Source organism: Enhydra lutris, unplaced genomic scaffold, assembly GCF_002288905.1.
Source record: "Enhydra lutris kenyoni isolate GAN:26980312 unplaced genomic scaffold, ASM228890v2 scaffoldscaffold1, whole genome shotgun sequence".
Taxonomy (NCBI): Eukaryota; Metazoa; Chordata; class Mammalia; order Carnivora; family Mustelidae; genus Enhydra; species Enhydra lutris.
The window spans coordinates 57,493,140-57,617,440 of record NW_019154085.1 but is presented as its reverse complement, the minus strand read 5'-3'; the positions used below and the strand labels follow the sequence as shown (position 1 = coordinate 57,617,440).

At 38.0% G+C, this 124,301-nt stretch overlaps 1 protein-coding gene across 1 annotated transcript; it reads left to right on the top strand.

Moving 5' to 3' along the window:
* The first annotated feature begins 13,860 nt into the window (after positions 1 to 13,860).
* On the top strand, positions 13,861 to 120,442 carry LOC111142165 (phospholipase A2 receptor 1). The gene is made up of 30 exons (XM_022495168.1): positions 13,861 to 13,966; positions 29,631 to 30,014; positions 32,604 to 32,777; positions 43,280 to 43,453; positions 47,593 to 47,706; positions 48,236 to 48,379; positions 50,924 to 51,118; positions 52,392 to 52,549; positions 55,796 to 55,894; positions 60,806 to 60,918; positions 69,909 to 70,081; positions 82,198 to 82,400; positions 84,124 to 84,269; positions 87,506 to 87,590; positions 89,829 to 89,961; positions 90,538 to 90,573; positions 91,071 to 91,228; positions 96,509 to 96,573; positions 96,827 to 96,930; positions 98,486 to 98,625; positions 107,103 to 107,220; positions 107,896 to 108,026; positions 108,380 to 108,527; positions 112,217 to 112,455; positions 114,035 to 114,203; positions 115,607 to 115,747; positions 116,277 to 116,393; positions 117,521 to 117,697; positions 119,996 to 120,028; positions 120,153 to 120,442. The coding sequence occupies exons 1-30, from the start codon at positions 13,861 to 13,863 to the stop codon at positions 120,365 to 120,367; spliced, it is 4,392 nt and encodes a 1,463-aa protein (XP_022350876.1). The 3' UTR covers positions 120,368 to 120,442.
* Positions 120,443 to 124,301: the final 3,859 nt, after the last annotated feature.

Here is a 124,301-nt window from a genome sequence, read left to right as displayed (position 1 = left end):
TATGAATAACTTTATGCCTATAAATTTGAAAACCTGTATGAAATGAACAAAAAAAATGAAAAGACAAAAAAAATTTTCAAAATTTCAAAAATTTTCAAAAAATTTAAAGACCAAAAAAAAAATGGTTAAAAAAAGAGATCATCTGAATTTCCCTATATCTGCTATAGAAATTGAAAGCATAATTAAAAACCTTTCTACAATGAGGAGTGCCTGGGTGGCTCAGTTGGTTGAGCATCTGACTCTTGATTTCAGGTCAGGTGATGATCTCAGGGTCATGAGATCGAGCCTGACTTCAGGCTCCACACTGGGCCTGGAGACTGCCTGAGATTTTCTCTTCCCCTTTCCCTCTGCCACTGCCCCCTTAAAAACAAAACAAAACAAAAAACCTTCCCACAAAGAGAAACCCAAGCCCAGATGGCTCCAGAGATAAATTCTATCAAATGCTTAATGAAAAAATTATTCTTTGAGGCCAGCATTAAGCTAATATCAAAACAAAAGACACTACAAGAAAACTAAAGACCAATATTCCTCATGAACATAGATGGAAAAGTTTTTAAACAAAATATTAGCAAATCAAATCCAATGCATAAAAGGAAAATATATCATAGCTAAATGGGGTTTATATTCCAGTAATGCAGAGTTCATCTAACATACAAAAATCAGTGAAATAATTCACCATATAAACAAACTACAAAGAAAATCATGACCATCTCATAAATGCAGAAAAAGTGTTTGACCAAATGCAACAACTATTTTTGATAAAACCTCTCATCAAATTAAAAATAGAAGAGAACCTCTTTAAGCTGATAAGAGACATCTATGAAAACCCTATAGTTAAGATCATACTTAATGGCATAAGACTGAATGTTTTTCACTCATACCATTTCTATTCAACATATACTTCTAGTACTGGAGGTTCTAGCTAGTGCAATCAGCCAAGAAATAAAATAAAAAGCATTCAGATTAAAAAGGAAGAAGTAAAACTGTCTTTATTCATAAACAACACCATTGTCTATGCAGAAATATTTATGGAACCTATGAATAGCTAGTAGAACTAGTAAGTGGGTTTAGTAAAGTTGCAGGATACAAGATCAATATATTAAAAAATGAAATGTATTTCTATATCTGGCAAAAAATTACAGATTGAAAAATAATTAAATGCTATTTACAATAGCATCGGGGTGCCTGGGTGGCTCAGATGGTTAAGTGTCTGCCTTCAGCTCCGGTCATGATCTCAGGGTACTGGGATCGAGTCCCACATTGGACTCCCTGCTCAGTGGGGAGTCTGCTTCTCCCTCTCCTCTCTGCTTGTGCTCTCTCTCCAATGAATAAATAAACATTTTTAAAAAAACAATAGCATAAAAAATATGAAACACTTAGGGATAAATGCAATGAAAGATGTAAAAGAACTATACATTATAAACTATAAAACATTGCTGAGAAAAATTAAAGATCTAAATAAATGAATAAGTATTTCTTATTCATAGATCAGAAGACTCAACATTGTTACAATGTCCATTCTCCCCAAACTGATCTACATATAGAATGCAATCTCAATTTAAATCCTAGCAGGATTTTTGTAGAGGTTAACAAACTATTTTCAGAATTCAAATGAGAATGCAAAAGACCTAGAATAGCCAAAATAACTTTGAAAATGAAGAACAAAATTGGAAGGCTAATAATACTTAATTTCAATACTTATAACACTACCATAATTAAAGCAATATGGAGGTACTAGTACAAATATAAATAAATAATTAACACATGGAACAAAAAAGTCTAGAAATAGACCTATACAGATAACTCATTTTTTATTAAGGTGAAAAGGCAATTTAGTAGAGAAAGGATAGTCTGTTCAAAAATGTACTGGAAAGATTGAATATTCATGCATAAAAAAATAAACCTCACAGTATAAACAAATGTTAATTCAAAATGAACCACAGACCTAAAAGTAAAATCTTAAAATATGAAGCATTTAGAAGAAAACCTAGAATATCACTGTGACCTTAGGTTAGGCAAAGATTTCTAGATTTCAAAAGCATGATCCATAAAAAGAGCAAATTGATAAAGTGTACTTTACCAAAATCCAAAACTTCTGCTCTTCAAAAGACAATGTTAAGAGAAGGAAAAAATAAGCTACAGACTCGAAAAGTAAATTTGCAAATTAGATCTGATAAGAAATTTGTATCCAGAATATATAAAGAACTCACAAAACTCAGTTATAATAAAACATCAATTTTTTTAAATGGACATAAGATTTAAACAGATACTTCACCAAAAAAGATATATGGATGTTAAAAATAAGCACATGAAAAGATTTTCAACATCTTTAGTCATTAGAGAAAAGTAAATTTATTTCTTTTTCTTTTTTATTGAAGTATAATTGACAAAATTATATGTATTTAAAGTGCACATGATGTTTTGATATACATATACATTGTGAAATGACTAGCATAATCAAATTAATTAACATAACCATCACCTCACTATTAGATTTTTTCTTTTCATTTTTTTCCTTTGACAAAAACATTTAAGATCTACTCTTAGCAAATTTCAAATATATAATACATACATTTGTTAACTATAGCCGCCATGCTGTGTGAGAAATGCAAATTTAAACTACAATGAAATACTACTATACTCTACTAGAATGGCTAAAGATTAAAAGACTGCCATACCAAGTGTTGGCCAGGACATTAGTTTCCTAGGGTTCCTAGAAAAAAGTATCACAAATTAGGTGGCTTACACAACAGTAATTTAATGTCTCACAGTTGTGAAGGCTAGAAGTCCAAAATCAGTGTTGGAAGAGTTGGTTGGCTCCTTCTGAGGTTATAAGGGAGAAACTGTTCCATGCCTCTCTCCTGGGTTGTGGTGGTTTGCTGGCAATCTTTGCCATTTTTTTAAAGCTTTTGCTTATTTATTTGACAGAGAGAGAGCACAAACAGGGGGAGCAGCAGTCAGACACACGGGAGAACAGACTCCCTGCTGAGGAGGGATGCAGGGCTCCATCCCAGAATCCTGGGATCAAGACCCACACTGAAGGTAGATGCTTAACCTACTGAGCCACCTGGGCACCCCAATCTTTGGCATTCTTTGGCTTGTAGATGCATCACCTCAGTCTCTGCTTTCTTCTTCATATAATGTTTTCCCTGTGTGCATGTTCTTTCTCTGTACCCTAATGTCCACTTTTCATAAAGACACCAGTCATATTGTCCTCATCTTAACTTGATTGTCTGCAAACACCTTATTTTCAAATAAGGTCACATTAACAAGTACTGAGGGTTAGCCTTTCAAGATCTTTGGGAGAGAATACAATTCAACCCATAAGAAGATATGGAAGGAGGCACCTTCATGGCTAGGTGGTTAAGCGTACTTCATCTCAGGTCATTATCCTAGGGTCCCGCGATCAAGCCCCACATTGGGCTCCCTGTCCCAATGTGGGGCTTGATCCCAGGACCTTATATTAATAAATTGCTTTTTTCTAGTAACAAAATGCCAATAAATCCATTATGCTGGGAAAAAAAACTATATATTGATTTATAATCATAATGCAGAAAAAAATTAAGCTATATTCATGGGTTCCTTGTCATTTAGCCACCTATTCCTTCCCCCTTTATAGAAATCCATACATTTAACAATACTGTGATTCCTGTTTCAACCCAGAAAAATAGGTAAGCTATGGAAAAGCCAAGTAGCATGGCTTGGATGACTCCCAGGAGAACTAGCAATATCAAACAGGTTTGCCAATTTCCTACCATTCTGTTCACTGAACTTTACAGAGTTCCTTCTCAGAAAGCTGCACTGAAGTCTAATATTTAAACCAGTTAAACCTAAGAAAGGTCGAGGAAGCCCTCTATCTACAAGTTTCTTTTCATAGCCCCATGACTATCTCCTCTCTAATCCTCCTTTTCTATTCTGAGGTTTAGCATTTTAAATTGGCTTAGAAATAAAACTTAATGGCAGGGCCTCTGGGTGGCTCAGTTGGTTAAGCATCTGACTTGATTCCAGCTCAGGTCATGATCTCAGGGTTGTGAGATTGAGCCTGGTATCAGCACAGAGACTGCTTAAGATCTCCCTCTCCCTTTGCCCCTCCTCACCCCGACTCTCCCATTCTCTTTCAAATAATTAATTAATTAATTAATTAATCTTAACAATCTCTAACCCTGTGAGTGTACATGATAAGATTACCATGAACATACCAGAAACTTCTTTGTCCCTGATTCATTAGGATCATTTTCCCTACCTCAGAATGCCTGTGGCTATATTTCTGCAGGCCCAGTTGTGCTGGCCTTTGGCTCACATTATTTCTCATCTTACAATAATCCTGTAAGGTAGGTTTTTATTGTCCCACGTATAGAGACGAAACTCAGCAAGATTATGTAATTTGACCAAAGTAACACAGCTAAGAAATAATAGAAGAAGGATTTTTCAACCCATCAGTTCTACCCTGCTCTCTATCTGCCTCCTTCTCAGACCCTTACATACTCCTTCAAGAGGAGAACATGCTCACAGATTCTGTCTAGATTTTTCTGGGGAATCCTTAGATGAAATTAAAAGGTGCAGCAACCTTCTATTTTGTTATTGTTTTTATTTAAAAGGAATGTTGGTGATTACAAAAACTATTTTATATACATTTCAGAACATTAAATGGAATAGAATATCTAAATTACCAGAAAATGATTAATAGATGTTAAATAAATATAGATCACTCCCCAGCCTTTCCATTCAAGTTCTAGGAAAGGTAGAGCCCAAAGGTTGTCTTTGGTAGACAAACAGAGATACAAGGCTTTGAGAAAGCTCTTCGGTGAACTTTCCCTCTGGAGGGTTCTCCTCCTTTGTTTACGGATGTGTGCCCTTTTGCCTGCTTCCTCTGCACATCCTTTCCAAGGTTACAGGCAGAAGAAGGCAGAAGGAAGCATGAGCATGCAGAAACTAGGCTCTGCACTGACAGGGCAGATTTCAGACATCCTGTACACACCCAATGGAGACAGAGACTCAGCTGAAACATTCACGTGACTGGAACTTTCTTTCTGGCTAAAGACCACACACTGGGAAAGCCGTTAATTGAATTAAATTGATATAAATTGCTGCCTGGATTAAGGTGAAAAACTAGTTCATTAACTCACTCTGAAACTGGCCCTTAGCCCAATGGGTTTTCCCTTGTTTTCTCCCCTTAGTACTCCAGCCCCTGCATGTGTTATTAAAATACCATGGTGTTGCTAAATCACAACATACAGTGATATTTCTAACACATCCAGAAGATGTTAATAAATGGCTGGGGGAAGGCTGCTAAAAATAGATGAAATGGGTTAGAAAACTTCTGTCTTCGACAAATCAACATTCCTTTTTATCCACAGTACAGTTTCCTCTTAATGAGATAGCTTATCACATGAGGTTAACAGGCAGCTCAAGGTAGGGTTTTGCAGTAAGTCACTTGAACTCCCTCAGGTGCTCATCCGTATATAATGACGACAGTAACATCTACCCCATGATGTAAGTGTTGTGGGTATTATCTAACAATTGTAATTACATTTCATGAGGATTCACTATTTGCCAGATTATGAGTGTTTTCCATATGTTATGGAAAATGCCTGTGGCTCCATTTCTGGAGGCTCAGTTGTGCCTGGCACCTAAAATCTAACATAATGATAACAATAACAACCGCATTTGCTCTCATCCCCAAGCACGTTCCCACAGCCTATGAATGGAGTGGATACTCATATTGTTCCATTTGACAGAAAGGAAACAGAGGCTGGGTGAGGTGCAATGACTTGGCATAGTCACAGAGCAGATTCCCACACAGGCAGGGTGACCTTTTAACTACTACACCACGAGCAAAGCCTGGCACCCAACAAACACCCCATAAAAGACAGCTACTAAGAAGAAAAAAGGATGAGGGTATGGCTTTTCTCTCAATCCAGCAAGAAACCAAATTAATACTCATTCTTTTTTGCCCAAAAATATTTTTTATTTGTTTTAAGTAACAATAATTAATGATAAAAACCACTTTGCTGAGTATTTACTATGTGTTGGTCATTGTTCTTTTTCAGTTTTAACTCATGTAATCTCTGAAGAAGCTAATGACTAGTTTTATGCTAATTGTGCAGACGAGGCAACTAAGGCACGTAGAGGTCATGCAAGTGACCCATCACACAAGTAGTGAGTGACAAAACCAGAATCTGAAACTAAGAGTCTGACCCCAGATTCCCCACTCCATACTTCCACTTGCCCCTCTGTGATCTGACACCGAGTCCTGTGTGACCCCACCACCATCATCAACCTTTCTCCTGTCAGTATCTTCAACTCCCTTGTACGTAACATCTCGATTGGGTAACACCATTTAAGATGAAGCCCAGTGGGCCCCTTCTCCCTGCATGTACCTTGAGCATTATTAATAAATACATGATCCAGTATAAATTCATGGTCCTTGACCACATCTGTGTCCCTGGTAATGCTCAGATTTCCCACTACATAGCCGCAGCAGCTCTCTCTGTGGGCATCAGAACTAGCCTCACCTCCTTTCTTTGACTCCAGTCCTCATTCCCAGTATATGAATTTCCCTGATACTTCACAGAGAAACTAGAACCTAGTTTGAGAGGACTCTCTACCCTCAGTGTTCAGACTTAACCTGGGTCTACAACCATTATTTCCTTCATTCCTGCTGTAAAGGGAGGCATTGCTTTCCCTTCTAAAGTGAATCCTTTTACTTTTTGCTCCAGAAACTTCTGCCTGCTCAGGGACCTCACTCTGACATTTCCAGCAGTAAATACCTTTGACTTCTCTCTCTCTATTGGATCCTTCCCATCAGCATTCAGACATGCTCAAGTCTCTGACCTAAAAACTAACAAAATGGTAATAATAACAACTGCATATGTTCTCATCCCCAAGCATGTACCCACAGCCCATACAGCTATTTCTCCTTCTCCTAATAACCATGAACTGCTTGAAAAAACTGTTTACAAAGATGGGATCGGGAGGGAGACAAACCATAAGAGACTCTTAATCTCACGAAACAAAATGAGGGTTTTGGGGGGTGGGTAGGGATGGGGGAGGGTATGTGCTATGGTGAGTGCTATGAAATGTGTAAGCCTGATGATTCACAGACCCATACCCCTGGGGCAAATAACACATTATATGTTAATTTTAAAAATAAATAAAAAATTTTAAATTAATTAATTAACATTTTAAAAAGAAAGAAAGAAAGAACTATTTACACTGGGTGGCTCTGCTCCAAGCCACTCCCAACCACTAAGGCATCTTGTGGCATCAATCACTAGAAGCACTCTCCTTAAGGTCCTAACTTAACTCCCTGTCCCTAAATCCAGTGCACATTTCTGTCCTGAATCCTTTGACCTCTCCAGAGTATATGAAACTGTTGATGGCTCTCTCCTTGAAACACTCCTCCCCAGCTTCTAGACACCTAAGCCCTTATCAGTCTGCTTCTGTAGCTGTCCTTTAAATGTTCTTGTTCCCTCTGATTCTTTTCAGGCATCTTCTCTTCTCTCTCAATCTACAACAGTCACATCTATTCCCATGGCTTTAATTATCAATAACAGATAACCTCCAAATTTATGTTCCCATTCTGTTCCTGATTTTAAAACACATATATGAAACTGTCCCATGGATATTTCCACCTGGATGTCCCATAAGTCTCTCCACATACCACATACTGAAATCCTACTCCTTCCCCAAAATTGTTTTTCAGTGGGTGAGGCCACCAGATTGGCCATGCCACAAAAGAGATCCATTCTTGTCAATTCCTCTCTCTATCTAATATACCTGATCTTGTTGATTCTTCCTCTTAAACATCTTGCAACATGTGTTCACTTCTCCCAGTCTGCTGCGTCTCCTTTCTAGTCCAATCATGAGCCATCTCTTTGTCCAGACTCCTGCAGCAGTCTCCTCAGCCTCATAAAACACTCATGTCTAATCCATTCTCCATTCTACAGCAGGTATATTCTCTCTAAAATGTAACACATAAATCTGGTTATAGTGAAACCCCATAATGGTTTCCTACTGGCTTTAGCATGAATGTTTTCAACATGATTTTGGACCTAGCCCCAGCTTTCCTATTTAGCTTCAGTATTTCCAGAACCTCCCATCTCAATACCCAATCTCTGCTACAAAATTTTCTCAGGTACTTTATGTCAACTCTCACCTCTATTCCTTCTGTCTAGAACATAGTCAGCTAATTCTCTCACATTTCCATTCCCATTTCTAGGCAACTGCTATTCTGCTTTTGGTCACCATGGATTGGTTTTACATTTTCCAGAATTTTAATGACTGATGTCCTTATCAGAAGTCCCTATGAAGACACAGAGAGATATACAGGGAAGGAGGCAATGGGATAATGGAGGTAGATTTTTCAGTGATGCAGCTACAAGCCAGGTAAGACAAGGATTACCAGCAGCCACCAGAAAGAAGGATGGAAGATATTCTCCTTCAGAGCCTCAAGAAACAACCAATCTTGCCAACACCTTGATTTTGGACTTCCAGTCTAAAAAACTCTGAAAGAGGGGTGCGTGCGTAGCTCAGTCGGTTGAGTGCCCAACTCTTGATTCCAGCTCCTGTCCTGATCTCAGGATTCAGCTGGGAGTCTGCTGGAGATACTCTCTCTTCCTCTCCCTCTGTCTCTCCTCCACCTCTCTCTCTCTCTGTCTCTCAACTAAATAAATCTTTAAAAAATAACAATTTAAAAAATTTAAAAATGTGAGAGAATAATTCTGTTGTTTTTTTTTTGTTTTTTTTTGTTTTTTTTTTAAGATTTTTTTTTATTTATTTGACAGACAGATCACAAGTAGGCAGAGAGGCAGGCAGAGAGAGAGAGGAGGAGGAGGCAGGCTCCCTGCTGAGCAGAGAGCCCGACGTGAGGCTCGATCCCAGGACCCTGGGATCATGACCTGAGCCGAAGGCAGAGGCTTTAACCACTGAGCCACCCAGGCGCCCCTAATTCTGTTGTTTTAAGCCACCCAGTTTTACTTATTACAGCAGCTCTAGGAAACTAAGTACTTACATTTTTTTTAACTTTTCAAGACTGACAGAGTGTTTTCCAAAGTGATCACACCATTGTACACTCCTATCAGCAGTGTGTAAGAGTTCCAATTTCTCCTCAACCTTGCTGACACTTAGTATAGTCAGCCTTTTCAATTTTAACCACTCAGGAGGTGTGTAGTAGTATACATTTGTGGTATAATTTGCATTTCCTTAATGCCTAATGGTCTTGAAAATAATTTCATACATTTATTTCCCATCTGAATATCTTCTTGGGTGAAGTGTCTGTTCTAATCTTTTGCCTATTTGTTACTTGGATTATTTTCTTATTATTGAGTTTGAAGATTCTTTACATGGTCTAGATACAATTTCTTTATATGATTTGCAAATATTTTGTCCTAGTTGGTGGTTTTCATTTTCATTTTCTCAACTGTACCTTTTGAGGTCAGCTAAGTATTCGAGGAGGCAGTTCAGATGCCTCTCTTTCTTAGAAACCTTCTCAGAGCTTTAAGCCTTGATGAGTGGCCCTTCTAAGTACTTGTCAAGTTTCAGGTACATCCTTATATCATGATATGCATTGTATCCTATTATAATTGTTTGGCTACCAATTTGTTTTTTCTCCTAGAATCTAAGGTTTGTGATCATGGGCAAGGACTCATTATGCCCTATTCTTTGTTGTAGCCTCCATACGAGGACAAAGATTGATAGAAGGTGCTTGCATTGGATAATTTTTCTCAACTCTCCAGAATCACTGTCCATAGTTCTCTACCTTGCTCTGTGCTCTGCGAAGCTGACCTCTGTTGGCCCCTTGTCCACTGACTTCTGGCTGGGTTTATCTGATGGGAAAAGAACAGAGTGTAGGGGAGAAGATAGAGCAGACTAGTCTCTGAGCGTCCTCTCTGACAAACCTGAGCTTGGTAGTAGTTGCTGTCCTGTGCCATTGGGTGTTCCCTGTCTCACAGGTATAGCTCTCACAAGGATCCTGTGAATGCTCCCTGCCCTTGTTCTTTTAATCCCAGGTGTAGCAATAACAACTTCCAGAACTTGCTAGAAACTAGGTCTTCACCATCCTGTTTTGGTCCCTTTCACACTGCCCACACTTCATAGTTCTTTCATTAGATCTTCCCTATAAATCCGAGCCTCCCCATTTCTTGCTGAGACCCCGATTCCCTGATTTCCTGCTCAAAAAATATTGGTTAATTTTGACCCTCACCATAACCTATACCTCAAGTGAATTTTAAATCCCTGAATTTTCTCCACTGTTTTCATTCAACATAATTCAGGTTCTAATTTTTTTTTTGAGTTTCAAATGACTCCAAACACTATATTCCTTTGAACCTCATTCCCACCTCCCTTCATTCACTCATTCATTCAGCAGAAACTTTTTGACAACTCACTAAGGACCAGGAATTGTGCTGCCCTGCAGTCACAGAGAAGGAAAATATAGTCAGTCCCCCAAGGAACTCACATTCAAGTGAGAGATATAATCAAATAACTAAGTCTAATTCAAAGTGATACTTTGAGCAATGGAGAGATATGCAAAGGCCTGAAGGCACAAAGCTCTAGCCACCCCACTCCTGGCTGGGGTCAGAAGACAACAATACAACAGGACCCACCTTCCCACAAATGAACCCTTTCAGAATGCCAGACTCTGTGCTAAGCACTGCACATACTTATTTAATACTGCAACACTATAAAGCAAAAGCAAATGTTACCATATGCATTTTACACAGAAGGAAACTGAGGCCAAAGGAGGCTAAGTAACCTGCTGGTAGGTGACAGAATCCCTCTTTTAACCATTATGTATCCTGTATCGTAAATGTAACACACACACACACACACACACACACACACACACAAGACTGAGGTGTGGGGGAAAATAATTTTCTCCAAGGCTAAAAGAGCTCTTTGCCACGGATGTTCACCTCAAAGCCACAATACTTCAGGAAGAGATGAAAAACTAGCTCTTTTCTGAGTCTTCTAATTGTTGAATAGGAAATGTGGTGTCGGGAGGCCAGGAAGCTGTCATCACCATTCTTCATTACACTAATTGCTCTTAGATGAAATATGGTTTGTTTCCCCTTTTATTCCTGCTCATATCATAGCTCTGCTACTTTGGAATATTCTCTCTTTGGGTCAAGGAAGGCTTTCTCCTTTTTTCATTATACAGAGGGTACAACTGAAGCCCAGGGCAGGTGACGTCTCACCTGGATCCCACAGCCAGTGGGTAACCCAGTGTCCCAGTGACTAACTTCTTTGGCCAGGATACCCCAATAGCTGCCCTTTGCCCCAGCCAGGCCCATCTACTCACAGTTGCTTATACAAGCATTTCTCACTAAAACTGCTGTATTTTTTTTTCACAGCTTCTTCCCGTCCCAACACAGGCTCTTCCTCTCACCTTTCTGAATACATCTAACCCTGTACAATCACTCTAGCTCCTCCTGACCTCTCTCCCTTTTTACTCACCCTGCACTGTCCTTCACCAAAGATTGGCAACACTATTACGCTTTGCTACCTGGTTATGCATGTGGATTGCACTTGACAGCTGTAGCAGATGCCAGCCCACTCAGACCTGAATCACCTACTTTGAATATATTCCCACAGCACACAATGTACTTCTGAGGCCACAGGAGAAATATTTCATAATTAAAGTCTCTACAGTCAGTATGCTAAAGGCATCCCTTTTCTGCATGTTTTCAGGCAGAGATGCTAACTTCTATGTCTAATGATATGCTATTGACTCAGTACCCACACTGGAAAGTCTCACATTCTCTCAGCCTCACCTCTTATTCCAGCTGCCTCTGTAGCAGCCAGCCCTGCACAGGCTGCCCCAGCTTCCTTCTGGGGCAATCTGACAGCACCTCACCTCTAGTCATGCCATACTTCCCGTTGCTGTCTTCCCCTGGGGCTCTGAGATGCCAAGGCATAGGACCATGCTTAAAACTCATCATTGCCAAAGAAATGTGCAGAGGAGTTAATAAGCCTAGAATCAGCTTGCCCAGCAGGAATGGTAAGCCTATAGGTAAATGCTTTCCTCTTTTCCTCAGGACAGACAGTTCTGAGGCCTTCGGAGGCTCCTGAAGGACTGACCACATGTTGCTACTGCAGTGGCCAAGGCAGTGGCTTTCCCTTCTTCCCTATTTCACTCTGGTCTTCAATCCCATTTCCTGCCAGGGATCTCATCCTAGGTTATGCTTTCTGGGGAACCAGGCTAAAATAGTGCATTCATCTGGTTGAGCTGCCATGAGAATATACCATACCTTGGGTGGTTTAAACAAGAGAAATTTATTTCTCACAGTTCTGGAGGCCATAAAGTCCAAGATCAAGGTGCAAAGTTTCAAGTTTCTGATGAGGGTTCTCTTCTTGGCCCTCATATGGTCTGTCACCTTCGTGCTGTGTCCTCATGTGGCCACTGATCCTATCTAGGACCCTACCTTTAAGACTCCATTAAATGTAATTAACTCTTCAAAGCCCTATCTCTGAATACAATCATGAAATTTAGAGGTTTGGGGCTTCAACATGTGAACTGGGGGAGAAGGATGCAATTCAGTCTAGGGTAGACACTGTTAACTCAGAAATGTTGGTTTGATCTTAGCCAATAAGCATCCGAGAAAGGTCCTTCAAGATCCCTTCTTTTTCTTCTTCTTCTTCTTCTTCTTCTTCTTCTTCTTCTTCTTCTTCTTTTTTAAGCTCCCCTCCCCCCTCTCATGTCTTAATGACTATTTAGGAAAGGTCTTATGTTAGCTTGTTCTCATGAATATTAAATGTTTCTAGTGTTCTGCTGGTAATTTGGGGGAAATTGGAGGGGAGACAAACCATGAAAGACTGTGGACTCTGAGAAACAAACTGAGGGTTTTGGAGGGGAGTGGGGGGGTGAGCCTGGTGATGGGTATTATGGAGGGCACATATTACATGGAACGCTGGGTGTGGTGCATAAACAATGAATGCTGGAACACTGAAAACGTATAAAATAAAATAAAAAGCGGGGGGAAAGACTACAGTTAGAAGAACTACATTCTAGTCTTTTCCTACTTAACTTGTTTAGGGAGTAAGTTTTACTAGACCTAAAGCAAATGATTTTGCCTTTACCCAACGCTTTTCTCAGTTATTAAGTGGGATAACAGCTGTAATGTAGGTTAACCCAGCTATTTTGCTGGGTTAGGGGGATCCCAGGAGATGGAAAGTGGGGAGACGGCATTTAAAAAAGAAAAGGAGCTCAACTAATGGAAGAACGTTCCGGTACTTTGAGGGAGGATTCTGGTGCACCCCACGAATCTCCATGGTCCACATTCCAGAGGAGGGGAGGTCCAGAGTACTCCCAAAGCGCCTGGGTTCAGAGAGTAGCTTGGTTTGCTCTAAACTGCTTTGGGCCAACCCTGCAGTGTTTACCAGAATCCGGGTGGTTTGCGAACCCGGATGTCAGACTTCTGTCCCAGAGATTCTCAACTTGCTCACCCCCAACTCTTCTCGGCCTCCCCCAGGAAGGAGAGAGGGGACAGGAAGCGGGAGGAGCTTGCAACGGGCAACTCCTCTCACCCCTCCTCTCTCCCCACCCCAAAGGCAGGAGTTTCTGGGACGGGCTGATGGTCCACCGCCTCTTCCTCCTCCTTCTCCAAGCTGGAGTGAGTAGGGCGGGGAAAAAACTCCGCAACTTAACGGTCTCCAGCCCAGAGCCCCGAGTGTCCGCACACTGTGGCGACAGGGACGACAGAGTGGGCCTCCAGGAGGCTGGGGTGGCGAGTTCCCGGGAGGCGTGGATCGCCGAGCGGGCTGCGGTCCCGCCTCCAGTGCCGCGGCCCCGCGCTCGGGCTTTGGCGTTGGCTCCCTGCGACCATCACCCTGGGCGCCCGGCGTGCCCAGTGGTTAGCGATGCTGTTGCTGCGGTCGCTACCTCTGCTGCTTCTGCTGGGGGCGCCACGGAGCTTCGCCGAGGGCGCGGTGACCGCGCTTACCCGCGAGTCGGTCCCATGGCAGGGTGAGTGTCCCCTGGGCCAAAGAGATCAGACCCGCACAGCGGGGACGGGGGTGGTTACGGCAGAGAAGGAAGGGGCCAAACTGGGGGCAGGAAGGGGTGAGCAGCTAAGGCGACCGTATTTATATGGTGGCTGCGTTTCGTTAGTCCCGAGAAGGCCGGCGGATGGGCCAGTCCTGCACCCGGAATGGCATTACATCCCACTCTTCCTGGCCCGCATCCCCCTCCTGCAGCCCCGCATCCTCCAGGCATCCGCGGGCAGCGCGGCAACCGGCCGGGCCTGGGCTTGAAGGCAAAACTTGACTAAGCTCTGGCCCGGGACCATTTCAAAATGACATTTCAAAATGATCGTTTCTCAGATAAATAATGGCAAAAAAGATGTCCCATTTTGTCCACTCCTAAAGCAAACCTGGATGTGTGCCGCTACTTGCCCAGTGGCCCTGAGCCAGGCTTCCATCCCTCTGCTCCTTCAGGAAAGAACACCTAATCTTTTCTGTTAATACTTTGCAGACCAAATGGGGGCGTGGAGCCTCTGTAGGCCATGAACTGTGCAAACTGAAGCCAATCACCTTCTGCCTCTCACTTTCTCTCATAAGACAAGTGGGGTGTGGGATATCCAGAGGCCCACCGAGGAGTAAACGAGATCATTCCATGCCATCCATCTGTGGCATGCCTGTGAGCCAGAGTTCCTGCAAAGTCACCCCCACAGCCCACATGCACACCTGGATCAAGTCACCAAACAGTTATTCAGCACCCAGTACCCAGAAGACTCATGAAAGCTCTGTAGTCATGAGGGGAGGGTATCCTGCAGGGGCCCACAGCCGAGAATAACTACCTGCATGGTTGCCTCCAAGGCAGAGAGGCCAGTGTCCCAAACTGGAAGCCTCTCTGCGAAAGGAGGAGGGAGGCAGGGGTAAATAAACCAGCAGGAGTCTCCAGGCAGCCTCTGTCCTCCTCCACCTTTGGGAATGAGTTTCGAAAGAACAGCTAAAACAAGGTGTGATCCATGCCTGAGTTCATTGTTCTTTCTTTTTTCTTTCTTTCTTTCTTTTTTTTTTTTCTTTTCAACATACTCTGCCTACAATTTTGAGGTGATCTTTTCTGGACTGTATTCCCTAGCAGGTTGAGTAATTCCCACTCTAAAATGGCCAAAGATCAAAGACCTCTTAACCTTAGCACTAATGAGCTAATCCTTAATATATGTAGCAGCAGACCCAAATCCTGGCCTGAGATAGTTTCTAATCAGTGCCTTCATCTTAGTGGTCAAGGACAAACCATCTGCTACCTCCTGTACATTCCAAGTGACAGTTTGCAAATCTGAAAATCTGACATAGTTGGCAGAGAGATTAGTCAGGTATGAAAATGGTGTTACTGGTATTCCCTGAAAGTGTGGCATTGGAGACTGTGTGACATTGAATGTGCCAGTTCTTGCACAGGCTCCCCTCCCTGACTTCGATCACCCACATCAGTAAAAATTTTAAGTATAATCTAGATGGGTTTCTAGTATAATCTAGAAATTGGGTTTTTCCTGTCTATACCAAGATGGAAAAAACAAATCTTAGCATTGGAAGGGACCTGAGACAGCCATCATCTGAGTTGTTTCATCTGTATTATTGATTGAATTGATATGAATTATAAGCATCCCAGTCTTGGGAGGCAGCTGATAGATGCTATTGTGCTGACTTTTCATTTACCAATAATTTTTGTGTCCAAAAGTCTATATGTGTCATATAGTGTCATATAATAGTGTGTCATATAATAGTCAAGTTCATGGTCTCTGAGCCAGACTGTATGGGTCCAAATCCTGTCTCTACCATGTACCAGCAATGTCACCTTGGACAAGTTACTTCACCTCTCTGTGCCTCAGTTTCTTCATATATAAAAATGGGGGGAATAATAGTACTTCCTCAAGTGTTGTCCTTTCATTTCAGTATCCCCACAGCACCATCTTTCTCTGGCCCGTCCAGACCATTCTGACAGGTTGACAGTCCTTTACCAATCATATACTGTCCTGTGCACAGCACTGTACTTGGCACGTCTTCAGCTTGTATCCCACCTCTAGTGGGCTATCACACAGGCCTCACTGTGATTCTGGAAACTGAGCTCTTCTAGCAAATGCTGCAACTTGGTAACTTCACTCACTTAAGGATGCCAACACTGGGAGGGCAAGTGAGAGAATGAAGATGGGAGTGGACACTCTGGGGAAAGGTGGACATAGTCTCAGTAGAAGTTGCTAAAGGAAATGATTGGGGACAATAAAAGAATTTTAAAGCTGTACTGAGAGCTGAAAATGATGTGAAATGGCCTCAACCAGCCAATAACAGGAGACTTTCCTCAGGAGTACTTATCTCCCCAGGAGCAGGACTGGAGGGAGACTGGGGCTGTCTTAGTCCTTCAAGACAGTCAAGGTAGGCTTTTCTGAATGACCAGTGACCAAGGAGGTTGGGGTGCTGATAAGCTGATAAGGTAAAGGTGCATGACCATGGAGACTGTCTAGAAGAAGACTGAACTGGGGTAAAGGGGTAGAGTCATCTCTTGAAATACTGTGCCAACAGGAAGAGAGGTGAGGAGCTGAAGCCTTCAGCTGTTCATTCACTATCTGTTGAGTAATGTGTGCCTTGTCTCCCTTCTTGGATTGGATTCACCCACAAGTAATCCCTGAGACATGTATTTATTTCGATGCAAGTAGTTTGTGTGGGAGATGATTGTAGAAGACACAATGAAGGAGTGAGGAAATGAGACAGGGAAGGGGCTCAGTTTCACAGGAGCCCTTCTCAGTGACTGTGGAGAACACAGTGGACCCACTGAGGGCAGGAAACAGAGGTATTCACCCACCAACTCCCATTCCTCCCTAATGCAGGGTCCCTCCTGGGGCACTAATCTTCTGGTCTCTGGCCTGCATGGAGCACTGTCAGGCAAGAAGACACAGAGAATCAGTCAGAAAATATGAGAACTCTCTCAGGTAAATGACCTCCAGGGTAGACGGTATGGATAACCAATGGAATCTGCTACTCACTCCCAGATTAGGGAGATAAAAATATGAGCAGGATATGTCCTCAAGAGGCTGAGAGTCCAGAAACAGATACAGAAACACAAAAAATTACAAAACAGTGCAGAAGATGTTACGATAACAGGGAATGAGCAAAGTTCTTAAGTAGGGACTTAAGTACGGACTGGCCTGAGGGGCTGCGGACTACAAAAGGGCATTTATTTTCCCAAAAGATAAGTAGGTAGTTGCCACACAGGCAACTTTCCTCCAGAAAGCACAGAATGTTTGCAAAGGCACAGAATCACGTATTGGGTAGTCTGAAAGTTCTAGTCTAAGCTCTTTTGGATGGAAGAAAGAGGTCCCATGGAAGGTCACTCAGGCAAGCACTAGACTGGGTATAAGGGCACTAAGATCTGAAGGGGGACCCAAGGACAGGCTCTCCTGTGCGGCCACGCCTCCTGGGAACTGAGAACTGGCCACTGGGACTGCTTGCTGGTCCCTATTTGGTTCTCCTTCTGTGGACTGGTTTCTTTTGCTTCAACTTGCAGGATCTTTCATGTGTAGCTCCCACAACTTCTTTGGAGGAGTTGCCTAATTTCCTAAGAGAGGAATCTGGCCACATTTGTCATAGCATGCTGGCCACTCCCTGCACTCTGCCCTTGAATTAGAGGCCTTCCCGTGGCTGGTAGGCTGTGATTGTGGTGTGAGATACATACATGGATCTGCTCCATCAGAGGCTGTGATGGAGTAGATCCCCAGAATAGGGTTGTGGCAGGACAAGAAGTTGTGACAGATCTATATTTGGATGCATGCAAGAGATGAGGAAACGAAGAGTTTGGTTAGAGGAAATCTGCTTAAGGAAAGTAAATTCATGTGGTATGAATTGAGTATTGCTGAGAAGAACCTCATGAGTTCAGACAAAAGGGAACCAGAACACACTTTTAAGTTTGGGACTTGAAGTCGGTTTGGGACTTGAAGAGGGTAGTTATGGAAGGCAGCAAAGAGCCCATGTGAGAGGTTAAATTAACTGCTCATGAAGAAAGACACTGATGCCCTGAGCTAAGTCAGTCATAGCAGGAATACTGAGAAGCAGAAGGTTTGGACTCAAGAAATATGGGTTAAAAAAGAAGAAAATTAAAAATAATAAACAGTGAGAGACATGGGAGAAATGGCAGAACAGAAGGGGCAGTGGTTATACAATAGAAATAATAATAGAAATAGAAAATATAGAAATATTAGAAAATAATAGAAAATAGAAATAGTTTTGGAGGTGGATCCTTTCTTGGCAGTGATCAGGTAGAAGGTATGGTTGTGGGCATGGTCACTGAAGTGGGGCAACAGGTGGAAGAAGGTCCTTGGAGCAGAGGAAGTTGAGGAACCCAGCATCCACAGCAATACAGACATAACTTGTGTGAAACAAAAGTTTCATTTTAAAAATACCATTACCTCATGCAATGTGCTGCTACTCATCTACTCTGTTCCATTCTACTTCCTTTGATAATTGATACATTGATGATCATGACCCATTCATGAACCATAACCCATGGTGGGCCAGAGTGTTAGGGCATCCATGCAGAAGTTAAAGGCTTTGAGGTAGAGAGGAGAACGGGGAGCCTGCTGGCATCAAAGTCACAACGAATGTAAGGAAGAGGTCAGGATGGGACACCCCAGTGTTGAGGAAGGGAAGACTGTGTGTCATGGTGGAGAGGTTTCTGACAGAGGGTGATGAGAGCCACCATCTAGAGGCAGCAGTGGGGAGACGTGGTGACCCTGAGATTTTCCCTTAGCTTCCATTTCTGATACAACAGTAACGATGGCTCCCTTGACTGTTCCTCATAGTACATAACGTTTGAAGAATGATTACTATGTGCTATTTCACATACATTAACACACTAAACCTTCACCACAATGAGGTAGGTACTATTACTACATACCCTTCTTTATGGGTGAAAGAGGTTAAAGAGCTTGCACCAATAGGAACTTGAAAAATGGGAATTTGAATCAGGCACTCAAGCACTAATGCAAAAGACACCCCCCACCATAGCCTTGTGAGCTCATTAAATAGTTCATTCTGTATCCTGTTGTTTGATGGGAGCACATGATTTGATTCTGTGACAGGAGGAACAGAAAGCCAGCCTCTTGTTTTTTGCAGTTCCTCCTTTTCCAAACCAGTATATCTACATGTAAGAGTGAATATTTTCATAAAGCAGAAAAGCTATTGATTTTTTAAAAAACATTGTAGGCAATTCCTACACTCCTGGGCAATGAGCCATTCTCCTAATCTAGAGATGTGGAATTTAAGTAAAAGCCTGATCAGATACTGGTTTGGCTGTCCTGCTCAGCCATCAATCACTCCCATCACCTGATTCTGTTTCTCCTGACTTCATCATCACCTCTCAGAATCTCTTCCACTTCAAACTTTTCTCATTCCAGCTTCTCTGGCTGGCTCTTCTCCTCACGAGCCTTTAAGAGTCATCATAGACTTCCAGTTTTCCTGGTGCTATACTTTTTCTCATTAAGCTTCTAACTCTTCCTATTGTTGGTTGGTAGAGTAACTGATACCACACAGTGCAGGTTCCAAGCCAATGCAGAACAGTGGAGTCAAACTGAGGGCTCAGATGTCCCCTCATTTCCCTTTTCTTGACCTAAGAATTTGCTTATTTATATCCGGTTTTCTGAAGAAATGATTCCTTTGTTTTGCCTCCTCTAAACTCATCCCTGTGTGATGAATCCTCATATGATCTATCAAAGTAATATAGTTGAGACATTCATAGACCCTTGCCTCCACTTTCTTTTAGAAATTATCCTTGAAAGCCTTTTAGGAGATGTTCCAATACAAAGCTAGGAACATAAATTATACATTTTTAATTATTCATAGTTAAAGGAAATACAGTTCATAAAAGAAACAAAAGAATGCCTTATAAACACTGTATTAAGTCATTCAGGGGAAAAAATTTAATAAAACCACTCAAGAAAAAGGGAGGAATATTATTACAATTTCTGTAAATTGGTTCTGTGATAAAGAGCTAAACAAAACAAATAAGAGGTTTCTGCTTTCATGTGTGGCCACATGATTTTTTAATTTATAAAATTCTCAGAATACTACGGTTCCAAAGAAATATGCTACCACGCTAAGTGAAAAAAGTCAGTCAGGGAAAGACAAATAACGTATGATTTCATTCATATGTGGAATTTAGGAAACAAAACGAATGAATAAAGGGCGGGGGGAGGGGGAAGAACAAGACAAACAAAGAAACAGACTCTTAACTGTAGAGAAGAAACTGATGGTTACCAGGGGGAGGTAGGTGGGAAGTGGGTGAAGTAGGTGACGGGGATTAAGGAGCGCTCTGCTTGTGATGAGCACTGGGTGATGTATGGAAATGTTGAATCACTGAATTGTACATCTGAATCTAATAGTACACTGTATGTTAACTAACTGGAATTTAAATGAAACCTTGATTTAAAAAAAGTAAATGGCTAACCTAAAAATATATTCAGCCTCCCAGATAATAAAATAAATGCAAAAAAAAAAAAAAAGCAGCTTGTTAGCATAAAAAATATGCTTGTAAAAAGTTTTACTATTTCTGGCTTTTGGCATTCTGCTCTTGAGAATTTTCCTTTTCACTTATGAAAATATAAGGGGAAATTCAAAGTGGTTGTCCAACTAAAAGCATTTTTGTCTTATTTGGCACTATCCGTGTTCAACATTAAGATCTGCTTTTCTTTTATTAAAATTTATGGAGTGATCATAGTGACTGAGGTCATCCTTTTCGTGATCCTATGAAGCCAGTGCTATTACTATACCCGTTGTGCAGATGGAGAAACCAAGGCAGTTACTGTTCAGCTTCAAGCAGTTCTGCCATAAAAGAAGTGCTCTGTCATTTGCCAAAGTTCTTCTTCTGTAGTGGTAGATTTGTTCAGGTAAGAACAGGGTGGGCTCGTGGGCATGTGGCCAATGAAGACACACAGAGTGCTGTCCTCAGCAGGGCATTGCACTTGGTGTTTAATGTTCTGTGGTTTGGGGTCTTGTAATTCTTAATAATTTTAATCTCTGAATTTGTGCTTTGGGCATGAAAGCTCATGGGACAACAGAACATGAGCCAGAAGCTAGAAGCCTCAGCTCAAGCTCAGTCCCACTTTTGTCACATCCACTGACACACCCCCCGCCAGATCCCCTGGATGGGTTCTAAGCTGCTGCCTCCCCACTCCTACCCTCCATCCACTGTGCCAACAGGCTGTGTTCAGGTTGGGAGACAGGAGGACTGGGGTCTGCTAGTGGAAGGCCAGTGGCATCTCAGGGAGGAGCAAGGCCCTGGCTATCCCCACTAGCCTGACAGCACCAGGCGTATTTGGTGAGGACTGAGTGGGGAGCCTGTCACCTATCCCCAATCCAGGTACTGAGTTTGAGTCCAGCACTTCCTGGCACAGAGGCTGCAATCCCTTGTGGGCTCACAGGAAGTGGAGATTGACTTGACTTCCCTGCCCCAAGCAGGACACCACATTTTTATCTTACTTTGGGTAGCCAGCAAAGAAGGTAGCCAGCCTGAATTGGAAGCATGAGGACTCAAAATTTATAGGCTGAATTCCTAACCCCCATTACTTCAGAATGAGACCTTATTTAGAAATAGGGCCTTTATGGAGGTAATTAAGTTAAAATTAGGTGATCAGGGTAGACTATTTATATGACTGGTGTCCTTATAAGAAGGGGAAATTGGGACACGGAAATAAGCATCTAGAGTAGATGAAATGAAGGGGCACAGGGAGAAGACACCCATCTATAAGCCAAGGAAGGAGACTGGAACAGAGCCTTCTCTCACAGGCTCAGATGGGGCCAGTCCTGCTGACACCTTGATTATTTACTTCTAGTTTCCAAATCGGGGGGCCAATAAATTTCTATGAAGTCATTCAGTTCGTGGTACTTTGTTATTGCAGCAAACAATTATTATAGCAAACTAGTCAGGGTCTAACACTATATCTACCATTGGAAGTTGTTTTTGTGTTTGTGTTAGTGTTAATTTCTATCTTTCAGTTAAGTAAATGTAGATTTTTCTGAAGTGGGTATATTCTTTTTTTTTTTTTAAGATTTTATGTATTTATTTGACAGATAGAGATCACAAGTAGACAGAGAGGCGGGGGGAGAGGGGGGGAGGGCGGGAAGGAAGTAGGCTCCCTGCTGAGCAGAGAGCATGATTCGGGGCTCCATCCCAGGACCCTGGGATCATGACCCAAGCCGAGAGGCAGAGGCTTTAACCCACTGAGCCACCCAGGTGCCCCAAATGGGTATATTCTTAAAGTAACTAAGGTAGATGAGCTCGAGTAAATACTTTTGCATTCAATAATGTCACATCCTTTCCTGGGTTGTTTTAGTTGTTGGTGGAGTTGTCTTCCGTTTCTGTTTGTTTTGGTGACCCAGTCTCTGAATCATATCCCCAGGGCTTCAACAGGCATGCATTTGTGAGGGAAGTTTAAGTATGTTCTGTCTTACTGTGTCTTGCTGTAACTTGCTCTTTGTAGCGAGGCTTCCTGGGGACTGAGATGGCATATTTTCAACAGTCTATAAGACGATAACAGAGCTGCTATGAATAATGATTGTTATACCAACAATGTCTACTAGGTACTTTCAAGTTAAAGGCAAAATGATGGAGGGACAGACTAAAAGCTAAAAGGAAGAGGAAGGTTTTCAACTCAGTTTAAGAATTCACTGGTAAGATACAGAGAGATAAAGTGAAGACCTTCAGAAGAGATGAGATTTTCTGCAAGGGTCAGGCACTGCTAAATGAGGATGGGGGAGAGGAAGGGATGGGAGGGGATGTGAGTAAGCAGAGAGTGGCAAGGACAGTCTAAAAGGGTTAACCTACTTCACACAGGGGTTGGTAACAGGCAATTTGAATCCCCACAAAATTGGGGCCAGTGGAGCTGATTAGCTGGGTTTCATGTTTCCCTCATGTGAGAAAGAGTATTGTATGCCCCTGTGGAACTGGGAGTGGCGATTTGGGAAGATTAGAGAGAAAAGGGGAGAGAACACATAAAAAGATTAAGCAAGAGGGATCCCATGGGCCTGTGGAGGTGATGATTATCCAGGTTCAGAAGCTGTAGGAAAATAAAGCAAGCTCAAAATCAAGGACAGTGCCAGGGCAGATGAAGAAACGGAAGTTCTGCGGAAGGATAAGGGGATATTTTAGAATGTAATTTACCTTTAGTTGATTAATAGAAGGCAATTGAGAGGCAGCCACAGACTCTGTTAGGTGCTGTCAGATTAAGAGACAAACACTGAATCTCAGATGCATTTGAGGTAAAATGCAAATATTCATGCAGAGAGGGCCAGGAGGGACAGGCACACTTTCCATTTTGTTCTGCGGGACTGTTCTTTCACGTACAATGCACATGCTGCAAGCATCAGAAATTCCTTGCTTATTGGTTTGGAAAGTCATATTAAGAATCCAGATTTTCTGCATCATTCAGCCATGAACAGAACTCAATTCAGCAGCTTACAACATCCTTTCCTGCTACAGAGTAATCTAAGTAAGTAACACAATCAGATCTGAATCCACTGTTCACTGGATAGGACAAACCCAAATTTGTGTAGCTAGAAAAGGTCAATACATCTTAAGAGAGATGCTGCTCACCTTCAGATTGGTTGCACCTTCTGGAAACTTGCAATGCCCAACTGAGATACAGGAGTCTCCCTTTTTTCACAGGGTATACATTCCGAGACCCCCAGTGGATGCTTGAAACCACAGATGGTACCAAACCCCAATACATACTGTGGCTTTTCCTATACATACATATTTATGATAAAGTTTAATTTATAAATTAGAGACAGTAAGAGATCAACCACAGTAACTAATAATGAAATAAAATAATTACAGTATACTGTAATAAAAATTATGTGAATGTGGGCGGTCTTTCAAAATACCTCATTGTACTATACTCAACTTTCTTTTGCTAATGTGAGATAATAAATATCTATGTGATGAGATGAAGTGAGGTGAAAGCCATAGGTATTATAACATAGTATTAGGATACCTGTGACCTTCTGGTGACACATCAGAAGAAAGATCTCTGCATGACCATGGTTGACCTCGGGTAAACTGAAACAGCTGAAAGCAAAATGGAAGCTAAGGGTGGGGGAGGGACTACTGTACTGTCAGAACAGAAAGGAACCTAACCGATTCAAGAGATGCTACAGGGCAAAGAGTGTCTGAGCACCAGCTGTGTGGGTGGGTAGAGGAGAAGAGCTTTAAATCCCGGGAAATGGGGTGGGAGATTGAAACAGGATTGTATTTGGCAAGCTGTGGCTTCCTAATAGCTTTCTTCAGCATTGCACTTGGTGTGAACTGTGTATGTGAACTTTTCCTTCCACTTCCCTTAACATGGAGGAGCGCAGAGGCTGACTTTTTATGTGTCGTTGGATTAGGTGGCCACCATCATAATGGCATTCACTGAATATCAGAAAGCCCTTTGCTTGCCTAAAATCCACCATAAAAAGAGCATTTCTTTAGGAATTGTTTTTTATTGCTTGTTTCAAGTGTTTTTTGTGTAAAGTACAGAAACCTCAACAAAGTCTTAGTGCTTCAAACCTTACCTTATTCACTCACCACTTTAAACCTCCATCCATTTCTAAGAGAAGAACTGTTTAAAGCAGAAGGAGGCACCCAAGGCAGGTGGGGGTGATCCGAAGGGGTGCTGAAAGTGAAATGTCCTACAGGTACCTCCAATCAGTACCCTTCAAACAGATGGATCAGACTGTAATAGTAGCCCCAGCCTTTAGACTCCAACCTCTTGGTATCATAGGAATTGGCAGGCATTTGCCAGCCAAATGAATGCTGAAACTAGAGAACAAGTCATTGCAACTACCTTTTCCAGAAGCCTTGTATTCCGTATACCACTAAATCTTATCTCATTTTCCCCCTTTGAATTCTCTTTCCAGTGATTGGAGTCTCACCATTCCCTGCTTTCCTTTCTCACCACAACCAGCTGAATTGAGGCCTTCTGTCCCCTTGCTGAATCGTAGCAATAGTCCCCAGACTGTGCTCCAGCTCCAATGGTGGACTGTCTCATCCCATCTAAAGGAGAACTCCTCCAGGCCAGGAACTTGGACGTTTGTCTCACACTTATATTCTTAGCACCTAAAACATTGCTGGGCACACAGTAAGTGCTCAATAAAGGCTTTTGTTGAGTGATTCACCATGCCAATTCATCTACACCATGACCTCAGTCATACTTTCTCTTATTCTCTCTCATCGGAAGAACAGAATTTTTGAATAAAAATTCAACTTCTTCATAAAATGACCCCAAACCATCTCTTTCTAACTTTATATTCTATAACCACCAAAGTCTTTTATATAGGTGGGCTCTCATCACCCTGGAGCTGATTATTTTTGTCACTTCTTAGCTTTGGTGATACTCGCTCTGTCCAAAATGCCCCCTTGCCCACCTCCCCAACTGTGCACCTATAGACCTCCTCCACTATTCTGAACTCTCTCTTTCTCTCTCTCTGGAATGAAAACAGACATCTTGCTTGGCTAGGTCATCAGTGTACCTCTGTGTGTGACAAAAGTTAGGTCCCTAATAAATGACTGTTGAATGAAAATGTGTGTGCATGTGGCATGTGAGAGAGAGATTGAAAGAAAGAGAGAGATTTCTCTGATAAGCCAAATTATCCCTCCTAGCCCTGGCTTCTACCTCATTGTGCTTATTTATACCTCTGACATCAAAATATACTTCAACATTAAGTTATAATTCTTTCTATACATTTCATGATATACTCCCAGGGTTAACATTAATTCCTTAAGGGCAAACACTATGACATACATATCCTTCTTTCTGCAGGGTTCCTAACATATACCATATTAGGGACTGAAAAAAATCTGTTTGGAATTTTAAGTCACCTACTTCAAATTGTTTAGCAACAAACTGCAGCAGTTTATTTTCTTCTTTATAGGTTATAAATTAATGTATGTAAATAAAGCTAGAACTAGACCTATATAGTCCTTACTGAGCATGTGGATACTAAACTTTGGAGACAAAATAGATTTAAAGAGATGTAAAAGAATGATTCAATGAAATAACCTTTATGGTCCCACCAGCTCTAAAGTCCATGGTTCGGGTTTGTGGGCAAAATTATTCTCCTCCAAATGGCATCATTCCTTCCAGTGATGTTCTCTGTCTCCTCCTTGGAAAGCGGGCAAAGTGAATGCATGTGCACACACTGTCCCCACTCAGAAGTAGAAAGTAGAACCGCTGTCTTCCGTGGATTCTCCCCGCCCCCACCAAAAGCATAAAAGTTAGCTTATAAGTTACTTCTAGTAAATCAATCCTTTCTTTCCTCTTAAACTTATAATTATGAAGGGAAGTATAATAACATTTTACTGCAAGGAGATTTAGTAATTCTGGCAGTACTTTATTAATCACTTAATCAGTGTTCAAGCAGAACTGATGTCCTTGACATATATAATCAATCTTGATTCCTCCCACATTTGATTTTCATCCTTTCTGAAACCTGACCATAGACACTAAGGATTGGTGGCTTTTTTTCACATTATGTTTTTGTTACAGACAACCCATATATGCATATAATAATAATCAGAGTATTGATACCTACATTGGGCCTCCTCATAGTCTATTTGAAAGCAATTGCTTTCTCTTCAGTGAATTTATAGAGATTAATGGTGCCAGGACCAGATTCTATTATAGTTTAATGGGAAAATGGGATTGGATCATTTTTTAGCTTCCTATGGCATAGTATTCTTTTGGAGATGGCATATTTATTGTTATTGTTAAGCCAGAGCTACTTGTTTATGATACATTCTGAGGAACTTTTCCAAAGCTACATTCTGAAGGCAGCTGGGCATGAAAACATATTAACACTCCAAAAGGGAGCAGCGTGGGATTAAGTTTGTCAAATATCTTCTGCTTCAGAAGGGTATTTTTATGATCACTGGTGTAACTATGGAAGCTCCGATTCTAGCACTCCTTTTCTCATAACATTTAATAATTTGAACATTTAAAAACTTTATTTATTCACCCAAAATTTTAGTGACATATAATTTCCATGTTGACTGACAGACCATCCATTCACTCATCCATACACTGCTTGTCAACATCACGCGTTTTTCTCTGTCTTTTAACAGAACTGCAAGATAGACTTCACAGGTAGATACTAGTGTAGAAGATGAACAGATGAAGACTCTTAACTCATGACTGCACATATATTTGAACAAACAGACAAAAATTTTGTTATCTGGCTTTTGAAGCATATTTATCCTCCATAAAAGGTGACTTCATATTAAGTCTACACACACTGTATGCTGCAAAAGCTAGAGTAAAAATGAATTTTTCTGGTAATGATAGAAGTCTTTGGAGATGTTCAACTTAGCACTCTTCAGGTGTTCAATCAGATCTACAGTTGCCTCTGCAGATCAAGAATTGGGAAGCCAAAGGGATGATGGTAACAATAATAACAACATCGACTTGCTGAAGTCTTCCTATGCCAAAGTGGTGTGTGATGTGCTTTCCATGGGTTAATTTAATGGAATGCTTTTAGTATCCCTGTGAGATCAGTATCACACATGCTCCCAGTTCAAAAAGGAAAGGGGAGTCTCACTGAGATTAAAAATTTGCCCAAAGTTCCAGACTAGTCTGCCTGATTGAGAGCCCTCAACCACTCATCTGTCTACCCATCTTAGGTGTATAAACTGAGGCCCTGGGGGCTGAGATCCAGCCATTAAGTAGGTGGCTATATTTGAACATGTATTTGAGATAGAAGCTAACCTACCGAACAATTACAGTAAAATAATTATCCTTTAGTGAAAAATTAATGAAACACTGGACTAGCTAGAAAGTAATTAGTAGATTACAAAAGAAATTAAGCTGAACCCTCTACTCAGGCATGAAAAAGAGAGTTGGAGAAAAGGTTAATTATCAAAATCCACATCGTATTGGCAAGGGATAGATTTGATCTTGAATGACTATTACTAATAGCCATATAGACATGGTCTTCATTAGGAAAACAAATTTCCTGATCTAAATGAAATCTCCCTAAAACCATTCATTCTCTTCCCTTGCCCAAGCACACACTCGCCTCTCTTTTGCTCTGATATATGATGATCAAAGCAATTTTCTGACAACTAATTCAACTCCTCAAATTATGGTTGTAAGTGAGGTTATCAATTATTAAATGAGGTATAGCTTTAATTAATACATTGACAATCTTTTTTTAAACAACGTCATAAGTGATTTTGGGTTCTGTAAATCAGTTGTTGGCCTGAGTAACTTTGAAGAAAAATAAAAGAACTTTTACCAAAACAAAACACAGTCCCCATGAACCGATGCACGAGGAAGCTTATTCTGCACTGTCCCAAATCTCTATAAGGCCTCTTCCTGTCACACAACACAAGTTGCCCTAAGCCACAGCCATTTTAAGGAAAGCTGATAAGTTCCCTTCAGATATTTAAAGAACGGACAAGAGGTAAAATATAAGAAGGGACCCTATCTAATGAGAGAACAAAAGAGCTCTTGAACCCGACCAGACATTCTGAGCTGAGGGCCTCAGGAAACCAAGTCCTGCCAGCCTCTGCAGGTGCAACTATGTAACTGCCAGCACACTTAATCAATATCAAGCATTTATTGAACTTCTATAATGTACTCACTACATTCTGTGCTTAGACTGAAGAAATTAGACATGATTTCTACCTCCAAAACCCTGTGAGAGGACAAGTTCATAATTGTATAACAGGCGTTTTCCAGACCAGTGACTTGAGGTATAGTCCGATAGCAGACAGGTAGCTAACACCCATTCCTGGCTGGGCACCACCAGCTCCTCCACAGGAAATTCACCCAGATCTCTTCTTCTGGCTCCACGGGGTTAGAGGCTCAGAGAAGTGTCACAAAATCCTACTTTCTCTGTATCTCCCTGTGGCCTATGTGGCTTGGCCACTGCCATATTGCTCTGTCATCCCCCAGGTATCTACACATGGTGCCAGGTCTGAGGTCATGTCCTGGGCATCCATCTATTGCTGGTCCCACCCACGAAGGCTGCTCTTGTGAAGAGGCCATCCCACAGCAAATGTCCCCACTTTTTTACTCCACATGGATCCAGCACAGAGAACAAATGTGGAGAAGCTTTTTTCCCACCAGCATTGCATCTTGTATCAAGACACAAAACCACACTTCACTTAAACCCTTTTGTTTTTCTATAGGATTTGATGGTAGAACTTTTCATTTCAGTGACCGTTGATTCAGCTGGTAGGTTTCTAGTACTCATGCACTTGCCTGAAGAAAACCAAAGGGACACCATACCTCTGGGCACACAATGTCCCTCCCATTTAGCCCTGGGTATTATTATCAATCCCTGCTTTTTATCCAGTTGTGGTGAGCGCTTTCACCATAATACCACTCCCCCACGGATCAACCGGCAGCCTTTGCTACTGTACGGCCATGGAGGTCTTAGATCACTTTCTCATTAATTCCAACAAATCCATTTTGTTTCCCAAGGAACCCTTCTGTTTTGTGCAAAAAAAAAAGCTCTTCTGGTGGACCAGATCAACTCCAGATCTGTTCCAAATGGCTGTAAATTGTGACATATGGCAACATATAGACATGCACCCTGGGATCCTCATGACAGTAGTTAATGATATATGGATGTTGCATGCGATGTTTTCTCTTTTGTTTTTTCAGATAAAGGAATATTCGTTATCCAGAGTGAAAACCTCAAGAAATGCATTCAAGGAGGCAAATCTGTACTAACCCTGGAGAATTGCAAACCACTAAGCGAGCACATGCTGTGGAAATGGGTTTCAAACCACCGCCTCTTTAACTTAGGGGGCAGTAGCTGCCTAGGCCTGAATTTATCTAATCCAGAGCAGCCATTGAGCTTATACGAGTGTGATTCCACTCACGTTTCCTTGAGATGGCGCTGTAACAGGAACGTGATCACCAGCCCTCTCCAGTACACGGTGCAGGTGAACCACAACAACATGCTTGTGGCCTCAAGGAAATATCTTCAGAAGTGGACATCCTATATGTCAGATGGGGGAAGCATTTGTGAATATCTGCACAAAGGTGAAAAAAAATAAATAAAAGTACTCGTGAAATGTTATATTTAGAAAGTTTGCCCCTAAGTAAAGATTTGTAAATTATATTATATGACAGCACCCAGAGCCTGAAGGGATGTCTAAACACATTTTAGTTGCTTACTTCCTTATTATAAAGGGATTACCAGAGTCTTGGAATGGGCTTTCTATATGCTGCTAAAGAAGCAAAACTCAAAATTTAAAGATATTAGGGAAGAAACCACTTAAATAACTCTGGGTATCAATGAAAAGGAGGAGAAAGAAGGCTGGAAGAGGGAAAAATAAAGGTGGGAAGAATAGGTCTTTGAAGTAAAGACTTGTCAGGATAGATAGAAGAACCTCTCCTGCTCCCATTTCTCTTGTTGTAGAAACTCAGCACCATGTGTGAGTGTGTCCACAGAGCACCTCAAAGCCTCCTCACTGGCATCCACGTGATGGTTGTGGACAAGGCATTTAAAGATAAACCACAGACTACTGTCAGGAGCCATTGGCATGTGTCAAGGGGTGGGAAAGCATGGTTTCAGGAGTGGGGGTTTTCCTTCTCCATAGTTCTATAATTTGGGCATTTTGAGCAGAAAAAAAAGGCAAAGAAAATGGCATAAATTCTGAAACCTCAAACCAGTCTCAGATTTTGTTCTGTAGCTCTCTTCATTCATTCATCCATCCTTCTTTCACGTAGTTATTAAACACTGACTATTTCTTGGGTACAGTGCTGGCCATTTAATTTACACAAGCCAAAAGACAGATGTGGTCCCTGACCTCATGGTGCTCTGTAGAATTATGCCTTAACAAGAGCATATCCTTCTAAGAACTTTATACAAGTCCTGGGAAGCAGAGCAAGGGACTCCTAAGATCTAAAGCAGGACTTTCTTTTGTACCTACAATAAATGAATAAAAAGAGAGCCAAGAGCAAACCATTTTCAGGACTCCCTACAATAAGCAATTGCTGTAAGCTGGCACTCTGAATAGTCTTCAGTTCTAAGGAAAAACGTAATATTTTGCTATATGTTAATTTTTTAGCCATATACTCACATTCCTACACACTCAGGGGAAGACTGAATAGAAGTCAGGGGATCGAAACAAGAGGATGCGTCCTGAAATACCGGTAGTTCCTAAACAGCCCAAACCTCCAGGGCTGGCAACGTGGTGTGTGGTGTATGTCTAGCCCCTGTCAGCTGTTGCGAAGGAGGGAGAACCTCCGCAGCTGGACCTTCTGCTCCAAGACCCCCTTAACCGAGGGTGGCCCAGATGCCCCTCCCCACTGAAAGCCCTAGTTGAGTCATGCTCAAGGCCAAGGATACCTGATTATTGTAATACTCTGAGAAAGCAGCCAACAGGCCACCTCTTCATACTCCTCTCTCCTAGACTCTTGTAGAGGCCTCCTAGCTAGTCATCCCATTTTCCCCTCTCCCCGTGTCGGTTTGGTTTGCCACACTACACCCTGAGTTACTCTTTTTAAATGGCAATCTGATCGTGTCATTTTTCCATTCAAAACCCACTAGGGGCGCCTGGGTGGCTCAGTGGGTTAAAGCCTCTGCCTTTGGCTCAGGTCGTGATCTCAGGGTCCTGGGATCGAGCCCCATGTCGGGCTCTCTGCTCAGCAGGGAGCCTGCTTTCCTTCCTCTCTCTGTCTGCCTCTCTGCCTACTTGTGATCTCTGTTTCTGTCAAATAAATAAATAAAATCTTAAAAAAAAAAAAAACACCCACTATTGACAAAGGCCCAAATCCATAACGTGGCAGAGCTGGCCCTCTGTGAGCTGACGCTCCAGCTCATCCCCAGTGCCACTTCCTTTTACACCTTCTTGCTCTTCCCCATTCACCCCACACACACTCTTGTCACAGGCCCTCCATATTTGCTGTTCCACCCACCAGAACAACTCTTCTGCCAAGACTTGCATCTTGTCCAGTTCTTATTCAGAGAAGCCTTCATGGGCAGCCCTCTCGACAATAGTGCTCCTCCATCCTTCAAACACACACACACACACACAGCCGTTCCGTCTTCTGCCCGGCTTTGTTTTCCTTCGTGGCACTTATCACTATCTGAAATTATATGTTTACTTGTACACTTGTTTTCTCTTAGTCTCTCCCCTCTAGAACAGAAGTTCCATATGAAAGGGAACATGTGCAGGTTTGCTCTCTAGTACATCCTCAGTGCAGGGCACATTAAATGTCCAACGAATATCTGTTGAATGAATGAATCATAAATACCTATATAATTCTTGAGGTTCAGATGCTGATCCCTGATGTATTAGGGAACCAGAAGGTATTTTAAGTAAATCTTCATTTAATTTTCCTTCTCATCCACTGATAAATATGTGTGTTACTTTGTGGGGCACCATTGTAAATAAACAGGCAGGAAATAGGTAAACAAGCTGTTTATCAGCACGTGCTCTGAAGCCAGCACTTACCCTTGTACCTTCACATACACTAGACAGTGAGGCCCCAAGGATTCTCTGTGGAATAACAAGGGCCTTACCCATTGTAGGTTCTCAGTCGATAAAAAACACATTCACTAAATGACAGTTCCCAAAGATAAAGTTGACATAATGCTTATTTGACTTTGTCTTTTTTTTCTAGATTTGTACACAATCAAAGGGAATGCCCACGGGACACCATGCATGTTTCCCTTCCAGTATAACCAACAATGGCATCATGAATGCACCCGGGAAGGGCGGGAAGACAACTTACTGTGGTGTGCTACAACCAGTCGATATGAACGGGATGAGAAGTGGGGATTTTGCCCAGATTCCAGTAAGAATAAAATCTAGTTTTCCCCATATGTCATGAATGAATCAAGCATGATTAGAAAGTTATCTGTATTTAAAGAAAAGCACCAGGATTGGTAGATTGAAGTCTGAATAAGCACTCTGATTCCATTTATCCAGATTTTGATTTTATGTTTGTTTTGCCTTGAAAAGACAATTCTGATGTATACTCTTTTTTTCCGCTTATGTTCAAAAGATGTTAATTAGCCATTCTTCATTAAGCTCAGTGCATAAGTAAGGATGCTTTAACCAGAATGAAATTACAACACTCTGTGCACTCATTAATCCCAGCTTCCGGGCAAAATATGTCAAAACAAACCTAAATGCATATAAAACTTCTTCTTTATTTCTACTTTCACCCCACCCCCTCTTATAAGCTGTCTTAATTTCTCCATGTCCAGACTGCTTTTCTTGCCTATTGTCAGGTCCAGGGATCAGCTGGTCCCTGGGTGAACTTTCTAAAATCGCAATTGCCCACATTATTTCTCAACAATGAGTTCTCATCTTGAGTTCCCTCTTATTGCTCAATTTCTAGCTATAACCTCAAAATCTGACAACTGCAAAGTTCTAACTTTTTTTCAGTTAGTACTTTATTATTTTATTTTTATTTAGCTAAAAGTTTTCCAATAGCTGCTAAATATTGAAGAATATTTATATATACCTTCTACTTTATTTTTTTTTTAAGAGAAGAGAGAGAAGGGGGAGAGACAAAGGGGGAAGGAGAGAGGATCTTAAGCAGGTTCCATGCCCAGTGTGGAGCCCAACTCAGGGCTCAGTCTCACCACCTTGAGATCATGATCTAAGGTGAAGTTAAGAGTCAGATGTTCAACTGACTGACCACCCAGGCGTGCCTATACTTTCTACTTTCTATATTCAGTGTCCTTCACTTTGGTTCCTGCAAATCAGAGAGTATAGCTCCTACTATCTCCTCTTCCTTGCCTACCTCCCCTCCATATATATTGCCATATATATGACAAAATACAACAAATAAATGTGAAACAGAAGCAAATGGAAGAAACGAATTCCAAAGAATGTGATTTAGAAGTTATCTGTAGAATTGTTTTCTAATCTAAGAACAAATTTGGCTTAGTGAATAAGAGAGAGTACAGTCTTTGAAGTCAAACAGACCAAGCTTGGAGTCTGTTTCCCTTCAACGATGAGATCTTAAGTGTCTGTTTCTTTGTCATACAAATGGAGGTAATAACCTTTTAGGATTATTGAGATCCAATTTGACGATGCATCTAAGGTACATGTATTTCTGGTATACGGTAAGCTCTCACCAGGATTAGCCATTGCCATCAGCATCAACATATATCATCATCAAAGCTAACTTAGCCTTTCAGTATGCGCTTCTGAATCAATGATCCCTTCTCTTTGTTGTCTGTCAGCACCACTAAGTTAGCATAGTGGGGAATATCAAGAGTGCTAGGACTTAGGACCCTTCCTTCAAAGAACTTGGTCTCTAGATGTAATATAGACAGATTTTCTCTATGCCAGAAAATACAGACTATATTTGATATGATATTCTAGAATCACCAGGGGGTTAGTTAACAATACATATCCTGGCCCCTCTCTGACAGATGCAGCGTGTCCAGTGTGTGGGACCCAAGCATCTGCATTTTTGACAAGTAACCCAAATGATCCTGTTGCAAATCATTCTTTTTTTTTTTTTTTTTAAGATTTCATTTATTTGACAAAAGAGACACAGAGACAGAGGGAGCAGAGGCAGAGGGAGTGGGAGAGGGAGAAGCAAGCTTCCCGCCCAGCAGGGAGCCAGATGCGGGGGCTCAATCCCAGGACCCTGGGATCATGACCTGAGCTGATGGCAGACACTTAACAACTGAGCCACCCAGGTGCCCCTGCAGATAATTCTTCATCAGACAATTCACAGTATGCAGATAATTCTGTGCAACATACATCTATATGCTGATATTAAGACATTTAACAACTAATATGGTATGGACTATTGACCAATCCAAGTGAAGACTTTAACACAGAGGTTAGGGATCCTGAAGGCCCAGTGCTGGTTTTAACCCCTCAGATTTTGGAGTGTGAGATGTGATGAAGGAGAGATGCAGGAGAGACTGGGGAAGGGGCACCTGGGTGGCTCAGTGGGTTAAGCGTTTGCCTTTACTCAGGTCATGATCCCAGGGTCTTGGGATCCAGCCCCACATCAGGCTCCCCGCTCAGGAGGAAGTCTGCTTCTCCCTCTCTCTTTGCCCATCCTCCCCACTCATGCGCTCTCTCTCTCAAATAAATAAGTAAAATCTTTTAAAATAAATACAAAGTAAACCAATACCAATAACATTAACATGTATTTCACATGGCCCTAATACCAGGGACATTAAAAAAATTTTTTTATGTTATGTTAATCGCCATTCAGTACATCATTAGTTTTTGATGTAGTGTTCCATGATTCATTATTCGCGTATAACATCCAGTGCTCATTACAACATGTGACCTCCTTAATACCCATCACTGGGTTGCCCCATCCCCTTCTCCCACTCCCCTCTGAAACCCTCAGATTGTTTCCTGGAGTCCACAGCCTCTCATGATTCATCTCCCCCTCTGATTTCCCCCCTTCAGTTTTTCCTTCCTTCCCCTAATATTCTCTGTGCTATTCCTTATGTTCCACATACAAGTGAAACCATATGATAATTGTCTTTCTTTGCTTGACTTATTTCACTTAGCATAACACCCTCCAGTTCCTCCATGTCAATGCAAATGATGGGTATTCATCCTTTCTGATGGCTGAGTAATATCCCATTGTATATATGAACCACATCATCTTTATCCATTCATCTGTTGAAGGGCATCTTGACTCCTTCCACAGTTTGACTATTGTAGACATTGCTGCTATGAACATTAGTGTGCATGTGCCCCTTCTTTTCATTACATCTGTATCTTAGGGATAAATACCAAGTAGTGCAATTGCTGGGTCATAGGGTAGCTCTATTTTTAACTTCTTGAGGAACCTTCATATTGTTTTCCAGAGTGGCTGTACCAGCTTGCATTCCCACCAATAGTGGAAGAGGGTTCCCCTCTCTCCACATCCTCTCCAACGTTTGTTGTTTCCTGCCTTGTTAATTTTTTCCATTCTAACTGGTGTAAGGTGGTATCTCAATGTGGTTTTGATTTGAATTTCCCTGATGGCTGATGATGTTGAACATTTTTTTCATGTGTCTGTTAGCCATTTGTATGTCTTCTTTGGAGAAGTGTCTGTTCATGTCTTCTGTCCATTTTTTGACTTGACTTTTTGTTTTTTGGGTGTTGGGTTTGAGAAGTTCTTTATAAATCTTGGATACCAGCCCTTTCTTTATCTGTTATGTCATTTGCAAATATCTTCTCCCATTCCGTGGGTTGCCTCTTAGTTTTGTTAACTGTTTTCTTCACTGTGCAGAAGCTTTTTGTCTTGATGAAGTCCCAAAAGTTCATTTTTGTTTTTGTTTCCCTTGCCTTTGGAGACGTGTCATGAAAGAAGTTGCTGTGGCCGATGCTGCAGAGGTTACTGCCTATGTTCTCCTCTAGGACTTTGACATTTTTTAACCACAATATTCTCCCTGAGGTTCTGTGAAGAGCCCAGTTACCATCCTCTGTCTCTTGTATTCAGTTGTGGTTTCCCAGGTGGAAGCTTGGGTATAATAGTGCTTGGGGCTTTTCACCACCCCCCCCCATCTTCCTATAGCTCAGGAGCTTCTTCTGCTTGACAGCCTGCTAGCTTCCAACTCTCCTAACCTGAACCACAACCAGCAGTATTTGTGTAGTGCTAAATTACACTTCCAGTTTTCTTCCTTTCTTGTTGCTTTTGATCCCTGGTGGCCAACATAACTCAAAATGATGTGTTAGAGGCTGAAATCTAAGCAAGCTGATAGCTCTTTCCATGGGGCCAACAAGTGGATAGGACAGAAAGGAGTGAGTGGGATAAAGTAAAGATTTATACTTCTGTATCTCATCTTTATTAATGGAAGTTGTTAGTATCTCATTGTAAAATGAAGCTTCCTTTAAAAAAATTGATTGTAAGTGAGCAAAATATAAATTTAGTATTATTACATATATAAACACACTGGCAGTGAGAGATACAATAAAACCACTGTCACTATTGATTTTCAGGAACAAGGAGATATATAGGAATCTCTCTGGGTTTGTTTAGAGGCAATTCAGGGCCATGCTAAGTCTCTCTTAATTGTGTGTCTTATACAGCTGGACACTCATGTTTAGTTAGTTTGAGATATTTTTAAGATCTCAACCTCTGAAATGGTCTAATTGCCCTTGAACCTTATTCAGTTGATACAATTATTTTATTAGAAACTTCAGTGGTATAACAGAACAGATTGGTATCAACATAGATATATGACTGTGAACCTTACCTAAGCCTCCAACATTGGTTGCAATGCTGTTATTTCTCTTTTTTGATACTGCTCTCTTGCTCCCACAGTAACCATACCAACCTCCCTATCCTCCTCTAACTTCTTACCCTACCCCTCATTCTCCTTCCTGATTCTCACCAGATGACCTCAGTTCTTACTCATAATGAAAACAGAATCCATCAGAGGGAAGTTTTGACAATTTCTCTTCCGTAACCTCTAAGCCTACCTAGGTCTATACCGAACTTTTTCCCTCCCCACATACAATAGAGTTCCTCCTTCTACTTAGGGCACGTCTCCCCTCTTGGACTCCAGAGCCTCCCATTCAACCTTCTCTAACCTGTATTTCAGTGTTTCTCAAAGTGTGATTCCCATTATAGCATCAGCAGCAGCATTCCTTGCAAGTTTGCTAGAAATGAAAATTATCAGTAACACCCCCCAAACAACTATATCAGAAATGCTTGAAGTGCAGCCCTGCAATCTGTTTTAACAAGTGTTCTAGGTGATTTCAATGCCCACCATTCTACTGGATCCTTCTCCATTAGCAGTTAAACTTTCTTAAGTCTTTTTTTTTTTTTTAAGTTTTTATTGAAATTCTAGTTAGTTAACTCGTATGGTAACTTCGGTTTCAGGTGTATAATTTAGTGACTCATCACTTACATATAGCACCCAGTGCTCATCACAGGTGCCTCCTTAATACCCATCACCCATTTAGCCCATCCCCACCCACCTCCCTCCATCAACGCTGCTTGTTTTTTTGTAGTTAAAAGTCTCTTATGGTTTGCTTCCCTCTCTCTTTTTTTCCCCTTCCCTTATGTTCATCTGTTTTATTTCTTAAATTCTACATATAAGTGAAATCTTATGGTATTTGTCTTTGAATGACTTATTTTACTTAGCATAATACACTCTAGCTCCATTCACATCATTGCAAATGACAAGATTTCATTATTTTTGATGGCTGAGTAATATTGCATTATGTATGTATACCACATCTTTATCCATTCATCAGTCAATGGACATTTGAGCTCTTTCCATAATTTGGCTACTGTTGATAATGCTACTATAAATGTTGGGGTGAATGTACCCTTTGAATCAGCATTTTTCTATCCTTTGGATAAATTCCTAGTGATGCAATTGCTGGGTCATAGGGTAGTTCTGTTTTTAACTTTTTGAGGAACCTCTGTACTGTTTTCCAGAGTGTCTGCACCAATTTGCATTCCTACCAAAGGTGTAAGAGAAGCCTGCTCAAGTCTTAAAATAACATCTTTTAAAAATAATATATCACCTTCATAGCCACTTCTGTCTCCTGAAAACAGCCATGTCTTTTACTCTCCTCCCCCACCATAGATAGACTTCTCAAAAGAATTATCTATACTTCTTCACCTTGCTTTCATTCCTCACTCCACTGTCTCTCCTTGACTTTTATGACAATGCATGCCTGATCTCCATTTTCACAAACCATTCATTTATTCATTCTCACAAATCTGTATTGAACACCTACTATGTGCCAAGTTTGTGCTGGGATTGTAACCATGAACATGAAAAATGAAAGCCATAGTGCCTGTCCTAATGAAGTTCACACTCAAGTAAAATACCCAAATTAATATATAATGTTTGATAAGTGCCACTTTAAAAAAAAAAACAAAAATGGTGTTATCAGTAAGAAATCTAATTTAAATTTGTGAGTCAAGGAAGGTTTTTCTGAGTATGTTGTATTTAAATCTCTAGTCCAAGAGATGAATAACAGTTATCAAGATGGAAAGTGAGAGGATGAGATATCCACCTAGAGGTGCATGGTCAATGGGAATGGTCAGCACTAGGTTTATAGGCAATATAGGAAATATATTATTTGAATAGAACTAAAAAATAATAATAAAACCACCTACAGGTCAATCTGCTTTTGACTCACCATGCACATGCCCCGACAGTTCTATACAACATGCATGATAAAATACTCTCACCTGTCCAAGGGTGACTGCTTTCCTACCTTCGCCCCCAGTGTGCCACTAGCCAATTATCTGAAGACTTTGAGGAGGGAAAGAGGTTACTAGGAAAGACAATGTGGCAAGAGCACAGTAAGAGAAAGAGGAGCAAGATGTTTAGGAAAGGTTGGCAGAGGCCAATTCAACCAAAGGCATGATAACTCAAGGTGCTCTAAAGGTAAAGATTTACCTAATTCTGACTATAAATGGAAGCTATAACAGGATGTTAAGCAGTGATATGATAATGATTTAAATATTTTTTAAGGATCATTCTGAATTCTTTATGGCAAATGGGTTGGAGGAGAGCAAGAAGGAAATCCTAGAGACCAGTTATAAGGCCACAGAAGTAGACTCAAGGACAGTGGTGACTTGGGTTAGGTAGCAGAAAGTGGGTTGGAAAATAGATGTACTGAAGATCTAATCTGGAGATAGACTGAACAGGATGTGGTTCTCAGGAACACAGCTGAGCTGGAGAGAAGAAGCTGAGCTGTCAGGTGTCTGAGTAGCTGATTAAAGCAACAAGCCAAAAATGAAAGAGTGAAGCCTTTTATCACTTACTGTGGGATATAAGCAAGAGCCCAAAATGGGAGGAAACACCAACTTCTCTTGCTCCGTTTTTCCTTATGGAATGGCACACTGGTCAAGGGTCAGAAGGATCAGCACAGACTATTGAGAGAGCCCTCAACAAAAGCCTCTTCAGTTTTGTGGACTCTGGGGCCAAGGGTGAGTTGAAGGGGAAAAGCTGGGAGTGGAAAAGGACTGGGTACTGAGTCAGAGTACTTAAAAGTGTCTTCAGGTTTCCCCCTCCGACGCCCTCCAACCTCAGTAGAGGTAACCAAAGAGGATGTCATCCCAAGGCCTCAGAAAAAGAGGCTTAGAAATGAAGGAGCCAGAGCTAGGAATGTGAAGAGCATGATGGGCCAGGGGGCCCTGAATCTTTGACTGAAACTCCCTCCAGAGACTTTAGTGCACTGTCTATGAACCACGTCTGATATGGGAAGGGAGACTTCCCCCATGAGGTCTACCAGATAAATTCTTTGTAATTGGCTGTGATGAGGCCTGAAAAATCACATACAGATTTTTTTTTTAAGATTTTTATTTATTTATTTGGCAGACAGAGATCACAAGTAGGTAGAGCAGCAGGCAGAGAGAGAAGGGGAAGCAGGCTCCCTGCTGAGCAGAGAGCCCGATGTGGGGCTAGATCCCAGGACTCTGGGATCATGACCTGAGCCGAAGGCAGAGGCCTTAACCCACTGAGCCACCCAGGGACCCCTCACATACAGATTTTTAACCAGGAGTTGGATTTCTCACTGGTAAGGACAGACTTGAAAATTAAGTGTTAATTAAGACCCCAGTTTTCTGATATGCATAGCAGAGTTAATGGAGATACAGATTTGGAAGAAACAATCAAACATTCAGACTGGGACATGTTACATATCAGTCAATCATGTGAGATGTAGACTAGGCAGTTTAGACACAGAGGTCTCTATATACCTGAGAGTTGTAGTAAAGGGACTTAGAGGAATGGGTTAGATAGTCTAGAATTTGTGTAGAATAGAAAGAAAGGGGACTCAGAACCAAGCCTTAAAACCTCAATATTTAGTTTGAGCAGAGAAAAATGAACCAGCAAAGGAGATTGAGAATAGGCAGCCAAATTGGTAGAAGGGTAGCCAGGCATGTAAAGGCAAGAAAAGAGAGTACATCAGCCAACCCAGGGAGCTCAACTTGCCAAATGCTGCTGAAGGCTTGATTTAACAAGATCTGAAACTTAAGTGTTTGCTGGACTTGGCAACATGGAGATCACTGATGGCCTTACCAAGTATACTCTAGTTGCCAGATTGAGTGGGTTAAAGAGTAAATTAAAAAAAAAAAATAGAAGAGGAGGGAACATTTTCCAAATCATTCTATGAGGCCAATATTACCTTTATACTGAAACCAAACAAAAGCATCACAAGTAAAGAAAGCTATAGAATCACAAGTAAAGAAAACCACATTAGAATCAAGAATATGTTTAAAATGCAGGTTCCTGAGTCCTACCCCAGACTTACTAACTCAGAATCTCTGGGACTAAGAACAAGAAATCTGCATTTTCTTCACAAGATGACTAAATGATTTTTAGGCACACTGAAATTGTAAACACTCCCTGCCCCTTTCTTATGGCCTCAACTGTCTTGCCAGATGAACAGGGCTGAGCTGATGTCTGTCAACACTCACTGTGATGTCCGTCTCAGGGATGGCCAAGCATTTTAACTGAAAGACAATCTCTAAGGACTCATTCTCAGTGGGAAAATTTCAGACACCAAGGCAAGATGATTATTGAAATATTCCTTCCCCCTTTATTTTCCTTTTCTTCAGTTTTACTTGGTGATAGCTTTGTCTTCTGCCCTCCTTCAATCTTGGATCCTTTTATAAATACATGTATCAGTCAGAAAACTATATAGACAACTTTAGATTTATATGTGGTTTAATAACTTCTGGTTAACTAACTTAGTTCTGGGGAAAGCAGGTTGTGATCAGACATGAAAACAGACTTTCTACGTTCCCAAGGGAAATATCTAAGTATTAAGGGGGAAAAAAAACAAAAAAGATTTTATTGTCAAATAAGTTTGAAGTATAACCAAATAAAAATAGAGCTGTTTCTTTACTACAGACCTTCTCAGAGCCTTTACTATGCTATTGTACATTTTGAATTTACCAGGGGATGTTATTTATGCATTATGTCTCAGCTCCTCTTGAAGAGTTCATGAAGTTGTCTTACTCTGTAGATTACACTTTGGGAAATACTATTCTAGATTTTAGCAAATTGCCTGTCCATCAGTTACACTCAAGATGTAGCATGTTTTACATTTTCTACATTCTGCAATTTTTTGGCTGAGTTTGATTTCAGGTAATTACTTAGGTTGTTTATTTCACCTTGGGATTTGATTTAAAATTTTACCAAAATCTTTTATGCTAAGCAAAATAAGTCAATCAGAGAAAGACAATTATCATATGATCTCTCTGATATGAGGAATTTGAGAGGCAGGGCGGGGGCTGTAGGGGGTAGGGAGGGAAAAAAATGAAACAAGATGGGATCAGGGAGGAAGACAAACCATAAGAGACTCTTTATCTCAGGAAACAAACTGAGGGTTGCTGGGGGTGGGAGGGAGGGATAGGTGACTGGGTATGGTCACTGGGGAGAGTGTATGCTATGGTGAGTGCTGTGAATTGTGTAAGACTGAAGATTCACAGACCTGTACCCCTGAAGCAAATAATACATTATATGTTAATAATAAAAAATAAAAGAAGAAGAAGAAGACATGCAAGTAAATGAAATGCATTTTCCTGGATTGGATCCTCAACTAAAAAATTTCTTTAAAGGAGATTATTGGGAAAAGTGGCAAGTCGAAGTATAGATGTTGTATCAGATAAACTAATATCAACATTAAAAAAATAACAATAATAAAATTTTACCAAAATCACCCAAACTAGGTCTTTATTTTCTGTTATTTCAGTAAACTTCAAATTTCAGATCAATGTTTCCCACTGCATTCAATTTACTTTTAAGCATACTATGCAATGTTTTACAAGTACATTTTCCTTCTCTTCCTTTTGGTTGAAAGAACTTTATCTTTAACTGAATATCAGTGTTTCTGTTCTCAATGTTTATTTAAACACTTGTGTTCATTATAAACTCATATTTCACTTATATCCCTTTTATTCCACCTAGCATTTTGGTATTTATGGGGGGGAAGGCTTTTTGAAACAACATTTGCATGTGTCTCAAATAAACATTTAAATTCATACAGCTTTCAGTATAAAGTTCTAAACGACTGCTTTTTAGAGAACGCAGGTGCTATTTTCACAAATACTTCTTTTCTTTTCCTTCTTTTAAAAATGCCTTTTCTTATTTCCCAGAAAGGATGGGACCTTCTTTTTTGATAACTTCTTGAATTTCCTTTAAATCTTGAAAGAGTTGAACCATAAAGTGCCAGTGGGATAGCAATGTATATTTCATCATAAAGACCTAATCAAGAATCAATAAGGCACTGAAGTTTTAGAGGTTGAAGTTGGAATCATTCCATTCAAATTCATCTTAGAAATGCATTGTTGTATAGATAAAGTAAGATTATAGTTAATGTTTTAATGGGCTTTGTTTTCAGCATCCGCAGAGGTGGGTTGTGATGCCGTCTGGGAGAAGGAGCTCAATTCACACATTTGCTACCAATTCAACCTGCTTTCCTCTCTTTCCTGGAGTGAGGCACATACTTCATGCCAGATACAAGGAGGAGCTTTACTAAGTATTGCAGATGAGAATGAAGAAAATTTCATAAAGAGTAAGTAGGTGGATGATGTACCCTGATATTAATGCAATTAAAGTGACTGTTAATAGTTATGTCCAGGTATGCAAAAATACATCCTGAAAAAAAATCCCTTAGATAATGTTTTCTTTTATTAGTATGGTGCCAACTCACACCTAGAATTGTGACCTGTCCCCTGGGCCATTCCATTGGCACCCAGACAAATCTTCCTTATTTTCTCTCCGTGGGAGGAGAGAAGTTGAGGCCGCAGCAAGGAACCCAGGACAATTTGCAGCTCTAGTAGGTGGATCTGGGAGACTTCCAAACTTAAATGCAAATTTCTGCTCTGGGGAGATCTTAGCTATTCAGCTTCCATTAATAAATAACTAAGTCATTTATTAATGAAACAAAATCTCACCTGTCAGTGAATATGCACAGATACATAGGCCTTCTCACGGATGACGAAGAAATTAAAATTTGGTTGGAAAAGCAAAAGCACACAAATGTTAACTAACAGGATATGACAATAATATGTCAAAAGAGTTGTGCCAAGGGGTTGGGTCTTGGGTTTTACCCATCACCTAAACTCCCCTCTTACTTCTCCTTTATAGATTAAATGTGTTTGTAGGTATGTACACACAGCTTTCCAAAAATTTTTAGAAACATTTGAAAGTATCACAAAAATGAGTAACTCTTAACAAAGGTTTCTGACTTTTTTTTCAAATTTTATTGCACTTGTAGTACATATTTATTCTAGAATAATTTTTAAATTTCAAGTGTATAGAAAGAAAAATATTCCATAATTCCACAATCCAAACAGAACCATGTTTTTCTGAAAAAATATATAAAGGCATGCATACATATATAGTATGTATGAACAACAGTTTTGAATAAATGCATGAATGATAGGAGCAGGGACCACAGAACCATCTGGTTGGGTTGGACTCCTTCCTCTACCACTTCCCAGCAGAGTGGCCTAACCTGTCTGTGCATCAAATTCCCCCCCCATCAAATGGAAATAATAACAGTACTACTTGTTGGCAGTGTGGATTACATGTTATGATGCAGGCAAAGTCTTAGAAAAGTGCCTGGCACACATAAAAAACACTCATTTTGTGTTAACCATTTAACAACTACACACGCAGTTTGATAATATGCTTATTTCATGTACTAGCATATAATAAGCACCTGTCTATGTCTAAGAATAGAGACAAGCATCATAATCTTTAGTGATTACATAGTATTATAGGTTAGGAATAATATAGGTATCTAGCCTCCTACTATTAGATAGTGATAGATAAAATTATTTATTTTATTTTTGTTTATTTGTTGCTATCATAAATCATCCCTGCACTTACCTTTGAGCCTAGATCCCCGATTATTTCTCTATAAGTTTGTGGAAGTAGATTCACTGGGTGAAAGAGGAAGCATGTTTTAAAGTTTTGGAAGTCATTAATACTTTGCAGAAGAAATATAACAAATGCTTGAACAGCACAAGTTTTCCCCTTTCCCCACAGACATGCAAAAGTAGGAAATTACGGTCAAAACTGATTTGAGTGAGTCATACTTTAGGAAAACACCAATTTCCAATATCATTATTAGCCTGTAATAGTTTTTACAGAAAATTTTTCATAGCATGTATGAATTATCATTGTTATCTATCTTGACTGTCAGGATTTCTAATAAGAAGGTTTGGACTTACTCATCAAACTTGAATAACGATGAAAGAAATAAGATATGTCAGAGACTTTGATTTAAATACCACAATTCAGTGCTCGCTTCGGCAGCACATATACTAAATACCACAATTCTATAATTAGATTTCAGGTGTTGCTGAGGGAAACAGAAGTCTATTCATAAAGAGGGAACCCTGTTCTGACCAAGGTATTTTTTAATGATGATCAGTCTAGTTTCTTGCTAATCTCTGGTGAACATTAATTAACTGTGATATAAGAGATTATCTAAGCTGTCACAAATGCCAAGAAATATCCAAAGGAATTTAGGTTTGAGTTTATTACTACAAAATTGTGAGCCAATTTAGTTGAAAAGCTAAATAGCTGTTTTTGCATATTGCATGGAGCGCTGGGTGTGGTACATAAACAATGAATCTTGGAACACTGAAAAAATAAAATTAAATTTAAAAAATTAAAAAATAAAAAGCTGGTTTTGTAACCTTAAACACAATTTATAAATTACCCAGTGATTTTTATATGTCTTGTTAAGTGATATGTGTATTGTCAAAACAACTGCACAGAGGCCATTCAAAATAACTCTACGATAAGAATAATTGCTATTTAAGTATTTTCATTAGGTTATTTGAAAATATCGCTTGACACTGATACGAAATGCAAACATTTCTCTATCTTGTCACTCCATCTTCCCTGCCACCTCTTGTCATCATGATACCCTTTGTATGATTTAATCAGATAGTGTTACTGAAGGGACAAATCAAATCAACATCAGAAAGAGACTCTTGTGTAAATGCCACAGGAGTTTTTGGAAGGGTGGGACCTGTGAATGATCCGCTGTTTCTGTTCAGGGATTTCTGAGGTCTCAAAATTATAAAGCCCCTTTTTCTCTTTCCTAAGTGAAGTGGATTCTTTCAGTTTTCCACCATTGAACTGAAAGGCTCAATCACAGAGGATGCTTAGGCTTGTTATGTGAATACAATGATCTTTATAATCTGGGTGATCATATAAATTATGATACAAACTGAGAGTCTTCTGAGAGTAAAAGAGGCTGTGAGTTGTAATTATTCTGAAACTACCAGCTAAACTGTAAGTTTTCCTGGCAAACTGGGATAGTTTTGGACCCTATTCATAAGTCAACTATCAGGGCCTGAGTCTCAGGCAGGGCCCCTGCATCCGACTCAAAATATATTGGGTTCTGAAGCAGATGAACCATGAAAGGAAGAGAAAAATTCTCCCTTTTATAGATTAAAAGATTAAATGGCAACATTTGAAAGTGTCATGAAACTAGTCCCTTTAACTACTTTTCTGACACTGTTTTCCAAAATTCATTCTATAATAATTTGGGGGGTGTGGATTTTAAAGGCAGTGCTTTGATTTTTTTAAAAGCAAAATAATTGAAATATAATTGTAGACCATAATATACACCATGTAGATTCTTTTGTAATTATTGTGGCCTTCTTTTTGGCATTATATATAATCAGTTTTGGTGAATCCATTCTCTCTTTGGGGAGCCATAATCCCCAAATCCAGAAACACTATTAACACTTTAATTTAGTAGGTTGCATTTTACCCTCATGTTAATAAAACTCTCTAATTATTTTAAATACTTAAAAAGCATCATAGACAACTGTAAAATATTTTTTATCCAATCGGAAAAATAGCCATCCCTGAATTTACATTACATACTTCTCCCTGGTTGGCTTTCTACGTTTTGGGCTGACTTTTTTGTTGTTTTGTTTTCTTTTGTTTTCTTTTATGCTAGAATCATTTTTTAGAATTCAGACAAGCCCCCTCCCTGCTTGCTTTAGCATACTTTCTTAAGTTTGAGGACTTGCCTCCATTCACCAACAATACTTACCTGCTTTTCTCTTCCTTGCCAGGTCCCTAAAGAAAAGCTTCTTTACATTGTTCAATTTTTTAACTGTGAAATACTTCAAAAATATTGAAAAGTGCAGAAAATTTTACGTGCACACACATACACCCATTACTCAGATTTAACATTACTTCTTCCTGTTCCACCCTTGCTTGGAGCCTATGGTGGCCTCAGCAAGCTGGAGTCCTGGGCCTTCAAGCTAAGGCTGGAGTGGCTTTCCTGTACATGTCTTCCTCCCCCATCTAAAACTCTTAAGTGCAGGAGCTCACACAAATCAGATGGTCTCAGTCAAATTCACAACCATGTAGTCTTGGGGGATTGAGGATCATTGAGAGGCAGCACTTCCAGATGCTTCGATTAAGGCCTTCACAGCCAAAGAATTGCTGTTGGAGAGCCTTTAGGAAACTGCTGTGTTTCTCAAGATGGCAGAGGCTGACTTTGTTACGCTGAAGCTTCAGAGTGGGGTTTAGGAGCACTTGGAACCCTTTGTTATGGACTGGAGTTCACTTATGACTGCGTCCTTCAGGAATAGTAAAATGAGAAAGAAGTGTAACATGGTGGGGAGGAGGTTGTTTGCGTGTGTTGAAACTTGGTATTTCTCTTCATTTCAGAGCACTTGGGCAGTGAAGCAGTGGAAATGTGGATCGGTCTGAATCAGCTGGATGAAAACGCTGGCTGGCAGTGGTCTGATAGAACACCGCTCAGCTACCTGAACTGGAACCCAGGTACCTGCTTTGTTTCTTGTGCCTTCGGCGGGTGGCAATATCACACCCTTACGCAGCAGCTATTTCCCACGTATCTATAAGTCATGTTATTTCAAAAGTGGTTTATAAACATTTTTAAGCTTGCCTGAACTCCCGGAAGGCAAGCTTTTCCAGACAAGAAAATGGAGGTCAAGAAGGTAAGCTATTTAGCCAAGGTTGCAGGAGGATTGGGTTAGAGCCAAGACTCCTGTCAGCTGTTTTACAAATAGCAACAAATTGCCAAATATTTCTTTAAAACAATAAAATCAGCTCTTGCTATCTTTGGGAAATCATTTCATTGTCATGTATGGACTTCAACCTCAAAATCATAGATGTAATATAACATCTTACAGGATTTGCCATACATGCCAAAGAGAAAGGCTATCTCCTTGATGTTAAAAACTACATTTACATATATTGAATATATCATATTTGAATAAATAAGATGACACCAATATATATTAAACTAACTGATTTTGCCTCTGATATTAAACATACACTGTATTTTCAGAAATAAATTTTGAGCCATTTGTTGAACATCAATGTGGAACATTTAATTCATTTATGCCAAATGCCTGGAGGAGTCGGGATTGTGACTCCACCTTGCCTTATATATGTAAAAAATATCTAAACCACACTGATCAAGAAGGGATTGGTAAGTGTTTTCACTTTAAGTTGTTTTTATGAGTTGCTTATCTGTCCTCTGAATATATTAAAATTCCTTTACATTTTTGCTAATAATTCATAATTTAAGACTAGTTTTTATATTTATATAAATAACTATAGGCAAATAGATAATATCTATTATTCCAAAGGCACCATGAATTTAAAAAATATATTTTTTAGTTTTCCTAAATTTTTTACTAAAAATCAAAACAAAATAACCTAGACATTGAAAACATTGTCTGCTTCTTTTTTTAAAAAAACTTTCCATTCTGGGGTGCCTGGGTGGCTCAGTGGGTTAAAGCCTCTGCCTTCGGCTCAGGTCATGATCTCAGCGTCCTGGGATTGAGCCCCAGATCGGGCTCTCTGCTCAGCAGGAAGTCTGCTTCCTCTTCTCTCTCTCTCTGCCTGCTTCTCTGCCTACTTGTGATCTCTGTCTGTCAAATAAATAAACAAAATCTTTAAAAAAAAAAACAAAAAACATTCCATTCTTAGTTGTTCTGCGTGAGATAAACAAGATATGCTTTCTTTTCTATTCTAGCTTTGAGTTTTATTTATGGGTACCTTGGAATTAAATATAAATTAGAACATGGTTTTATAAAATTCTTTTACTTCATTGATCCCTTAGTACACTCTGAATCTCTTATTACCCTCCTCCTTGAACTGACATACAAACTTTTATATGCAACAAAGACGTAAATACCACCTAATTACAATCTAATACCTGAAGCCCAATTATTTGTTTTTAAGGTCTATTGGCTCTTTTTTAGTTTCTGTGGGAATTAATGTCTTCACTCAGAATGTAGAAATAAAAATATAACCATATTTAAAAGAATCATTACCAGAATAATTAGAAACAACTCCAGATTTCAAATAATGAGCTGAATTATTCTTTTTAAATATTATTCCTTACAATCAGACTTTAACTTTCATTTTCCTTTAAGTGGCTAAGCCCAAGGGTGTGGTAGAATAAGGGAGTGTAGGGGAAAGAAGAAGCATTGTGCCATTTTTTTATGTGGAGTTTTTTTCATTATGTCAAAAACATGCTGAAATTGCTATCGCTCTTCCTTTCCATCCCTTCCTTCTTCTCTTGTCCATTTCTTCCTTCTTCACTGTTTCTTTCTTATGCCTTCCTGCCATCCTCTTTTTTTTTTTTTTCCTGTTTTATTTACTCTGGATCTACTCATTGAGATCCAAAGACCACAAATGAGGATAAGGAAGCTGTTAGTTTGGATTATTTTCTGTTCCTCCAGGTTTAACAGGTTCTTTTGATAAACTATGTTTTCAGGATCTCTAGGTTCTTTGCTTGTCTCCACCCCTGCTTTAATCAGAGAAGCTCCTCTTTTACTTTTTATCTTACCCATAGAGTGAAGTTTAAAAGTTCCATTTTTAAAAGGGGCTCCATGACTATATTACTTAGGGTTAAAACCTACTGGAGTAGATGACACCTAAATGTTCTAACATTCTTGGACTGTAATTCTAATTGCTGTCAGCATCCCAGAGCAATTTTTAAACAATGTCTCATTTCCCAAATAGCCCTGGAGTTACGTCTAACTAAATTAGTGCTTGGGGGAGGCACTCAGTTGTGGTTAATAAAATAAAGTAAAAATGCTAATCACCAGGTTGAGGACAAGATCCTGGAAAGGGAGAGCCAAAATTTGACATGTACACCACCGCCTCCCCTTCCCGTGCCAAAGCATCATGGCACTATTTTCCTGTAAGTCTAACCCAGTGTCCACATGAACCCAGAGGGAAAACACAGACACTTAGACTAACCTAAAGGTGAAAGCTATTTGTCATCTCTGCTCTGGAGGAAGTAACCTCCAGAGATTTTCAAGCTTTTTCTCAGCTGAGGATAAATATCTGCCCCCACCCACATACTGTACATAAAATCTTGGGAATGCCCTTTAAACTGCTTTTCATAATACTCCTTTTCCAGTGTTAAAAGATTTTTTTAAATGCAGAACTCTAGGGGCGCCTGGGTGGCTCAGTGGGTTAAGCCTCTGCCTTTGGCTCAGGTCATGATCTCCAGGTCCTGAGATTGAGCCTCGCATCTGGCTCCCTGCTCAGCAGGGAGCCTGCTTCCTCCTCTTTCTCTGCCTGCCTCTCTGACTACTTGTGATCTCTCTCTCTCTCTGTCAAATAAATAAATAAAATCTTTAAAAAAAAGTGACTTTAAAAAAATAAATAAAAAATAAATGCAGAACTCTAACTGCTAAATTTTACATCTAGCCCTAACTCTTCACTTGGCTTGTGTAACCTTTTCCAAATCTCCTTACCTCTATGCCTTAGCTCATCTGTAAAATGAAGCACTGAGATCCATTAGATCCTAGATCTAGATCTAGATCTAGATCTAGATCATATATTGAATCCTTCTCGACTCTGAAGATCTAGATAGCTTATATGTTATTGTTTCATGTCTCTGTTTTTCAAATTTTTAAAGTAATCATATGTTGATGACAATTTATATTAAGTCTAATAAGTAAACATTTTAAAAATTGTGGAAAATGACATTATGTTTTGTTGGTTTAAAAAGAAAAAAGTACCTGGAAATACTATGCTACACACTGTGAGCCTGGCTGGAATCCCCACAGTCTTAACTGCTATAAACTTCAGAAAGAAAAAAAGACCTGGAAGGAAGCTTTGCATTCTTGCCACTCTGATAACAGCACATTGATAAACATTGCTTCATTAGCAGATGTGGAGTTTTTTGTAACCCTCCTTGGAGATGGTAAGTGCCAAATGTCTCTGATTTAAGAGGTATGAAATATAATGTTGTCACAATCTTTATTAGTGGAGTTGAAAAGAAATCAAGTTATTTAAAAGTGATTACTTATGGCATATATATCTCAAATTTCTAATTAATATCCAGGAGTGCAAATTCATTGGATTTTTACAAAATATATGCTCAGAAATTTTGTAACACCTCACATATGCCAGATATATTAGAAGGTTTTTTTTTAAGGGGCAAAGATCATTTCCAGAAACTTTTAATAAAAGAACTTAAACCTGTAATTTAGCCTTATGGTCACTACATAGCAGTAGTGTGCTGTGGTCAGTGATCTAAGCAAAAATGGAATTTCTGAGATAAATAATTGGATTTTAATAACTTTGACCAGTGAAAATTTATTCGGTATGGTGGTTTTCAAGCTCTGTGCCACATTCAGGAATTCTGAGCTCCTAGGCCTCCACCCGCCTTTTGCCCATCAGAGCCATTCCCCCCACCTATGTCATATATATGCCATAGGATTCTGCCGAAAAAACATTGAAATCACTGGAGCTAGAGTAAATTTTTTTTTAATGAAAAAAAAAATCTCCAGAGTCTACTCTGGTGACCTTTTGAAAGTTAAGTTTTAGTTTAGAGTGAAAACAAAAATCCTTCTCTGTCACTTTTTCTCACCTCCTGCATTTGAGATTAAAAGAATCCTGTGGCTGCCTCTGTCTCAATAGGGGCACTTGAACATTTCTCTCAGCCTCCTAGGGTCTTTTCACCTTACCTGGGCTGTTAAACTTTATTTACTTTTCTAGCAACCCCATTGCTCCCATTTTAATGCTTCTAAGAGTTCCTGCTCCTTTTTTCTCATGGCAAAAAAAAAAAAAAAGGCAAGAAAAAATATATTATAAAGGGCTGTTTTTTTCTTTAAATGCCCTTTTCCTAATGCAGTTGACCTTGCTATTTTTCCTTTCTCTAGGCAGAGGCAAAACCATACTGTTCAAATCTACTTTTCATATAGTAGCAGAAACTAATTAGAGTCCCAGAAATCTGACTTGCTTTTAAGCTTTGTCCTTGCATTGGCTTTAGATCACACTCTGTCCCATTTCCAACGTCTGTGTCGAGCAGATGGGGTAGTATAGGGAAAAAGATCTAAGTAGGTATTGTATACCAAGACTTAAACAGGTTTTATTGCATGAACGAATAAAGAAGAAATCATTTGTAACAGGCTCGGTGTGTTATCTCCTTTGCATATAACAGGATTCCTGTAATTTACATTTATCTCTTACAGAAAATGCATCAGAAACATGGATTGGTTTGAGCAGCAATAAAATTCCAGTTTCCTTTGAATGGTCTAATGGCATCTCAGTCACCTTTACTAATTGGCACACACTTGAACCCCAAATTTTTCCAAATAGAAGCCAGCAATGTGTCTCAGCAGAGCAATCTGTAAGTTGATTTGTTTGTTTAATGCTCACTTGAGGACCATGTTCATCAGGGGCTTGGGCTGTGGCAGAGACGAAGACAGACACAGTCCCTGCTCTTCCTGGGGCTTCCATGCTAGGCAATAAACGTGTACACACAGGAAAAACATGGTAATTTTATTTGTGATGATAGCTTTGAGGAAATAGATGACATAATGGTGAAAAACTTGGGTTGGGGTTGCTACTTCAGACAGGATAGTCAGAAAAGGCTCTCTAGGAGGCGATGTTTAATCTGGGACTTGGCGGGGGGGACCCTCTTGAGGAACAGGGGAAGAACATTCTAGACAGCAGATGGCAGATGGTATAAAAGCCCAAAGGCAGGATAAGGGCTTTTCATGTTTAATAATCGAAAAGAAGACCAGAGTGGCTTGAAGGTAGAACTGATGAGGGGATCATAGGAGAGGGGGCAGGAGGAATCCAAAAATGTGAGGCTTATAGGCCTGCTATAGAATGACGAAAGGGCTTCAAGGAGATGAAGGGCATGGTTTGATTTACATTTCAAAAAGTAACTGTGGGGGCACCTGGGTGGCTCAGTTGGTTAGGGCCTTTGGCTCGGGTCATGATCTCAGGGACCGGGGATCGAGCCCCACATCGGGCTCTCTGCTCAGCGGGGAGCCTGCTTCCCCCTCTCTCTCTCTGACTGCCTCTCTGCCTACTTGTAATCTCTGTCTGTCAAATAAATAAAATCTTAAAAAAAAAAAAAGGTAACTGTGGCTGATACATAGAGAGAGATAAGAGAGAGGAATAATGGAAGCAGAGAAACCAGTTTGGAGGCTACTCCAGTATTGGACTGGGGTAGTGAATTTAGAGACAAGCAGAGAAATTCAAAGATCCTTTGGAGGATAGGAATTGCTGCTAGCTTAGATGTGGGGTAGGTGTTTGGCTTGAGTGACCGCCATGTTTGTGGATGATGGTGCCATTGACCTCTATGGTGAAGATATGAGGAGATGATCTGAGGTGTCAGGAAATTACTCTAGGGACTGATGGCTTTTAAGCTCCATTATCCTATTAACATTAAAGGATTTCTACAGTGTGTGTAACCCCATTGAAAACTGACTCAGTGGAAAATCTTGCTCTTTTCCTCACATGTATATAGCGGTCCCGGGGGGGCTTAATAATATCACATTTATCTTTATGCTGTAGTCTTTCATTTATCTAAAGCATCGGATTAGATTATACAAAATTAGTTTAATCCCAAGCCATGTGAAGCACTTATTATATTTAGAATAGACTTAATCTCTTTGATCAGATAGCTACTAACCTCACCATTTGAGTTTTAAAGTCAATAGGATTTGGTAGGCATTCTTACTCTTTCCTACCATCAGGATACTTTACCAAGTGCAGCTTATTAAATGTTACTTAAGTAGCTTGACAAAGTAACTGCCAACCAAACTCAGAAAAGTTCTAAGCACTTACTCTTATGGCCCATTTCATTGTATTATCTTTTAGGCTGTCTCAGATGTGCTCAGTTACAATTTAAATGCTAAGGTTGTTCTCAAGTCACATTTGAAGAGGGACAATGATCTCTCTAAATGTTTGTCTAGGGTCTAAACTGCTGAAAGCCATCACTGTTTATTCTACAATATTTGATGCTTTATTGGTTCATTGGTTTTGAGATAATTAAGATGACCTTCATTTCCTACCAATGGTCTCCTTTTTCATTTGACAGACACCAGTATTTCTCCTAGCATGTTCACAGAACAGGAGCCAACATTTGTACAGAAAAATTATATTTTAGAGAGTAAGAACAGGTATTAATATTACAGAATGTGTCAGAACAATGCTGCTATAAGTGTGAATTTTGTGTCCCCCTTTCTGGTTGCTCAGTAGCTCCTTAAATAGTAGATGCATAAAAAGTAACATTTATTACCTTGACGTAGAACTTGACGTAGAGTATAATTACTATAATTAACAAGTTACCTAAGCATGGTTGATGCCTAATTTGAATGTGAGAGCCTACGAACCTACTTATTCATTCATCCATCCCTCCAATTGTTATTAAGCAACTGCAGTATGCCTGACACTATCCTTTAACTGGGTGGTTTGCTGGAAGACTGGGCAGGGGGGCGCTCCAGAGCTGCTCTTACAGATGAAGGAGTCAACCCCCTATACAGTATTCATATTCCCCTGAAACCCTGCTTGCCTGAGATACCACTTAAAATTTGAATTGTATGCTTTTAGCCTAAAGGTCTGATTTGTGTTAAAATAACAAATCCTTTGGGAAGATAAAATTTTAATCTGTTAGCAGTTATTGTATTTCATTATTAATGTAGGATGTTAGAGCAGCCGTCTGCAGAACTAGAAGACATGAAAGTATCTGCCTGTCATATAAAGAAGAAATGGAGTGGGGCTTTGGAAAATTAGGAATAAAGAAGGACATTGTGGCTTGAACACAAAGTTCAGCTATTATAATGTTATCTAGGGTGATTCATGGTAGTTTCCAGGTATTCCCCCAGCATCAGGTTTATCCATTAAATAGCAAAGCATTCGGTGTTACACTTAGAAGTGATTAAAGAGAAGAAGCAGCATTCTGACTTGGTCACAGGGATAGTTTCATCCAAGTTATTCTCAAAGCGTGGTCCCCAGACCAGCAGCATCGACATCAATTAAAACCTTGTTAGAAATGCAAATTCTTAGGTCCTACCTGATCTATTAAATGAGACACACTAATTATGAGGCCCAGTCATCGGTGCTTTCATAACCCTTCCAAATAATCCTGGTGCACAGCAAAGATTGAGAATCGCAGCTCTAACCCATTCTTTTAAAAGAAAAATTGAGAGCAGCTTAATGTAAATCCAGGCTGAGCCTGGTATTAAATCCTAGTTCCAAATTCTACTGACTGTAGGACCTTATGCGTATATTAAATCCAACCTTTAAAATGGGAATAATAATGCCTATTTCATAGTAACATTGAGATTATATATGACAATCACCCAATATTAACCTAGCACACTATCAAGAAACATTAGTGGCCCCTCTTCTCCTGCCCGCCAATCTGGGATTGCGTGTCTTAGAATAGTTCATAGTCAGGGCCTCCCACTCCCATGGAGAGAGGGAGAGAGGCCCTTCTAAGGACCACACAAAGTCCTGACTCATTACCCCATCCTGAAACACTTATCATTAATCATATTTTTATTCAAAATAATTGATGTTATCTATCAGCATCAATAATGAAGTGTATTCATTCATGTTGTAACATTTTTCCACTTAGGAGGGACACTGGAAAGTTAAAAATTGTGACGAAACACTTTTTTACATTTGTAAGAAAGCAGGCCATGTCCCTTCTGACACCGAATCAGGCTGTCGAGAGGTAAGTGCTGTTGACGTTTTGTTCAGTGTAGTGAGTTCATAACTAGAATAATTTCTTCAACGGCAATTTAAAGTGAATCTCTCTCCCTCTCACGCCTGCCTTTGCTTCCTCCTCCCTCTCTTTCCCCCCTCTTTATCTCTGTTCTTTCTTTCCTTCCCCCACTTTTTTCTGATCTTGCACAGCTTTTTTTTAGCAAACCAAGCAATTATTAGCTAGGGGCATATGAAGGATTTAAGCTCTGCAAAGATTGTTGCTCCTTCAATCTAAACTACTTTTCTTTTGAAATTAGAAACCTAAATGATTCTGTTATACCATCTGTACAAACAGTGACTGCCATCTGATGCATCTCACAGGTGGTTTTCCTACTCTTCCAGTGAAGACCCTCAGAGTGAAAAGAAAAACATTCCTTCTATGGAGAGTGAACTTTTGCACTAAGAGTCCTGCCTTCCATTTCTCTCTTCTTAAACTTAAATATTTGAATAGAGTAATGGCAAGAAGTGCGTGTTTGCAATATATTTATTATTTGGGAAAGAGATAATAAAAATACTTTCATATTTTCAGTAATAAATGATTCTTGGTACTTAACATACTTATTTTCAATACTTAAAGTAAAAAATACATAGTACTTTAGGTTCAGTTAAAAGGTAGACTTCTGTTTTAAATTTCTTAAAAGACATTCAATATCCTGCATTAAAGTTCTCAACACATGCTCTCTCTCTTTCACACACACATACACAAAACTAAGGAATTTGGGTTTAAATATCGGAGATTTGTATGCATCTCAAAAACTTCCCAAACCTGGATTTTTATGCAATTTTTTAATTATTTTCTCTTCTAATGCAATTATTTATGTTTCAATGAAGTGCTAACCCATCTTTCCAAGAAACTGCATTTTATTCATTAGTCAGTGTGTAAACATAATGAATTACTCTTCATCCTCTAGGTCAATAATACCTATGCCATAGCTGACATGCTACCAAACATCATATCTAATGATTACAATTCCTGAATTACTTGGAGCTGATTGCTGATCTAATCCCTATCTGATCAGAAATATTGAAAAAAAAATATGCTTTACTATGGTTTTCAAGGGAACTCAACATGTTGCATTTGTTGAAAAGGAAATTAACTTCTTAAACAGCAGAAACAGAACTGACGTTCTATTCAAACTTTTGTACACTGTTTCCCTTTTCTGGCTAGCATTACCAGTATGTAAAGTTCAGAATAAATTTGAAGTTCAGAGCCAGCTCTCTAACTTTATGATGAAAGTCCTGTTAATTTCTTTATGTATCAATTTGTGAATATGGTTTCAAAAGTTTCCTTTCCTTTAGCCAACTGCTTCAGGGCACTTCTCTAAACAGTCTGTACATGCAAAATCAACTTAAAATATATTTCTCACAGGGGCATCTGGGTGGCTCAGTTAGTTGAGCATCTGCCTTCAGCTCAGGTCATAATCCCAGGGTCCTGGGATTGAGCCCCACACTGGGCTCTCTGCTCAGCGAGGAGTCTGCTTCTCCCTCTCCCTCTGCCTGCCACTCTCCCTTCTTGTGCTCTCTCTCTCTCTTTCCCTGTCAAATAAATGGAATAAAGTATTTTTTAAAAATAATAAAATATTTCTTACACCACACACAAAAATAAATTAAAAATGGATTAAAGACCTAAATGTGAGACTCCTAAACCATAAAAATCCTAGAAAAGAACAAAGGCAGTAATTTCTCCCACACTGATAGTAGAAACATTTTTCTAGATGTTTCCTAAAGCAAGGGAAACAAAATTGGAAGTAAACTATTATGACTACATCAAAATAAAAACCTTTTGCCAGTGAAAGAAACCATCAATAAAACAAAAAGGCAACCTACTGAATGGGAGAAGATATTTGCAAATGGTATATACAATGAGAAGTTAATATGCAAGATACATAAAGAACTTCTACAAGTCAACACCTAAAAAAAAAAAATCCCCAAATAATCCAATTTAAAATGGGGCAGGGGACCTCAGATATTTTTCCAAAGAGGACATACAGATGGCCAAAAAACACATGGAAAGATCCTCAACATAGCTCTCATCAGGGAAATGCAAATCAAGACTCCAATGAGATATCACCTCACCCCTGTCAGAATCTCTAAAATCAACAACACAAGAAATAACAAGTGTTGGTGAATATGTGGGAAAAAAGGAACCCTCATGCACTCATGTACTGTTGGTGGGAATGTAAACTGGTACAGCCACTGTGCAAGGTAGTAAGGAGGTTCCTCAAAAATTAAAAATAGAAATACCGTATGACCCAATAATTCCTCTACTGGGTATTTACCCAAAGAAAGCAAAAATACGGGGCACCTGGGTGGCTCAGTGGTTAAGCCTCTGCCTTTGGCTTGGGTCATGATCTCAGGGTCCTGGGATTGAGCCCTGTGTTGGGCTCTCTGCTCAGCAGGGACCCTGCTCCCCGTCCCCACTGCCTGCCTCTCTGCCTACTTGTGATCTCTCTCTCTCTCTGTCAAATAAATAAATAAAACCTTTTAAAAAAAAAGCAAAAATACTAACTTGAAAAGATACATGCCCCTCTATGTTTATTGCAGCACTATTTACAACAGCCAAGATATGGAAGCAACCTAAATGTCTATCAATAGAGGAATGGATAAGGAAGATGTGGTGTATACACACACACACACACACACACAACACACAGAGAGAGGAATATTACACAACCATAAAAAAGGATGAGATTGTGCAATTTGCACTAACATGAATGGACCTACAGAATATAATGCTAAGTGAAATAAGTCTGAGAAAGATAAATACCATATGATTTTACTTACATGTGGAACCTAAAAAAAAAAAAAGAATAAACAAAAAGCAAAATCAGACCTATCAATACATAGAACAAACTGGATGGTTGCCTATGGAGGGGGCAGACAGTGTTGGGCAAAATGAGTGAAGGGTAGTGGGAAATACAGCATTCCAGTTGTGGAACAGATAAGTCACAGGAATGAAAGGCACTACATAAAGGGGGAAATTTTTTTGGTAATTTCAAGGCAAAAAAAAAAAAAAAAAGGCTTTTTCCCTCTTAGTTTTTTGGGATCGTATAATATGAGCAATTGTTTCAGTACTGACTGTCATCACCATCATGTAAAATGAAATGGTGCCTCATAGACAAAAGATACTCACAGATACAGTCAATTATTCTTTCCAATTTCATTGTGTGGACAAAGGCTTGTAGTAAAGAGGCTTTGTTTTTCTGGTTATTACTATGCCACATCCCTCCCCCCGCCAATTTTCTTGAGCCTGTTCGGTTCTCGGATTTTTTTACTTTACTAAGCAGCCTGTGATCTGAAAACTACTGATGAAGAAGGAATACTTTGTTAGAAAGGTCAAATTGTCAGCCTTCCTCTGCCTGTCCTTCCAAATACAAAAGCAGTCTAACCTCCCACACCATCTGGAGTGATCCAGGGGGTTCTGGCTGGAGCTGTCAACTACTCACACAGATAAGGTTATGGGGAGAGGTTAAGGGAGTGAGTTCAGAGCCCATCCTGGCTGGCTGGATGTGGAACTCCTGTGATCCACACCTCATTTAATATGTTTTGAACTAAAATAGCTGAGTTCTAAAATAAGGTTTACTTTAATTTACTACAATACTGAGACCTTTTATAAGAAATGTAGCAGAAATCATTTTATATCTGATCAAAATCCAGCAAGTATTGGCATGACACAGAATAAAGTGTATTTTAAAACTCATGAATGAAAAAAAAAAACCTGGTGAACACATAAAAATAGATAGATGCAAGTGATGTGATTTTATAATATTGAAAGAAAAAGGACTAAAATAACTCAGCTGAAGTATAGAAGACTAATGAATGCATGTCTCCTGTAGTATATGATTTTAAAGAACAGAGCCACCCTTCATTGCTCTCGGGGCGGAGCCATGGAGCTACACATTTATCATTTTTGTTCAAGTGCCAAAGCTTGCTTTCTTTCTCTCTCAAAGGATAGCCAGTTGATTTCAGAATTATATATATGTGTATATATTATATATATATATATATATATATATATATATATATGGTCTTAGCTGGATCATAATATTTCTGAATAGAAACTGGCTAACATGTGTGTGTATATATATACATGTATATATATATATATATACATGTATATATATATATATGTATATATATACACACACATGTTAGCCAGTTTCTATTCAGAAATATTATGATCCAACTAAGACCATCCTGGATTACATCAGAATTGGGTTCCAGACCAGCTTGTCCACTTTGTGACTTTATCCAGGTCTCTAACCTCAGTGAATCTTAGTGGGATATCATGAAATAAGCAATAGGAAAGAAAGTTGAAAAAAATATACACTATTATCTAGATACATATGTCTTCTTTGCTCATATTGAGTTCCTGGCTCTATTTAAGATCTCTGCCTGCACTGTGTCCCTTTGATTCTCAGAACAACTCCATGGAATACTATTATTATCTTCATTTTACACAGAGGAAAATTTAGACATTTACAGACTAAATAAAGTTGCACGGTAGTAGAGCCAGTATTCAAACCCATGCATTCTGCCTTCAAAGCCAACATCTTAATTTCTACCATCCTGTAGGAACCATGAAATTCTGTAAGTCTGAACAGAGAGAGAGAAATAAAGAGAGAATCTTGAGTGAGTGCCCCCTTTATTTTCATCTGTTTTAGATTTTTTAAGATTACAGGTTAATTAAAACTTTTAGGTTTTAATTATTAATTAAATAAATATAGAAGTGTCTGTAGCTAATGGCATTATCAGATAGGATACATACAAAGATTTCAAGACAAAAATTCAAGTTTTGACTTTGTTGAGAATACACAAAAACAATATTTTGCTCTTTAAATCAGATTATGTCCTTAATTTTCTTATTTCCTTTTTTAAGGGATGGGAGAGACATGGTGGATTCTGTTACAAAACTGACACTGTCCTTCGAAGTTTTGACCATGCCTCCAGTGGTTATTACTGTCCTCCTTCCCTTGTAACCATTACAAACAGGTAAGATAGAAATTTTCTATCAGAAACATGACCGTACTTTTTTGACAGGAGTGCTCCTGGGATGATAAAATCTAGCCATAATCAGTAACTTGTCAAAATCTAAAGTGTACTGTACATTAGAGTATTAAATTATTTAAATTATTGATTGAGATGAATTTAAATCATACAACATTATTCTTAAATCAATTTTTGAGTAATAAAGAGAAAATTTAAGATGACTTTCACTTTCCATAAAGCTTTATTAATTATTAAGCTTTGCTAATGTATTCAATTGTATTTAGATTTTATCCAAAGGCTTATAATGAAAACAAAGTATGTTATTTTAAAATTAAGTATGTTTTTAATGTAATATGTGTAAGTTATGTGGAGTTTTTTAAAAGTATAGCTATAATACATTATGTTAATAAAAAAATTAAAAATTTAAAAAAATAAATTAAAAATACAATGTGATAATGCATGTCAAAGGCATTGTACATGGCTTTGGCAATGGATTCAATAAATGTGAACTCTTATTGAAAAAAAAAGTATAGCTAAAATGTGGAATATTTTCAAATGCTTCCCCATTGCTTCTTAGCTCTATATTTGCTTAGATGTAGACTTCTCTGTGCACAGGTGTCTTCTCCATACTAACAGAGAAACTGTGTCCTTTTGACACTCCACAGAATTTGCAACATGCTATAGATTTGTAATAGGGAATAAAAGTACCAACAGCTGAAGTGACCCGAGTGTCACTAACAATGCCAGGAGAACAATGAGGGAAATCGACTCCTCCAAGCTGAAGACAGAAACAAGGTAGAACCCTTCAGTGATTGCATGGGAACCTATACCTGCAAAGCTAGCCACTTGCTTTTTTACTGAGGCCACTGCCTTTAAAAATATCCACCGAAGCCAAGGAAACAAGACAGTTGACACTAGGGTTTTATCCAGAGACATTTCGGACACAGGTCTAACCCGTAGGAGGAATTATTGCTTTCTATCCTCTCCTTGCAGAGGAAGTCAACATTCAAAGCCACCAGTATTTCCTTCCTCCTCTTACCTCTCACCTTCCCAGTCTTTCCTTCCAACCATGCACAGAATGTGCACATGCACACACACACATACACACACATACACCACTGGATTGACAGCAGTTGTCAAAATAAATTGCCTAGTGAAACATTTTGTGCTCAGGAGACGCTTCCTTCAGGAATAGCACCACCCTTGATGTATCTCAGTGTTGTTTTGGTTCTACCTTCCTTCTTCCCAGCTGCCAGGCAGAAGGAAGTCTTTATCTTCAACTTGATCACCCACCCAAAACGTTTCAAGAAGACCTTGGGTTAGAAGTCCTCCAGCAAGTGAGCCAATATTGGGCTTTATTCAGGAGCCTGATCAATGAAGCTATGCTATTTTGTTAATTATAACTTAATTACGTTTTTCACTGAAGAAAAGAAGTTTAATTGTTTCACCTGTTTCTTATGTCTTATTCTTTTCTTTTTTGTGTGTAATATTCATTGAATACCTGTCACATACCTGGCACTGTATTAATTATTTTTCATATGCTATCTGACAATGCAAAAAACCAATAGTCAGGCATTTATTAGAAAATTATTTATTAAACATCTATATTGCAAGAGGTACCATATTAAATACTGGCATGCTGTACAAAAGAAATTAAAGGCATGGTGTAATTGTCCAGGTGCCACTTGCAGGCCAGGAGCTAGAAATAGAACATAGAAATATGAAACAAGTGAAGAAAGTGGAAGAACACAATAAATGGATAAATTCAAAGTGACGTTACAGGGACACCTGGGAGGCTCAGTCAGTAATGTATTTGCCTTCACCTCAGATCATGATTGGGATTGAGTCTCACATCCAGCTCCTTGCTCAGCAGGGAGTGTACTTCTCCTTCTGCCTGCCACTCCCCCTGCTTCTGCTCTCTTTCTCTCTCTTTCTGACAAATAAATAAATGAAACCTTAAAAAAAAACAAAAACCAACAAAGTGACATTACAGATAACCTATAATGCCATAGTGACCCAAGTAGGGCAGGAATCTGTTAGCAATCAAAGGCTTCATTTTCTAAGAACGGAGACCTCCCACAAATAACAGAAAGTGTCTGGAAAAAAATCTCCTTGGTTTCGTTTCCTCCAAAACTGGATACAAGAGTATGTTATAAAACGTTTGTTTCTTTGATAAAGTGTATTCAGTAGCCAATACTAATGTACGACCTAACTCTAAAGCAAACCTTATAGCATAGATAAGTTTGTTTTCATTCCGTCAACAACCTTGTAGGCCCACCCAGGTGATCTTGTGCTAGTATGCTACTCAGTGAACAGTCAAGCTCCCGCAGTGCTCTCCACTAGCCCCAGTGAGGCATCTCTCCCATACAGTTGCCACGCGTGTACACTGCCCTGCAAACACGTCTATACCCAGAGCAGTGACTCCAACACAGGACATGCAGGTTGAGGAAAGGAAGGGTCCTGTGCTCTCAATTTTTATTCACTCAGACTCTATCAGGTAAGAAACAATGAACCACACTACACCCCACTCTTTAACTGACAAGGCACAACAAAATTTTTCAACACCATCTCTTGTCAGAGAAGGTTGGGCAGTAAACGGAAAGTTTCTTCAGATTCAGGAGTGTCCACTCGCTGCCTTGGTAATCATTTTCTTCCATTACTGATTTCCCGTTTGAGTTAAGACACTCCTGTCGCTCACCAGTGCTCAAGCTTATAGTTGCTAATTGATTTTCCACTCTTCTGCACAATTGAGAACAGATTTGATGGGCACAATTAGAACCACCTGCTACAGATTACTTATTTCTTTTGTTATCAGTCAACTGCTCCTGGTCTAGGACATTTAACACTTTGTGGAATAGAGAGGGGAAGAAAAACAGACCCTTATTGGGGAATAGCAGAATGTTATTTTCTTGCTAACGGTTACAAAATTTTTTCAGGCCTGGACACTACTTTCAGATAGTACATGACTGCAAAACTTGAGTTCCAGAGTTATCATTACAATGGATAATCATGTAAATGCATATGTATCTAAATCTTGAATCAATCAGCCATGGAATATTTGGCATAAAATAATCCAAATGACATTTAATTTTTTGCATTTTGCCAAAAGTAAGAAATCCTGCAGTATCTCATTTTCTTCTAGGTTTAAATATGCATTATCTCCAAGCATTTTTACAGCTCTGCTGTTTTCCTGCAACCACCATACTCCCTAAACACTTTTGCTGTTAATTTTTTCTTGTGATAAAATATGTTGAACATAAAACTGATCATTTTAACAATTTTTAAGTATACAGTTCAGTCGCATTAAGTACAGTTGTATCATTGGACAATCATCACCACCATCCATTTCTGTAACTTCTTCATCTTCCCAAACTAAAATTCTGTACCCTTTAAATAATAACTCCCCATTTCCCTCTGCCCCCACCTTTGGGCAATGGTCATTCTACTTTCTGTCTCTATGCGGTTGACTGCTCTAAGTTAACATATCAGTGGAATCATGCAGTAGTTGTGCTATTCTATCTGGCTTATTTCACTTAGTCTAATGTCCTCCAGGTTAATGTATGTTGTAATATGTGTCAGAATTTCCTTCCTTTTTAAGGCTGAGTAATATTCCATAATATATATATACCACATTTTGTTTATCTATTCATACAATAGATACGAGATGCTTCTACCTTTTGGTGGAAATTGTGAAACACGCTGCTATGAACATGAATGTACAAGTATCTTTCAAGTCCCTGGTTTCAGTTATTTTGGGTAATATACCCAGAAGTGAACTTGCTGATATAATTCCATTTTTAATGTTTTGAGGAACAGCTGTACTATTTTCCATATTGGCAGCACCGTTTTACAATCAGTGCTCAGGAGTTCCAATTCCTCCACAACCTAGCCAACACTTGTTATGTTGTTTTTATATAACAGCCATCCTAATGGGTATGAAGTGGTATCTGATTGTGGTTTCAACCCGCACTTCCCGAATGATTAGTGATATTGAATGTCTTTTCATGTACTTTTTGGCATCTGTATATCTTCTTTGGAGAAATGTTTTTTCCAAGTCCTTTACCTATGTTTTAATTGGGGAATTGATTCTTTGTTGTTGAGTTGTAGTAGTTCTTTATATAGTCTGGCTATTAATCCCATATCAGTTACATAATTTGCAAATACATTCTCTTATTCTGTGGGTTGCTTTTTTACTCTATTGATGCCCTTCAATGCATAAAGTTTTAAATTTTGATTAAGTCCACCTTATCCGTTCTTATTCTGTTGCCTGTGCTTTTGGCGTCATATCTAAGAAATCATTGCCACATTCAATGTCATGAAAAGTTTTCCCTACTTTTTTCTAAGAGTTTTATAAGTTTAGCTCTTGTGTTTAGGTGTTTGATCAACTTCCAGTTAATTTTTATAAATGGTATGATGTAAGAAGAGTCCCAGTGTATTCTTCCGCAGGTGAATATCCAGTTTTCCCAAAATCATTGTTGAAAAGACTGTGCTTTTCCCATTGAACAGTCTTGGCACCCTTGTGGAAAATCATTTGACCATATATGCAAGTGTTTATTTCTGGGTTCTCTATCTATTCTATTAATCTATGTCTGTCTTTATGCTGGTACCACACGGTTTTTGCTTGTGGTACTTTGAGTAAGTTTTGAAATCAAGAAGTGTGAGATCACCTTTGTTCTTTATCATATTTGTTTTTGCTATTCGGCTTGAAATCCCTTAAAATTCCATACGAATTTTAAAGTGGATTTTTCGGGGCGCCTGGGTGGCTCAGTGGGTTAAGCCGCTGCCTTCGGCTCAGGTCATGATCCCAGGTCCTGGGTTCAAGCCCCACATCGGGCTTTCTGCTCAGCAGGGAGCCTGCTTCCTCCTCTCTCTCTGCCTGCCTCTCTGCCTACTTGTGATTTCTCTCTGTCAAATAAATAAATAAAATCTTTAAAAAAAAAATAAAGTGGATTTTTCTACTTCTGAAAAAGACATCATTGGGATATTGACATGGACTGCATTCAATGTGTAGATCAATTTGGGTAGTATAGACATTTAAACAATTGGTTTTTCAATCTACAAACATGGGATGTCTTTCCATTTATTTGGGTCTTTAATTTCTTTCAACAATGTGTTGTAGTTTTCAGTGTACAAGTTTTTGCCTCCTTAGCTAAGTTTATTCCCAATTATTTATTTTATTTTTGATGCTATCATATATTGAATTGATTCAGATTCTTAATTGTTAGTGTACAGAAATGCAACTGATTTTTGTGTGTTGACTGCATCCCGAACATAGCTGAATTTATTAGTTCTAACACTTTTTTTATAGAATCCAATTACCTTTCTTTTTCATTTATTTTCCATATTTTTGAAGATTTATTTATTTATTTCTGAGAGACAGAGAGAGCGCCCTCACACACCCACACATATGTGTGCATGCATGGACGTGGGGAGAAGCAAAGGGAGAGCATCTTCAAGCAGACTCCCCACTGAGTGTGGAGCCTGATGACCTGAGGCTCAATCTCACAACCTATGAGATCATGATGTGAGTGGAAACCAAGAGTCGGACATCAACCAAATGAGCCACCTAAGCACCCCTAACTTTCTTTTTAAAAACATATTTTAGTTGTCCTCTTTAAAATTATGCAATAAAAACATTCTTATTGGTATAAATTCAAGCAAGCCAGAAGAATATAAACTAAAAAGTGAAAGTGCCCTCTCACCTGCATTCCTCTTCCCTCCCAAACAATCCCACTTCTCTCCCATTTACAGTTAACAAAGGTAACTGTAATTAACAGTTTGGAATTTGTTCTTCTAGGTATATTTTTTGTGTGTATGTTAAGTATCTTTTCTAAGTCTATATTTCTCTTCTAGTCTTTTGCAATAAACAATAGCCAAAAACTGAATATTTCTAGTTCTTGAGGAATGCCACCAAAAACTTTTTGTGGCAATAATCATGATGCATGTCTCCCATTTTGAAACTACTAATATTTTATTTCTATTCTTTATTCAAAAGAAAGAGAAAGAAATTTCACATTTTTGTATTCATTCCACAATAGAGTAAGTTATTCGAATATGGTATTAAAAATGTTAACACCTATGTTATTAAAAGAAATCCTATTGTAATTATTCAGCTCAAAGTTGAAAACTTCCTAACTGGATCACTATAGTGTAAAACTACCATTATTATTTTTAATTGAAATAAGCTCTCTAGTGAAGCTACATCCAGTTCATTACTTTTTTCAATCTCTTGTTTTAGGTAACACAAGCATAATCATTAAGTACTGTTGTCTGCTAAGTGTTGTGTTATTCACAGACAAGAAACATCTTTTTTTTTTTTCAGCTACATTGGTCACTGGCTAAATGGATGAAGAAATATGCTCAGTTAGAGATTCAAATATACAATATCTCCTTTTGAGTGTGCATTTTTTGAAATGTGAATTTTATTTTGAAATGAAAAAAAATTTTCAGTGTATCCAAAAAATAAGTATTGCTGCCTTCAAATTGCACTTTTAAAATTAAAATGTAATGTTTAGCACCATGAGTAACAATTTCTCATCAAACTGATAGAAATGCAAGATATATTTTTGTTATTTACATTGAAAATGCACATTTGATTTCTTAACTTCTTTCAGGAGTTGATTGGAAAAAATTTTTTTCTAAGTTTAAGAATTATTTTCCTAAAAATTTGATGTTATAAGTAGTTACACATATAGAAAGTATTTTATCATTTGTTTTTCTAAAAAATAACAATTTTTACTTTATTGAATTCCTTGGATATGTTATTCTGGTTCAAATAAAAATATAAAAACATGTACTTATGGTTACTTTTTGTTCCTTAAGTCACAATAATGTTTGAATTATATAATCCAGTGAAACCAGACAAAAAGTCCAAATATAAGAAAAACTCTGGAATATTCTCAAATGAAGAATTCTAAACACAAGGCCAAAAAAGACTTTAAAAGATCATCTGTTCTATTACTGTAAGCCAGAGTTTTCACAACCCTTTTAAGTGTTTGGAATGAAATAGTGAGTGGTAACGAATATAAAATGTCCTCTTATTTCTTTTTCTGTTGGAAATAGACACTCAAAAGGCTGCATGCTGTGATCTAGAGTTAAGTTCTTAGAATATATGATTTAAAAGAAAGATATATTTGCTGAATTTCTTTATTAACAATGATATCTTCTAAACCATACCAGGAAAACTAGGGTCCTGATTTTAAGGTTTTAGGATATACTGTATGAGTATTATAAGCAACTACTTTAAAAATACTTGCCAATTTAAGAAGCACAAGGTGTCTATTGTTTTAAGCAATCATTATTAGTGATAAAATAGCAAATCAGAGTGGACTAAATAAAATCAACAGGGAACAAAAGCAAAATGTTGTCATGAATAATGATATCAGTGGCCACGTTCACAATGTTTCCTCTCTATTATCCAATAAATGCTGTACTACAAGGTAATGGAAGAACCAGCATTGTCCCCTGGGTTTAGAACCAGACAGTAATGGTGGTCTGGCCATAGCCTCCATGATGTAGTGCCTCACTGGCCTCCTAAGACAGCAGTTAGAGCATTGGCTGGGCATGATAAAAATGTTACTCTGTCTCAGAGAGGAGAAGGCAAAGCAGATCCTAAATTGTGAGAGCGTGAACCACTGGAAGCATAAGGAAAATTGCGATAGCATCTAGACAATGTTTAGTTTTATGTACTTTCCTTTAAAACACATTTACATAAAATTCTGCCACTGCAATCTGGTTAAAAAGAACTTTTCTAATTTCAAATGCGTGCTATTTGGATTATTAATAGAGTACAGAAAATATTTACTAGACCATAATAAAAATCCATATGCTCTGCAAAGATGAGTGTCATGGATGCCTAAGATCACTAAATGTTGGTAGTGATGTTCATAATGATTAAAATTTTTACTTTTTCTGTGCTCTTTTCTCCCCTCCCCCACATTTCCTTTGAGGCTCTTCTATTCTTGAATGACCCCATTGATTTTGTTTCCCTTAGCAACGTAAGGATGCATGGTAATGAAACAATTCCAGAATTGGATGAAAAAGTCTAATTTGCTTTCTTAGGTTTCCTGGGTAATTTCATCAGGCCTACCCTTTCTCACTGACTCAGCACTTCTGGCCAAAAGTCACCACTGTTTGAAATGTGTTTCTTCAAAACTTCAGATGCATTGGAAATAAATTTTTCAAGATAGATTACAACTTAGCTTAAAATTTCAATGCTACTTAAGTTTTAATACTCATATTTTTCTATTAGATATTCATGTGGAAGCATATATACAAATTTTCCAGATTCTACTTTTGATGCATTCATGTTGGGAAAGGAGGAATGCCACCAATCAATGAATACTAATTCATTCAGTTGTGTGGGGAAAATATTAGTGGGTGCACATCCTTGGATTAGTTCCTAGGTTTTTAAATTTATCTTCAGTGAATGTGTACATCTGAACACATTTGAATAAGCCAAGGACTCCATGTGCTTGTGAATAAACCGATTTGGGAGACATAAAATAGCTACTCCAATCTCTGTTCCATTCTCACCAGGCAAGTGTGGTGGGTGGGTGCATGTGAACTACATGTTGGCAATGTTCATTCCTCCTCCCCACTGCCAGTTCCCCCATTGCACACACATTATGGCAAGGTATGTGATATGTGACCTAATTACAAAATAGAGCACATGCTGTGCCAAGAAATGTATTGCTAGCTTGATGGGCTTTCCCACCTATACTCTGAAAGTGGAGCTGGACTCTATTCCTTGAAGAATTAAGCCTTGTCTTTGAGACTCAAATTCTCCTCACTCATCTATTTCTGGGAATTGCACAGACATTTGGCATGTGTTAGTAATGTCTGGGGTCTTTGAGTGTTTTTCTGCTCCGTGTTCTGAAGAATTCATCAGAAAGAATTACTCTGGTGCCATTCTGTGTACCTTATTATGCTTTAATGACATTTTTTTATTGCCCAGAAACTTACTATAACCATTTCCTTTTTCCGTTTTTAAGGTTTGAACAGGCTTTTATTACCAGTTTGATCAGTAGTGTGGTAAAAACGAAGGAGAGTTATTTTTGGATCGCTCTTCAAGATCAAAATGATACAGGAGAATACACTTGGAGGACAGCAGCAGGACAGAAGTCTGAGCCTGTGCAATACACACACTGGAATGCACATCAGCCTCGTGAGTGGAAGGGATTGTAATACCACTCCTCTCTCCTGTTTTCTTTGACTAAAATTCCTTCCATTGATGGTCCACCTCCTTTGGTGCTTTCTTGATGTTTTCTTTATGCCTAAATCAACTAAAACAATTACCACAGGTCCCCAGGAGGTGACATGTAGCTGGTCATTTGTAAAAGTATAATGCGTGTGACATTTGACAGGTTCAATGTATAATTTTTTTAAAAGATTTTTATTTATTTATTTATTTATTTAAGAGAGAGAGAGAGAGAGAGAGAGCATGAGAGGGGAGGTCAGAGGGAGAAGCAGACTCCCCATGGAGCTGGGAGCCCAATGTGGGACTCAATCCCGGGACTCTGGGATCATGACCTAAGTCAAAAGCAGTTGCTTAACCAACTGAGCCACCCAGGCACCCTCAAGGTAGAAATTTATTGCTCAATACCACTTGTGCCTTTATTAGCAGGAAGTCCAGATTCTTCCTCTTAAAGTCTTTTCCCCATCCCGCCTCCTCATTGTCTAAGAATCTCAGGGGCTTACTCAGTCCAGAATAGTCTCTTATACTTCAAAGCACAGTGAATGGGCACACATAGGCAACTCTATCAGTCCAGTCACTGCCACTTTGCTGTGGAATTCTGACCCATTACTTAGGTAACATTCTTATTAATCCATCTCCTCCATGGACTTCAGTGGTAACTTAGCCAGGATTTCAGAGTTAGACCTCTAATAGTTCACTCTCAAAAACTCAGCTCTAGATCCCAAAACATGAAACTGTGCCAGGTTAGTTAGTTCCAGAGAAACTAATGTCTTCAGCCACAAGTACACTAGACCTACCCCCTGTGGAACCAGCTTTATGTCTTTAGGTCACCAACCTAGACTTGACACCCCTTTACCCCTTTACTCAGCATGAGTTCTGATTTGGATACCTTGCTCCCTTTTCCTTGTGGGTCTCAATCAGGGCTACCACAAGAAATAATAGACAATAAATTACCTCTAAATTTGTTTCTGGAGGAAAGGTCAGGGAGCCTCAGGCTCTTCCCTGAGGAAAGATGGATATTATAATACTATCAAAATAGTTTTCATATATCAAATATGTAATAGTAATTTGCCAAAGGACAAAATATACTGATTAAAAGACAGAGATTGTCAGAGAAGATCAAAACACAAGACACAACTGTATGTTGACTACAAGAAACCAACTTTACATATAAAAATACATGTGGATTAAAAGATAAAAGGATGGACAAAGATATACTTTGCAAATGCTAATCAAAAGAAAGCAGGAATAGCTATATTAATTTCACAGAGCAGACTGAAGAATAAGGAAAGTTTTCAGGGATTAAACAAAAGGATATTATATAATGGTAAAGTAGTCACTACTCTAAAAAGAAATAACAGTCCTTTATGTGTATATACTTAACAGCAGAGTGTCAAAATACATGAGAAAAAAAACTGATAGAACTGCAAGGAAAAAATAGATGAAGCTACTATCTACTAATAGATAAATCTACTATTACAGTCAGAAATTTTAATACCTCTCTATCAGATATCTATAGACTACTTAATCCATCAACAGCAAATTATACATTCTTCTCAAGATCACATGAAATATTCACTAAGATAGACCATATTCTGGTCATAAAACACCTTAACAAATTTAAAAGAATGGAAATTATACAATGTCTTCTCTCAGGCCACAGTGAGATTAAACTAGAAACCAATATCAGAAAGATAGTTGGAAAATTCCAAAATACTTAGAGATTAAACAATACATTTTTACATAACACATGGGTCAAAGAAGAAATCTCAAGAGGAATTTTAAAACATTTTAAACTAAATAAAAATATAACTTATCAAAATTTGTAAGATGCAGAGAAAGCAATGTTCAAGGGGAAATTTAAAGCACTGAACACATATATTAGGAAAAAAATATCTAAAATCAATAATCTAAGCTTCTACCTTAGGAAATTAGAAAAAGAAGAGAAAATTAAATCCACAGTAAGTCAAAGAAAATAAATAATAAAAATTAGAGCAAGAATTCAGTAAAATTGAAAACACTGAATAAAGAAAATTAATTTTTAAAAAAGTTGGTTCTTTGAAAAAATCGATGAAATTGATAACCCTGTAACCAGACTAAGAAAAGAGAACAGACACAATTACTAATACCACAAATAAGAGGGAGCATCACTACAGATTCCAGAGATATTAAAAGGGTAATAAAGGAATATTATGAACAACTCTATATCCACAAATTTGATAACCTAGATGAAAATGACCAATTCCTTTAAAGAAACAATCAGCCAAAATTCACTCAAGAAGAAGTAAATTATTGGAGTAGGTCTATAGCTATTAAAGAAATTGAAACAAAAATTCATAATCTTCCAAAACAGAAAACACCAAGTCCACGTGAGTTCACTGGTGAGTTCTACTAAGCATTTAAGGAAGAAATTATGCCAGTTCTCTACAATCTTTTACAGAAGACAGAGCAGAGGGAATACTTACTGTCTCTTTCTGAGGCCAGCATTACCCTAATACTAAAATCAGACAAAGACATTGCAAGAAAAGAAAATTACAGACCAATGTCTCTCATGAGCAGAGTAACAAAAATCTTCAATGAAATATTAATAAATTGAATAAAACAATGTAAAAAAGAATTAGACATCATAACCAAATGGGATTTTTACCAGCTTACAAGGATGATTTAACTTCCAAAAATCAATTAATATAATCCATCACATCAACAGGCTATTTTTTAAAAGTCACATGATCATATCAATAGATGCAGAAAAACATAGGACAAAATCCAATGTCTGTTTGTTTTAATAACTGTTAGCAAACTAGGAATAAAGGGGAACTTACTCAACTTTATAAAGAACATCTACAAACCCACATATACCATACTTAATGGTGAAAAATAAAAGCTTTCCCACTAACATCAGGAACAAGGCAAGAATGTTCCTTGTCAACACTTCTTTTATTTTTTAAAAAGATTTTTTTTTAAGATTTTATTTATTTACTTGTCAGAGAGAGAGAGAGAGAGAGATCACAAGTAAGCAGAGAGGCAGGCAGAGACAGAGGGAGAAGCAGGTTCCCTGCCAAGCAAGGAGCCCGATATGGGACTTGATCCCAGGACGCTGGGATCATGACCTGAGCCGAAGGCAGCCGCTTAACCAACTGAGCCACCCAGGCGTCCCTAAAAAGATTTTTATTTATTTATTTGAGAGAGAGAGAGAATGAGAGAGAGAGAGAGGGAACACAAGAGTGGGGAGGGTCAGAGAGAGAAGCAGACTACCTGCTAACCAGGGAGCCCAATGCAGGACCTGATCCTGGGACCCCAGGATCATGACCTGAACCAAAGGCAATTCCATAACCAACTGAGCCACCCAGGCAGCCCCAGCACTTCTTTTAAACAGTGTAGTAGCAGTCCTAGCTAATGCAATATGACAAAAAAAAAAAGCAAGTAAAAGGCATACAGATTAGAAAGAAATAAAACTTCATTCACAGATGATAAGATTGCCTACATAAAAAATCAGAATGAGGGGCACCTGGGTGGCTCTGGGGGTTAAGGCCTCTGCCTTTGGCTCAGGTCATGATCCCAGGGTCCTGGGATCGAGCCCCACATCAGGCTCTCTGCTCAGTGGGGACCCTGCTTCCCCCTCTCTCTCTCTCTGCCTGCCTCTCTGCCTACTTGTGATCTCTCTCTGTCAAATAAATAAAATCTTTTAAAAAAATCAGAATGAATCATTAAAAGATCCCTTGAACTAATAAGTGATTATAACAAGATTGCAATAGAAAAGATTAATGAATAGAAGTCAATTACTTTCTTATATAACAGCAATGAGCAAGTGGAGTTTAACATTAAAAACATATTATCATTTACATTAGCACCACTCCAAATTGAAATATTTATATATAAAATCTAATAGAATATGTACAAAATCTATATGAGGACAACTATAAACTTTAATAAAATAAGTTAAAGAAGAACTAAATAAAAGGAGAGATATTCCATGTTCATGGATAGAAAGACTCAATATTGTCAAGACGTCAGTTTTTCACAAACTGACCTATAGGTTCAGTACTATCCCAATAAAAATCCCAACAACTTATTTTGTGGATATCAACAAACTGATTCTAAAGTTTATATGGAAAGGCAAAAGACCCAGAATAGCAAACTCCTTATTGATGTAGAAGAACAAAGTCAGAAAACTGACACTACCTGACTTCAAGACTTACTATAAAGCTAGAGTAATCAAGGCAGGGTGGTATTGGAATAAATAAATAAATAAATAAATAAATAAATAAATAAATAAGACAAATCAATAGAACAGAATAGAGAGCCCAGAAACTGACTGATAAGAACCATACACCTAAATGTAAATCACAAAGGTATAATACTCCTAGAGGATAACATAATAGAAAACCTAGATGACTTTGAGTAAGGCAATGACTTTTTAGATACCAAAGTCACAATCCATGAAAGAAACAATTTTCACTAAAACTAAAAACTTCTGCTATAAGAAAGACAATGCCAAGAGAATGAGAAAATAAGACACAGACTAAGAAAAAATATTTGGAAAAACCACACTCCTAAAGGACTGTTATTCAAAATGTACAAAGAATTCTTAAAACTCAACAATAAGAAAATGAAAGACAAGATTTAAAAATGGACAAAAGGCCTGGGGTGGCAGGGTGGTTCAGTCGATTAAATGTCTGCCTTCTGCTCAGGTCATGATCACCGGTGTCCCTGGATGGAGCCCAGCATCAGGCTCTCTGTTTAGCAGCAAGTCTGCTTTTCCCGCTCCCCTTCCCTGGACTCATGTTTACTCTCTCTCTCTCTCTCTCTCTCTCTCTCTCTGAAATAAATAAATAAAAACTTTAAAAAAAAGAGAAAGAAATGAGATATCAAACCACTAAAAGACATTTAATGAAATTTAAATGCACATTACTAAGGGAAAAGGGCCAATTGAAAAGTCTGCATACTACATGATTCTAACCATATGACATTCTGGAAAAGGTAAAACTATGGGACAGTAAAAAAATTACTAATAAAAAGTGGTTTTCAGGGGTTAGGGGGAAGTAGAGATAAATAGGTGAAGCACAAAGGATTTGGGAAGCAATCAAACTATTCTATATGGTACTACAATGGTGGATATATATGATTATACATTTGTCCAAACCACAGAATGTACAACACCAAGAATGAAACTTAATATAAATCATGGATTTTGGGTGGTAATATGATGTGTCACTGTAAGTTTTAACAAATGTACCATTGTGGTATGGGATGTCAATAGTGAGGAAGGTTTTATGTATTTGGGACAGGAGGTATAAGGGAAGTCTGTACTTTCCACTCAATTTTGCTATGAATCCGAAATGCTCTAAAATATACAGTGTATTATTTTTTCAAAAACTATACTTTTTAAAGATGCCTATAAGATGAAGTTAAGACAAAATACATTTTTTGCGTATAAGCTTTGGTTTAGGAAATGTGTCTAGAAACTGGTGACTTTGCATGGCTCTAAAAAAGAAACATCATAATTCAGTCAGTAAACAACCTTCTCAAATTCTACAAATCTATGAATATTATTAAAATGCAGAGACTAGTAAAGTTCCATGTCACACTATTACTGGAAAAAAAAGCTCAGGTTTCATTTCTAATATACTTTGGAATTTTGTTAGTAATGTCTATACCTGTCAAAATAAATTAATACATTTTGAGTAGACAAAATCTTGGTTTTTAATGTTACCTTCCTTGGGGCATATTTGGATGTCTAAAATCTGGAACTGAAGCAGAGCTCCTTGTCATTCATAAGTTTCTGCTATAATTTATTTGAGTGGCACTACTCTTTTCCTGTTCTCCCTGAAGCAAAAGTAATATCATGATGCTCAGTCTGACTGCTCATGCTGACTGACATTGAGTAAATTGTCTCTGAATAAGATGAAAATGTAAATCTTCTTTTGAAGAAAACAGCAATATAAAAGCCTCTGTGTTTTCTTTTTTCTTTTAAATTGCAGTTTGCAGAAACACCATCCTAAATCACATTTTTTCCCCTGCCTGTCATGAAAGTGTCCATTAACTTGGTCCCCATGTCAGAATCCTAATCCAGCCCAAACTGACTATATAAATTGACCACTGAACAGAAAGCCTGCTGTTTTTTATAAACTTAGTCAAGACTCTGTCCTTATGTCATATCATCAGAATATTCCATCTATGGTGGAATTGCAGTTCTGCCACTTTTTTTGACTTTGTATTATGTTCCCCAAATAGTGTAATAACCCACCATATACCTATCACCCATGTCATCCGTTATGAACTCATGGTCTATCTTGTTTCTTCTGTACCCTCACCCACTTCCCATATTTTGTCACAGCAAAGCCCAGATATCATATTGTTTCATCCAAAAATATTTCAATGTTATCCCTAAAAGATAAAGATTTCTTTTTAAAAACATGAATATAAGACAATTATCACAACTAAAAGTAATTAATTATACCTTCATAACATAAATCTTTAGTTAATGCTGAAATTTCTAAATTATTCATAAATATTCATAAATATAAACTGTAAATGGACTTTATAGTTTGTTTGAGTCAGGATCCAAAACGATTTATACATTGCAATTGGTTGATAGATCTCTTAAAGTTTATTTTAATCTCTATGTTTCTTTCTTCCTTATCCCCTGCCATTTTTAAAAAATTTTATTCATTGTGCAAATGGGTTATTTGTCCTACAGTTCCCTACAGTCTGGACTTTTTTATTTTTATTTAATCCCTGTATGTTGTTTAATATCTTCTTCATTTTCCATAAAATTGACATTTTTATTTTTAAAATGTTAGAATCAGAGGCATTATATAATTCAGATTTTCTTTTCTTTTCTTCTAAAAAACCATTTCATAAGTAACTCTGTCTCCTATCTGAAGGCACATAATGTTCACTTTTCTCCCTTTTTGCATTGTTAGCAGCCACTAATGATCAGTGCCTAGATTCACTGATTCATTAGGGGGTTCTTCATAGCTTCATGTCTGGGATATTTTTATGAAGACATAGTTTCCTGCTATTTTACTAAAACAACAATAGCAAAGAGACTGTGGCACTTGGTATTTTAAAAGAAGTAACTCTTCAGGTAAAACAGGAAAACGAATTTTTATCTATACTAACTAGCAGCACTAATTAAAGGGGGAAATGGGGCCTTTCTTATTTAGGGATGCGAATGCATTAGAAACTAAGATGTAGTTTGTACTTAAAGATTCAATATAAATGGAGACTGTCGAGTGAGAGGGAAAAAAAGTATGTCCATTCTTGTTAAGACATTCAAAAATCTTTTCCAAGTTATATTACAGTTGCATAGTTGTCTGTACAAAGAAGGGGAAACACTTTGAAATCACTATTTTGCATCTATCTATTATTCAGGCTTTGTGACCAAAGTTTTGTTTCTAGATCTAGATGCTACTGCAGAAAAAGTGTGTTTCACTCATATGGGGTAACTCTAGAGCATCTACCCCAATTGTCCCAAGTCAATAGAAATCTTCTACCAATGACAGGGAAATTGGGATCCTGGGAGAGCAAATCAAATCTGTTTTTCTTGAAAGTGACTCCGCATAGCAAGGAGAAGCCTCTCCAGCCATCAGATAGATAGGCTGGTCCAGTTTAAGGCTTTGCAGAGTTCTGAAATGAACCACCACATGAATGGGAACAAACTTATTCTCATTTCTGGGCATTCTTTGGAGATTTCCATATCTTTTTATAATGTAAGTAATTGTCAGAAAAGGTAAAAATGGGATCATAGATCTTTAAGAAAATGCTGTGGGCACACACAGAAAAGAAATGTGACCAGGGGAATAAGAGGGAGCTCCTTGGAAAAGGAGGAACATAATTTGAGGGGAAGATTCAATCATTCAACAACTATTCATTGTATGCCTGTCTACTGTGTACCTTGACATTGTCTCATGGTAGATTCAGTTAAATCTGTTTTCAAATTCTGCATCAAACCCTCCCCACGTGGCCTTAGACAAGTTACTAAACGTCTGTGCCTCAATTTCTGCATTAGCAAACTGTAGAGGCTAATAATCCATCTCAGAGTTTTTGAAGCTGAATAAAGAAAGACCATATAAAATGCATATACAGTATATATCAATATATACCATTACATGGAATCTACCCTCATAGCATCACTTTTCTGCATGAAGAACGAAAAAAGGGCAGAGAAGGGAGGTGGGTAAGGCACAAGCTTAAGAAGTAAGGATGTGAAAGGGTTATTGCCGGATGGGAAAATAACTAGACAGACTCAAGTAAAATGTCCAGAGGCTCTGAAGGCCCAGCTACAGTTCCCTCCTACCCTGAGGCCACAAATAGATTTCATTTGTCTACTTTCAGGTATTTGACCAGAGAGCTGAACGATGGAGGCTTTCCCAGCTCAGTTCTATTTATATGGTTAGATAGCTTTGCCAAATGGAAAGGACTAGAATAGTGAATTGGAATGTCTTAATCGACCTAAAGTTATCCCATTCATGTTTGATGGAGAGACTGAAGGGGGACAGAGGGAGGGTAAGGCAGATAAGGAGAATCAGTTTAAACGCGAGATTCACCACCAAGGAATAAGATGATAGTTTTTTCTTCTCCAATGGGAAATGAGTTATTGAATTTGAGAACAATTTCTCGGGGAGAAAAACACCCTCCACTCTTTCCTACACCCTACCGTTATTGTTTGGCTTTTGCAAGCATACCCACAATATAGGATTATAAATTCGGTTTATATCTCCCTTAGCCCAGTCTCCCTTTATTACACCACTTTACTGCTTCTTTGGGGCTGAGCCTCTAAAATTTGGGTCAAATGTTCCATTAAGTTAACCACTTTAGAATACCAATAACACTCCTACAGCACTTTTCATCTTCATAGCAGTTCACAAACATCTCCTTCTCCACTAATGAAGATGAGTTGAGTATCTATAGTATCTAAAACCAGAGCTATTTAATCATTGTCTGGTGTGAAAAAGTAAAAACAAAATGCAAGACCAACAAAAAAAAGTATATTACATTTTAAACTTGCTGATTTGAACTTTTTAAAAATTCTTTGAACATGTAGGCAGAACTCCTGCCACAAAACCCAGCTTTTGTAATGAAAAGTCAAAATAAGAATAGAAGCAACATCTTGGGGATGATTTTTAGCCCTTCCTATCTTTCAGGGTGCTTTTAAATACATTATCCTACTTGATCTTCTCAAAAACAAGAGATAAGAAAAGGAATTATTATCCCCACATTTCAGATAAGGGTTTTTGTGATTAATTAACTTGTTTGAGTTTTGAGTTACTAAGTATTTGTACTGAGACTAGAACTCCAGACTTCAGGCTCCAGGTCAAAAGTTGCTGGGGAAGGAAGGATGGAGGCATTGAGAGGGAGTACATATTTACCCTGCTCCTTCAACTAAAACAATCCCATTAGCATACCACATTTGGGGCTTCCATGTGGATTTTCACAGTTCAACTTCATTAGAACCTCATCACACAGAGTATGCGGCATCTCCTCTATTGTTCATGACCAGCTAGATTGTGAGTTGCATTCCAAAATTACACTGAACAAGTGCTCGCTTCAGCAGCACATACACAAAATTACATTGAACAGGATTGCAAATCTCCATTCCTGGCAGGTTGCACTTACACACTATAATCTTTCCCCTTTGCGTGGCCCCCAATCATTCATTCAGCTTGTAAGGATCTATTTTATATTTTTATATTTTAGCAAGAGGCTTTCATTGAGGTTAAACAAAAACCTTGTTTAACCCTTAAACTGTCCCTGCTCCCCTTCCCCCAGGGGATTCACTTAAAAACAAGTCCCGGAAACCAGCTCCAGGTAACAAAGCCCAGATACAGGGGTGGGTCAGACCAGGTGGAGACATCAATCAGTGGAGGGTTACATACTGTCTCCCTAGCCACCAAGGAGTATGGGCCCCCGCCCTTTGGGAGCCTTTCTGGCGCCAATCCTAACCAAGGTGTAATGGGCTGGGTCAAATGTCTACTAGGGTAAATTGTAACTCAATTGGTCACCTAGCATCACTGTGGAGTTTCCTGTGTGTGTTAAAATCTCCTTGGTCACCTGTGCGTGGCCAGGCCCGACCGCATGGCCTTTGCCCTTAAAAGCTAGACTGTGAAACAGAGAAGGGTCGCCCTCTCTTGTAAGAGGTGTGTCCCCGAACGTTCGGTTAGATTCTTGATGCTTGGCGCGAAATAAAGCTTTGCTTGACCTTCACTTTATATCAGTCTCGCTCCTTTAATTACGGACCCATTATTGGGGCATAACAAGCTTTAACACTAACTAGCTGTTCTGGCCAATGGAGCGGACGATGGCCTTTGTATGGACCAACTCTCTCTCTTGACTTCCTTCTCTTCTATACAAGTATACTAGTCATGTTTTCTTGTTTACTACTGATCACTTTCACCTTTGTGGGTCTCTTTGACATATCATCATGGACACCCACACAGGACTGTGACCTTCTTGCTGATGGCTGTGATGCATGGTGTCTAACATGGGACGTGAACACAGGATTGTTGAAGACACAGACACTGGTTCTTTAGCACCCTTATTCTTTCTCTTTTTGCACAAACTTTTCCATCCCTTTAAGAGAGGCTCTTTGTATGTCTTCCTCTGTCTTCTTTCTTCTCACTCCTCCTCTCTTTGGTCTTTCTGTGAGCATAAAATAACCACCCATTGCTGACAAGGATAAAGCCAGTTGCTCTGTATGAAAAAAAAAAATTGAAGCCATTCCTTGTGAAGGAAATTAAGCAAGACAAATATTTAGTACCAAGTGACTATATTTTTAAGTGCCTTCAGGCCCCAAGTCATCAGTCTTCAGATGTTTCATCTATAATTGTTTTTTTTACCAGCACCCCTTGAAAATTCTTTTCTCTTTTTCATCCTTCAAAATTCTGTTCAAATGTCACTTCCTGCAAACCCTTTACTGATATCCTGAGGTAGTCTCCATCACCCCTTCTAGAATCTACAACAGAAATCTGAACTCTAGTATAGTACATCACACATTATGTTCAATGCAACTAAATGTTTGTGTCTGTGCCTCCTCTGTGCTAAAATAAGAGTTGAGTTTTGTTTCTTTTATTTTGCTTTGTCCTTCTATCTCTAGCAGCTAATATACAGACTAGTCCGATATATAGATATAGAGGATCAATTTTGTTGTTGTTTAATTTTATTTAGATAAATGAATGGTCACTTTGGTTTTAAGAAAAAAGGTTCATTCTTACTCAATTTGTATTCTATTTTTGGAATGGGATTGTTTTCTACTATTCACTGAAATTTGAGGTATATTTTTTCGCTGTCCTATGAGCTATACAGATTTGATGACAAATGAACGTCTTAACATTGAAATTGTTTCTATGGAAAGATATGGTTCATTTTCCAGTACGTTCATACACAAAAGAATAGAGCTTCATTCAGAACTAGATGGTCATTCCCTTTTCCTTAATGTCTGCCTTTATTCTAGAGTTTCACCCCATACAGAATTTATCTCATTCTCTCCACTCTCCCATGGTTTATAGTTTGGCTTTCTGTTATGTACCTTGCAATCTGCCTTGAATCCATCATTTATGTATCTTCCCTGTCAAATCTGTTTCTCAGAGGATAACCACTATGCATTTTTCATTGTTGATTTTTCACAATGGGGTTTCAAAGCACAGTATACAGAGTAAGTGTTCAATAAATGGTAGGCGGAATTTTTCTCTGCACAGTTAGAAAAAAAAAGCTCAATAATTGAAAGTAGAGGAATGTTGGCATTTGATTGAAATATTGGGGACTTGATTGAATATTGGGGATTTTTTAGTCCCAGGTTGAACAGTGCCTAGTTCCCTATCATTTGCCTTCTGAGCTCCAAATGTCTAAAGTCCAGGCTCCATAGGCTCTCTTCCCTCACTTATCCATCTTCTATTCTTTCTCCAAAGATGAAAAGAAAAGAAATGAGACAGTCCTGTTAAGAAAGCTTTCTTTTTCATCTTTCTTGTTCTTATGTGGGTGCTTCATTATGAGATGTCAATTGTGCAACACTCTAGAGACCTATCTTCTAAGGACAAAATGTTCTAGTCATTCTGGTATTCAAAAGTGTTGTTTTCTGCTTTTAGGCTACAGTGGTGGCTGTGTTGTCATGCGAGGAAAGAGTCCACCTGGTCGCTGGGAAGTGAAGGACTGTAGACACTTTAAGGCAATGTCCCTGTGTAAGCAGCCAGTGGGAAAACAGGAGAAAATGGAGCAGGAAGAAAGATGGCCATTTCACCCCTGCTACTTGGACTGGGAATCAGAGCCTGGCTTGGCCAGCTGCTTCAAGGTGATGCCTAGGGTACCTAGGCATTCTCAATGGGATGAACATTATTTCAGTTTGATCCATGTATCCCAAATTCCCTTACTCCAGAACAGTGCCTGGCACAGAGCAGCTACTTAATATATGTTGACCATTTCTGTCTTTTCAGTTATATTCCAAAATAATCTTAATTCAAAAGACTGATGTATCCCTGGAGATACTGAGGGTCTCTTTTGAAGACTAATGTCAGGGCCCCAGTCAATATTTTTCTTACTGCATAGTACCAAATGAACAAGGCAGATTTTCATTGGGTATTGAAATGGTACGATTCCATAGTTTGTAAGAAAATGAATAGTCTTTGTTATGGAATAGTACCATTCTGCTGCTAAAAATAGCTTTTGCAGCTTGCCAGACACCTGAGGATCAAACAAATTAAAACATACAGTTGATATATATGCATGTGTGTGTATTTATATACATGTGAAAAAATGTGTGAAGAAACATCTTTTTGCATATCAGTTTTAAATCCTAGATATAAATCAGTACTTACAATCTTCTTGTCATGAAACATCTGTGAATGCATTCATTTTAATGTATGCATGTACAATCCTACAATAAATTCATCAGGTAAAAGTGATCTCACAAAGCAGTAAGTTAAACCTTAGAAATTAGCAAACTGAGGCAGCAAGATGAAGTGATTTGCCCAAGATCACAATTATTTATTGACAGAGTTGGAATAAATCCCTTGTCTTGGGACCCCCATTCCAGTGTTTTTCCTACTATATATGACCCTGACATGTCAACAAATGTATGGTGTGTTTGATGGGCATGGTGGTGGGATTGATGAATTTTAAGTGATTCAAGAAAGGGTTCCCAGAGAAGGTAAGTTTTGACATATAATTTAAAAGATGGAAAGGCTGTGCTGTGGCCCACAGGACTGGGAAAGCTATTCATTCTGGTTGCAGCAAATCAGAGTCTGGTGAAGCCTGGCGGCAGGGTGCCTGCCTGGCATCAGAGACTCTGGCATAATGTCAGGCAGTTAAAAACGAGGAGGGCACAGAGGCCTCGGATCTGGAGTTCTGTGTTTTTGGACCCTCACCCTTGATCCTATATAAAGTCAGAAGTAGACTGTTCATTTGATAGACGTCTTCCAGCTACTGTGAAGACAGCTGAGAAACAGCAGAGAAATTAGGCATAGCAAACACCCAAAGACCTTAGTAATATACCTGCCCTAGTTCCCAGGTCTCATTTCTCATTCCCTACTGTGGGTCAGCCAGATTCATGATCATTCCACCAATTCTAATTTGTCAGAAGGCAATCTGGTGAGATAGAAATTCATGGGCCCTTGAAGCAAGGAGCACCAGATCTGATCTGAGCTCTGCCTATTTGTAGCTGTGTGACTAGAGATTTGTAACCTCTCGTAGCCTGACCTCATCGCTTAACAAATATTTATTTAGAGACACGTATATGCCAGTTACACGAAATTTAGAGGAAAAAAAAGAGTCCTCAAGGAGCTTATTTATAAAATTGAGCTCATTATATCCTCCTCAAGAATTTGTTGTGAGAATAAAATGAGATAGTTTTACGATGTATAGACACATTCTAGTTCAATAAATGTTATTTCTCCCTACTTGGTCAAGCTTTTAATATAGAATAATGACAATTATAATACTGTTATTTTCTTGTCCAGAATTAAACAGCCTCACCTTATCCATGATAGTGTCAACTTTTTTCTGTCCTACTAAACCAGGTATTTCATAGTGAAAAAGTCCTGATGAAAAGAACATGGAGAGAAGCAGAAGCATTTTGTGAAGAATTTGGTGCTCACCTTGCAAGCTTTGCCCATATTGAGGAAGAGAATTTTGTGAATGAGCTTTTACATTCAAAATTTAATAGGTAAATACTTGTTAATTTTGAAAAAATGCAATCAAATTCTCTATTTCCCAGTAGTGACTTATTAGGGATGAGTATCCCAAATATTTGTTTAAAATCTCAAGTATTTGTTTTAAGCCTAAAACCAACTAGCCATTAGTTGTGAAAGAAAAATATATACATATGGTCTTATATTTATATTGCACCAAGTTCTCATTCCATAAAACAAAGAACAAAGTGGCAATCATTTTGATATTTGAAATCTTTCCTATGTACCTCAAATCAGAATTTTAGAGCTTTTCTGCCAAACACAAATTATCTAACCCCATGATTTTCAAAGTGTTGTCTGAGGATCCTGAGAGTCCTGGAACCCCAAGACCAGGAGGGGACCAAGTGGGCAGAGGCCTTATTTCCATCACTGATCACCAGCTCCACTTCTGCTTATTTTGTATAGAATAGGAGTCCATGTAAGATTTTGTTTGGGAAAAATAAAAAAGAATCCCACTGACTGAAGAAAAAAAAAAAAATTTCAATCCAGGTCCTAATTTTACATTTGAGGAAACAGGCATTCACTTGTCAGTATCGATCTTGTGAGTTTCAGAATCTTGAATTACATGGAGTTAGAAAATTAATTTAATTTAAATTTGAAGAAACATAAAAGGCTTGTGCTACCTTTTACCCAGTGCAAAAAAATTCCTTCCACTATATTCCTGTGGTCACCTACTATCTGCATAACTCCTTTCAGAGTGTTCCTTATTTGGGAGAAAACCCATTCCCTTGTTGGAGGCTGGGTTCAAAGATCAATTTTCTAGTAGCCAGAGCAATACAGATCAAGTGGACTGTATTTTTGAATATTTGAAGGCAGCCATTATGTTTTCTTTTAGTGAATCTTCTCATCCATTGGCTTCTTTCTCTCCAGTGTTCTTGTCAGTTAGCATACATTTTTGGACTATCTTCCATGGGAGGGGTACTTTTATATGCAGAACTGGCTAGAGAACGCAATAGACAAGACAGACAAAAGTCCTGCCCCAAGGCAATATGGCTCCATGGCGCCATACATTTATTTAATAAAAACAAATGTAACACCAGGTACTATGCTCCAAGCTCTGGAAATCTGGAGTCTCAATGAAACACTTGCCTGAATTACAGAGAAAATCCTGAACTATTTTTTGAGGAAAATCCTGGCCTTCTCCATAAGTTTCCTTTAGGACACTCCAAAAGAAGATTAATATGCAATTATCTATCAAATTATTCATCTCTAGTCTCCACAGTAATGACCTTAACAGTAGGAGACTTTGACAACATCTCCCCATGTGAGTCTTACAGAGTACTATTGGGGGAGAAAGGTCAAATATGTTTGCAAAAAAGACACAAACCTGGATATTTGCCATATGCTTTAGCATTGTAAAAGCTTCTAGAAGGAAGCATTTTCTTTGACCACAAACCTCTTTTTTTGAGGACACTTATCAACATCCCATGGAACTGTTAATCTCTGTGGGAAATGCTGATCTAAACCATATTTCCCAAATCTGGCTGATTCTCACACTCATTTGGGACACCTTTTGACACGGAGCACTCTGGTCTCACACTAGGGCTGCCGAGTCAGATTCTCTGAAACTGAAGAAAAGTTCAAGAAGCTTCCGGATTATTGGACTGGAAGTCTGGTGTGGGGCCACAGATTTAAGGGATATGGGATAGTCTCCATCATCCTAAATTGTAACTTTGCTTCATGACTTTAGCCCCTTGCAAAACATCCTTTCATGCTTGAGCATAGTGAGGTTTGCTATATGAAATAACTACACGCAAACTGCTTCCAAATTTGCTGTAAAATCAAATATCATTCTGTCATTTCTATTTATGTAAGTTCTCACACTTGAAATTTCTTGTGGAATTTAATGCCAAGCATCTATCAAATTATTAATCTTTAGCACTTAATCAGAAAAGCTCTATTACTTTGTATCCAGACTGCCAGGAATTTAACAAAATCTCATGCTTGATTATAGCAAATAAACCAGTTCTCATAGTGGTATGCATGCTGCTTCTTATGGCACTGCTTTTAAATTTCTATTTTATTATTTATCATATTATTAAAAATTATACAATTACAGGAAATTGATGAGAAAATTAATACCATTTAGAAGCTAATACATTTCAGGAAAAATGTAGAACTCTGAATTCAGTAAGGAAAGAAATAAAAAGTTCTTAAGGCAGGAGAGTGATATGAATGTCTAGGTCATGGATGTTAAGATACCTGGCTTAACCTTAAGGCAGCACTCTCCCCTCCACAACCTTGCAAACTGTAAATTGCAATAATGGCAATCACCAACCGGGCCCCAATGATCTCACAGATTTCTAAGTCATATTTTCCTTTCATTTGTATTGTTCAGGCACAATAGCTCACATATCTGAGAATAGGATGCTTCAGAATAGGCTTTCTTCATTGCACTAACGAAAATAAAGCATCTGTCATGACTTCTGAATCTTTTAAATCTTTAATTCTCCAAATTATTCTCAGAAAATTATCTTAGTGAGATGGTTCACTGTACAATTAGACTTTATTGGTTGATTTATTGAGTACTCTATGGTTTGATGTATTTGTCCTCTGCCTAATTGTAGGAAAGATGGTTCTCTGTGGGGATTCTCACCAAGTCTAACCCAGTGGTGACTACTGAAGTTAATCTACTGTGCCTCAGACTGATTTGCTATGAAATTATTTATGTTGGGATCTGAAAAAACAAAAACCAAAATCTGCTGTGTACCTTTTATTAAAGGGGTGATGGTAATTAACTTCCAAAGAATACAGGAACATTTGACAAAAAAGCAACAAATCGAAGCATAGGAAAGTGGTAAATACACATAGCAAAGTAGTAAAAAGTCCTCTAGGGAAAAAGACGATCCAAAATTTCTCACCAACTTGCTTTCATGTGTTCTTATCCTACTTAAAATGTGTTGCTATTCCTAATGAACATGAGAAAGCAGTGTTCTCAATATAGGTTAACTTTTCCCCCAACTGTAGGTCGCCAGTGAGCACACCATACAAGCCAAGAGAAATAGGAAGCCAGGCTAATCTTCTCTACATTCATCTCATAGCTCAGGTTTTGCATGTAGGAAATGCTCAATAAATGTTTGCTAACTGATCAATCCTGCCAGGAGTATCAGCTGTTTCCTGTGCACATAAATACTTTAAAATATTTCTTGAGCCTATTACATTATGTTGTGAATTCAGTAGGAAGAGCCAAGGTTTTTTTTTCTCTTCACAGGACAGAAGAAAGGCAGTTTTGGATTGGATTTAATAAAAGAAACCCACTGAATGCTGGCTCGTGGGAGTGGGCTGATGGGACTCCTGTAAGTTTTTCCAAACTGAAGACAAGGAAGTGAATTCAATACAGAGGGCCCTGGAACACTTTGGTCAACCAACCAAGAGAACCTGGAAGTAATGACTGTATTTCCTGTGACTCAAACCCAGATCAAAACTGTATCAAATCTTGGTACCATAGGAGTTATTTCTGCAAAGTCCTGAGAAACATTCACTAACCATGTAGTTCTGAGGCCAGCTGTAGAATCTCATCCTGGAAAGGAATCAAAATCTCCAAAAACCCCCAGACTATCTCCCAAGTGAAAAGTCTTGAGAAAGAAGCAACTATTGTTTAAAATAATATTGGGCTTTTTTTACTGCACCTTCCCTCTCTAGCTTAGCACCTAATTATAGGAATGTGGGACCCTTGTCCAGATCACAATGAAAAGAACCATTTTGGCTTATCTCTAAAAGGACAGAAATGCCAGCCTTAGAAATACCATCTCCTTCTCAACCAGAGCAAGTTATTCAGTTGGGGGAAAAACTTGCTTTTCTTTCAGCCTTATACTTGTAAAAAACCTCTGTGAAGGAAAGATGGAAGTCACTGTGACATTTTTTTTTTCATGTGCAATGAGGAATTCTATTTTCCTCAAGATGATAGGGGGAAAAAAATGAAGCCATATCCCAGATTGAAATAAGATCCATCTGAGGACACATGCAAAATCAACATATTCAGTTACACCTGTGAACTAGGAGGCCAACAAGAGATGGCAGTGAGCAACCTATGAAGCTCCTATTTATTGAGCCCAAATTATATTGCAGAGAAGGGTTGAACACACTGCCACATGATCTCATTTCACCCTTATAATGATTCCGTGCAGTGGTTATTAGAATGCTTAAAGAGTTTGCCTAAAATAATGCATAGGAGACCCAGGCCTCCAAAGCCATGATGTTTTATCTCCTAGCTGGGAAATATCAGCAGCCAAACTTGGAAATAGTAAAGATCAATAGAGAAAAATGGTCTCTAGCCCCACTAGAGAAAATTTATGGCAAGGAAAGGATCTGTGGAAAACAATATGTGGAAAACAAACATAACAAGGATATGCTAGTTAAACATATAACATATAACACACACACACACACACACACACACACACACACACACACACACATATAAACATTTCCACCTCTGTTCCACCACTGCTTCTCTGAGAAGGGTATCAGGACCAGAGAGTAAGAAGAGACCTTAGAGATCACCTGCCCCCTCCATCTACTATGCTATCAAAGAAACTGAGGCCCAGAGAGCAAAAGAAACTTAGCAAAAAGAAACTTAGCAAGGTCCTCTTGCGGCATAAATGGCAGTCACCACATGGCACAGTTGGGTGGTTAATGTCAGTGTGGCACCTGGAAAATGAAATGTGATTTTATGTAGAGGTTGAGAATGCTTCCTTTTGTTTTAGTAAAACCATCTTATTAGTGATTGAGAGGAATAGACAGTTTGGTTCAGAATAAAGTTTGGTTCAGAGATAAAGCCATGAAGCAGTGCATGGAGTTGCTCACTACCACTCCCTACAGGACAAAACAAATCTTCAAACTCTCACTATTGTCTGAATCTGAGCTTACATATTTTTAAGTTAAAGGAGTTGTTGTGCAGTTGTGTACGTGTTTGAGGAGGAGTATAAATGTTTCAAATATCCTCTTTTTTCCAAGGTTTTACTCCAGTTTTAGCTGTGGTCCATCCACTCTTCTGTCAGGTAGCCGTTAAATCATTGAGAAGACCAAATTTTTATTTAACATCCCTCTCACCTGACCAAACATGGAAAGCATTGGATAGTTTCCCAATTAAAGCTAGCGATAATTTAGAATTTAGTGATTAAAGACTAAAAGCTTAGTGTATATGCGAAAGAAATCTACATCACAGATGAGACCCAAATCTGACAGATGAGAGCCTTCCAGAAGTTTACCCAGGGTTCCGGGGTACCAGGGCTAGTCTGTTGTGGCCAGTGAGACAACAATGAAAGTTCAGAAGTTTGGGTCTGATTTGTTTCTTCTGGAGAAAGGAATTGCTTGCCTCTTTTTAAGAAAAAAAGCATCTTTAAGGAAAAATGCTAGTTTGATTAGTTTGTTCTTCACAAATGTGGACCAATCTTTAACTCCAATCTTATCCAGACATCTTAAGCTTCCTCCAGAAGTCTGTGGTGATTTATTTACAGAGATGTCTCTTTTGATCTTTTGAACCTTTTTGTGGGGGATCATCGTTAAGAAATAATGAACTTCATCTGCTGCAGGTTGTCTCTTCATTTTTAGACAATACTTATTTTGGAGAAGATGCAAGAAATTGTGCTGTTTATAAGGCAAATAAAACATTGCTGCCCTTGCACTGCAGTTCCAAACGTGAATGGATATGCAAAATTCCAAGAGGTAAAAATATTAAGATCTTTACTATATGTTGCTTTCTAATAATCTGCAGCACTTTTCCAAGTGAAGAGTTACAGAAATCTAAGATTTAAACATCCCGGACTACAGTACCAACAACCATCGTGACAAACCAAATTGTACCATTTTAGCAAAGAATGTCTTATAAGGGAATGAGAAAAGTAACACAAGAGCAGTATGCTAGTTTAATTACTAGGAAATGAGGATAACAACTATACTGTGGAATATGGTATTTTTCTAGTACAACCTGGAAGAAATGTCACTGTGACATTACAAGCAAACAAAATTACTTGTCAAATGAGTGAGTGAAAGAACCTAACACCATGTGTGACACACAGTAGGCCCTTGACAAGTGTTCGCATCCTTTCTTCTTTAACCAGAGGCCTCTTGTGAGCCTCCTCTTCAAGTATAAGAACTAACCATATTTCAAACAGCACGAAGTACCTGGAAATGGTCTCTTTAAAAGCAAAGTACAAAATACCATGTTTAGAGCTGAAGTAATTCAGAGATGGCGTCCTTGCAAAGAAAGGTCACTCAAGGTGGTTTGCTTTCACTTTGCAGATGTGAGACCCAAGATTCCACCCTGGTATCAGCACGGTAAGAACTATCCTGGCAATTCTTGAATTTCTAACTACGTGCCATTATATACCATTACTGTATTATTACACTCCTCCAATCGAGCCTCTCTTCTCTTAAGTCAATCTAGAACTGATTTGTTCAAATTAAATAATGGTCAAATTAATAAAAGTCATTAAATGATGAAAGATTCATATTATAGCTTAACACTGTTTTGTGACACCTGATTTTAAAATATGCTTTTATCCCAGATCTTGCAATACAAATGAAATTCCTTAGATAAGAAAAAACAAGAAAATAAGCAAATTATATGCTTAGTAAAGTGTGTGTAAATATACTTATTTATGTATAACACACACACACACACACACACACACACACTTTTTTTTAATGCTAAGTGATCAAATTACAAATTTAGGGGTCAATCATAGCATAGCCTATTTGTCTGCATTATATCAGTCAATGGATTTTGCATCATTTGCATTGGTTTTTGTTTTTTTGGTTTTGTTGTTTTTCAGATGCACCCTGGCTCTTTTATCAGGATGCGGAGTATCTTTTTCATACCTATGCTGCAGAATGGCCCTCCTTTGAGTTTGTCTGTGGCTGGCTGCGTGGTGATCTTCTCACAATTCATTCTGCACATGAGCAAGAATTTATCCACAGCAAAATTAAAGCGGTATTGAAGTACAATTAACCATGAGAAATTCAGAACTTAGCTCCTTCTTCTGTCATTGGGGGGATTTTTTTTTTTATTTGAATTCAGACATTTATTTAAGTTTCATTTAAAGCCACAGATTTTTGAGAATTAATTTTCTTCCTGTTACAGGAATTAAGAGAAAATAATGGAAACACAGGTTTACTATGTTGGTCAATCATTTCACTTATCTTCATTCTCTATTAGCAATAGCTCTATGAGCAACAGTTATGAGGAAGTAGAGTTTTATTGCTTTAATGAGGTTCATCCAATCATCCAACACATACTTATTCAGAGTCTACTCTTCTAAGGGCTGGGGCTCTATCAGTGATTAAAATAGACCAAATTCCTGCCCTCAGGGAGCTTAGAGTCTAGTCTGGGAAGAAAGACTGTAATCAATATAATTCATAGCATTATATAATATTTTATTAAAAGATAAATAGATAAATGCCATGGAGGAAAATAAAGCATAAATGAGGGACAAGGTGTACGTGGGGCGGGAGGTGGTGGGATGGTTCATGTGCATGACTATTTCAAAGTTGAATTTTACTTATAAGAATATAGTACTTTTAAGTCTATAAAGACTCAGTATTCAGAAAATGATAAGGAGTGGTTTTCCATTTCAATTTAAGATAAAGACTTGGACAATCTTTGAGGAGCTAGACCAATTGGAAAGGAGCATGCAAAACCTGTTAAATAATGAAGCAGACTACCAAGGAATAGTGTACGTTCTCAGTGTATTTCTTCAACAGGCACTTACTGAGCATAGGTATGTGTCAGGCATTGTGATATTTGTCAAAGACATAAAAATATCAAGAACACAAAAATGAGATAGAGTCTCTGTTTTTAAAAAGCTGGAAATAATAGTAAGTGAAAAGGGAGCAACATGCACAAATTATCAACATGCCACCAAGGGGGGAAACTCACTCCCATTTTCCCTAGGAAATCTCTGAAAGTAAGAAAAAAAAGTTTTTTCTTTTCCATAATTTAACATTATTTCACAATCGCCAGGAATCCTTTCTTGAGCTATCATCTTTTTACATTTGTAAGTTGATTGTGAAAATGAAGCTATATATTAAAAGCATCCTTGGCGTGTAAGAGAAATGTCTTCCCTTACAGCTCATGGACCTTTTCCATTTCTATAATCCTGTTTGATGCATAGACAGTCTGCAAGGTGCAGGTAGGTCAGGACTACTACTGAGTTGTAATGGAAAAAGCTGAAAAACAGGGGTGTTGGGTGACAACTCCACAGTCCTATAGAGTCTCAGTGATAGACCAACCACAAGAACAAGATACTCCCCACTATTAGCTTGTGTGCTAAATTTTTTTTACCACCCTTCCTCTAGTATAAATGGAACACTCAAGCCAAATCCATTTTAAGCATCAGCATGTCAGAAAATACGTTTGTTTCTTTAACAAAACAACAGATTCCTTGTGGCAATAACAAGACATCAGGTCAATGTCTGAAAACCAGTTCATCCATCGATAGGACAACGGGCATGTCTCAAATGGAACTGATTTTTGGCCAATACTTATAATTGTGTCTGGCACTGCATTCAGCACTAATATTTAATGGCATTTAATCTTTCCAAGGACTCTCTGAGGGAAGTCTATTATTAGTACATTTTACAGTTAAGGAAGCTAAAACTCCAAAGAGGTGAAGCAACTTGGTTACTTCCACAGCAGCTAAGTGATAGAATCTGGAAGTGAACCCAGGCCATCTGACTTACAGGGTTATTTAAAAACCTTCTGCTGGCAGCAGAACGCAGTGTAGGGGGAATATAAGAGCACAATGTCTTCGTTACATAAAAATCAAAAAGAGTTCTAAAATCCCTCTCCAAAAGATGGTGCCAGCTCTGTCTCAGACAAGAGCAATGAAACCCTCTTTAGATCTTTCCAACGGAGCTCAGCTCCTCTAGGAGTATCTGCAGGTCTTCTCTCTTCACCTTTCCCTGAATTCACTCTCCCAATTATTAGTGGTTGGCAAGCCAGTGAGGATGGCAGGGTTAATACCTCCTGTAGAAGAGAATAGTAAAATCCATGGGTTTAGCTGTTTGAGAGCTAGTGCCACGACACTGGTTGAGGACTGGACCTAGTTGTGATATCAAACCAGACAAACCTTGTGGTGTCTTACATGGCAAAATTGCAACACAGTCTGTAACCATGTTGATACAGAACGCTCTGTCAGTATGATGCACGAGCAGCTGACTGATCTAACACCACACTGTACTACAAAAGACAATTACTGGATGGTTTTAAATGTATAGACTGGAAAGGGGCAAGGGACCTGCGGGAAAAGGGTATCAATTTAGAAAGAAGAAAGCTATATATTCCCAAAGCAGTTCTTATTATCACATAATCTATGGCTGTGTTAGGTGGTAGTAGTGACATTTATGGTGACCATTTACACTTCATGAGTAAGAAATTCCATATCTATGAATGTCCTACTAGAATGAGTCTGTCCAGAAAGTTTTTTTATTCCAGGACGAGGAACTAAACATGTAGAGATCATGCCACTCACTTTTGTGGCATACTCGTATCCTGTGAGTGCAGGAAGAATCAGAATAGTAATTAAATATTGTTTAAAGATTTTATTTATTTATTTGAGAGAGAGACAGAGACAGAGATAGTGAGAGAGCATGAGCAGCAAGGAAAGAGAGAGGCAGACTGCTGAGAAGCAAGTCCAATGCGGGGTTCAATCCCAGGATCCTGGGATCATGACCTGAGCCAAAGGCAGATGCTTAAGCTTGACTGAGTCACCTAGGTGCCCCTAATTAAGTATTTTTAGTATTACATTTGTGTTGTATAGTTTCCCTATAAAGAGTAGTAACTCAGAAATGGGAAAAGCAAAAATAGCATTTAGTTGGAAAATAAAAGAACTAACTATTGAAAAAGAAAGCTGGATGCAATTTTTTAAATCTGAAGCAGATTTTTTTAAAACAAGATGTTTCTGTCTTGAAAAAGTGGTTAGTCAGTATTTTCTCTTTGAATAACAGAATACCACAGGCATGCTGAGAGTGAATTTTTTGAGTACTTCTTTTTTGAGCTATCATTTTGGTTAGATTAATGCCAAAAAAGTAAAAAGCCATAAGCACTTTAGGAGTTGTTTAACATGAACTGCTAGCCAATTAATCCCCTAACATTTTTATGCTGCATTGTACAATATTTGCATTTCAAAATTGCAAGTTCTTCTTATTTTAATTTCGTGTCTAGGGGCACCTGGGTGGCTCAGTTGCTTAAGCAACTGCAGTTGGCTCAGGTCATGATGCCAGGGTCCAAGAACTGAGCCCTGCATCAGACTCCCTGCTCAGCAGGAAGCCTGCTTCTCCCTCTCCCTCTGCACCCTTTCCTTGTGCTCTCGCTCTCTCTCTCTCTCTCTCTCTCTCTCATACTGTCTCTGGAATAAATAAATAAAATCTTTAAAAAAATAATTTCATGTCTAAATACTTCTAGCAAAAATATATCAAATGTAATAGTCAGCCTCCAAAATATAGTGTTTTAAACCCTTAAAATAACTTAGTTTTGATATTTTTGATGGAAACATTTGAAGACATGACAGGTTACTCTTCCTTACATTATTTCATAGATGAATTACTTCATAGATTATGTTGCCTATTGCTATATTTTATTTTTTTAATAAGTATTCTTCCCATATGATGCTATCTATAATGACAGTAATAAAACATAGTTCATGTTATGAAATCTGTGGTCATATTACATTTTTTATATGAAAGAATATTAATCAGTCTTTTTTTTTGTAATTTGATACCTAAGCTAAAATTTACAACACCTATTTTTCACCATGGATTTTTTTTTCACCCTGGAAATCTTCTGGCTTGTCCTTCTAGCTTGCAGTTCTATTCCATATCACAACAGGTTGTGATGTGCCATGTGGAGGATCACCATGCTGTAATTGATGTGGTAATAAATATGTCACTTAACATGTAGTAGTTATAATTTCTCTTTAGAGGTCCTTAATTGGGGCAGTGAACAATCGGGCCATGATTTCCACTATTTTTGCACATGAGACCTCTTTAGATTGAATGAAATTGTTGTGGTTCTCCCACTGAGTTCACAGCCAGTCTCAATGGACCCATTCCAAAGCCTGACAATGGGAATCTAAATTCAGCATGTAAGAACATGTCCATGAAACAACACCTCAGGGATCCCAAATTATAGCTGTTCCATCTTGCATTATTCTCAAATTGCTGATATGGCAGACAGCCACACTGTTCAAGGAATAAAAATATCTGTTTATAAATTAAAATGTTAGAGAGCTATTAGATTCTGTTGTATGATGACCCAACATTCATGTGGAAAAAAATATAGGTATCTTAAAATGTATTCTCCAATTTTTACAGAAGAAATGAAGTATGAATTTAAATATACAATGCCTTCAAATTAACAGGTTTTTAGCTTAAAAATTAAGTTACATTTCACATACACACAATAAAGTATATTGATTTAGAGATCTTAGAAATCCTTACTGATTCTTCCTCTTTTATAGGTAAAAAGGGAATTTCAATTTCCTGGGTCATAAGTCCACTATTACATTTGCTGTAGTGTGTATGTGTGTGTGTATGTGTGTGCATGCACACATGTGTGAACATGCTGTTTCATTTTATACTTTATTGCACTGAGATCTGTGTGATAAATAATGGTACAAAATTAGTAAAATATAGAAATAATTTTCTGGTTGTTAAGCAGTGGAAGTTCTGTAGTATTCCTTTGTCCTATCTTGTGTCTCTATTAAAATGGGGAGGGTGCTAATACTCAAGTTTAAAAGCTTAACAATCAGGCTAATGCCAAAAATTCAGAATTCTTTTTACTATTGATGTCTTGGTGCCTTGAATTGTTTTTCAAACAGTGTGATATATGCAGTGAAATATAAATCACTGAGATGAGAAACCATTGAATTTTTAGTCAAAAAATAGGAGTCCACATCCTATTTTACTTTAAAATATTACTGTTTAAAGCCCTATTTGAGAGTTAGAAAATTTACTTTTAAATACATCGGGAAAGTTGTAAGAAAGCGTTTCAATATTTGATTCCAATTTCCTACATAATGAGGAGGGACTATTTGGAAATAATGAAGTTTCAGGTTCTCTCAAGATGCTAGGCCTTAGTGTACTCTTCTTTAGGTAATTGAGTAAAATACTGAAGAATAGAAAGCTATTAACAGGAACCCCATTAATCTTAATAGTGAAAAGGGAAAACAAGTAGAATAAAAGCTGACATTTTCTTTTTTTTCCTCTTTAATAGCTATCAAAGTTTGGTGTAAATTGGTGGATTGGACTTCGAGAAGAAAAAGCCAATGATGAATTTCGGTATGGAACTAGATCAATTTGCATTTTACTTTGTTTGACGGGTTTTATTTGCAGAATGATTGGATGAGATTTTAGTGATCAGTTGTTGAGTAGCCGTCAAACATTATCTTTAACTTATAAATTTTCATTTCTCTAGCCAAAGATATGAGTATCTTTTTAATTTAATAAAAATTACCCCAGAACTCCAAGAATGGTGTTGGAGATTAAACATACGGAATAAAAGAAGACCTTAAAATTCTCAATTTACCTACAGCTGGAGAAATGGAGCACCAGTAGTCTACCAGAACTGGGACAAAGGAGGACAAGGATCTATGAATAATCAGAGCCAGAGATGTGGCTTCATTTCATCCATAACAGGTTATTTTATTTATCCATTTTTGGGTTTATAATACAAACTGAAAATTTTCAGAAGGCTTAAAGTCTCCTTTTCATTGCATTAGTTCAGTGAGAAGGTTTTGTTTGGCTAGCTTGCTTTTTAATTGAATGTGATGAGTTTCATTAGTCTTAAGTGTTAAGGATGGCCATTCCTACAGTTAATTCCAGCATTCATGTTCTTGGAAATGAATTACAACCAGATAAGTCATTCCTCATGCACCAGAACAGCACCAGAAATAGACCGAGTGAAACTGGTCAAAAATATGCCTGATAGATAAAAGCCTCTAAAAAATTTCAATATGGGCCCATTTTAAAAATCTCTTCTTCATGATTCAGTTATAATTGGCCAGAACTTTAACCCCTTGGAATTTCTTCCCCACTTTCCACTGTTTTAAAAAATTTAAGAAAAATTTTCATTGAGTTCAGTATTTTTTTAATACTTGGCACTAACTGCTTTTGCCGTAGAACACCAACTACTTCCAGGCTGTATTTAGAAATACATGTAGCTTTAAGACGGGTTTTTAAATTGAATTCAGTTCATCAGTGCAGTATTATCCATCCCACTCTTTCCATCCTATAAAAGGTAATTATGTTCCTGACCTTTAATGGATTCATAAGGAACCTGTGCCCGGAATCAGGAGAGGGATAAATATGGAAAGCAACCCTTAGTGTAAGGGTTTCTGCAGGGAAAAGGGAAAACCACGTTGTTAATCAGCTCTCTTTTGCCAGCAGGTGTCACAACAGCCTACAGAAAGGCTGTTTTGTGATTCTGGAAGACTAGAAGCTAACTTGCATTAAAAATAGCATTCCAGCCCCTCCTTCAAAAAGCCAACAGTTTTTGGCTTATATCCCTCACACTAGAAAACTGAAACTGCCTTTGCAATTTACATGCATCCTTGCCCTATTCTGGGATTTATAGCTTGAATGCTAATGAAATGCATTCTATAACCTTTACTCTGAAAATATAGCTCTTCTAAATTAAAATACATTTTCCAGGAGGCTAAGGACTTTGGGATATATCTTCCTGAGGGCATGTCTATGTATGCCTGTTTTTTTTTTAAGCGTCAGTGTCAAAAACGGCTTCTTTCTTAGAAGTTACTGAGTTAATTTTTCAAAACTGTGTATTTTCTAAAGAATTATAAATTAGAAATGATCATTTATTGTTTTAGAATCTTTTTTCTCCTTATATTGAAGTTGAATATTTTAAAACAAAAATATTACTCTGCATTCTTTTGTTAATCAAACCAAATATTCTCAGAATTTTAATCAGTTCTGTGATTTCAACTGTAGTATTTTAGTTAGTTGGGGTTTGTTTGTTTGTTTGTTTTGCAGTTGCAAAATTTCTACATTCTTGAATTAGATTTACTGATTTAGCACCCTGCCCAGTCTGTTCTTATTGTTAGAGAACTCTACCATTAGCAGTTTAGTTGTAGATTAAAGAAATTATGATAAACCATCAGCAGTCATAATGTGATAAAGAACGCCTCCTAAGAGCCAGCATTGTTCCATGTCATTTCTAACCCATTTACTCTTCTAGGACTATGGGCTACTGAAGAGTGTTCCGTTTCTATGCCTGGCATCTGTAAGCGAAAGAAGGTTTGGATCATAGAGAAAGAGGAAAATACCCCAAAACAACACGGAACATGTCCCAGAGGATGGCTATATTTTAACTATAAGGTAAATTCTTTTTCAAAATGTTGCCTTTGTTTCTGTTTTTTAGATGTTTATTTTAGAACATAATCAAAGAGTGGGTGTGGCTTTGAAAAACCAGGAGTTGTCCGTTAGGACCTGGAATTTTTTTTGGTCACAACTTTCAAGATAGAGTTTTCAGTGTAGGTAGGAGCAAACCTCTAGGAATAAGGAAACAGCCGTGGCACCACCCTTCATTGGTATACTTAGTTTTTGCTATTGACACAGTCATTCATTGTGCTGTGTGACTGTTTCTTTAGGCATGATGCATGCAAGCCTGTGTAACTAGGCCCTGTCCCCAAATGAGCTGTCAACTCCAGAGGGTACAGTCTCCATCTTCTCCTTTTGTGTCTTCCCTGCCTGGAGCAGGCACAGAGCTCTGCCCCGCCTTGTGAATTGACCCACTAATAACGTAACTCAGTCAATGTCATCTTGAGCCTCATAAAGCTGGTGCTTCTATGCAGAATTGAAATTTTTTTTTAATTGCCAGTGGGGATATTGTAAACCAGATTTATTATTTCTGATACTGCCTCCAATTAAGGCCAAAACTTTCCCTCCACTTCTTACGTTTTATAATAAAATAACTTTATAGACCTTAGGTGGAAGTAATTAAAATGCATCCCAAATTATAAATATTTCATTCTTTGATAATGGAAAAACCCAAACTGTGTCGTAACTTAATATGCTAATAAGAAATTGCTCTTTGACTGTGGACAGCCAGTTTTCGATCTATATGTTCAGTTACATGTGGCAGAGCCTTTTCTCTTCTTCGTGAACTTCTTCTCATTGTTAATTTGTGATATGGGGCCATTTGGATTTTACATGCATTTTTGAGCACCTAATATATATTTGGCATTGACTTTTTAAAATTGTGGTAATATTCACATAACATAGAGTTTACCATCTTAACCATTTTTAAGTGTATAGTGCAATAGTGCTAAGTATATTCACATTGTTATGCAATGAATCTGCAGACCTTTTTCATCTTGTAAAACTGAAACCCTAAATCCAATAAACAATAACCCTCCGTTCCCCCTCCCCCAGCCTCTGGCAACCACCATTCTACTTTCTGTTCCTAGTAATGTGACTACTTTAGATACTACAGATAAGACATTATTTATCTTTTTGTGACTGGTTTATTTTACTAAGCAGATTGTCCCCCAGGTTCATCCATGTTAGAGCATATTGCAGAATTTCCTTCCTTTTTGAGACTAATATTCCACTATATGTATATACCATATTTTGTTTTTCTACTCACCCATTAATGAACATTTGGGTTTCTTCCACCTTGTGGCTAAGAGTTTTCTAGGTGATCATAGATATATATCTTATTTTATTTAATCGTTTAAATACACAGAATTGTTATTCCCTCTTATATAAAAGAAGACCAAGACTAATAACATAGTGTGCTTTTTCTGAAACTTCACAGCAAATAAGTGTCAGGTTGAGAATCAGCTTCAGGTTTTCTGACCTTTGAATCTGGTAGTCTTGTCTCTTTCCTACAGTTGTTATTTCATATGACAATTTAAGAATTAGCGCCATGACACAATCTGGTGGCACTATGAGATATCTTCTAAAATATAGTTGTTTTCTAAAACTTTATGGTATTGAGATACATTTTTAATAGTATTTTCTGTCTGATTCCTATTTTCCCAAACTATAAAATCTACCAGTTATACATTTCAATATAAAAAATGTAGGAAGTATTCAACAGAAAACTAAGTTTTGAAGATTTTATTTATTTATTTCACAGACAGAGATCACAAGTCATACAGAGATCACAGGCAGGCAGAGAGAGAGGGGGAAGCAAGTTCCCTGCCGAGCAGAGAGCCCAATGCAGGGCTCGATCCCAGGACTCCGGGATCATGACCTGAGCCGAAGGCAGAGGCTTTAACCCACTGAGCCACCCAGGCGCCCCGAAAACTAAGTTTTGAATTAAAATCTTCAACAATTAGTTCTCTTTAAGCTATTCTACTGTGGTAGCATATATTTAAAATAAAATATGCCATTTTAACAATTTTTTAGTGTACAGTTCAGTGGTATTAATTACATTCACAATGTTGTTCAACCATCCTCTTTATTTCCCAAATGTATCATCATCCCAAACAGAAACTGTGTAACTATTAAGCGATAACTCCCAATCCCCCTCTCTCCAGCCCATGATGAGTTCTAATCTGTTTCCTATCTCTGAATTTGCCTGTCTAGATATTTCATATACGTGAATTCATATAATATTTGTCCTTTTGTTTCTGGCTTATTTCACTCTGCATAATGTTTTCGAAGTTTATCCATATTAATAGTAGGTATCAGAACTCCATCCCTTTTTATGACTGAATAATATTCCATGTCATATTTTGTTTTTCCTTTCATCTGTTGATGGACTTGGGTTGTTTCCACTTTCTGGTTATGGTGAATAAATCTACAGTGAACAGTGGCATTCAGATATCTAGTGGAGTCCCTGTTTTCACTTCTTTGGGGGTATATATATCTAGGAATGGAATTGCTATATTATATACCAATTCTATGTTTAACTTTTTGAGGAAACAGTAAACTGTTTTTCATGTGGTTAAACCATTTTACAAGCCTGCCAGAACTATATGGTAGCAATTTCTTCACATCTTTTTTTTTTTTTTTTTAGGATTTTATTTATTTATTTGAGAGAGAGAGCATAAGCAGGAGGAGGGGCAGAGGGAGAAACAGACTTCCCCATTGAGCAGGTATCCCGGCTCGGGGTTCAATCTCAGGGCCCTGGGATCACAACCAAAGCCGAAGGCATCATTTAACAGACTGAGCCACTCAGGTGCCCCTTCTCCACATCTTTAACAACACTTGTTATTATCTTTTTTATTATTGCCATCCTAGTGCATGTCTAGTGTTATGTCATTGTGGTTTGATTTAGACTTCCCTAATGGCTAATGATACTGAATATCTTTCCATGTGCTTATTGGCCACTTGTATACTATCTTTGGAAAAATGTCTATTCAAGTCCTTTGCCCAGTTTTATTTGGGTCATTTGTCTTTTTATTGTTGAGTTGTAGGAGTTCTTTATATATTCTAGATATTAAGCTCTTATCAGATACATGTTTTGCAAGCATTCTCTCCTGTTCTATAGGTTGCCTCTTCTAATGCCCTTTGATACACAGATGTTTTAATTTTAATGAAGTCCAATTTATCTAATTTTTCTTTTGTTATTCATGCTTTTGGTGCCATATCTAAGGAAAGGTTGCCAAACCCAAAGTCATAAAATTTTACTTCTTATGTTTCTTCTAAGAGGTTTACAGTTTTAGCTCTTATATTAAAGTTTTGGTTTATTTTCAGTCAATTTTTGTACCTTGTGACTATTAGAACAGATGCATCCTAGAGTGCTCTATATGGAAAAGCCACAAAGGAATGCCTAGCTTGTCTCAAAATCACACTTTTACTACAGACAGTGAGCAACCCCAAAGTGTGAACACAACTGTTTTAGTTACTAATCACTATTTCTCCCATGTACAAAAGAGGATATTTTAAGGAAATTCATAGCAAATCAAATCCTTGGCATTAGAGAAATAATTCTCAGAAACTCTCAATGGTTGTTTTGGTTCAGAACTTGGTTATTATCCTCTCCCCAAACTTCTTCATCTGCACAGCTGAACTCCAGTCCATACTCTTGTGTAAGCATACTGAGTATGTATGTATAGAGGCATGGTAGCAGTGATGGTGGAGCCGACTCAGGGCAGGAGAGCAAGTGAATGCCTCCTTTGAAAGGAATAGAAAAGGGCATGAGTAAAGCACAAACATGCACATGAGAGGAGAAAGACTTTCTGAAGCAGGATTGGAGCAGGATTAAAAATCCTTGTGTAGCTCAAAATTTAAAAAAAATCTTTATTGATAACTAACAGCTAGATTAGTGGTTCACAGCCCTGATCAAATATTTAGAATCAGCCTGTGAGCTTTTTAAAAATGTTAAGGTGCAGGGGCATCCTAATGATTCTGATTTAATTAATCTGCATTGGATCTACGTATCAGTGTTTTTTAAAAGCTCCCTCAGTTATTCAAATGGGTAGCCAATATTTGCCCAGCAATGCAACAGTTGCACAGCTTAGTCTTTGAATCATTCAGAGGATTTGACTACAAAATACTGTCACAGCAGGCTACCTGAAAAAAGAGATCTTTCCCAGGTTGAAGTTTCAGGTTCCCCAAGTGTCCTCACCCACTGGGTCTTCCCCTGCATTAAGATGGCTAAAATCCCATCATTTGAGCCTCACACCTTTGCCTTGATTCTATTTTTTTTTAAGGGCAGTATTTCTGAGATTGCCTCATCTGTCATCTACACCTTGGAATAAGTGGGTTTATCAGATCATTAGAAAAACTGATAATAGGAGGATTGAAAATGGAGAGAAGGAGAGCCCTGTGGGGATGGCTCCCTTGATTAACAAAGTTACAGAAGGAAAACTGCGAGGTAGCAATGACATTTTTCACATCACAGTTCTTTTGCTTCTTGTTTGTCATTTTCCTAGGAATAATTTTTTTGTTTTTTTTTTCCTAAAAAAAAAAAATCCTAGTTGGTTGACTAATTATCCACCTCTAAGAGTTTTAAAACTCAGCTACCAGAAGTTAAGCATCTTTTCTAATGTTTCATCAATTATCTCCTCTATGTTTGATTATATATGAGTCTTAACCTGGGATTACCCCTAAAAGAGTGAGTCATCTAAGACACTTGTCACAGCAGAGCTATAAGCAGAAAAAATTCTAAGTGTGCATGTGCTTGTGTGTATAGTAGGTTAACTCTTATGCTTCTACTCACATATTTTTTAAAGATTGATTGATTGATTGATTGATTGATTTGAGGGAGCGAGAAAGAACAGGAGCAGGGCTGTGGGGGGAAGAGCAGGGAGAAGCAGACTCCCCGCTGAGCAGGGAGCCCAATGCAGGGCTTAGTCCTGGGACTCTGATCATGACTGGAGCGGAAGGCTGACATTTAACTGACTGAGCCACCCAGGTGTCCCATTCACATATTTTTATACAAGGACCTGGATTGAGTGCTAATGGCTGCTTTGCACATCTAGTTTGGAATTAGCCAAAATTTGATTTCATGCACAACATAGCTTTTCCTTTAAAAGATACTCTCCTCTTTTCTAAAAAAAAAAAAAAAAAGTATTCACATTATCAGCACTTTATTCATTCATTCATTTAACTATGTTGGATATGTTGGATATTGATAATTTGGTGGTAAGGAAAAACAAACAAAATTCCTTCTCTTTTGTAGCTTGCAGACTAGAGGGGGAACAAACATTAGCAAACCAATCAGGAGGGTAACTCTAGAATTGTAACACATGCGATGAAAGGGAGTTACATAGTTCTCTAAAAGTTTTTAACAGAAGAACCTGACTGAAGTAGTCAGAAGGACAGGAAGCATTAAAAGCAGGGGAGTACAGGGTGTGCTAAAGTCCTGTGGTGAGAGGGAATGGACCTATTGAAGAAACTAAAGGAAGCATAGAGAACTAGAATGTGAAAAAGTGAAATGAAAAAGAGTTTCTGTTTTTATCCTAAGAACACTAGGAAGCCCCTCAAGGATTTTAACTAAAGAGAACACACCAGGACTGAGTTTTGAAAAGAATCATTCATGCTACAATAGCAAAAACAGATGTGAGGAAGGCTAGGATGAGGAAGGTTTTAAGAGTGGTTGGGAAGCTACTGTAATAATCCAGGCAAGAGAGAAGTAGTTTGGGCTAAGATGGAGAAGGCAGAGACTGTGATGTGGCAGCAATGGGAAGAATGGGAGAAGGCTCTGAGAAATGGGATGTATGTCTAAATGGTAATTGAAAAGTGGATGGAATGAGAAGGCAAAGAGATTCCCAGGTTTCAAGCTTATATAAATACATGGTTGACTTTGCCAGTCAACATCAGTAAGAACACTGGAAAAGGACCAAGTTTGGGGGAAAGGTCATAAATTCCACTTTCAAATTTTGAGCTGGAAATGACTTTGAGATTAAAAAAAAAAGAATTTTATGTTAAAAACTTGTTTGCAATACAGTAGGCTATCCTTAATTCCTGGTGATAATAAGAGATGCGTTAAACTTGATCACATTTTGCAAATTAGTTAGTAAGTAAACAATTTAAAATTAAGAGTGCTGTACTTCATCTTACTGCTTTGCTTTAATTACTAATCACACCATTTCAAACTGTGTTAGTAAATATGTTTTGGGATTTGTTTGGCTTTTTTTTTTAGAAACGATGAGGTTGTGGTAATAGGAAATAGTCAAGCTAGTTAATGGTGGCTGAGGCAAACATGGGGGGATGGGGAGTAAGAGGGTAGGGTAGGGGAGCATGTGTGTGTTTTCTGGAAAGATTTATTGAGTTAACTGAACCAATGAGGTTCTTGGTATTTATGAATGGTTCATTAGTGTGACTATCTGAACACAAGGTGAATTCACATTAAATGATAAGACTGCCTAATAATTAGTGTGTGCCACTCATTGGACTTTGTAATTAGAGAAAAGAGACAAAATGAAAGGAAATAGATAAAGGAATAGTTGTTATAAAATTAAAATCCTTTAAAGCCAATTCTCTTTCTTTGTGAAGCAAACAAGGTAAAGAGGACCAGAAGAATTGGAAATGTACTTCTTCTGTTAGTTGGTAACTCCAGGCTACATCAGTGTTTATGGTTTTTATCCTGAAAACAATAGACAATCCTTAATAGTTTATTCATTATGTATGTATGTATGTATGTATGTATGTATTTACGGAAAATCCCTAATAGTTTTAAACTGAAAAGTGACATGATCAGGATTGTGTTCTGAAAAGAACTACCTGGGCACTACTGACATTTGGAGCTGGATAGGTCTTTGTTATGAGGGGACTGACCTGTGCATTACAGAATGCTTAGCAGCATCCCTGTACTCTACCCACCAAAAGCGAAGCTCCCCCCTGGAGCTGTGACAACCAAAAATGTCTCCAGACATTACTGAATGCTCCGCTTTGAGAATCATTGGACTAAATCTAGAATGCCTGAGAATGTCATTTGACAACTACTTAGGGGTCTGTTGGCTGTTATTATGTTCCATAAATATTTACTGGGGAACTTCTTCGTTGTGATGTTCAAAGAAGAGCAAGTCTCTGATATTTAGGGAGTTTATGATGATGGGGAAGGATTGGGATTCAGTATATTTCTATACTGAAATATAGAAATTAAAGGATGAGGAAAGATGTCTTTCCAAAGGAGGATGGGGAAGGATGCTCTCTCAAGTGTGGGCTTCCACACTAGCCTAGAATTATCTTGTAACTGGAGTTTTCTCAGTGGTGAAATCTTCAGATCTAACCTATCAATGACTGGGTTTGCCTGTGTTCATTGATAAGAGAATAGTTCACATGGAATATCCTTTGTTTACAGTCTCTCTTGACTTCTCTGGAACTTTGCCTGATCTCCTATAGCCTTTCTTTTCTCTCTCTCCCTTTCCCCTGACTCCACCTGGCCCTATTAACAAGTTTAAATTTCACTGACCCTCCCTGACCTGCCCAGTAGTTACTGTTCCACTTCTCACCCCATAATGACGAACCCTGCCATGCTACAGACGTGATTGTCTCATGAGTAACAAACAATTCTCACTGCCAAATCCCACAGCCTTCTTTTTATGTTCCAGACACTATTGGCCACCCTCCTTTCTGTTTCTCTGTCCTAGGTTTCCTTGGGTCTGCCCTTGCTTTCCTTCCAACTGTGCTCCTTTTTTGTTTTTTGTTTTTTTTTTTTTTTCTTTTCTGACTCTTCCTTGGGGACTTACAAACCACACAGCTAACTCAAGGAATTAAGGAATTTAAATACCCGATGTGGTTTGATTCCCTAGTATTCCTCTCTCATTTAAAGTGAAGAAGTGGGGGCACCTGGGTGGCTCAGTGGGTTAAAGCCTCTGGCTCAGGTCATGATCCCAGGGTCCTGGGATCGAGCCCAGCATCGGGCTCTCTGCTTAGTGGGGGGCCTGCATCCTCCTCTCTCTCTCCCTGCCTGCCTCTCTGCCTACTTGTGATATCTCTCAGTCAAATAAATAAATAAAAGTTAAAAATTAAAAAAAATAAATAAAGTGAAGAAGTGTTTTGTAAATAAAATTGAACTAAGCTGTTAATTGCTACCTCCAAGTTTTTTAAAAATTAAGTCTACCACTATACACTTTGCAATCAGGTTGGCTCCTTTTTAAAAGGAATACTATTTTCCACTGAGCAGAAGACATTGTTCTGATATCCTGCATAACAAAACATATCCTTTCTTCTGTTCCTGCTGGATAGAAATGCATGCAAATATTGACTTACCCTAAAAGCTGGTCCTCTGTTTTACTTTCATACCTTTAGAGCAGCTCAAAGAAAAAAATGAGTCATTTCCACTACAGAAAATTATAAAGAATTCTGAAGATTGATCCTCAGTGTCTTTGGGAGGTTTTTAACTCTTTTAGAAAAATATGGAAATGAGTGCTTTTTCTGATGTTTTTCAAAAGTGCCTTTTGGTGAAAATCCCCAAAGACCCAAGTGATTGGAAGAACTGGACATCCGCTCAAGATTTCTGTGTTGAAGCAGGGGGAACACTAGTCGCCGTCGAAAATGAGGTGGAGCAAGGTAGAGTACTCAATGTTCAATCAGGCAAAAATAACCATTTTGATTCAAATATTTATTTAAATGTTCCTCCAAATACTAATATTTCCAAATCCACAATTGAAGTATTATATTACTGATGACACATAAATTTTCAGTTTAACCTCTAAGGCTTATATCATGACATCTGTAAAAGTACATTGCATTGCTTATAAACTGCTGATTTTTGGAAGCTTTTGTCTCCCCAGTAGCAGTGGAAAAAAATGACATACTTATCATCTTTATTTCAAAATGGCTAAAATAATCTGAGGTATATTCTTTTATAATTGCATGATATAATTTTAGATCCCTTTAGATTTACCTGTACGCTTGTATTTGGTATTCAGGCAATTGTATACTTCAGTTTAAGTATAGAAGATAAATCCTCTTTTGTCTAGAAAGGCACTGAATGAACACTGGAAATAGTTTTGTTAATGATATGATGAAATCCCAGGTTTTGCCAGCTAATGTGTGTCAATTTAAACTGAAACAGATGTGAAAGAGACTGTATTACCTTAATAAGAACAAAGTAACAAATTCCTACATTTGATTGGTAATTAAGTTTTGCTGTCATTTAAAATCACAGCTATAAACAGAATTCAGTGATTACCCAAATGGTTTATATGGTATTAAATTTGATAATGTATTCATATTTTTCAGCTTTCATTACTATGAATCTTTTTGGCCAGACCACTAATGTGTGGATAGGGTTACAAAATGATAATTATGAAAAATGGGTAAATGGAAAGCCTGTGGTATACTCTAACTGGTCTCCATTTGATGTAATAAATGTAAGTTTTCAGATTTATTTTTTAGAAATTGTTTAGCAAGAGATCCTATTTGATACTTACTAAAGTGTTTTTTTACTTCCTATACTTTACAGGCATAAATTTTTATAAGTCTGTTATCAATATATTAATTTTAATAATGCAATTACATGTCATTTTCATGTGCTCCATTAATGTAATTACTATCACAATAATTATTTATTTTGTAGGTTATGAAGTGATCTGTGACAAGGTTTGCTAAATGCAAATAAAGCAATAATAGTGTTTGCATTTTTAAAATTGTCCTTAATAAAAAATGTCACTGTTATAATGCTTTATGTTACCATTTTTTTGAAAACATACGTATCTTTTTAAAGATTCCAAGTCATAACACCACTGAAGTTCAAAAACATATTCCTCTCTGTGCCTTGCTATCAAGTAATCCTAATTTTCATTTCACTGGAAAATGGTATTTTGAAGATTGTGGAAAAGAAGGTCATGGGTTTGTTTGTGAAAAAATGCAGGGTAAGAAATAGTTGCTTTTTTATTCCTTTCATCTCTATGCCCCACTCTTCTCTTCCATATTTGTTTTACATAGTATATAACTGTCATTTTCATAGCTAACAGTGCTAGGCACTTACTTTTTGAGTTTTACATATAATTACTCATTTAATCTCCACTACCCCAGGATTATACCCTTTACTGGGGTTCTAAAGACTACAGAGACCACTTGAGAGATGACCACATTTATGCATCCATCTTGGCCATTTAAAAGGCTTTACTGCTTTGTTCTGGGTTTATGAGTATATTCAGGTAATGAAAAAGACATTAAGAAGATGTTGGAAAAGAACAGAGAAATAAACAAATATTTCCTGCTTTCTTGGAAACCTAAAAATGCTGGTGGCTAAATTGCCATCCATTGACCTAAAATGTCAGGCTCAATATGTGGCTAAATATGGTGTGTAGCATGTTTCTAGAGCCGATGATCAGAACCCCCAGTGAATTTTGGCGTGAAATACAAATACCATACTATTACACATAGTCAGTAGGGTTGATGATCAAGGCGGATGCACTAGAAGTGACCTGAGTAATAAAAATAAAAATAGCAAGAACAACAACAATAGCTCGTATCTCATGCTTTCACCAAGTGCAAGGCTTCCCTGTACCATGCTACTCTAGAAGACCATAGTTTGTGGCAGGAGCTGGGTGGAACTCTGGGAAGCCTGTTGTGTATATACTTACTTGGAATATTAATTATATCTCTTAGTGTTACATGCATGTGAACTCTTTAATTCACTAGGTATCATCCCCAGAAAGGCAATTGCAGGAAGCCCCGTTTCCTAATTCACAGTTATCACCTAAACATAGTAATAGTCAGGAACTGAAAGAAGATACCCTGTCAGTTATAGCAAGAGTATTATAAGAAGAGTAGAGTCTTGTAGGGAAAGAAATATCAATATATCATGCACTCATACACTTATGATATACCTGCCACTGTGCCTTGGCTTCAGAAGCATTAAGGCAAAAAAGTAGGTATAAGTATCCCCATTTTACAGATGAGAAAGTTGAGGCTTAGAAAAAGTGAATAACATATTCAAGGTCTTTCAGTTAAAGACAATGATTCTATTCTATGACCTTGATGTTGATCTCTACTTTAAATTGTCCACTTCTGGGCGCCTGGGTGGCTCAGTGGGTTGGGCCGCTGCCTTCGGCTCGGGTCATGGTCCCGGGGTCCTGGGATCGAGTCCCGCGTCGGGCTCTCTGCTCAGCAGGGAGCCTGCTTCCCTCTCTCTCTCTCTCTGCCTGCCTCTCTGTCTACTGTGATCTCTCTCTGTCAAATAAATAAATAAAAAAATCTTTAAAAAAAAATTTAAAAAAAAATAAAATAAAAAAAAATTGTCCACTTCTTTAAACTCTGACCATTTTCTCTCTCTGATATTTTTGGGACTAACAATGTATATGTTCTTTTGGATATAGTATAAAGTAGCTGTGGTTGAGAGCATAGGCATTGGAGCTTACACCCCTCCTTCCTCACCTCGGTACATAGCTGTCAGTGAAGTTTTTTATTGTCTCTGAACTTGATTTCCGCATCTGTCAAGTGGGATAATTACTGTCTCACAGTCCCTCTCTCTCTCTCTCTTTCTCTCTCTCTCTCTATATATATACACACACAATGCTTAGCAAGTTGCCAGCATATTAACAAATGACAGTTGTGTCTATTATTATTTAAAAATATTATTTAACTACACAAATTTTTGTAGCCTACAATAAATGCCCAAATTCTGCTCTGCTTCTTTATTTGCCATATAAATATGTGCTTACATTGGACTTAGAGCCTAAAGTCTAACTGCCTGAAAGATAAATATTTCCACATAACAGGGAGAAAAGGACAAAGTCAAGAGCCCTAATTTGGGACTTGGTTTCCAATAGATATTTCTTTTTTAGGTCAATGGATGGCAAAATTATGTTGCTTAAAATCACTATGTCTTAAAGTTTGATGAAATCAATTACAATGAGAGAATTTTATATGTGTGAAAATACAGATACACAATGGGGGAAACAGTTAAATTGGTATTTAGGCCACATATATGAAAAACTTCAGTTACCTTAATCTTTCTAATTATTATCATTTTAAAAAATCTACTATGGTATTATACTGGGTTTTTAAACATTTTTATTTTTTAAGATTTTATTTATTTGTCAGAGAGAGAGAGAGGACAAGCAGGGGCCTGGCAGGCAGAGGGAGAAGCAGACTCCCCGCTGAGCAAGGATCCCAGTGTGGGACTCGATCCCAGGACCCTGAGATCATGACCTAAGCTGAAGGCAGCCACTTAACCATCTGAGACACCTAGCACATCCCTGTACTATACTGGGTTAAAAAAAATATTAATAATTTTAGACTTGATATATAGGCTGGCAAACAGACCTCTAGTAAAGAATAAACAGGTATAAATGTATACTCCACAATTTGGTTGACAAATAGGTTAATTTCACTTTGGTTTCACAAAACATACTACTATTATGTTGAGGTCACATTTTCAGGTAAAAGTCAAATTCCCATTTTGCCATTTTTACTTGGCATAAAGAATCAACATTTACTGAGCACCTGTTGTGTTCCAGGTACTATACTCCAAATACTGAGTTCCAATAAGTGCCCTATAATGGTTATCTCTGAATTCTATCCACACCCCTCTATGGGGTGGATCTCTTATGGAACAGAAATTTGAGGTTCGGAGGGATGACATTTCTACCCAAGGTCACTTAGTCCTGTGTAGTCAGGACAAGCATTGATTTTCAGGTCTTCCATCCTCTCCACACCTCATCATGCTCTTTTTCAACCCCAAATGTAATGAAACCAGCTGGGAAATATCCCAGCTACTTTGGATCAGACAGTTCAGTTCACTTGTTTTTCTGTTTAGGATTTTCTAACACTAGCCTATCCTAGTACATAATACAGTATAGAACAAAAAGGCAAGTCCACATATTAAAGAGGAAATACCTTGCATGTAAAAACATAGGCTTCACTGTCACATAATCTGTCACTCATGAAAAAGAAAGCATCATGGATCATGTCTGGGAAAACCTTGCCTTTTAATTTGTAAATCTTGACTCTGACAGGTGACATATAAATAGTAAGTCTTTATGGAACTGTGTATATTTTAAGTGTTTATTAATGTAATTTTTAAACTTATTTTTAGAATTTATACACATAAACATTAAACATGATAACAACTATCATGCAATCTCAAATTTAATAAATGGTGGTATTTGATAATATATACTTGTAAAATTATATTTGCAACATTGTATATGATGACATAGTATATGTCAGTATTCTCTTAGTAAGTATTAAGTTCTGCCAGAGCAGTATGTGTTAGGCTGGATGTAGGTAGTGGGATAAAACCTGCCTAAGGAGATCAGTTCCATCAAAAAGTGGTCAGTTTAAAAAGCGACAATAAAAAAATAGGAAATCTAGAAATGGTTAACTATATGTGTATACTTTTAAAGCCACTCATGCATTAAATTTCCTAACTGTTCTCATTCTTAAGCATCACCTATGCTTTCAGGTATTATCCTCATTTTGAAATAGTTCTGGGAAGGAAAACTCTGATGTTAACCACAGAATAGGCCATTATGACAGGGATCCAAACTAAGCTTTGCCTCCCCCTTTCTCAACCAGATGTTAAAAATGACTTCTTTTGTTCTTGTTCTAGATACCTCTGGACACAGTGTAAATACATCTGATATGTATCCAGTCCCCAATATCTTGGAATATGGGAACAGAACTTATAGAATAATTAATGCAAATATAACTTGGTATACAGCAATAAAAGCCTGCCTAATGCATGGAGCAGAATTGGCCAGCATTACAGATCAGTATCACCAGTCCTTCCTCACTGTTATCCTTAACAGGATAGGACATGCCCATTGGATTGGACTATTCACTGCAGATGTAGGTATCTTAAATTTCTTGGAATATCCCTGCCTAAGTAAGTTTCATATCTGCTTCCTTGTCATATGGCCACTAAAATTGACACCAAAAAAAATTCCCAGAAACTATAGTAAAAGTAATTGGTTTATAGAATAACTACCGGCCAACCTTATGAAGAACCCATGACTACAAATTATAGGTATACACCTTTTTAAGAGTTTACATCCACTTGCCTAATTTCTGGGAATTAATGCCCTTCAAAGGTTCTCTGAAAATTTCTGAGCATCTGGGGATCCTGCCTCATGTGGGCAATGGAACACATCTTAAACTCAAGTACCTGCATTTGAGTAATTTGTTGCATTTAAGAAATCCCCAAGAAAAATGGATCATGCTTCCTGCCTAGAAATGTGATTATTAATTAATTCAGTACCCCCTTGGAATTTAACATGCAGGTTTTCTCTCCCTCTAGGGATGTATTTTGGAAAGGAAGACATTTTTAGTTTTCTCTTTTTTTTTTTAAGTAAAAGTATTATGTGCTCAAAGTACTGAAAAGTAAAATCTATCTATTCTATCCCAACCTCTGGTTCTACACCCCAAAGAGAATCACTTGTAAACAGTTTCTTGTGCATAATTTAGAAATTTTCTACATATGCACATAATATATGTGTATATATATATATGTACACATATATATATAATGAATGAATATATCATTTTTTAAGTAAAAATGAGGTCATACTACATGTTCTGTCCTTAAACTTGCTTTTTTTTAAATGGTACAGCTTTCCATGTGAGCACATAAAAATCTAACACATTCTTTGGGACAGCACTACATAAGGATTTACCGTATCATTCTCCCCTGAATAGAAATTTGGGGGTTTTTTGCAGTTTTTCACAACTACAATAATACAAACATCTTTGTGCAAGTTGGATAAACTTCTAGAAGTGAAATTGCTAAGCACACTTTAAATTTTAAGAGATAGTGCCATACTGCCCACCAAAAGTTTGTATTGACTTACATGCCAACAACTATGATGTCATTTTTTCATATCCTTATCCATACTGGGTATTGTCAAAATTTTAATCCTTGCCATGGGGATAGGTGAGAGAATGATATTTTACAGTTGTTTATTGTATTTTTGCATTACAGAAGGTTTTAACTTCATGTAGTCACTTTTGCATTATGGCCTCTGGATTTTGTATCAGACTTGAAAAGATTTTCCCCACACCAAAAGGATAAAATATTTAGCCAAGTTCTCTTAGGCACTTATATCTTCAATTTCATGTATGAATCTTTGATCAATCTGAAATTTGTTTTGGTGTCAACAACAAGATATTGGTCAACTTCACTCTGATTGCTTACTGGGAAGTTATGGTGGTAGGGAACCAAGGATTCCCAAAGCCAAAAGCGATACTGTTGTGACAGATAATTCTATCTCTTTTTGTCAGGCCATATTCACAAGCTGTCCTAGACCCCCTGAAAAAGAAGTCTAAATGTGGAAATATAAATCTATGTTTGAAGTAAGGGCTGCTCAAACAGCAGTGGGCAAAGCCACCAGCAGTCCTAGCAAGGAAATGATGGCTCAATTTCCCTCCACAGAATGGTCTTAATTTTGCCTGGTCTGATGGATCCAAATCTTCCTTCACTTTTTGGAAAGATGATGAGTCATCCATCTTGGGTGACTGTGTTTTTGCTGACACCAGTGGGCGCTGGAGTAGCACAGCCTGTGAGTCATTTCTTCAAGGAGCAATTTGTCATGTACCTAGTGGTAGGTTCAATTCTATTCAACTCAACAAAAGACATACTGGGATCCTACTGTGTGCAAGGCACTGTGCTAAGCAGGAGCTATGAGTAAGAGTAGTAAGAAGTATCTGCCCTCAAGAAGCCTCTGTCTGGTCTGTTAGGTGATGTTCAGACAATAACTATTATACCAGGCAGGGCTACCAGATGATGGAAAAGAGGTAGCAAGTGTTGTGGGGGTTAACAGGAGAGAGAACACATCATATCCACTTGAGAATAAGTAGAAAGACTTCTTGAATGACATCACTATGGGTACTGGCCTTGAAGAATAGATGGGAGGTAGTCAGACAATGATGGGACATGGAGAGGCATTCTGAACAGGAAAGTTTGGGCAAAGACATGGAAGGAAGAAAGGATTGGACATGTATAAAGCAAAGCTGGTGTTGTGATTTGCCTGCGTGACAGGGTACCTGTAAGGAGAGATGAGAAATCAGGCTGGAAACCTGCATTAAGAGCATGTATGAAGGAAAAGGTAACTCTGCTTCTAAAACACCATAAAAGTTATCCTTCCCTTTTCAATAATCTTGCATTTATTGAGTACTTAAGAAGTGTCAGGCACTAGCTCATTTAAACTGCTTGTGTAGGGACACATTGGTTGGATCAGTTAGTAGAGCATGCAACTCTTAATCTCAGGGTCAGGAATTTGAGTCCCATGTTGGGGGTAGAGATTACGTAGAAGAAAAAAATTTTTTAATAAATTTCTCATGTAAGAAAGATGTTGTTGTTAGCTCTCTCTTTATAGATAAAGAAACCAAAGTGTGAAGAGGATAGGTTACATGCCAACCGTCATGCACAATTAGGATTTCAGCATGGATTTGACTCTCATGCTTGACCACTAAAGCAAAGTCCACCTGAATTTTCCCTTAGTTATGTATGATGTTTTGTTATGCTATGTTATTTTCCTGAATGCATTGTTTTCCCTCATACGTTGATTGGCAGGTAATGATTTGCTAAATCTATAATATTCAGCACTGCACAGAACATATTTTGTACATTTGGAAGTGCCTCTTACTAACTTCATTCAGTTTCCAGTATTTCTATGAATCACATCCCCCAGTTTTTCCAACCTTTAGGATACCAATTATAAATGCAAAAGACAGCCACCCTCACCCATGCTGCACCCAAACTAAGGCTAAGAAGTTATGCATTAATATACCCTGTTACATGTAGGTAAAGATTATTTCTGCCAGAAATGCTACCAACCAGTCTTGCTTTTATAATCATTTATATTAAACCCACTCTTTCTGAGTATTATCATGAAAATCTCATTACACATATTTATCTTAGTCTGTCATAGAATTTAATGCAATGTTTATCTTAATAAATGAACCCAATCACCACCCTAAAATCATAACTGATTTTTGTTCATAGAAACAAAACCATTTGGACACCCAGAGTTGTGCTCAGAAACATCTATTCCCTGGATAAAATTCAAAAGTAATTGCTACAGTTTTTCTACAGTCCTAAACAGTATGAGTTTTGAGGCTGCTCATGAATTTTGCAAAAAGGAAGGTAATTCTTTTGTGATGGTAAAATGCTTTCAATGCATTCCTTCTTGACATTTCAGTAAACAATGTGGTTTCCTTCATTTGTCTGATTATTTAGTGACTTTAGGAACAACAACAAAAATTGAAAAAATAAACACTATTGAATTTGCTTGTTTGGGGATGGTTTATCTTTGAAATTCAATGTTCAGGATAGAATTTGAAAACCTAAGATGATGTTTCAGAATACTACACTTTCCCAAGAAAATGTTCTTTTTGAATGCATTTGAATTGTAAATTTTTAAAGTTTCCTAAAACTAACATTCTATGCTTTGACTTCTTATGTACAACCTTGTGTCTTTTAATAAATGTGGCATAACTTTTAAATTTTTAATCAAAAATCACTTATTTACAACAGAAATTTTCACTCTGCAAAGACTGAACTTTACAAATTATGATATAGGAGACTTTTTTTAACTGTATTTTTAAACTGTATTTTTAACAGTATTACACATAAACACAAATGCTTGCTTATTTATTGCTTATCTCTTTTGTAGGGTCTAATCTTTTAACAATCAAGGATGAGGATGAAAATTCATTTATCCTAGAAGAGCTTTTTGTTTTTGGTTCTTCTGTCCAGATGGTTTGGTTGAATGCTCAGTTTGATGGTGACAGTAAGTGATTTTGGTAGAGAAAAGGAGAGGGCATAAATAAATACATGGTGGGTGGTCAAGGTTGATGAAAATGGCAACTGGAAACCAGAAAGCTCTTCTTGGAAACCATAGCATGAATCCTAAAGCCATTTCTTCCAAAGACAATATTGCCAACCCTTTGCTATATACCCTTGGGTCTTTTGAAATAATCCCACAATACCAAAAATGAAAACAAGCAAACAATAAGTTTATCTTATACTTACCTTCACATCATGAAGATTCTTGGATGGAAACTTGTGTTCACAGACTTGGTCAGAGACAATAAAACCCTATTTATTTGAAAATACCCAGATTATTCCTCAATGTTATAAAAGCACAACAGAGTTATAGAAGTGTTTCAGGGATAAATTGTGCCATTATAATTACTTGATTCTCATAAAAACCAGGGTTTGTGATCAAATGAGAGCATGACATTCTTCTCTCTATGTAATTGATGGTTATTTAAAGTATTTGTAAAGAAAATTATCGTAATTGGTATGGAGAACTTATTACAGTGGTATGCCAAGGGGGAGGGTGGGCCCACTCTGATAAGGAGGAGTGTTTCAGCCACAGACATTGTTTAGAATTTCTGTGATAATAAAAAGATGACCAACTTTTAGTTCCTTTTATTGTTGGTTTTAAATCCTTTCAGACAATGCACCCCCATTATTGCTTACCCATGGATGGACTCATTGCCCCCATCCTTCAGTACCCCAGTGGCTTGTTTTTTAAAGAAATTCACTATAAAATTGTTTTAGAAAGTGAGCTATTTTGCAATGATATAGGAGTTAGGACTGAAAATGATTTCTTTAAATTGATTATAATGATAGGGAATATTTCAAAATTCAAACTGTTACATTTAGAAAGATGATATTCTAAATGAACTAAATTAGAACAATATATCTAAAATAAATAGAAAGCTGTTCATAAGGCAACTTTACTAATACCTGCCTTGTGATGTTGAGTTCATGACTATACCTAAGAGTTGCATGCATCAGATAAGGAGACAATATCATTAACTGAGGATCAGCTTTTTATGGCTCACTCCAGTCTTAGTATATTTGATAATTGTACATATAATTCATAGTAAGTCAACAATTTTTCCACAGATGAAACCATAAAGTGGTTTGATGGAACTCCCACAGATCAGTCAAACTGGGGCATTCGGAAACCAGAGATGGATCATGTCAAACCCCATCTGTGCATTGCCCTGAGGATCGCTGAAGGAGTATGGCAGTTATCCCCATGTCAAGAAAAAAAAGGATTTATATGCAAAATGGAAGCAGGTGGGTAAAGTCAGAGGGTAATTCTTCATTTTGATTCTACCCTGACTAATGCTGTCCACCTCTGTAGCGTTTAAAGCTTTGAAAATCCAAGTTTTCAGGGAGTATTCAGATAGAGTCTAACATTATCATCTTGTTCCACATCAAACAAGGCAGAGGGCATTTCAGCTCCTTGTTTCTCTAATACGAAGGAAAAAAATCATTGTAAAGATTATGACTTTCCAGTGTCACCCTTGCTGTTAATGGGCAAAAAAAGCAGTTTAACCTAAAAAAAAAAAAAAAATGGAACTAGCAGTGATAATCAACATCCCTTATTCTGGCAACCAATACTCAGAAATTTTAAGATTCATCTTCCGTCCCAGAAAAAATAATCTAGGCCTTAGGTATTCTTGTTGTAGGTAAGTAGATGTGATTCTCTGTTGCTAGCCATACTATATTACAAAAGTCATATTTTAACTTTGTCTTGAGCTACATAGTTTGTGGTGATAAAAAGAAATAATAATTTTAGAAATGTAAGCCAGAAAATTCTAGTCAGTTGCAAACAATACAGAGATTTCTAAGATAGGATGTTAACAATGATCATTAACAGTAGAAATGAGTTTTTAATAATAATCACATTTCTAGATACTCGTATTGCAGAGAAGGAGGAATTGGTGTGGTCCCGGCTGCTGGTGAAGGTTTCCGAGAAGAGATAAGGTTTTAGAATCCCAAGAGATGAAGAGAATAGAGAAGGGAAGGCATCTTTGACAAAATCCCAGCATTACTGAATGCAGCAGCTGAGAATGAGCATAGATAGAGTCAAGGGCTCACACTGGGTGGCGATGGGAATCAAACTGGGCAGTAATGTAGGATCCATTCACGGAGGGCACCGGTCTCAAGAGATGAACTTGATGGGGAAGAAGACACAGAACCCCTATGTGCTCTGTAGACACATGCAGTGGAATCACACTCATCCAGATGTAAAGGGAGGCAGTTGTAATTTGAGCAATAGAACTAGGAACACGAGGAAGGAAAAATCGTCAGGTTTCTGTGATCTATTAGACACTGGGGCGGAATGAAGGAGAAAAAAACTGGTAGCTATTGGCACGAACGTTCAAGCCCCAGTAGCCTAGATAGCAATTCTGTGTGGAAAACATGACTGAGCCTAATAACTAGTGTGCCCAAGTGATCAATAGCATTTAATTTTAAAACCAAATCAGAAATACCTCATGTCTGTACAGGGCTGTAAATCTTCCTATAATATAGAGAACACCTCTTTCATCCCTCACAGCAACTTCCTAAGTCTCTGGAAGAGATATAATATTCCCTTTTTACAGATGAGAAAAGCACTGGGGCTACATCAAGGATCATTTTCCAAATATTCTGACTCTACAGCCTTCTGTATCTGCCCACTGCCTGAGAATAAAAACTCTTTTACAGTCTTTCTTTAAAAAGTATCTTCACACAGACACATAATATATGTTTTCAATTGTATTATGAAAAAGTGTGCAGTATTATGGTTTTGCTATTGGTGACAGTGTTTCAAGTTCGTAAGAGTGAATGGGCAGAAGTACTGCACCTACGCGCTTCCTCCACTCACAACCCCTTTACTGGTCTTCCTCTGAGTTATTCTCTACATATTTCTCTGGATCTTTACCTAGATTAAAAATAGCAGAGCTGAAATTTATAGATAGAGTCTACTTGAAAGAGACACTTTTCTACAGTAGAAAGTCCTCAAACAGGCACCCTCCAATTTTTTGAGTGGAGGAGCTATTATTCATTTCCTGAGATTCTTGAGATAGCAAAGGTGAGAATGTGATGATTTTAAAATCCTTGTATGGGGCTAAAGAGATTATCATTGCTGGATAAACTCCATCTCAGATCTTAACAAAACTTAGTTCCTTGCATGCAGGGACTATATTTTATTCATATTTTTATTGCAGCACAGTGCTGAGACCGGATCAGATGGAAATTTTTCAGCTTAAAAAAAAAAAAAGCAGGGTATGTGTTTGTGAGCAATAATAATGATTACAATAAATCAGGGGTCAGCAAAATTTTCTTGTAAAGGGCCAGACAGTAAATATTTTAGGCTTTGGGGGCCATATAGTCTCTGTCACGTGCCATTGTAGCATGAAAGCAGCCACAGACAATACATAAATGGATGAGTGTGGCTGAGTTCCAACAAAACATTATTTATAAAAACAAGCACCAGATCTGATCCATGAGCCATAGTTTGCTAAGCCCTGCTATAAAAAATAACATAATATTGCTGAATTAAAAGAAAATTTTCATCTCAGTTTTTTTCTTTTGTTTTTGTTTTAGGTATTCATGTAGTAAAGGAGCATTCAGGAAAAGGTAGGTTTGAACAGTACAGAACATATTGATTTCTCTTAGAAATAATAATATAGAAAGTAACTATGGGACAGTATCTATCTTAACTCATTGTCATTGAACTTTTCTTTTTTTCATCTTGTCTCAGGACCAAGTCACAGTATTGTACCTCTTGCAGTAGCACTCACACTGATAGTGATTCTGGCACTTTCCACACTCTCCTTCTGCATATACAAGCACAATAGAGGTGTCTTCAGGAGACTTGCACAGTTTGGGAATCCTTACTACCCTACAACCAACTTCAGCACAGTACATTTGGAAGAAAATATTCTCATTTGTGATCTTGAGAAGACTGACCCATAACAATGAATTCAGAGAATGCCACAGCCCTAACGATAAGTAAAGACAGGAGGAGTCTCCCCAGCATTTTCCTTTACAGACCAGAGGCCACTATAATTTGAACTGTGTCACTATTTTAATTATTCTTAAACAAATCAGATGGGTGTTGATTTATTCATTTCCCCAAACTGTGATCTATTCTTAAAATGGGGAAATTATACAATGGTTACTAGTCGGAAAACAGGAACTATCAAAAGTAACCCTATTGAAGACTCTCAAACCAATGTGAATGATAAATTTTGTATTACTATATTTCTACTGAAATTTTAAAAGAATTTTCAAACTAATCTGATCTATTCAGACATTTACTCACACTCATTCCATTAAAAAAGAGAGGAAATGAAACAAATTATAAAACTCTATGCTTGTATATAAGATGAAAAGTTAAAGTCTTCTGAGAGGTTTCTTGTTTGTTTTTTTAATTCAGTCATTTTAACATCAGGGTTTAGAAAACTAATTTCTAAACTTAAAACTCACGTGTTCTGGGCTCTAACCTGATATTTGTTTTTATTAGTTCTGACTTCTCAAACTAAAGAAGAAAAAAGACCTGTCTTTAAATAGGAAAGATCTTGTTAGCAACACACTTGCATAAGCAACTAAATAATGTGGCCTAAAACCTTCAATTAATAAATGATGACTGTGTTTGATATTTTAAAATATAGATAAGCTTAAAAGAATTTATTAAAATTTCACTATCATTAAGACTCATGGCCTTTATTAAAACCAAAGGTATAAAGTAATCCATAACTCTCCTAACAACTGAAAGATATAAAATATAATTTAAATCTAAAGGGGAAAAAATGAAGATGTGAATTACAGTACCATTAGAACCGCACTAGAAAATATATTGAGAAGTACTAAATAAATGACTCTCCAATTATAATCTAGCTACCTTTGCTATATAAACAAATTTATGTGAAAGTATTCTATTTAGTAAACTATGGTTCTTAAGAACCATCTCTGTTTGTGTTGGACTAGTCAGTGCAGTTGGTAAATAATGATCAATAGCATGACACTGTCCATAAATTAAATATCACAGATTTGACTTTCCTTCAAGAATTTCTCATCATGGAAAAGTGACTTCATAATCAAAATTTTAAAGTTTACTCATTACCTAAATGCTCATTTGCATTCCTATTAAGAACCAAGTGCCATTCTAGAAACTGGATGTATGTATTGGGGTGAGCAAATTAATGAGAACTTGTTTTTATGTCACTTATTTCCTGATGAAAGAAAAGTGAGAAAAATCCAGTAAATTCATAAGTGGAAAATACCAGGTGGTTATGAAAATTAACTAAGGTCTTGTGATAGAGAGGAACTGGGAGAATCTCAAGGCCTCCCCAGAGTGTGCATTTTTAATTATTACACCCAGCTGCCTTGAAACTAGTGGCCACTAGTCACAAGGTGGAGCTCTGGGAGAAAGTATGAGTGAATCTCTAAGTGAAAAGCCATCACCATTAGAAACAGAATTTGATGAGCATAACTTAAGAAGGGAGTCTTCGTGGCCTGAAACAGTTAATACAGCTTCCAAAAGCTTCCAAAAAGCTTCCAATATAGCTCTTTGCCCCTGGTGTGTAGCTCACACACTAGGACAATCTACTTCCATAATTTTTTTTTGAAGTTTTGAGACTTCATGTTTTAAAAGATATTATATTATGTAGCAGTTATATATTTATAATTCATGAGAATAATTGGCTTGAACTAACCAGGTGGCATAAAAACCCAATTTAACAATCTGTCAAGTGAAATTAAAGTTCTATTCTTTTCGGTGGTCTTGGTAAAAACTGCTAATCAATTATCCTCCTAGTCAACGTATATTGAAGTGGAAGAGTCACACATAACAGTTTGACAAAGTATGTCTTTAATAAAGTGGTTTTGCAGAAAGAAACTGCTCTGTTTGTCAATGCTCTGTATTTTGCTATTTAGTATTGAGCTACATCTCTGGGGAATCTGTCCCCATGCACAGGATCATGCACTCCTTCCCATTACTGAAATTTCAGAAATAGAAAGTACTGAAATATTCTGTTTTATTTATAGATGTGCACTTTAAAAAACTTTTTGCACATCTATTTTTAATCTGAACTAGATTTCATAACTATAGCATAAAAAGCAAAAAAGCATCAGGGTCACAAACTCATCCACACATAATTCATGTGCCCATCTCCAAAAAAAAAAAAAAATCGGTTATTATCCATGACTCTGGGTAATGGGAAATCTTGGATTTTTCAATTAAAGATATCTTGGGCTCTTCCAATTCTAACAGTCTTCTTTCAGTTTAAATGCTTCTTCAGTTGAAAGTTCCACTTCCTCTCAAGGATGGAATAGATGGTCTCTCTAGATAAACAGATTTTTGGAGTTTCCTCTTCCTCCTCAAAATGGTGTTGGATATATGAGAACTTGTGTTGTTGTAGTACTGGGGAAGAGAAGGTGATAAGCCACCATAAATGTGTGTTATCTGTGTCCACTGAGGTTAGCTCTCTGGCCCCACTCCTAGGAACTTTGCTGGCATCAGATATGAAGCCTGTAGTTGGTGCAACCTGTAGTCTATTCTCTTTGATTTGGCTCCTTTCCGGCTCTCCCTGTCACTGCCTTATCCCCGATATACTGGCTATGACTCCCATTCAATTATCTACCTGGACACTCAGTTATACAAGGCCACTTCACCTCTGCAGTAGTGAGACCTATCTAGCATCATCAGCTACTCTATTAGGAAAGGCCAAGTGCTGTAGCAAACAATCCCAAAATCTCAGTGGCTGAACACAGCAAAGGTTTATATCTCGACAGTGGGTTTGCAGTAGGACTTTGCATTCATGGGTCCAGGCATCTCCTATATAGGAGGGCCTCCAACTTAGAGGGCCTTGGGGTCCTCCAATGGACCTCCTACTTCTACCTGACAGAAGCTAACTTGGGACCTATCTTTGATTAAGTATGTAGCTTTCAGGGACTATTGAAATGCATTGTTTAAGTTAACAGTCTCCATACTAAGGACACATACCTGAAGGTACATAAAGATTTCCAAGGAACAGAAGGGCATGGATATTTTTTAAGTAGCTCAGTTTCCAGACTCTTTAACCTTCATATATATTCTTTGTTAGAACTAACTTGCATGGGAACACATGTGAGATCATAGTGTCATGCTGGTTCTTCTTTTCCACCTCTCTTATACAAATGCCTATCTCTACCTTAAAAAACAAAAACAAAAAACCATGACTTTCACTCCAAATCTTGGTATGATCTTGGGAAAATTCTCCATGGCACCAAACAAATGGAAAAAAGCTCAAAGTCATGATGTCAATGAAGCTTCTTTTAGTAAAAGAAGTCTAAAACCAGTGTTGAGCCTCATGTCTTTCCCTGTGTTCATACATTTTTTGATGAAGGATGAAGTGATGAATGAGATATTCCATGTCAGGATATTCTAAGTTAATAAGCATTATACAGTGGAACAAGAGAAATGATAACTACTACTTTTTGTTTAAGACTATCTTGTGCAGCCCCTAACTATTGTCAGAGAAGGTATTTCTGGAGAAATTTCTGGTGAAAGCAAAGGAAGTGCAGATATTGATAAGAACCTGACACCTTACCTTATCCTAATGAAAAGCTTAAGGCAAAGCTCTGTGCTTTATTTGTCTTAGAAGATTTCTAAGTGAAGGTGAGTATTAACATGCTCATTGAATTGAAAACCCAAATTGGATTTTTTTCTGATCATTTACCTGTCTTATTTTGCTTGGGGATTTGACAATGATGATTGGCCTTACCTATTAAGTTTTATGATGAATGTTTTTCATTACCTGAATAAACTAAATTGGCAACTCCAGTGTCATGATTAAAACAGTTATTAAGATAAAGACATTTTAATAGTAAAAGGGTATTGACAAAACTATAACAATATATCACTTTT

Coding starts and splice junctions, on each gene's coding strand:
- LOC111142165 (XM_022495168.1), top strand. CDS start 13,861: ATGCTGTTGCTGCGGTCGCTACCTCTGCTGCTTCTGCTGGGGGCGCCA. Junction 52,550..55,795: donor GTGTCTCAGCAGAGCAATCT/GTAAGTTGATTT, acceptor TTTTCCACTTAG/GAGGGACACTGGAAAGTTAA. Junction 120,029..120,152: donor AAAGGAGCATTCAGGAAAAG/GTAGGTTTGAAC, acceptor ATCTTGTCTCAG/GACCAAGTCACAGTATTGTA.